The sequence below is a fragment of the Lissotriton vulgaris genome, chromosome 4_1 (genome assembly GCF_964263255.1).
Source record: "Lissotriton vulgaris chromosome 4_1, aLisVul1.2, whole genome shotgun sequence".
Lineage (NCBI taxonomy): Eukaryota > Metazoa > Chordata > Amphibia > Caudata > Salamandridae > Lissotriton > Lissotriton vulgaris.
Genome location: NC_141691.1, coordinates 1,578,338,559 through 1,578,482,737, shown reverse-complemented (window position 1 = coordinate 1,578,482,737; position 144,179 = coordinate 1,578,338,559). Strand labels below are relative to the sequence as shown.

Sequence of the window (144,179 nt, the reverse complement as noted above, 5' to 3'; positions counted from 1 at the left end):
ACAGAACCTCGGAGCTCACCTCGCCTATTTTGGTCTCAAGTGCTGCTCTAGAGTCCTTGATATCAGTCCTGGAGGCCTGAATCGCCTCCAAAAGCATGGCCGTGTCCATGAGTGTTTCCGGGAGGCTCTGGGGCATCTCCTTTTGTGCCCTCGCCGTGACGTGGGTTTCGATGATTTCCTGCCTGGCCGACCTTGCAGGCGGGTCTCTCTTCCCCATGTTGCTCCTCTTGGATGGCGAGGTGGTCCCGGGGATACGTAGGGCGCCCGGTTCGTGTCGGGCCGTGCGTCCCCCGTGGGGTATGTCGTGTTCCCACCAGGGAATAGCGACGGAGTGTCTCCGGAAGATTCAGTGGGGTGGGTCCAGGGACCCGATACTGTGTAGCCGAGGTGGATCCTCCGAGGACGGTCACACTCTCAGGTCATGTGTCGGTTCCCGGAGGTAGAGGGCGGCCATGTAATCGGGCTGGTCTCCCAACTCCTCAGTGGAAAGTCCCCAGGGACCTCTCAGGCCAGGTCACAGTTTTTCGTCTCCGGGGATGGGGAGTGTCTCGCCTTTCTTCTCTGCTGCGCCGCCCGCCCGTCTCCCTCAGTTGGCTCGGGGTCCTCTCCCGGGGCTAGGCCCTCGGGGGTCTCCCCAGGCCGACCACGTCGCCGGCCCCACCCAGGCCCCAGACGGGCACTCCCGGGATGTAGAGGTGCGGTGTGGGCACCCGCGACCCCCTCCGTCGGTTTCGTGTCCTCCCTGGCTCCGATGTCTGGAGAGGCCCTCAGCAAGAGTCTCTGGTGCTCGGGCGGAGTCAGAGCCAGGCCGCCAAGTTTCACCCGGTCGCCATCTTGCTGCGGCCGCACCGCTTCGGATTTCTCTTCTCCCCGACCGATTGCCGGTCGTATTCGCCAAATTACTCGGTTTTTCCGTGGCAAAAGTATCAGGGCCAGCCTAGGGCACAGATTTGGGCTGTTTTAGGATGCTTTGGAGAGAAATAATCGTCGGATCAACGCAGCACGCCGGGAGCCGAGCCGAGGCACGTCTTACTCCTCCATGCTGCTAGCCCGAATGGCAGCATTTTTGATATACGCTAGCGTCTATTGTGAAAAGTTTCCAGAGCGCTGCGTAGCCATATTTAAGTATATGGATTTTATTAGAAAAGCACAGATAACGGGTAGTGGTTTTGCGTGTGCCCAATATGATGAGGAGTTTAGGGCTTGGATGGCCTGGGACTCTGAGTCGAAGTGGGGAGAATTAGATACGGATCTATGGCAACATACAATGGGCGCCTCAGCCGGTGGTAAGACAATTTTTACTGCTAGTGGCTTACCGTTAGTTTACCGGCACTTTCAGAGAAAACCCACCCGGGGTGGGGTGGGGAGTGCAAAAACAACACAGTCTGGGATGGGAGCATGCTGGGACTTCAACAAGGGTTTGTGTACCAGAGAATACTGCAGTTTTCGTCACAAATGCTCTGTGTGGCAGAAGGCACCTCTTGGTTAAGTGTTGGAGGCCTCGAACTTCAGGCGGCCAGCAGTGGCCACAGCAGAGTACTAGCGCTTCCGGCACCTCCCAGCAACCTCAGTCACATAGTGGGGGAAAAAAATAATGCAGGGGTTGGGCCCAAAGGCTCGTACTCCGGTTAATTTGGAACGGCTGGCAGAAGGTTTGCGGGGGTATGTGGATGCTAGGGCACAACAGTTTTTGTTGTCAGGTTTTCAAGAAGGATTCCGACTTGGGTATTCAGGGCCGCGGCTGCGGCTCTGGTCCAAGAATTTAAAGTCGGCTGATGAACACAAGGCAGTGGTACAGGATAAATTGAATAAAGAAGTGCGGGAGGGAAGGATGGCAGGTATTTTTGACGATTGGCCTTTGGATGATTTGATCATTTCACCCATTGGAGTGGTTCCCAAAAAAGAGGCAGGACAATACAGATTAATCCAACACTTGTCATGGCCGGAGGGGTCCTTTGTTAATGATTTCATTGATGAGGAAGCAGCCTCTATGTCCTATTCTTCGGTGGATGTGGCTATGTCACTAGTGGTGACTGCGGGCCCTTCTGCAGAAATGGCAAAATGCGATATAAAATCTGCATTTCAATTGCTTCCAGTCCATCCTGAAGATTGGAATCTTCTGGGGATTCATTTCCATGGGAGGTGGTACGTGGACAAGGCATTGCCAATGGGTTGTTCGATGTCCTGTGCTCTTTTTGAAACTTTTAGCACTTTTTGCAATGGTTTTTCACACAACATTCAGGCCATGTGTTAGTGACACATTATTTAGACGATTTCTTTTTCGTTGGATCTCCGGATTCATCTGAGTGTAAAGTAGCCCTAGATACATTCCTGAAGCTTATGGAATTTTTGGGAGTACCATTGGCACCAAAAAAGACAATGGGTCCTTGTGCGACCATGTCTTTTTGGGGAATTGAGATTGATTCACGAGCAATGCAGGCTCGATTACCGGTTGAGAAGAAGGAAAGAATGCTGGAGCTCTTGGAGTCAATGTTGGCAAAAACGAAGATCACAGTAAAAGAAGTGCAGGTTCTGTTGGGGCTTCTTAATTTTGCATGTAGGGTGGTCAGAGCAGGTAGAACCTTTTGCAGGCGACTGGGTAGGGCACTATCCGGTCATCACTTGCCTCATCACCATGTGCGCCTATCAGCAGGGGTCAAGGAAGATCTGCGTATGTGGGTGTCTTTTCTGTATTCTTTCAATGGAGTTCCTTTGTACAGGGAGGAGGACTGGGTGTGGGACGTCCAGATTTTCTCTTATGCAGCAGGCAGTGACGGTTTTGGTTTGAATGGCAGGGCAGGTGGTGTGCAGAGAAGTGGCCTGAACGCTGGAAAAATGGGGGTAGGAGCATTGCCTTTTTAAAACTGTTTCCAGTGGTAGTGGCATTGACGCTGTGGTGGCAGGAGTTGGATCACAGAAAAGTGCTTTTTCGGATTGATAACTTGGCTGTTGTTGAAATCATCAATAGACAGTCAGCCAGGAACACGCAGATTTTGAAACTGTTACGAGTCTTTGTGTTGGGTTGCCTTAAGTATGACATCAGCTTTAGGGCCTTACACATTCCTGGAGTGGACAATGACATTGCTGATGCTTTGCCTCGTTCGCAGTGGGAGAGATTCCATGGGCTAGCCTCGGAGGCGGACAAGACACCGACCCCCATGCCAGAACACCTTTGGAATGTAGGCGACACAGGGTCATACAGTTGGTGGTAGGTTTGTTGTCCTGGTCTACTCGGGCTGCATACGAACTGGCTTGGAGGGAATTTTTGTCGTCCGGGGCTTGCAAACGTGATACTGGCTGGAGGCGGTCGGAGGATGTTGTTCAGTTTATCCTTGATTTGATGGACAAAGGCTTAACAAAAGTTACCATAGCAGTAAAGTTACCTGGCATTTCTTTCATGGTTAAGCTCCTGTGGGGTTACTCTCGCTCTGCATGCGGAGGTGGGGAAGAGAATGTTGGAAGGTTGGTCCCAGAAGTGGGGAGGAGAGCAGTCTGTTAGGAGCCCCTTGTCATGGCAGAATTTGGTAGGGTTTTAGAGGCTTTGCCAAGGATATGCAGGGATGAGTTTGAAGCGTGCCTTTTTGCAACGCTCATGGTTTGGATGTTTTTTGGTGCTTTTAGAGTCTCGGAGTTACTAGGTTCCAAGTTAAATGGGGGGGGGGGGGGTTGGGTGGGGAGATGTTCATTTATCAGAAAGAGGTGTTCATATATGGCTATGTCGATCCAAAACGGACCAACGAGTCAAGGGAAAAGGTGTTTGGTTGGAGGCGTCTTCACCTTCCGGGACATGTCCTTTACGGTGAGCTAGGTGTTGGTGGGTGGTTTCTGGGGGGAACCTGGAGGCTTGTCTATTTCAGCATGCAGATGGATCTAAGGTCACGGATTATCAATTACGCATAGTGCTGTGCAAAGCTTTCAAGAGTATCGGTTTGGACGATAAATAATTTGGTTCTCACTCTTTTAGGATTGGGGCAGCGACAGAAGCTCATAATAGGGGGTGGTCGAGACAAAAAATCATGCGCTTAGGGCATTGGTCATCTAATTGTTTTCAGCGCTATGTGAGAAATGAAGCGGGGAAGGCGCTTGCGTCATCCTCTTTGTCTTAAATCTGATACTGCTCTTCCTTTTTCAGGATCCGTGGCTGGCCCCCGTTCAGCGGTTATGACTATATGGATTGTGGCAATACCAAGACAGGGTCTGGGCTCACTGGCAATAAGGACAAGCCTCACAATCAAATAACTATAAACCAAAAAGAGCACCAATATTGCCACACTACTTAAACTTGGATCAAAGATGATCGCTCGAATTACTGAATTAAACAGTAACTCTCGGGAAATGTTTTATCCAGAATGAATCCAATGGGTTTTATTAGTTTTTGCATCAAAAATATCATATAAATGAGCAATTTTTTTTAATTTGAATACAAACAACACTTATTTTGACTCCACGTCACATATGAAAAGGCATTTTTGACAAACAAAAAGACAGTTTTTTAAACGAACTACCAACTTGCATTCAAACACTCATACAAAACAGCACATTGATATATACACACATATAATCATTCTACAACAATATTTACAATTTCGTGACTTAGAAAACATAGCATTGGAATAGGCAAATGAAAAGTTTTGAAATGCTTGATAATCAATCGAATATTCCTAATGCTGGGTAGAGAAGGTCTACGCGTTTCGATAACCCCTTGTTGTGGGGAAATCTCATCAGGACCATGTGCCTCTCGGGTGCTCGATTCTCTCTTGCTTGATGAAAATATTTTTACGCATGCCGCGATTTAGCGAATTTCATGTTATCACAACCTTTGGTGGAAGTGGAGATTTGTTTTTAGCGTGTAGGTCAGTCGGGTGCTAGTTCCCGGGTATGACGACGAATCTTTTCCTTCTAGTTTTCTGAATGATTCTTTTGCACTGAGTTAATCAGGGGGTCCACGCTCTTCGGTCTCTGTCAGCAAATGCAGCGGCCGGCACCATCCAGTCGGCTGGATGGTGCCGGCCGCTGCATTTGCTGACAGAGACCGAAGAGCGTGGACCCCCTGATTAACTCAGTGCAAAAGAATCATTCAGAAAACTAGAAAGAGAAGATTCGTCGTCATACCCGGGAACTAGCACCCGACTGACCTACACGCTAAAAACAAATCTCCACTTCCACCAAAGGTTGTGATAACATGGAATTCGCTAAATCGCGGCATGCGTAAAAATATTTTCATCAAGCAAGAGAGAGTCGAGCACCCGAGAGGCACATGGTCCTGATGAGATTTCCCCACAACAAGGGGTTATCGAAACGCGTAGACCTTCTCTACCCAGCATTAGGAATATTCGATTGATTATCAAGCATTTCAAAACTTTTCATTTGCCTATTCCAATGCTATGTTTTCTAAGTCACGAAATTGTAAATATTGTTGTAGAATGATTATATGTGTGCATATATCAATGTGCTGTTTTGTATGAGTGTTTGAATGCAAGTTGGTAGTTCGTTTAAAGAACTGTCTTTTTGTTTGTCAAAAATGCCTTTTCATATGTGACGTGGAGTCAAAATAAGTGTTGTTTGTATTCAAATTAAAAAAAATTGCTCATTTATATGATATTTTTGATGCAAAAACTAATAAAACCCATTGGATTCATTCCGGATAAAACATTTCCCGAGAGTTACTGTTTAATTCAGTAATTCGAGCGATCATCTTTGATCCAAGTTTAAGTAGTGTGGCAATATTGGTGCTCTTTTTGGTTTATAGTTATATGGATTGTGGGGCATTCCTTCGTGAAACGAGCCCATTATCAAGCATGCAATAGCTACTTTGGTTCTATGCTGGGTTTTAATGATCGTTTGTTCAACGTAATGTGGAAAGGCTAAGGGGGCATGCTTTGGAAGGAGTTCATACCTGCTCTTGTAGTGTAGTTCCTATTTTCCCTATAGGCCTGTCGTAATTGGCATGGCCGCGTTAGCGATTAGCTGAAACTACACGTTGTCCTCCTTAACTTGGCTGAAAACGAGAACGCCATTTTGAATACTGCAGCGGCCATCTTAGATCATAAGCGGCCTCGTGGTCGGCGTGCCCTTTAGTCCATTGTCCGTTTCACTGACCACTTCAGTCTGCCCAGCAACAGGCTATTTTTAGTACTGGTCAAGCTTGCACATGCGCAGTCCCAATTGACCAGTAAGCCTTTAGGAATGTGCGCCAAACTGACCAGCGGAGTTGTGCCCCCTCCAATGAGCTGGCGGTGTTCCAAAACATGACCATATATGTCTCTAAAATGTGTTCTCACTTGTGCCGCCTATCTTTTATTGCCCCAAAACTGTATATAAATCGGGGTCACACCGGTGTTCGGTGTGATACCTCTTGCATTACCGAAGGGTGCTGTTTGAGTGTACCACCACCCCATGGGGTCTTAATAAACTTGTTCTTTGCCTTTTACAGTTTCCGTGCCAACAGTTCTTGAGTGTAAGTGGGTTATCTTTGGAGCATGTAGGCCTTGGGAACCCTGATTACTTCAAATTGGCGACCACGAAGGGACTCATCGGCGACTCGGATGCCCGAAGGAGAGGTCGTGACGAAGGCTTGGAAACTCGCCATGGACGCGCGCTGCCACGAGTGACCCGAGTCTTGGCTGCCACGGTGTTTCTTCCTTTCCTTCCGATCTGACCTTCCAGGTGGCGCCGGTCTCCGACTGAGTTTTCGAGTGTCTGCGTTGCTGAGAAAGTGCCGTTTGGCTGATTTGGCTTACAAGACCTTGGCAGTTGGAATCTGGACATTTGAGAATTTGGGTAAGATTTGTGTTCGGTAAGGTAGTCTTTGGACGCTTACTGAAGTTCTATGATTTGTGATCGGTAAGGTAGTCCTCGGACGCTTGCCGAAGTCCTACGATCTACGTTTTGATTTGAGTTAGCTAACATTGTGATTTTGTGATCTTTGAACTTATATGTGTAGTGCACTTCACATAGGCAGGCATGTAGAGATGTTTCTCTAACTTTGTTTTTTTTTCCTCTGAGCGGCACAGTTGTGTGAAGTACTGTAAGTGCCATTTTGTACGGTGTCACGCTTTCGTGATACTTTTTGAACATGCCTGTTTTCAGCACACTCCAAGGGATGTGCTGTCTTGGAGAGGGTACCACAATTAGGTTAGCGGAAGCACAGCCGGCTCCCCCAGAGGGAACACCAAATCGTGAGATGTATATCAAACTAGGCCTTCCCCCTATTATGTACAGCAAATTATGGCATAAGTATACAAAGGCCGATCCCGAATTACAATGGCCTCTACATGGGTCGTTCGATTTACGAAAAGTACAGTTTGTGGAACAATGTTTGTTCCAACGCAGGTCTAGACAAAACATGTTTGATTGTGTGCGAATGTGGGAGAAAGCGGTGCGCGAGCGAATGAAGCGTGAAGTTGCCTTGGCGGACAAAGAGCAGCGCAAGGCTGCTCGGGATAAGGCTTTACAGCTTGAGGAAAAGGAGGCTCAGGAGAAGAAAGAGAGGGAGGAACGGGAACGTAAATTGCAAACGACTGGTCAATTTCCTATTCGCCGACCGCTTTATCCTGTCCTTAATAATGAAATTGACGATTTTTCATTGCTAGATCGGTCACCGCCTCCGTACGTTTCGCCGACGGCACCAGCTGCAGATTCGGAGGACGATGGACAGGATAAGTCGGAACAGAAGGGGGTATCTGCTCTCAGGTTTACTGCGGAGAGGTCCGCACATTTACGTAGTTGGGCTCGTAAAGTGAATAAGAAGTGCGTCTCTCAGGATCAGTTGCTTGCGGAGAAAAGGGCGTGGTCGGATCTTGAATTAATGTATTTTTTATCTAGTTTGGCAGATGAAGTTGTTGTTGCGTATCGTGAACTTTCTGTCACGTTAGAACCTAAATCGTTGTCAGTGTATCGTGAGAATTTGCTTAAAGGTGTATTTGATCTTGCAGATGTTGACGACCTATTCACGCAACTGATCCAGCTGCGGGACGAAACGACGAGATTGCGGGAGGAGCGGAAAAGGAGGCAAAAGGAGTCCGAATTGGAGAATAACGGGCAGGCTAAGGAGTGTTCTCTCCGTGGTTCAGATAAGAGTTCTGCGTTGCATGTTATGCCTATGCGTGAAGCTGCGCCCTTGTATGTTCCACCTAAAGGGGAAGGTACAGATGATGATAAATTATCAAAAGATGCGAAAGGGTATTTTGTATATAACTGGGTATACACGCCTTGGAATAGAGCAGATGTTATGGCATTGAAAAATTCTTTACCTGATCTTCGGAAAAATCCGGCGGCATTTTATGAAGGGGTGGAAGGGGCTATTTCGTCTTGTGTGATGACTCTTGTGGATATAGATTTGTTCTTTGGGCTAATTTTACCACCTGATATGTGGAGGCAAATTCGTAAAAATAATGATGAAACAATATTGGGGGGCACATGGAAAGAAATAAATGCTGCCGATTTAGATAGGGAACCGGCATGTAAGCCTTGTCAGTTAATTCTAGATCTTCCGGCGGCTATCTTGATTAAATTAAAGACGCTTGTTCCCTCTAAAAAGATTGATTGGACCATGCTAACGTCGTGCAAGCAAAAATCCGATGAAACGGTCTCAGATTTCTTTACACGTTTTGAGGAGGCGTTCCATGATTACAGTGGTCAATCTTTAACAGACGATACGGGTCGGCATCTGTTTGTAGATAAGTATGTGGCTAATCTCCTACCGGAGATTGCAAAACGATTGAAGTCGAGTGAAAGTTCCTGGGCCACGGCGACCCCTGCGTCCTTGTTAACTATGGCTCAGTATTATGAGCGGCAGGAATTGGAGGCTAAAGAAAGTGTTGAGAAAAAGGCGAAGGAATTGAAAACGAAGGTGACGTTGGCGCAGGTTCGGGGACCACAGGGTAGAGGGAATGATAGAGGTAGACGGGGTGGAGGAAATACGTCGTATGGTCGTACGGACATTGCGGAGGATCAGTGCGCTTATTGTAAGGAGTTTGGGCATTGGGCCGAAGATTGTCCGGTACTTCGTGAGCAGCGTAGTCAGCGTGGTCGAGGAGGTGGAAGGTCGAGAGGAGGTTATACGGGAGCAAGAGGTAGCGGAAGTGATCGTGGAAGGGTTGAGGAGAGGGGCCGTGGCCAGGATGAACGAAATATGTTTGATAGGCGGAATCAATATCAGATTTCGGAGGGAGAGAATGTGGAACACCAGGATTATGTGCATGCATAGGACTGCGTAGGATGGGGTAAGGAATCAGTTGAAGTGCCGGTATATCAGCAGGGTCCATATGTAACAGCGGGTATTCTGGGTTCTACTGATCAATTTCTTGTCGACACAGGGGCTACACGTAGCGCTTTGTCGAAAAACTTGGTTCCGAGGGCTCCCCTGTCTGGCGAAATGATTACATGTGTAGGGTTTGATGGCACACCCTCCCCCAGCCCATTGTCCAAACCCCTTGCACTATGTCTTGACAAATACTTTAGTTTTGGTCAATTCTTGTTATCGCCCCATACACCAGACAACATCCTGGGTATTGACTTGCTTAAATATTTTCGAGCAACGATACGTTGCGCCCCTGAGGGAGTGCGGGTTATCCTGAATGACAATTATCCTGACCCCGATAGGTTTTACGCCATCTTAGATGTTCCAGCTTTGGCCTCTCTACCGCATACGTTATGGGCGACCTCAGATATGGATGTGGGAGAGATGCGTATTCCACCAATACACATTACTGTTAAGGAGGGGGCCCCTCTACCACGAGTGCCACAATATAAGATCTCGAGAGAAGGTGAAATTGCATTGACACGTATTGTTCAGGATTTGATTTCTGCAGGGGTTGTGGAGGAGGTCCCTTACAATGTTTGCAACAGTCCTATTCTTCCGATCCTTAAGAGAGACACTGACGGCAAAATCTATCGCTTTATTATTGATCTGCGAGAGATCAACAAAATTGTCATTCCCCAATACCCGGTGGTGTCCGATATTACGACCTTGCTTACCTTGGTTCCACCAACGGCCACCACGTTTAGCGTCATTGATTTAAAGAATGCGTTCTTTTCTATCCCTGTTCATCCTGATAGCAGATACCTGTTTGGCTTTACGCTAAATAATAAATCGTATAGATTTTGTCGTGTTCCCCAAGGTTATACTGAAAGCCCGAGCATCTACAGCCAGGCTTTGAAAAGGCAGCTGGATTCTTTTAAATTGCAGTCTGGCGTTGCTCTCATCCAGTACGTGGATGACCTTCTGCTTGCTGCTGACTCTTATGCACAATGTGAACAAAGTACACTTGCGTTGCTTTCCTTTTTGGCACAGAACAATCATAAGGTCTCGAAGAAAAAGCTTCAATATTGTAGACCCCAGGTGACCTACCTCGGTCATCTGTTGTCTAAGGAGGGGCGTGCATTAACATCTGATCGAATTCAAGCAATCTTAGACACACCAGTCCCCCGCACGCAGAGAGATGTACGTGCCTTCATAGGGTTGACGTCTTTTTGTAGACAATGGATCATGGGGTTTTCACATATCATAAAACCTTTGTTAGCGCTACTGTCCAAAGCTACACCAATGCCCCTTGAGTGGACAGATGAATGTCAGAAGGCTTTTGAACAGTTGAGGCAGGCCCTTTGTTCCGCACCCGTGTTAGGCACACCAGACTATACGAAACTTTTCACATTGTACGTGCACGAGAATGATGGGTGCGCGTTGTCAGTGTTGGTGCAATTACACGGGGATAAGCAGAGACCATGTGCATACTTCTCTGCCATTCTGGATCCTGTAGCACGAGGGTTGCCTGGGTGTTTTCGAGCGGTAGCAGCAACAGCAGTGGCCATACGACAGAGTGAGGGAATAGTGTTATCCCACAAACTGTTGGTGTTAGTTCCTCACGCAGTAGATGCCCTGCTAAACCAAACAAAGACCCAATACCTTACGAGTGCACGGCTAACAGGATATGAGCTGACACTTTTGGCGCCACATATTACACTGAAAAGATGCGCTACTTTGAACCCTGCTACTTTATTGCCCTATCCGGCCGAGGAGGGTCAGGAAGAAAAACATCATGATTGTGTTTTCCTGACCGAGGAACAGACAAAGGGTGGTGTCGATTTACAGGATGTCCCACTTCCAGATGTGGATGGGGAACTGTGGGTTGATGGATCGTGTGTAAGGCTGCCAGATGGTACGACTTCCGCAGCCTATGCGATCACGACACTTAAGACAGTGGTAGAAACAGCTAGGATACCACAAAAATCGGCTCAGGCAGCAGAGCTGATAGCCTTAACAAGAGCCTGCGAATTGAGTACTGGTCTATGTGTGAACATATACACGGACAGCCGGTATGCCTTCGGAGTGGCACATGACTTCGGGCTACGCTGGAGAGAACGTGGGTTTTTGACATCACATGGAGAGCACATTATGCACGGAGAGCTAGTGCGTGATCTCCTAAATGCGCTGCTTGGCCCAAAGAAAGTAGCGATAGTGAAGTGCAGTGCCCACAAAAAGATCACGGGTAAAGTGGGCCAAGGAAATGCCTTTGCAGACAGCATAGCAAGACAAACGGCTATGTCCCGAACTAGCTCCCCTATGTACGTGATACAATCGCAGGCTGAGCGATGGAGTGATGCTAGAGCAGAAATATTGGATATTCAAAAGTCAGCTACTGAATCTGAACTTGCGGCATGGGCAGCAGATGGGGTACTAGATGATGAGGGCTGTTGGAGAAGCAAAGACATGGAGAAGTGGAAATTGCCTGCGGCCTACTTGCAGGCGATGGTCCAGATGACACATGGACTGGCGCATGTCGGAGCTCTTGCAATCACTCGGCTTTTAACATGAGTTTGGGAACATCCTGAGATTGCTAACACTGCGAAGAGAGTAGTGCAGACCTGCCTGGTTTGTTTACAGCACAATCCTGGAAAGGGGACCCATACTCCGAAAGGAGGGTTCGTTCCACCTTCTGCACCATTTGAGGTACTCCAAATGGATTACATCCAACTCGAGCGCTGCAACAACCTGAAGTACGTCTTAGTGGTGGTATGTGCTTTTAGCAAATGGGTTGAGGCCTTCCCCACGAAAGACAATACGGCTTTGACAACAGCTAAGGTGTTGCTTAAGGAATTCTTTCCTCGCTTTGGAGTTTGTAAATTTCTGTGGAGCGATAATGGGCCTCATTTTGTTGGAAAGATTGTGGAATATGTACTGAAGGGGTTAGGGATTCAGCAGAAGTTCCACGCTGTATTCCACCCTCAGTCAGCAGGTCTGGTCGAGCGGTACAATGCTACGTTGAAGCTTAAACTGGCCAAAATTGTGGCGTCTACATCGTTGAAGTGGCCAGACGCTTTGCCGCTAGCACTACTCTCTCTTAGATCAGTACCCCATTCACGAACTGGCCTTACGCCCTATGAGGTGGTGTTTGGGCGCCCCATGAATATCTGGGGGGTGCCTAAGCCGCGACTAATACATGATGTGCCTTGTGTTATGATGAACGACTATTTGGCACGATTAACAAGTGATTTACTCTCTATTCATCAACAGGTTCGAGAAGCGCTCCCTGACAACTCTACTGGAGAGGGCCATGATCTCCGCCCTGGTGACCACGTGATGATTCGGTCGTTTGAGAGAGCAAGCAGTCTGGAGCCCAGGTGGAAGGGCCCCGAACAGGTCCTCCTTGCAACCCGAACCGCTGTACGAGTGACCAACAGGAAGCGGTGGGTGCATTCGACACACTGCCGCCGTGTCTCTCCGGATCTGGTGACTCCTGCTGTGCTGACCGACTACAAAGAGATCTTGGATAAAGAAAAGAGCCCAGCTGTGACGTCGACCGAAGTAGAGGGAGCCTTCCCGGACCACGCTGTTGCCGGACGAGAGCGCTACAACTTGCGCCCTCGATAAGAAGATTTTTGTTTTTATGACTGGTTGGTTACCGCTCCAGGTTTGTGAAACGGAAACCGGGAATTCCAAGGGGGGGGGATCAGTTCTGCCAGTGTAGTGACACCCGTCTTGGCCCGGAGAAGAAAACAACGGCTACCTCGGAGTTCAGCACCGTATTTTTCTTTTTTAGGTATACACGCACGTGTATCTGAGACTTTGTGAACAATTTGTGCTATTTGAGATTTTGCACGAACATTTCTGAACTATGGCATCAACAACATCACGAGATAAAAAAGTATTGGGTGCCTTTCTTTTTGTCCTGACTATTGTGGTGATAGCTGTTATAGCCTGGGTAGTTGAACTTGTGGTGCCTGCACGTGAACATTTGCTGCCGACTACCCTGACTCCGTCTGAACATTTTCATTTTACATTACCCTTTCAACGTCATAGGCAAACGTATCTAAATAACAGCCTCATTCAGATTCTTCACCACACACATAACATGACCAATACCTCAAACTGTTGGGTGTGCGGGATGTTGCCAGAGCACCAAAAGAGAGGGGGCACCCCACTTATTCCACTCCTGTTTTCACATAATGGATCATGCAACGCCTGGTACACCCTCCTCTTTACTTTGAGATGGCCAACCAAAGGGGGGGTGCTTTTCCGTTTGAATAAAGTATGTTCCCATGACAAGGATGGGTTTCCACGGGCTGAGGGTACTCGATTTGAATGGGAAGAGTACAGGCCCGATAACGTGTCTGTCCCACGTGTGTACAGCAACCAGAGGAATATTAATGTATCAAGTGCACATGTCATTAATGTCATTGCCACAAAAGCCGATTTATGTATCAGAAATAAGGGTTCGATTGCAGTGGGGAAAAGCGAATGTAATACTACTCTCACTTTTGATAGCCCGAATGGCATCTCATTTGTTGCATCACGGAATACGTATTTTATTTGTGGAACGAAGGGTTACCATCAGCTTCCATTGGGGTGGTTGGGCACATGCTATGTATCGTTTGTACTACCTCCTGTATTCATTGCCCCACCAATGTATCACAATGATTACACGTTATACCACGATTTCGTCTTGAATAGGGTTAAGCGAACAGTTGTTCTGGATGACATCGACCAGACCGACACTGCTTTGCAACAGTATGTGGACTTTAATTTGGGGCTATTCTCCTTTGTGGGGGCTGCACTGAACAGCCGGAAAATAAGACGACTGACACGTGTTGTTGAGGCTGTAGCGAATGACACTGCCATTGCCCTGGGAAACATTACTGAGGAACTACAGATTTCTAGGATCGTTACGCTTCAAAACAGGATGGTGTTGGACGTAGTTTTGGCTGATCGTGGGGGGGCATGTAGAATTATCGGAAGCAGCTGTTGTGTATACATTCCAGACAATTCTCCATCTGTTTATGATGCGATATCTAAGCTCCACAAGATCGCAGCTGAGATACATCCGGACAATGGAACTTGGACACTTTCAGGATGGTTCTGGTCCATGCTTGCTACTTGGGGCTGGAAACTGTTGACAATTCTATGTATAATTGTGGGAGCAATGTTTTTTATGTGCCTATGTATTCAATGTGGCCCAGCCTTATGTTCTATGTGCCTATCAGCTTGCATACCATCACGACGAGCTCTTGCCCATGACGAAGTGATGCTTCATAAAGAGGTAACTCAAATAATGTTAATTGACATCGAGGACGAACATCCTGATTATGTTCATTATGAGGTAGATTCAGCTAAACGCTAAAAGGGTCGTCTGTCGTAATTGGCATGGCCGCGTTAGCGATTAGCTGAAACTACACGTTGTCCTCCTTAACTTGGCTGAAAACGAGAACGCCATTTTGAATACTGCAGCGGCCATCTTAGATCATAAGCGGCCTCGTGGCCGGCGTGCCCTTTAGTCCATTGTCTGTTTCACTGACCACTTCAGTCTGCCCAGCAACAGGCTATTTTTAGTACTGGTCAAACTTGCACATGCGCAGTCCCAATTGACCAGTAAGTCTTTAGGAATGTGCGCCAAACTGACCAGCGGAGTTGTGCCCCCTCCAATGAGCTGGCGGTGTTCCAAAACATGACCATATATGTCCCTAAAATGTGTTCTCACTTGTGCCGCCTATCTTTTATTGCCCCAAAACTGTATATAAATCGGGGTCACACCGGTGTTCGGTGTGATACCTCTTGCATTACCGAAGGGTGCTGTTTGAGTGTACCACCACCCCATGGGGTCTTAATAAACTTGTTCTTTGCCTTTTACAGTTTCCGTGCCAACAGTTCTTGAGTGTAAGTGGGTTATCTTTGGAGCATGTAGGCCTTGGGAACCCTGATTACTTCAGGCCCTGCCCATTGGAATAACATAAACAGCAGTGTAGACGTAGGACTGCGGTCTTCTAGGTCTCTACTGACTATGTTAGACTTAATTTAGGTTTGCGTCAGCTAGCTCAGAGGTCACTGGAAACTTTCTTGACTGAATATGAAGTGATCAGCTTCCCTGGCTCAGACAAGAAGGGATTCAACTTCCGACAACCGCATAAACATGACAACTTTGCTCCTCAGAATAAGAGTCAATCTCTAGAGTCGTGTGAAACAATAGACAGCTATTTCACTCAGTCAGTTGTGCAGATTTACTTTCACCAGGGTGCAGAGAATAAAGAGACGGGCGTTTTCAATAAAAGATATTATTTATTGAGCAGTCTTCCTTCTAATGCAAGAGAAATGAATTGCCACAATTGCAAGACTTGTTATTATGAAAAGTGCGTACAGTAAAAGGAGTATTACGAAATAATACTGTAAAAGCATTGATAGGGTTTCTCAGCCATAAGATAGTTAAAATGAATAAAATATATACATTCATATATACATTGGCTAACAACCTCAACTGGTGCTTCTAACTGAGGAAATATAAATTTTATGGTCAAGAAATGTTCCCTAACGTGTACCCCACCGTCTCCATGTACCAGCTTGAAGTACATGTAACTTCCCTCCTGTGCCAGCTATGAAGACGCAAATACATTTGCGTCCAACGTTAACATGTCCTCTTTCAGATCCGCCATGAACGGGTTGAATATTCCGTTCCTAAGTATGCCATGCCAATGTCTTTTTGTGGTGTACTTTACACGTTTTTCCAGCCCTGGCGAAGTAGGCCCTGAATTCTGCCATCGAGCCTTTTCTTCCCTTCTGACTCTGAACGCCTCAGCCTGGGCTGCTTCTGTACCTGTGACCTCTGCCTTACTCCTTGCGCGGCTCACGGCGCTTGGCTCAGCCTGTTGCCTGCCAAGACTGTATTCAACCTTCGAAATTATCTGCTCCGCTCCTCGAAAATACATTCCTGTCTCGTAGTCCAAGTAAACATCCTCCCAGCTGCAGAGCAAAGGGCCCGGCCTTACTGTCTCCGTGCAAGTAATTCATAACTCCCGTTGCCATGGTAGGCCATGCCCCCCTCGCATCTTATACAGACACGTAGACGCTTATACACGCACTCACAGTCAGTATAGAATAGCCCCTGTCCTAGAGACCTCTTCCTTCCAGATAATACAGTTCCTAAAAGCATAAGATATTAGATACGATTTGGGATTAGGTTGATCTGACATCCCAGACTTATGTCTCCACTTGTAGGGCTAAATGTCAAGTCCCCTTCACCCTCCAGTTGCACATCAATCACACGTCATGCTGCTGCGCGCGCATCTCTGCCATGTATTTCTGCTGACACTGCAGGATTCTCTTATGGATCCACCTACTTGTGACATCATGTTAAATGACGTTTCTAGTTCACGCCTATTGCAACGCCTTTTTCTGTTACGTATGAGCATTCTTATCTCTCCTCTCAGCTGTTACGCCTTCTGCATATGCCTTAATGTAATACATTGACTATATATATGAATGATCATTAATAAAGTATTGTCTGTCAGTCCCTTCCCGAACCCATGTGGTGACAGAATGGTATGCCACCTTGGCTCGAGCCAAATACCCAATTCCTTTTTAAGGAATAAAACCCCTTTTTGAGAAACCTCAAATATCACGGATTTTGCCTCTTATTTTTCTGAGTTATTCTTATTGAACTTTACCGCATAAATTAAGCATGGGTAATTAGAATTTACCACATAATTGGCGCCCGAACAGGGACCCCTCCCCCATCTCACGCGCCAGAGGTGCGTTGCAGGCCTAGCCCCCTGCCACAGCCGGACGGACAACTACGCGTACCCGCAGGATTTCCTGTATCTCCCTCAGGCCAACGGAGGTGACTGAGGCTGCGATCAACACCCAGACGAGGCGGTGAGGAGTGCGGAGGATCCCGACCAGAGCCTAGCTGAGAGAGCAAGATCCGAGGTATACGGAGGCCCACCAGGTTCCGAAGTTCCGAAGTATCTGCGCCACGAGCCGAGTCCGAATCCAGTCCGGTCCAGTCCAGTCCAGAGTTTCAGAGGCCTTCTGTTTCCGTGCTTCCCGGTGAGTACCGTTGCTGGGGACGCATCTAGATGTGCGCATTAGTTTGTGCCGGTCAAGACGGGTTTGGGTACACAGACCTGGTCTGCACTGTTTAGCAGTGTATCTGTACTGTTTAGCAGTACATCTAGTATTACGCAGTTAGCAAGTTTTATTCTAATTATTGTTGTTCGTTTTAAAATGTTTTAATGTGTTATCTAAATGTCGTGGTATGAGTGATTGTTCGATCTTCATTATTGTGATTATTGTATTCATCGTGTTCATATCTGAGTAAGAACCAAGTAGCCAGATTTTAAGATGCCGTTATTCTCCAAATTAAGGCAAATAAAAACTAGAAAAGGGATACAAGAAGAAGCTGTTCCCATTCCACCTAGGGACACTCTAGGGTACTTTATGTACCACAAGCACGGCCTAGATGCCGTTTTATATCTCGATTTATGGGTGGACTACACCAAAGATCTAGCCGAGAACCAGAGATGGCCTGCTGCTGGGACTTGGGATGCAGATTGCATCATGAGAGTAGAAGAAGCATTATGGAAAAAGAAAGCCAGACAGTCACAGAAAGATGCCATTGAACTATGGCGTAAGGAATCGCATAGGCGTACAGAAAAAGCACACAGAAAAGAAGAGAAAAGTAGAGAAGAGTCTGAAAAGGCCCGAGAAAACGTATTAGTTGAGGAAGGTATCCGAGTAAAAATAGAACAAGTAGATAGACAACGAAACACCCTTATGAATGGTATGTATCCTCTCTTGGCCGAAGGTTTGCCTAAGGCCACCCCGGAAACACCGAAAGATCTGCCACCCCCATTGCTCCCGACTAAAATGCATCAGAAAACAGCAAAGGACATTTTCCTTTCTTCATATCTAGACGATGTAGCCCCCGAATATGTTAACACCGCACCTCCACGCACACCTCCTCCTGGTGGCGCTGGACCCCAAGATGGTCAGCCCCCACCTCCGCGACAAGCTACTCCTCCTCCCGTTCCTCCTGGTCTTCCAGCCGTTCTTCCACCTCTTCCTGGACCTATTCCCCCTGTTTTACACCCAACGAATCCCTTCGGAGCCGGCGCCTCAGGAGGCGCGTCCGGAGGGGCGACAGGTTTCCAAACCCCGCCACCCACACAGCGGTGGACTTATAGAGACCTAGCACAACAACGTACACCTCGAACAGCCGATTTTGCAATATATGGAGATCGTCATGCAGACTGTAGATATGATCCAGTACCTGGTAAAAAGAATGACGAAAGAATGTTGCTCGCATCAGTACGATTGCGACGAGTCACAAACTTTTTATTGACACTACCTGGAATGGTAGATCATCTAGATAAAATATATCATTTTGTCCAAACAGGGGTAGGGCCTGAAAGTATTAAGGAGGCATTGGCCTACCAGAAAGTGGATACTCAAGGCAAGATATTACGGTTTCTTATAAACTGTCTAATAAGAGAAGTGGATAGGCCGGGTATGAACCCGGACGACGTAAAAGCACTCCAGAGGTGGGGTCAGAATATAGCAGATGGGAATCATGATAAACAGGCCTGTATAGATAATATGTACCGAAGAATCAGAAATGCAATAACAAAGATGCATGAAAAAAGACAGTTACCACCGGAAATAGATTCAGACAAACTCGAATCCTCAGAGGAGGAGAACGAACAAGAAGAGACAGCAGAACAAACACAGTTGCCAGTTAGAGAAATGATAGCTTATGTAGGTAAAGGAAGACCGTTTAATAATTCGATGCGTCCAGTACGTCCAGAAAGTAAAAGAGTTTTTCGGGAAGCTATGTGCAACCCGAGAACTCCTGAACACTTATTCCAAGCCACTGACAACAGGCTTCGAGAACGAATGGGGTACCATGTACTCGATTCTATGGACGGACAAGAATTAGCTAGGTCAGCAGTACAATGGGCTGACAATTCTGAGAAATATAGTGATGATGCGTTAGCACACACGTTTTTGAACATGACACCGAGTGACCAGCGTTTAGCTGGTACATACATGATACAACATCTACTCCTATTGTACAGAAGCCAGCATTCCGATCCAGGTCCCCTGCCTGATATATTAGCAGAACTGCTTATGAATAAATGGGGAGGTCTAGGTACCGATCTAATTAAAGTGATTCTAGAACATCGACACAGATATAGTGTTTTCCTGTGTCCACAGACCGATTCAGCACATGCCATGGGAAGGAAAATGTATTACATAGACAGACAGAATCCGTTGCGAGAAGTGCACCCAGTTCAGAATGCTGACAATACGCTTAGACGCGTGTTTGTGTACACGCCCATAACTAAAATGGAATTATTGGAAATGAAAAAATTAGTACCTAGCCATGACAAAGATCCCGCAGGTTTTCACCGTGAAATAAAAGACATGTTACTAATGGGCGATTACACTTATCCAGACCTTATGAAAATATTGAAAGTATTGCTGCCTCCTGGTATTTACGAGAAACTCAAAGAAAAAGAATGGGAGGTGGGAGATGCAAAGATTGATTGGGCTGCATTAGAAAACGAAGAAAATACTCGAGTTCCAGGTCTAGGACTTGGAGACAAAGTTAAAGCGTTACCAGGATTGTTAGTACAAGTATTGCCACGTTTATTAAGTACGAAAAAGGAAGATTGGGGTGCAATGTCAGCCTGTAAACAGAAACCCGATGAAGACACTAGTGATTTTTATACCCGATTTGAGAAATGTTTTGGTATTAATAGCGGCCTGAAAGCGAGTAGCGAGTCGTATCCACATCTTTTTGTAACGAAATTAGTCGAGAATTCCCTGCCCCAGGTTAAGAACAGGGTACTGAAAGTCGAAAGCACCTGGCAAGCTAATACCCCTTCACAAATGTTACAAATGCTACAGTACCACCAGAATAGAATTAGAGAAGAACAAGAACACGAACAAAGACGTATGAAAGACACAAAAATGAAAATGTTAGTTGCCCAGTCAGTTCCTGCTGACGGTCATAAAAAGGGTGCGACCCAGCCCAGAAATTCGACGGCTCCTGTTAAAGGAGTATGTAACTATTGTAAACAGCCAGGTCATTATATAAACGATTGTACAGTCCTGAAACACAATATCTCCACGGGTAAAACTAAGGAGAGACCACGTCCACCTAGACAAGATCAGGCCCAACAACAAGTACCCCAGAATATACAACATATTCCGCCTATGCCAGCTTCAACACAGACCGTAGCAGTACCCCAGCAACAGCCTATTACCGCAACACAGAACACGACACAACAGATGTACCAGTATGCACAAAATGATTACCCCGATTACCAACGTTACACATGAAATAGCCTAGAGAGGGAGTTTGGCTTGCCTCTTATTGAGGTTCCTGTAGATCAAGAGGGTCCTTATGTACGCAGTCAAGTATTAGGGAAAGACAGAAAGTTTCTCATTGATACAGGGGCAAGCAGAACTACGATAAGCCACAATGAGGTTCCAGGGGCACCCCTCTCAGGCTCACAGAATGTTTCCCTTGGTTTTTCAGGAAAACCTATTATTAATGAAGTATCACAACCCCTTCCTCTTGCAGTCGGTCCTTTGACACGGACTACCGATCTATTGCTTACAAAATCATGCCCAGAAAACTTGTTAGGTATAAAGACATTGAAAGCTCTAGGAGCAATTATATGCTGTTCTCCGGAAGGAGTACGATTATTCTTGCGAGATTTTAAAGGCCACTATGTATTGAGAGACATGGACCACCGGTTACAGAATGTACCTGCACATTTGTGGGCGCAAGGCCCCACTGATGTAGGTTGTATGCATATTACACCATATCGAGTCACACTCAAAGCAGGAGTGGTATTACCACGAATTCGGCAATACAAGTTACCCCCAGATGCTGTAGTGGCTTTACTGAGAATCATTGACGAGCTCATTGCACAAGGAGTGGTTGTGGAAACCGACTCCAATGTATGTAATTCTCCTATCATTCCAGTTCTTAAACGTACTGATCCAAAAGCACCACCTGTTTATCGATTAGTTATTGATCTGCGCGAATTGAATAAATGCATTGTACCACAGTATCCCGTGGTCCCAGATATCTCTTCATTACTGACAGCCATTGATTCAGAAGCGACGTTCTTTACTGTAATTGACCTCAAGAACGCCTTCTTTAGCGTCCCAATCGATCCGGAAAGCCAATACTTGTTCGGATTCAGTTTAAATGGACGAAGTTTCAAATTTGCACGCGCACCTCAAGGACTCACAGAAAGCCCCAGCATCTATAGCCAAGCACTGAAAAGACAACTCGACAGTATCCACCTGCCAGTTAACACTGCCCTACTTCAGTATGTCGATGATCTGCTGATCACCGCCCGAAGTGAGCCCGAATGTGAAAAAGCATCACTTACAGTTTTGAATTTTCTGGCTGACAAGGGGCACAAGGTATCCCCTTCGAAGCTGCAATTCTGTGTTCAGCAAGTTGTGTACCTGGGTCACTTGCTGTCCAAAGTGGGGAGACAGCTCACTCCAGACCGCATCCAGTTAATTGTAAACATGTCACCACCCAAGACGCAAAAAGAGGTGCGGGCTTTCATAGGCCTCACTTCGTACTGCAGACAATGGATTCCTCAATATGCATTTCTAGCAAAACCACTCATTCAGTTGACAACTCAGGAGGCAGCGACATCGACTGTCCTCCCTTGGACTCAGGAACATACACAAGCTTTTGAAGACTTAAAGAAAGCCTTATGTCAAGCACCTGTTTTAGCGACACCATGTTACAGTAAACCTTTTACGCTTTTTGCCACAGAACGTGAAGGTACTGCCTTGTCAGTACTCACTCAAGAACAAGCAGGTTCACACAAACCGTGTGCTTACTTTTCTAGCACATTAGATCCAGTAGCCCAGGCCCTTCCTGCGTGCTTGAAATCAGTTGCAGCGACAGCTTTAGCAATAAGACAGAGTGATTCCATAGTGTTAGGACATCAATTGACAGTACAAGTTCCACATTCCGTGGAAGTCCTTTTAAATCGAACACAGACCCAACACCTGACCATAGCAAGACTGACAGGTTATGAATTGACATTGTTTCAACCACACATAGAAATCAGACGCTGTAGCACATTAAATCCTGCCACACTTTTGCCATTAAATGGAGTAGATCCATTGGCACATGATTGTATTGAAGTCATTACTATTACAACAAAACCCAGACAAGACTTAACAGATGTTCCATTATCAGATCCAGACCTGACACTTTACGTGGACGGTTCATGTATGAGAACAAGTACAGGAGAATTAGTGGCAGCCTATGCAGTCACGACAGACACCGAAGTTATTGAAACCAATTGTATTGACACCCTGTCAGCCCAAGCAGCAGAGCTCATCGCTCTGACACAAGCGTGTATTCAAGCCAAGAATAAGAAAGTTAACATATACACTGATTCACGTTATGCATTCGGGGTCGTTCACGACTTTGGAGTCCTCTGGCGAGAGAGAGGTTACTTAACTTCTCACGGTGCCAACATTCAACACGGTCCCCTCATTCAAGCTCTGTTAGATGCAATACATCTGCCTATTGCAATCTCTATCATGAAATGTAAGGCACATACAAAAGTCACTGATACGATCTCCCAGGGTAACGATCTGGCAGACCGAACAGCTAAGCAAACTGCTCAAAATCGAACTCATGTAACTGACCTGACAAAGACAGTAGTACCGACACCGACACACTGCATGACAGTCAGGGATCCCGCACATGATGTAATTGACATACAGACACATGCCACACCAGACGAAATCAAGAAGTGGACTGAACTAGGAGGGATCCAGACAGACCAGGGATGGATGACGAAGGGAAAATCTACATGGTTTCTCCCCGACTCTATGGTTCAGGTCATCATTAACACGATACATAGTCCAGCGCACCTAGGAGAAAAAGCCATGCTAGACAGTATTCAACACATATGGTCCAATAAAAACTTACGAGCAGCAGCCAAACAAAAAGTGCGTACTTGCATGATTTGTTGTCAGTTTAATCCAGGTAAAAGCATTCCCGTAGAGCAAGGTGGATTTCAGCCTCCCGATCACCCTTTTGAAGTCCTCCAGATGGATTATATCCAGATGGAACGTTGTCGAGGTTTCAAATATGTTCTCGTAGTCGTATGTGCACTTTCCCGATGGACAGAAGCATATCCAGTCCCAGATTACACTGCTCCAACCACTGCCAAGCAGCTGGTTCGTGAATTCTTCCCACGGTATGGTTTTCCCCGTATCGTGTACTCAGATAACGGTCAGCCATTCTCATCCGAGCTTGTGAAACATATTACACTCCTGTTAGGTTATCAGTGGAAATTCCACTGTGTCCGGCATCCCGAGGCAGCAGGTCTCGTGGAGCGCCATAATCAGACTCTAAAAATCCGACTTTCAAAAATCTGTAGAGAGAAAGGTGTTGACTGGATAGTCGCTTTGCCAGTTGCCCTTTTCTATATGAGGATGGTGGCGCATTCTCGAACCGGGCTATCCCCGTATGAAGTGGTCTTTGGTAGGCCACCGAATATGTGGGGGACGCCTATACCTCGCAAATTCACAGATGTTGACTGTATTATGCTGACAGATTACCTTGCCTCCTTGATGTCTGCACTACAATCTTGTCGTTCACAGGTAGCTGCAGCCTTTCCAGACAACACCGAGGTGAAGCCCCATGAAGTGGTCCCCGGCGATTTTGTCTTCATTCGCAACTTCGACCGGAGAAGTCCACTGGAGCCCCGCTGGCAAACCCCGAAATTGGTTCTTCTAACGACGAGGACAGCTATCAAAGTAGAGGGCAGAAAAGGGTGGCTGCATTCGAGCCACGTAAAGAAGTTTCACGGACTCCCTTCGGACTTGGACTCTAAGCCCTGCCCTCCTACACAGACTGATTCAAAACTCCCCCTGGTTGAGAAAACCGCCTCCGAAGAATACAGACTAAAGTTACGGTCTAGCAAGTCAGACAGTTTAATTGTTTAAGTCCTCCCCTAGGTGAATCGGTTAAATTAGTTTCTGACATGTATCCCCTAGATCGAGATAGAGAGAGAGATAGACAGAGACAACTCAAGAAACGCGCATATTGTAAATCACTTCGTAGTCACTGTATAGTGACATTATTGATTATGTTTTTTCTAAGTCTTTTGATTATTGCTGCTAGTATCTTATTGCCTATCTACTACCCTATTTTCAAGCGTGCACAACCTGCTTATAACGTCACTGCCGAACATTCTTTCAGTGAATTACCTCCACATGAACTGTCATACAGACTTGCGCTGCGCAACAACACATTCATTAGTATGTTACATCACTCCCATCAGACTAATAACGCTACAAATTTATTGGATATGTGGCCGACTCCCTCCCTACCAGAAATACAAGGGAGTTCTGCCCCTCTTTCCGTACCCGTTCACTCACAATGGCTCCTGTGGCGCATGGTTTAGCTTGATTAATTCCCTAGATTCTGATATTGCTGTATATGAAGGAAATTGGGTTTGGGGAAACCTGAACTTAGTCCTGCTTAAAGCCTGTTACCCTGACAAGAAGGGACTTCCCACTAGGACAGGAACTGATCTAGAAAATGAAGTATATGGATTAGGTAATTATACAATTAACCTCATGATTCTAACCGTTGAATCCGAAGCTGCACCAGTTCTACCTGCTATGTCAGTATTACCAGTCACAGGTGAATTATGTGTCCGAAAGAATGGTTCAGTACATTTAGGTCATAGTAAATGCACTACTGTGGTCGAATTCAGTGATCAAGGCCAGTCTACCTTCAGAGCTACACGTCATTCCTACTTTGTTTGCGGCCATACCGCATACATACGCTTACCTCCAGATTGGGATGGTACCTGTTACATTGCATTCCTTTTACCACCTGTTTTCCTAGCCCCTCCTGATTATCACAGAAATACCAATCTAGTCAACAATAGACTCCGAAGGGATCTCCCGATTGTCGATTACACTGAAACGGCATGGGAGCAATACACAGACTTCAATAAAGGCTTTTTTCCCTACTTAGGTGCTGTCTTTAATAGTAAACTGATACGTAAATTAACTAGAACCCTTGAAGCAGTAGTGAATGAAACTACTTCCGCTCTAGGCAACTTAACAGAGGAGCAGTCTGCGATGCGGGTTGTTGTCCTTCAAAATCGTCTTGTCATTGACGTCATCCTAGCAGATAGGGGTGGAGCTTGTAAGGTCATCGGGTCAAGTTGCTGTGTTTTCATTCCAGAAAACGCGCCAACAGTATATAAAGCTATAACACGTCTTCATAAAATTGCAAGTTTGATACACCAGAATCCAGGCACCTGGACTTGGTCCTGTTGGTTCTGGACAACGTTGACCGCTTGGGGATGGAAGATCCTATCCTTCCTAGGCATTGCCCTTCTCATAGTATTCAGTTGCTGCCTATGTCTACAATGTGGGCCAGCGATTTGCGGCTTGTGCGCCACATCATGCATTCCACATTCAAGTTCCCATTCAAAACGCGAAAAGAAGACAGAGGAGCAAATGATGTTACGTGAACAGATTGATCGATTCATGAGGATCGATATATCATGAAGGGTCCGTAGGGAACAAGGAGGGAATGAGGAAATATAAATTTTATGGTCAAGAAATGTTCCCTAACGTGTACCCCACCGTCTCCATGTACCAGCTTGAAGTACATGTAACTTCCCTCCTGTGCCAGCTATGAAGACGCAAATACATTTGCGTCCAACGTTAACATGTCCTCTTTCAGATCCGCCATGAACGGGTTGAATATTCTGTTCCTAAGTATGCCATGCCAATGTCTTTTTGTGGTGTACTTTACACGTTTTTCCAGCCCTGGCGAAGTAGGCCCTGAATTCTGCCATCGAGCCTTTTCTTCCCTTCTGACTCTGAACGCCTCAGCCTGGGCTGCTTCTGTACCTGTGACCTCTGCCTTACTCCTTGCGCGGCTCACGGCGCTTGGCTCAGCCTGTTGCCTGCCAAGACTGTATTCAACCTTCGAAATTATCTGCTCCGCTCCTCGAAAATACATTCCTGTCTCGTAGTCCAAGTAAACATCCTCCCAGCTGCAGAGCAAAGGGCCCGGCCTTACTGTCTCCGTGCAAGTAATTCATAGCTCCCGTTGCCATGGTAGGCCATGCCCCCCTCGCATCTTATACAGACACGTAGACGCTTATACACGCACTCACAGTCAGTATAGAATAGCCCCTGTCCTAGAGACCTCTTCCTTCCAGATAATACAGTTCCTAAAAGCATAAGATATTAGATACGATTTGGGATTAGGTTGATCTGACATCCCAGACTTATGTCTCCACTTGTAGGGCTAAATGTCAAGTCCCCTTCACCCTCCAGTTGCACGTCAATCACACGTCATGCTGCTGCGCGCGCATCTCTGCCATGTATTTCTGCTGACACTGCAGGATTCTCTTATGGATCCACCTACTTGTGACATCATGTTAAATGACGTTTCTAGTTCACGCCTATTGCAACGCCTTTTTCTGTTACGTATGAGCATTCTTATCTCTCCTCTCAGCTGTTACGCCTTCTGCATATGCCTTAATGTAATACATTGACTATATATATGAATGATCGTTAATAAAGTATTGTCTGTCAGTCCCTTCCCGAACCCATGTGGTGACGGAATGGTATGCCACCTTGGCTCGAGCCAAATACCCAATTCCTTTTTAAGGAATAAAATCCCTTTTTGAGAAACCTCAAATATCACGGATTTTGCCTCTTATTTTTCTGAGTTATTCTTATTGAACTTTACCGCATAAATTAAGCATGGGTAATTAGAATTTACCACATAACTACGCCTACCCCGGTGTACCTGACCTAAGCCTAATACATGGGAGGGAGTAAGTAGGTAGCAATTTAAGTTAAGTTGGTTTTGCCAAGAGTTTGTTTCAAGAATTCTCTCTAAGGGTTTAGTCAGCACCGTACCTCTGGAATAGAATGTAGGAGGTCTGGTATCTCCTCTCAGGACCCGATATCCCAGTCACCCGCAAGGGTAGGCCGGAAACGCCGGAGCTGGATTTTCTCGGCAGGAGAAAAGACAGCGTCTTTCTCAGCGCGTCAAGGAGGAGGGGCAGTGTCCGTGGGCTTCTCGCATCTGCTGGGCTCTCTGCAAGGGGACAGCTGTTCTGCTCGAGTATTCACCACCAGTGTGTGTTTGCTTAAGGCAACTTTGGTATATTTATACCTGAAAGGTGCCGAGTTTGACGTAAGTTTTTGGACATAAGATGTCAATAAAGATGTCACTAAGAACTGGTCGTTCTTACAGTGCTCGCAGGAGTTCTATTACTAATCAAAACAAAGCAAGCGGGGCTTTCCCAGGTTGCTGGGGTTTGGTATGTCGAAAGAACTCGGTGTGCTATCTAGAAATCTAAGGAAGTGGCTTCTGCTGTGTCATGGACTGTCATGGACTGCAGAGGCGAGTTACTGAAATATGGCTCTGATTGTTATGCCATTATAGGGATATGTATTGATTATAGCTGTATAGGGGCATGAGGTCACAATATTGATCGGGGTCCTAGATAAAACACATCACCCACTCCATGAATTTATGTCCATCAAATTACTAAAAACTAAAGCAATAAGAAGCACGTGTATTCCTACCCACCCCAAAATAAATTTTTGCATTTGAAATGGTGTATATGAAATACATGAAAATGAATAGGTACTGTACGTTATCAAGCATAGTAATCATTCAAAAAATATTGCATATGTATTCAGTTGAACGATTTTGCGAAGAATTACACATGAAATGTCTCTAAATACAGAAAAGAAGGGCGAGACTATTTCATCACATATAAATACAATTGCTGTAAAATGTGCTAGAGGCTGAGTTATTATTACGTCTCTAGATCTACTAAAAATAGAAGCTCTGTTCTTTATGAATAGTTCTACTTTAAGCAAAGTACGTGTGCCAGAAAAAAGGTAAATATTTTGGAAAAAATAATTTCATGGTGAGCGGGGAAAAAATAGTTCAAAACGCTTTTCAGTAGCTTTTGTTTATCAAAGCTGAAGGCCGAATTCAGAGTTCATGGGAACGCTGTGTGACGGATTGTTTTCCAAAAGTTATTGTTTCTGTTCAGGGGAGAACATCATTTCAGACAGGCTCGCAAAGAATTGGTCTACATATTCAGGTGACAGTTCGACCAAGTTCGATAATGCTGTAACTTGGCAGTTGTGAGAATGATTGCTATCATCGATCTCAGGATCAGCAATGCTCACAGAAGGTCGTACCTGGGTGATGTTGCTTTCATTTCTTGCTTCACTGCCACCACCTAGTCGTAGCGCTGGAGTCTCAACGAATGCAGTCATCAGGATTGGTAACAGCTGGGGACAACACGATGCGTGAGCCGTTACTGGACTTAGCAAAGTATTGACATCCATTGGTACTGCTGATTGTAGTGCAAGACAGGTGTCTAACATGCATTCCTCTCCGCATAGCATACATCGAAGCACAGGTAAGATGCAGGTCTGCCATATAGGTCTAAATGAAAGAAACCAGGTCATATTCAGATCTCATAGCCGGGCTATCCCAAGGACTTTAGTTATGCGGTCCCGGTAGCGTATTGCTAGGATCGTTTCTTCCATCCTTGCCGGAGTCATGTCTGCGTTTTGGTTTGCCATATCGGAGCAGGAGGGTCAAAAATAGAATACCTGCTACGAGTCCCAAAAGTAGTGGTAGGCCGCCAAAGATCGAATGGACAAAATTTGGAAAGATACCCAGGACTGCTTCAAATGGTGTTAACAGTCCCGAAAAAATTGTCTTAAATACATTCGAGATACCACTGGCATTCGACATATTTAGGATTTGGCTAAGCATTTCTGTGAAAAGCACCTGGCAATTTGTTGATAAAAGTTTATGTATCTCTGCAGTCGTTCTTGCAACTTGGAGATCATACATTTCTTTTGATGACAAGATGGGCACTGTTGTCTGCAAAAGCACAGACTTCATTCTGCTTAAAGTATCAATTCATATAGAAGAGATATTCAAACGAGGCCAAATCGGAGCCACTGAGTCTCCAGGGCCATTTGGATACAATGCTTGCATACAGCAAGTGACCATGGAACTCACGCTTAAGAGATATGCTTTCCCTGGCACCAAGCCACAACAGCTGTGATCCGTTATAAGAACGTAACTCCTGTTAGAAAATTGCCTAAAGAATGGCTCTATTTGTGCTGCAGGTGTGCCGTGCTGGTGGCATGAAAGGTTATTCGAAGTACCCTCACAGGCCCCATGCAAGTTAATACCTTGGCACAAAAGTATACAGCTTAGTGAATGTTTACACTTATCACCACTAAGAAATACACTTTTGTTGTTGTCACTATAACATGTGTGTGTATAAGGTAATTTCCATGATGACTTAATGTATCCTTTACCCAACTTTTCATACTGGCCTGCCGGTATATACTCAAGGCAATTTTTAAACTGGAAAGTTGTTATCGGAATTGTGATAATCCCGTGTATTATCCATTCAATGACAGGTCTTTCTGACATTGTCAATGGTAATCTCTCAAGTTTTTCGATGCTCAGGATTGTATAGTCTGCTCCTTTTTGTGCCAAACTGATTTGTTTATCGGAAAGGTTAAAGATAGAAAACAATGGGGTTGTGTTGATTAAACGCCATGGCACATAGCCCGAACGGAGATTTTGCAACGTCCAGCCTAGCTGTACTATAGAACATAATTGGGACTGGCCATGTTGTAACATTAGCAAGTCCTGGTCTGTAATATCAATTGCAGATGATACAATACTGTCCAGTGAATATATTCTGGAGGACAGAGTCATTAACCCATTGTCCACAACAGAAAGTGATTTTTCCAAATTAATACGATCAATTTCTCGTATTTTCTCGGCTGTTTCAATTTGAGTTTCTTTCCATGCCTCGTTGTATGCAGCATATATGCTGGCCGCTATGAAACGTTTTTGACGCTGTTTGCGTGGTCCCATAATGAAATCGCGCAAGTCAGCACCATCTTTAAGTAAAGACAAGTGTTGCTTAATTTGTGCCAGTGTGGATGTTTGTAGCCATTCAAGGCATAATTTCCCTACACTGTATGTTGTTACTATCCCTGGATGTTGTCTCTGGGAGTATCTAGGGTCTGGTCTGGTCATTTTTAACCCCTGTATTTTGTTCAGGAATCTATCTTGACAGTTATTCGTGTCTGTAGGCCAGATTAACCACTTTTTCCAATCAGGATGTGTTCTGTTTTCATTTAAAATTTGGGATACGTCTAATTCAATATCTGTGGTTGCATTATCAGGTATTGGCTTTGGAATAGACGGTTTGTTAAGGTCTTTAATCTTGGCTAGACCAAGACATGTTGTTTGTTGAATTGTGTCACTCAAGAACATTATTTGTCCTGGGATCATGCAGGCTCGAAATAATGCTTCTAGGCCTTGTACCTGCCAATCTTTTGTACTCCAGATGGTTTTTGTTTCAATGTTATTTTTCCAGAAATCATAACCAAATGTAATAATTTTTTCATAAAATGCTTCTGAATATATCAATTTAGTATTTGTCATCATAGTTGTTGTCCCTGTTTTATCCAACAGTTTATAATAAAATGTTTCTGCATTACTTGTGTTAAACCCTGAGAAGTATTTGAATTTCTCATAGAATGTTTTTGAACTGCTTTTGGGTGGAGTAGCACAATGTTCCAATTGGTTATATTTAAAAACATTTCTAGCTTGAGCAGATTTATGTAAATTGTGGTCTGCGTAATGTGTAAAACAGTACATCTGTTCATAATTAGATGAACCTTGTAAATAATCATGTTCTGTAAATTTTGCTGACAACACTAAGTCCGACATCATGTTGTTTATACTTTCAAAATCCCAATCATCAGAGAATGTACTTGGTTTTGCAAAGTCACTTAATGAAACCTTAAATTGGTGAGGATGTTTCAAGAGCTTGACCGGGCCATATATTTCATAGTCTGTCTTCTCCAAACTACCCCGCCGGGTATTGGAATGGCTGTGACATTTACTGATGATAGTTCTCTTTTCTCGATGTGAGATGATTTGTGAGGCTTCAGAACTAAGTTGATGTTCTGACTTGCTGTGTCCATTGAACTGTAATAAATGTTCCTAAAATTAAAACTAAAATTAGGCATAGTAGGAGTATAAGTACCCCTGATACAATCCAATGCTCAATCAATGGTGCATTTAGATATGCTTCTTTGACTTGATGAAAGAGTTCTGTTGCTTTTTCTTTAAAAAGTCTTTGTTTCTGGCGTCACTTCAGGGTCGCTTTGAACTTCAGAAAAGTTGTCGTAATTGATGAAGTAGCCAGATGCAGTTCTGTCGATGGTTGGAAATGTTTTTCCTATTTGGCTTTCATTAGCACATTCTGATGCCACATCATTGTAGACTGGTGTTTCATGACAAACTGTTTCAATTTGTGTTTCAAGAGGCACAAGTTCCATGGCATTTCTGCATAGTCCTTTTTTATTCACTGCAGGTTTATCGAATGGGATTAGTCTTTCAGTTTGAACCTCTTGGATACTAGCAAATTTGGGTATTCTGTTACTTCTTGGGAGTCCACTGGGCCTACTATTTATTATAGGCCACATGATTGTGGTTTCACCAGGTCGATGGATACAACTCGGTTCTCCTTTTTACCAGCAACGGGCGGTAGTAATACTGATCTTGTTCCGTTGATTGCTAAGACAGGCACTGCTTTTCTGTAAGAAGGCCCAAATTCCTTCTTCACTGCTATTTTCTCTCTGACCAGATCCCCAATCTTTGGAATCCAGACAGGTCTTTCTGGGACAGGTGGTGTGTCTTCAGTGGTGGTTGGCTGTTGTTTTAACTTTATGTTGCTCAGGGCTTTTCTTGTTTCATTTAAGTCCAGGAAATCAACCAAACGATCTTTGATGTCAAAGTCTTTTTTTCTTATCTTCTACCACTGAAGCAAGACTATCTAAGTCCTGAACATACATTCTAGTTCCGAACAATAGTTCGTACGGGCTGAAACCTTTTAGAGAATTTCTTGGCAAGTTGTTAAGACTTCGTTGGACACTTATTAAATGTTTGACCCACCCATCACCCGAACCTAATACCTTTGCCGTTATAGATTGCTTTATGTCTCGGTTTTTTCTTTCCACTACCCCATTTCCCTCAGGATGGAAGGGACAAGAGAATCGCAATCCAATGCCCATGCTGGTCATGCCTCCTTATAAGCTCGAGAGCTAAAAGCAGGACCCTGGTCAGAATGAAGCATGGCAATTGCGTATGTGCCGATAAAGACTCGCAAATCTTTTATAACAGTTCTGGCGTCAGCCGAGCGCTGGGGCCACATTTTTTAAGTGAATGTAGTCTAAAATAATTAATAGGACGCTGGCTTTCATGTGTAGATAGCTCTATGCTGCCTTCAGAAATGTCCATGGCATTACTCCGCTTGACTCGTTACTGCGGTCTCTTTCGCAGTCTGGACAGCTCTTTACTAATTTATAATGGTGCAGGCTCATCCCCGGCCACCAGTATTCTGATTGTAATTCAGTCAGAGATTCCTTCATCTGTTTGTGCCTTGGGCCTTCACCCATGTGTGCGTCTGCTATTAATAAGATTCTCCGATTCGTGTTTGGAATTACCCTATCCCCCACTCCAGGGATTCGAGCAAAAGGAATGGAGTTTGCATCAATTACGTATATGTATAATTGAGTGGATATTTCACAGGTAGTGCTGCACAGTTGCCTTTTGAAGACGTTTTTACCACCAGCATGGTTTCCCCGTCTATGTATTTTTCTGAACGCTTTTTTGTGGCTACGGAAGCCGGTTTAGTTGCTTCTGCTGTGGCTGAATTAGCCAATGAATTCCCTGCAACGTGAACGCCATCACGTTGATGACTCAGAGTGTGTATCATGTGAGTCTTTTGTAATTCTTTCTGAAAAAGAACTACTTGTTTCCAAAGCATTTTATGCTTGATTGTGGCACCTGTGTCGTCTTTGTAATCATTTTGAACCCAGTTCTGCAAATCATTATTGTAAGAATTGACGCAAGAATGCGAATCGCACACGATTAGTGTTGGGAATTCACGTTCGGCATTTTCTAGCGCCATCTTTAAAGATCTGATTTCAGCTCGCTGAGCCGAACATTTTCTCAGTGATTCAGTTTTTGTTATTTTCGGTCTGAATTTACCGCAAAGCCAGCGACCTTTAACAATCGCGCAGGCTGCATCGTAGGATTTATCTTCTACATTGTAATGCTGTACAAATCTGTCTGTCTAGATTATACTGGAGTACTGTTCAAGGGGCAGAATTTCGATTGGCAGAGGATATTCTTTTTCATATTTTAAATCATTCAGTTTTTTCATTTTCGGGACAAAATAGTATTTCACATCCTCTGCTGCAAGAGAATTTTCCCACTGTATCCATTTCGGATCTAGTGACACTGTAGGCAGGTTTACTGGGCTGAATAGTGCCTCGAAGGCTGATTCTGCTGTCCAGACAGTGATTCTTTTGCCTTGCGCTAGTGCTCGTTCTCTCGCTATAGCAGTTTGCCCTGCCTTTACAGTATTTTCTGTGAGACGGAATGTTTTTTCTGCTTGTGTGTACAAATGTGATTTGTAAGCTATTGGTACCGTTTCTCCCTCATTAGAGGTTCAGGTACGTGAATCCGCATCTTCTTGGGATGACCCGGATTATAAGGTTGCGTGTATTGTCACGTGTTTCTAATTTTGTTTTTGCTAACATGTCTGTTTGCAGTGATCTCAAAATTTCTGTGTGTTTTTGAGTCCAGTTGATTGGTTTAAAATCAGGTTTAATTAATTCGTAGAGAGCTTTAATCCTCTCTGCGTAGTTTAGAATGTAAGTTCTTCCAAAATTCAGGAAGCCTAGAATTGATTTTAAGTTCTTCAGCGTTCTCGGTGCTTGGAGTACAGCGCACTTCTCAAAGAAGTTGTCCGCTAGGCTTTTTCCTTCACTTGATAATTCGTATCCTAAGAATAAGACTGTTAGATGGGCAATTCTCGACTTTTTAAAGTTGAATTTGTAACCCTCTGCTGCAAACCCAAGTATTATGGTGTTCACCCTTTTCAAGTGAGTATCCAAGTCATCGTCTGTGAGATAGATGTCATCGACTTAAGATAATGCCTCATCATCATATATTTGTAGTAACTCTGTTACTCTGGCTGAGAATAGTCCTGGGCTGTTCTTGAATCCCTGTGGGAGCCTACAGAAATTTTTATTTGACCCCATTATTGAGAAAGCGGTCAAGTATCTGCTTTCTGGTGCAATGTTTTGGCAAAAGAACCCATTAGATATGTCTAATGTCGTTTTGTACTTTTTGCGAACTATGTTATTCATTAGTGCAGCACTATGCAAATTTTGTACTGCAAATGTTTTGCAACATGAGTTAAGGTGTCTGTAGTCCAAGATACGAATCGTCCGGTTTGGAGACAGGAAACAAAGGATTGTTCATTTGAGAGGTGCATGTTTCAATTACCCCTTGGTATTCAAGTTGATCTAAAATCTCCCTGACCTGTTTTTTAGCTTCTTGCTTAATTGGGTACTGCCTTTGTGCAGTCGGTTGATTTTTTAACTGGATTTTGTGAGGAGTAGAGTCCTCATCCCATCCTACATGATTTTTATATAATGCTGGTGCCTGGGCTACTGCCCATTTCCTTGCATATATATATTTAGTGTAAATTGGAATGTGATTTGAGAAGGCAGGCATAATCATTTCTTCGCCATGAGGGCACTCCCTGACAAACTCTGGGGGCCAATCTTTCTCGGCTAACAGGATGTCATAGCCTTTTGAGAGGTTATCCCAAAATAGACCCCTTATTCTTCTAGTCTTGTCTCCCTCTATACGCAGTGTTATTTCGTATATCTTATGAGGTTCGCTAACTCTGGTGTCTGCAGTTTCTACTTGAATGTATTCATTCGTGTCCACTGTCTCCAGATGACTCATCAGGATCTTGCGAGCTATGCTGATTTCTGCTGCACTGTCTAGCATTGTCTGTGCCCACTCTCTGTTTTTCAGCTGTGTCCTCAGTATTCTCGGCATGTTTGATTACTCTAATACTGGCTACCTTCTTCCTCGGGAATTGTAATTTTTTACTTTGAGTAGGTTCCTTGTCTTTGGACTTGCTGTGCTCTTCCCTTGGGTCTGACCGTCCTCTTCTTTCCGATTTCTGCGAAAAAGATCGAGAGGGACGTGTATCAATACTTTGATATCTATCAGGCTTTTTCAAGTTATCCCTATTTCTAAGGTTATATCTTTTCTCAGAATGCTCCCTCTGGGGAGACTGGTGTTCTCGAGTCAGGGTTCTTTCCCTCCGCCAAGGAGACCTTCCTCTGGACTGGAAAACTTTTTCTTTGGGAGTGAATTGTTTATTTCCATCCCAGCTCTTTTTAGGAGTGTTTAGATTATTTTTAATAAATCATTTTTCAGGGTTTTCGAGTAGTTGGGGTCTTACTGTTTTCCCACCCAAACTATCTCTACCTAATTCTTCATAGCATTTTCTATGATTCTGGCAAGCTCAATTGGTTGATCTGTTATATCTGTTTCTTTCAATTTCTGGCGGATCGCCACAGATGCTGCTTCTCCTTTTATGTTGGCTAGTAATATAGCAGAGACCTGCTTGAAGTCTTTCAGTAATTTCATACCAAGAGTTAAAGCAGGTTCTGGACCGTATTCATTCTGAATTTGTTTTAGCACATCCGGTATTACCACCATGGTCGGAACACCATGTGTTTTTGTGTAAATGAAAGCAAAGACTGTACCCCAAGTGTCACAGTCCTCCACATGTGGTGCGACCCCCATTGGAAGGCAGACAGTGGACACGAATGAATACATTCAGGTAGAAACTGCAGACACCAGAGTTAGCGAACCTCATAAGATATACGAAATAACACTGCGTATAGAGGGAGACAAGACTAGAAGAATAAGGGGTCTATTTTGGGATAACCTCTCAAAAGGCTATGACATCCTGTTAGCCGAGAAAGATTGGCCCCCAGAGTTTGTCAGGGAGTGCCCTCATGGCGAAGAAATGATTATGCCTGCCTTCTCAAATCACATTCCAATTTACACTAAATATATATATGCAAGGAAATGGGCAGTAGCCCAGGCACCAGCATTATATAAAAATCATGTAGGATGGGATGAGGACTCTACTCCTCACAAAATCCAGTTAAAAAATCAACCGACTGCACAAAGGCAGTACCCAATTAAGCAAGAAGCTAAAAAACAGGTCAGGGAGATTTTAGATCAACTTGAATACCAAGGGGTAATTGAAACATGCACCTCTCAAATGAACAATCCTTTGTTTCCTGTCTCCAAACCGGACGATTCGTATCTTGGACTACAGACACCTTAACTCATGTTGCAAAACATTTGCAGTACAAAATTCGCATAGTGCTGCACTAATGAATAACATAGTTCGCAAAAAGTGCAAAACGACATTAGACATATCTAATGGGTTCTTTTGCCAAAACATTGCACCAGAAAGCAGATACTTGACCGCTTTCTCAATAATGGGGTCAAAGAAAAATTTCTGTAGGCTCCCACAGGGATTCAAGAACAGCCCAGGACTATTCTCAGCCAGAGTAACAGAGTTACTACAAATATATGATGATGAGGCATTATCTTAAGTCGATGACATCTATCTCACAGACGATGACTTGGATACTCACTTGAAAAGGGTGAACACCATAATACTTGGGTTTGCAGCAGAGGGTTACAAATTCAACTTTAAAAAGTCGAGAATTGTCCATCTAACAGTCTTAATTTTAGGATACAAATTATCAAGTGAAGGAAAAAGCCTAGCGGACAACTTCTTAGAGAAGTGCGCTGTACTCCAAGCACCAAAAACACTGAAGAACTTACAATCAATTCTAGGCTTCCTGAATTTTGGAAGAACTTACATTCTAAACTACGCAGAGAGGATTAAACCTCTCTACGAATTAATTAAACCTGATTTTAAACCAATCAACTGGACTCAAAAACACACAGAAATTTTGAGATCACTGCAAACAGACATGTTAGCAAAAACAAAATTAGAAACACGTGACAATACACGCAACCTTGTAATCCGGGTCATCCCAGGAAGATGCGGATTCACGTACCTGAACCTCTAATGAGGGAGAAACGGTACCAATAGCTTACAAATCACATTTGTACACACAAGCAGAAAAAACATTCAGTATCACAGAAAATACTGTGAAGGCCGTGCAAACTGCTATAGCAAAGGAACGAGAACTAGCACAAGGCAAAAGGATCACTGTTCTTACAGCAGAATCCGCCTTCGAAGCACTATTCAGCCCAGTAAACCTGCCTACAGTGTCACTGGATCCGAAATGGATACAGTGGGAAAATTCTCTTGCTGCAGAAGACGTGAAATACTATTTCGCCCCGCACATGAAAAAACTGAATGATTTAAAATATGAAAAAGAATATCCTCTGCCAATCGAAATTCTCCCTCTAGAACAATACTCCTGTATAATCTATACAGACAGATTTGTACAGCATTACAATGTAGAAGATAAATCCTACGATGCAGCCTGCGCGATTGTTAAAGGTCGCTGGCTCTGCGGTAAATTCAGACCGAAAATAACAAAAACTGAATCACTGAGAAAATGTTCGGCTCAGCGAGCTGAAATCAGATCTTTAAAAATGGCGCTTGAAAATGCCGAACGTGAATTCCCGACACTAATCGTGTGCGATTCGCATTTTTGCGTCAATTCTTACAATAATGATTTGCGGAGCTGGGTTCTAAATGATTACAAGGACGACACAGGTGCCACAATCAAGCATAAGATGCTTTGGAAACAAGTAGTTCTTTTACGGAAAGAACTACAAAAGACTCACGTGATACACACTCTGAGTCATCGATGTGATGGCGTTCACGTTGCTGGGAATTCATTGGCTAATACAGCCATAGCGGAAGCAAGTAAACCGGCTTCCGTAGCCACAAAAAAGCGTTCAGAAAAATACATAGACGGGGAAACAATGCTGGCAGTAAAAACGTCTTCAAAAGGCAACTGTGCAGCATTACCTGTGAACTAACCACTCAATTATGCATACTTATTTGATGCAAACTCCATTCCTTTTGCTCGAATCCCTGGAGTGGGGGATAGGGTGATTCCAAACACGAATCGGAAAAAGTTATTAATAGCAGACGCACACATGGGTGAAGGTCCAAGGCACAAACAGATGAAGGAATCTCTGACCGAATTACAAGCAGTATACTGGTGGCCGGGAATGAGCCTGCACCATTATAAATTTGTAAAGAACTGTCCAGACTGCGACAGAGACCGCAGTAGCGATTCAGGCGGAGTAATGCCATGGCCTTGTATGAAGGTAGCATAGAGCTATCTACACATGCAATCCAGCATCCTATTAATTGTTTAAGACTTCATTCACTTTAAAAATGTGGCCCCAGCGCTCGGCTGACGCCAAAACTGTTATAAAAGAGCTGCGAGTCTTTATCGGCACATACGCAATTGCCATGCTTCATTCTGACCAGGGTCCTGCTTTTAGCTCTCGAGATTATAAGGAGGCCATGACTAGCATGGGCATTGGATTGCGATTCTCTTGTCCCTTTCATCCCGAGGGAAATAGCGTAGTGGAAAGAAAAAAAACGAGAAATAAAGCAATCTATAACAGCGAAGGTATTAGGTTCGGGTAATGGGTGGGTCAAACATTTAATAAGTGTCCAACGAAGTCTTAACAACCTGCCAAGAAATTCTCTAAAAGGTTTAAGCCCGTACGAACTATTGTTCGGAACTAGAATGCATGTTCAGGACTTAGATAGTCTTGCTTCAGTGGTAGAAGATAAGAATAAAGACTTTGATATCAAAGATCGTTTGGCTGTTTTACAGGACTTAAAGGAAACAAGAAAAGCCCTGAGCAACATAAAGTTAAAACAACAGCCAACCACCACTGAAGACACACCACCTGTCCCAGCAAGAATTGTCTGGATTCCAAAGATTGGGGAACCGGGCAGAGAGAAAACAGCGGTGAAGAAGGAATTTGGGCCTTCTTACAGAAATGCAGTACCTGTCTTAGCAATCAACGGAACAAGATCAGTAGTACCTCCACCCCTTTCTGGTAAAAAGGAGAACAGGGTTGTATCAATCGACCTGGTAAAACCACAATCATGTGGCCTATAATCAACAGCAGGCCCAGTGGACTCCCAAGAAGTAACAGAATACCCAAATTTGCAAGTATCCAAGAGGTTCAAACTGAAAGACTAATCACATTTGATAAACCTACAGTGAATAAAAAAGGACTATGCAGAAATGCAATGGAACTTGTCCCTCTTGAAACGCAGATTGAAACAGTTCGTCATGAAACACCAGTCTACAATGATGTGGCATCAGAATGTGCTAATGAAAGGCAAATTGAAAAAACAATTCCAACAATCGACAGAACTGCATCTGGCTACTTCATCAACTTTGACAACTTTTCTGAAGATCAAAGTGACCCAGAAATAACGCCAGAAACAAAGACTTTTAAGGAAAAAGCAACAGAACTCTTTCATCAACTCAAAGAAACCTATCTTATTTCTCCATGGTTAGAATTTTGGATTGGGCTAGGTGTATTTTTGCCTCCTCCTTTGGCTCATCATGGTACTTTGCTTGGGAAAATTCATTGAGGGAAAATACAGTTCAATGGACACAGCAAGTCAGAACATCAACTTAGTTCTGAAACCTCACAGATCATCTCACGTCAAGAAAAGAGAACTATCATCAGTAAATGTCACAGCCATTCCACTACCCGGTGGGGTCGTTTGGGACAAGACAGACTATGAAATATATGGCCCGGTCGAGATCTTGAAATATCCTCATCAGTTCAAGGTTTCATTAAGTGACTTTGTAAAACCAAGTACATTCTCTGATGATTGGGACTTTAAAAGTATAAATGATATGATGTCAGATTTGGTGTGTCAGCAAAATTGACAGAACATGATTATTTACAGGGTTCATCTAATTACGAACAGATGCACTGCTTTTCACATTACGCAGACCATTATTTACATAAATCTGCTCAACCTAGAAATGTTTTCAAATATAACCAATGGGAACATTGTGCTACTCCACCTAAAAGCAGTTCAAAAACATTCTATGAGAAATTCCAATACTTCTCAGGGTTTAACACGAGTAATGCAGAAACATTTTATTATAAACTGTTGGATAAAACAGGGACGAAAACCATGCTGACAAATACTAAATTGATATATTCAGAAGCGTTTTATGAAAAAATGATTACATTTGTTTTTGATTTCTGGAAAAATAACATTGAAACAAAAACCATCTGTGGTACAAAAGATTGGCAGGTACAAGGCCAAGACGCATTATTTCGAGCCTGCATGATCCCAGAATAAATAATGTTCCTGAATGACACAATTCAATAAACAACCTGTCTGGGCCTAGCTAAGATTAAAGACCTTAATAAACCGTCTATTCCAAAGCCAATACCTGATAATGCAACCACAGATATTGAGATAGATGAATCCCAAATTTTAAACTAAAACAGAACACATCCTGATTGGAAAAAGTGGTTAATCTGGCCTACAGACACAAATAACTGTCAAGATAGATTCCTGAACAAATCACAGGGGTTAAAAATGTCCAGACCAGACCCTAGATACTCCCAGCGACTACATCCAGGGATAGTAACAACATACAATGTAGGGAAACTCTGCCTTGAATGGCTACAAACATCCACACTGGCACAAATTAAGCAACACTTGTCTTTAATTAAGGATGGTGCTGACTTGCGCGATTTCATTATGGGACCACGCAAACAGCGTCAAAAACGTTTCGTAGCGGCCAGCATGTATGCAGCATACAACGAGGCTTGGAAAGAAACTCAAATGGAAACAGCCGAGAAAATACGAGAAATTGATCGTATTAATTTGGAAAAATCACTTTCTGTTGTGGACAATGGGTTAATGACTCTGTCCTCCAGAATATATTCACTGAACAGTATTGTATCATCTGCTATTGATATAATAGACCAGGACTTGCTAATGTTACAACATGGCCAGTCCCAATTACGTTCTATTGTACAGCTAGGATGGACGTTGCAAAATCTCCTATTAATTTTTTGTCCACTATTTTGATTTTTCTTTTCTGCTCACCTGTTTCACACTCCTGATCACTCTTTTTCTTTGCACGTTTTCCTTCTTGGGCAACCTCTGTGTTTTTATCAATTTTGAAATGAGATATTGTGTATAAAATGAACTGTTAAAAAACAAAACATGAAAAATAAGTTAATAAATTAAAAGTAATTTCTTTAACCGTGGTGGAGGTTTATCTTGTGGTACTAAGCTACTTGAGTACAATAGAGCAGACTGGTTGTGGTTGCTCTACATACAAAATACTGTGTGGTATTACAATTGATTAAGTCAATCAGTAGAATTAATAGGTCCAGGACCATTGTTTTTTCTATATTATTGAGTATATACCGGCAGGCCAGTATGAAAAGTTGGGTAAAGGATACATTAAGTCATCATGGAAATTACCTTATACACACACATGTTATAGTGACAACAACAAAAATGTAGGGGGGCGTGGCTTGGACGCCGATCGGGATGGCGGCGTGAGCTCGCAGCTCCGCGCGGAATCCCGCTAATTCTCCTGTTTTCGGGACCCTAGGCGACCCGAAGACGACGTTCCTGCCCTCTGAAGTGTAAGGGGACAGCTGGGCGCAATCGGAGAGTCGCTGGGGGACTGCTGGCCCCGAGAAGATCGAGAGAAGAGGCGGCCGAGGTGTTGCCGAGGGTGGGAAGAAAATGGCGGCGAGGAGGTCGGACGGTCCCGAACTTCAGCCCTGAACCAAGTTGTCGCCGAATGGCAAGAGATCCTGCACTTGGCTGCCCGAGGCACTAGGATTGGCGGTGCTGTGTCCTGAGGCCAGGGGACGCTGACCTGATTCACCCAGGAGCTCGGGGACCCTAGTTGGCCACCGCCCTGAGACTTATCCTTCCCCCCTCAGGCCGGAGGGGGGTGACGGAACGGAGCTCGTTCACCTGGCCATTGTTCCTGAGAGCGTCGGCGGGGACATTGCGCTGCCTGGTGCCCGGAGACCGGCACGGAACCACGGGCGTAATCGCAAAAAGGGCGACAGGACTTGTGACGCAGCACCCTGGCATGGCGGCGATCGGAGGGCCGATGCCCGGGAGTCGCGAGGGGGACTCGGCGACATCAACTCGGCTGAGTGAGAGTCCCTCCCCGGAGCTTGACCAGGAACAGCGGCTGAACCGGCGTTTGGATGCCATCCTTGATGCGATCACCTCCACTAAGGAAGCATTGCACAATGACATTGCCCAAGTGGCCACGGGCCTGGGGCTGCTACGCGCGGATCACGCGAAGCTGGCAGACAGGGTCAAGGACCATGACCAGCTGTTGCTGGACCTGAAACCATCGGTGGTGACCGCGGAGCACAGAATCACGGACATTTTGGCCCGACTGGACTCACTGGAACGGAGGGCGGAGGATGCCGAAGGCCGCAATAGACGGAACAACGTGCGGGTCGTAGGCCTGCCGGAACGGATTGAGGGGGAGGACGCGGTGGCCTACATGGAGAACTGGTTCCGCACTGTGGTGGCACCGGAGGGGCTTACTCCTTTTTTCACTCTGGAGCGAGCTCACCGGGTGCCTGCTCGCCCGCCGGGGCTTGGCCGCCCCCCCCGACCGATGGTGGTGCGGCTCCTCCACTACAAGGACCGGGATCTTCTCATCCAGCGGGCCAGGATGTCGGGCCCGTATGGGGTGGAAAACAGTAAGGTAACGATCTTCCCGGATTACACTCAAGCGGTCCAGAAGAACAGGGCATCGTTCCTCGCTGTGAAGAAGGAGCTCAGGGAGGAAGGCATCCAGTACTCCTTGCTCTACCCAGCCAAGTTGCGGATCATTATGGACGGTACTACGCACTTCTTCCAGACTCCGGACGAAGTTTGGCAATGGCTCGAGTCATATAGAGCGGGGACGGACAAATCACACCAATGTAGGCGAGACCAACCCAAGCAGCCCCGGGTGAGGCAGTCACAACGCATCAGATCCCGCAACAGGCGCCAGCGGGAGAAACGGGAGGCTCAAATGGCGGCGGAGAAGAGGGATGCGCTCGCAGCGACGGCGGCCATTACAGGGTCGCAACAGAACAGTGAACGGGCAGAAACGGACTCGGGAGGGGAAGGCAGCAGAACAGGAGAGGAACTTTCAGAGGCGGAAAGTTCGAAGGGGCCGATAGTGACCCCACAGACATCGGATGGTATTTTCTGCGGCTGAGATAGAACTGGGACTAGATCGGGACTTCATGGTAGGGTGATATCCTGTTGATGGAGGGCGGGTTGCCGGGAGGGGGAGCTGTGTGCGTTGGAGGGGATGAAGGTGCGGGGTGCGGGCTCCGCTAGCTGGGGTCGGCGGCGACTCACCCCCCTTGGGCCCTTAAGGTCGACTGTGGTGGAGACCACAGGGTAAGAGTGTGAGAAGTTGGTTCAAGGTTTGGATGGGGCGGCCATTGGGTTCGTGTGCTCTGTCCTGGGGAGTGGGGTTTGGGAAGTGTTTCAGTTTTGGGAATGTTCGGGGGGGGCAACTGCAATGGGGGGGCCATGGACCTTTGTTCTTTGATTCGGACTGTACGAAGTTGGAATGGGGACATTACCTAACTTGAAATGCCTAACGTGGAATGTCCGGGGGCTGCGGACCATGGTGAAACGTCACAAAGTCCATGCATATCTGGTACGCAGGGGGGTTCAGATTGCTATGCTCCAGGAGACTCATCGCACCAAAAAAGAGTGCGCTGCCTTGCAGAAAAGATGGCGAGGCCAGGTGTTTGGCACCACTTACTGAGCGTATGCCAGGGGGGTGTTGATCTGGGTGAGGGCGGGGATACCCTTTCAAGTGCTGAATCAAGTAGTAGATCCGGATGGCAGGTTTGTGGCGGTGGAGGGGAGGTTATATGGACGGGATGTGGTTTTCTGCTGTGTCTATGCACCGAACACTGACCAAGGCCGATACTTTGATAGTCTCTCGGGGTCCTTGGCCTCTTTCCTGGCGGGTCCGATAGTGTTAGGGGGGGACTTCAACTCGATCACGGATGTTGCTCTGGATAGGTCCCATCCCCCCCTAGTAGACTCTCCGGTGCGCAGGCTGGCCGCGCACAGGAAGGATTGGCAGGAACGATGGGGGTTGCTGGATGTCTGGAGGGAGCGGCACAGGGAAGCCAGGGATTATTCCTTTTATTCCGCTCTCCATGATCTACATGTCAGGATTGATTCGGTGCTTTGCGGGGGATCCCTGGCCCCATTGATTACCCATGCGGAGTACCTGGCTAGGACTATATCCGATCATAACCCCCTTTTGGTGCACATTCAGTGGCAGAGAGAGCGCTCAGTGATACCAACATGGCGGCTTCGGCCGGAGACGCTAGAGGACTCTGTGTTCAGCGATGCGGTTCGGCAAGGCATTGATAGTTATTTCGGAGTGAATGAGGGCACGGCTGCGAGTAGGTCTATTGAATGGGATGCAATGAAAGTGGTGGTGAGAGGGGTATGTTTGGGTAGGTTCTCGAATGCTCGTACGACTGTGCTGAATGACCTAATGAAAGCGGAAGAAACTTTGAGGGACTTGGAGCGCCGCAGGCCGGCTAGGCCAGGTCTACAGGCCCAGTTGTTGGAGGCGAAGGAAGTGGTTGCCACCGAGACGGAACGTTTGAGGTGCTATGACTATAGGCAGTACATCATCAGGGCACACGCGGAAAGGGACAAGGTGGGTACCCTCTTGGCCAGATTAGCTAACCCGGAACTTAGGGGCTGCCCGATTCTCGGCATTAATAATGCGCAGGGAGAGATGGTGTACTCCCAGGCAGCGGTATTGGAACGATTTAGGGGGTATTATGAGGAACTGTACCGGAGTCAGCTGGGAGTGGGGGTTCAGGACATCGCAGAATACCTGGGGGAGAGGCAGCTCCCGGTCCTGGACGAGGAAGATGTGAGGGAGCTGGGTAGCCCGATCACGCTCACGGAAATACGGGTGGCCATCAAACATATGGCCCGCAACAAGACGCCCGGGGTGGACGGACTGCCAATTGAATTCTATCAACAATATGTGGACAGCTTGGCGCCCAGGCTGCTGGTGGTGTACACGGAAGCCTTCGAGACGGGGGCATTGCCTGGGTCCATGCGGGAGGCCTTGATTGTACCGCTCCTCAAGCCTGGCCGGGATGCCGCGGATGTGAGGTCTTATCGCCCGCTGTCCATGCTGACGGTGGATTATAAGATCCTGAGCCGAATCCTGGCCACCAGGCTGGCCCCGCACATGACGGGTCTGGTACACAGGGATCAGGCCGGGTTTATACCCACGAGGAGCACGGCGCTGAATATCCGCCGCCTGGTGGGAATAATGGACGCCATCTTGGACAGGGAGGGAGCACCGGCGGTTCTGTCCGTGGACATCGAGAAGGCCTTTGATAGCTTGGAATGGCCTTTCCTGGATGGAGTGCTAGAGAGGTTTGGCATGGGCGAGGGGTTTCGGAGGTGGACGAGGGTCTTATATACCTCGGCGACGGCGAGAGTACGATTGGGCGGCCTGGTGTCTGCGGCGTACCCAGTGGGCAGGGGAACACGACAGGGATGTTCCCTCTCCCCCCTATTGTTTGCCCTAGCGATGGAACCCTTGGCGGTCCATGCGAGGTCAGGTGACCGATACGCGGGGATAGTTAGTGACGGGCAATGGCATTATATATCGCTATACGCGGATGACTTGCTCCTGTACCTAGCTGACACCTCGGGGGCATTGGTTGGAGCGATGGACCTGCTGTCTGAGTTCGGCCGGCTGTCGGGCCTTAAGGTCAATTGGGCGAAGACTTGTGTGTTCCCGCTGCGAGCGGGATCGCCAGCCCCTAGCAGCGATTTGGGTGTAGTATGGGAACCCTCTTGCATCACCTATTTGGGTGTCCGCATTTACCACGCGGCGGCGGACCTATTGGAGGGCAACATCGGCCGCTGTGTCCGGGCGCTGCGGGGCAGCTTGTCTTTCTGGTCAACCCTCCCACTGTCAGTCCTGGGCAGGATAGCACTGTTGAAAATGGTGGCGCTCCCCCGCTTCCTCTATTATTTCCGAACGCTGCCTGTCTGGATTCCCCAGGGGGTGTTTAGAGAACTGCGGTCAATGATAATTGGCTTTCTTTGGGGGCATGGCCGCCGTAGAGTAGCCCTGAGCACGCTACTTCGCCCCAAGCTGGAAGGGGGCATGGCGGTGCCCGACCTCGAGCTGTATTATCTTGCAGCGCAGTTGCAGGTCCTTACACAGAACGTAGCCAGGGTGTTCCGGGGCCCGGAGGAGGACCGGGATCGGGGAATGCAACGCCACGTGCTGTCCTACATCATCATGCAGCAGCGGCTCGAGTTACGGGCCCTCACCATGGAAGAGCGGACGCTCCGGCTGTGCTGGCAACGGAGCCTTCGGAGAGCGAGGGCATCGCGGCCTTATGCCCCGGAGATCCCGATAGGGATGTTGACGGCATTGACGCACGGAGGAGACTGGTCCCCGTTGCTGGATTGGGAGGAGGCGGGACTGCAGGTGGTGGGCGACTTGTACATAGATGGGGCTTTGGCGCCGTTCGAAGTGCTCCGGGACCAGTTCGGGCTGCCTGCTGGGGGCTTTCTCCTACACGCGGCAGTAGTGGCTGCCATACAAAAGCATTGGAAAGAGGGGCTCCTGGAACCCACGACGACTATGGCGTGCCAATATGTGGTGATGGCGGCTGGTACGTTCAAAGCTGTGACGTGCCTCCATAATAGGATGCTGAACGAGGGGTTGGAACCACTCCAAGGGCTCAAGGCTAAATGGGAGGTGAGCATCGGCCGGCCCATACCGGATACGGCATGGGGTCACATCCTGCGACGCACGTGGAAGGGCACTAGAAACGCGCGTTTTCAGCAGGTGCATTTCTATGTGCTCCATAGGGCCTATTTAACTCCTGAGAAACTACAGCGGTCCTTTCAGGTGCCGGATGCCTGTTGCCCGCGGTGTTCGTCCCAGGGAGCGGACATGGACCACTTGTTTTGGGGTTGCCCACAACTGGGGACCTATTGGGCGGAGGTAGGGGAACTTCTGAATGAAGTGACTGACAGGGAGGTGGAGTTCAACATGGCGGCGTGCCTATTGCTCTGGTTCCCGCATACTAAGCACACCAGGGTGACAAGCAAATTCATAGACCTGGGCCTGATATTGGCACAGAGGGCAATATCGTGGCATTGGAAGTCCAGGGGGGGACCCTCACTGCGTAGATGGAAGAATGAGCTGCTGCGGTGGTCTGACTGCGAGAGTGTGCTCCGGATGAAGCAAGCTGTAAAGTTGGGGAATGAGAAGGCACTGGATGCGGCGCGTGCATGGGAGTTAGTGGTACAGGCTATGCGTGATTCTTTGGTAGAGGATGAGGATGGCGAGACCTAAGCAGCTGGACACCGCGGGGCGAACACAGAAGTATAGCATCACGTACTGTAGTGGACCCATCCAATTCGACAGGACGATGCACACACCTTAGCAGTTGCCAGGGGAGGGGGGCTTTGGGGGGGTTGGTTGTTGGGTGTTTGGGGAGGGCCGGAAACCATTAGATGGTCGTTTGTTAGGGCCTTGGTTCTACTGGGACGGTGGCTACTAGGTGGAGGGTAGAATGGCTGGGTAGAGCGGCCAGGTGTGATGACCCATGGCGCCTAGGGCAGGTCCCGACAAGGGCGACATCACTGACTTTCACTGAGATGGCTGACGGGAATGTTGTTGTGGGTGGGGGGGTAAAAGCAGATACGCAAAACGATCTTTCAACCAGGGTCCTTATGGGACGTGCACTGTGATGTGTTCCTCTTGAGCGATATAACATGCCGCCCGGCCTCCGGGATGCGGGCTGAATGGCTGTGTACGACTGGGATTTCTTATTGGATGGGGGGATCTCACAAGTGTACTGGCTGCTTAATTGTATCCTGTGGTTTATAACTCTGCAATAAAAATATATTTAAAAAAAAAAAAAAAAAACAACAACAAAAATGTATTTCATAGTGGTAATGAGTGTAAACATTCACTAAGCGGTATACTTTTGTGCCAAGGTATTAACTTACATGGGTCGTGTGAGGGTACTTCAAATAACCTTTCATGCCACCAGCATGGCACACCTGCAGCACAAATAGAGTCATTCTTTAGGCAACTCTCTAACAGGAGTTACGTTCTAATAACGGATCACAGCTGTTGTGGTTTAGTGCCAGGGAAAGCATATCTCTTAAGCGTGAGTTCCATGGTCACTTGCTGTATGCAAGCATTGTATCCAAACGGCCCTGGAGACTCAGTGACTCCGATTTGGCCTAATTTGAAAATCTCTTCTATACGAATTGATACTTTAAGCAGAATGAAGTCTGTACTTTTGCAGACAACAGTGCCCATCACGTCATCAAAAGAGACGTATGATCTCCAAGTTGCAAGGACGGCGGCAGAGATACATGCACTTTTATCAACAGCGTCTTTCTCAGCGCGTCAAGGAGGAGGGGCAGCGTCCGTGGGCTTCTCGCATCTGCTGGGCTCTCTGCAAGGGGACAGCTGTTCTGCTCCAGTATTCACCACCACCGTGTGTTTGCTCAAGGCAACGTTGGTATATTTATACCTGAAAGGTGCCGAGTTTGACATAAGTTTTTGGACATAAGACGTCAATAAAGATGTCACTAAGAACTGGTCGTTCTTACAGTGCTCGCAGGAGTTCTATTACTAATCAAAACGAAGCAAGCGGGGCTTTCCCAGGTTGCTGGGGGTTTGGTATGTCGAAAGAACTCGGTGTGCTATCTAGGAATCTAAGGAAGTGGCTTCTGCTGTGTCATGGACTGTCATGGACTGCAGAGGCGAGTTACTGAAATATGGCTCTGATTGTTATGCCATTATAGGGATATGTATTGATTATAGCCGTATAGGGGCATGAGGTCACAATATTGATCGGGGTCCTAGATAAAACACATCACTCTGAATTCCTGGTTGGTGGGGGGCCTCTGCCCGGATGTGTTGGTTATACATTTGGGGGAAAATGATTTGTGCGCAGTCAAGGGTGTTGTTCTTTTGAGGGCTATGAAGAAAGATCTTTCCCTTTTGAAACAGCAGTGGTTAGGTTGCCATGTCCTGTGGACAGTGTTGGTTCCGCGGAAGTCTTGGAGAGGCGCGAACAAGCCCAAGGCGATCGATAAAGCACGTAAGAAGGTCAATCTTGAATTTTCAAGGTTTTGTAGGGGCCTGGGTTTTAGTCGAGTGGTCCATAGTGATATTCGGTATGATACTGTCGAGTTTTTACGAAGCGATGGTGTTCATCTTTCCAGGATCTGGATGGATTTGTATCTTCTGGAGTTGAGAGAGGTTTTGTCACGTTGTTTGAAGAATTTTCTAGTTAAGTTTTCCTTTCAAGTGTCGTTACGTTTTGGCATTGGTTTGGGGGCGGCAGAAAGGGGGGGTGTTTTTCTCTCCCCCCCCCCCTGCTTTCTGGGTGGCGGGGATTAGTGGTTTTTGGCCAGATTTGGCATGATTGTGGTTGGCATTTGTTTAGCTGGTGCATTGTCAAGGGGAGTTGGGCAGGATAATTTGTTGGGCGGTTACATAAGTTGGGGGACCAAGAGTTGTTGGAGAGCAAACCGGGGAGTTTGTGTTATGGTTTGGGGAATTGGTTAAGTTGAAATGATTATGCAGAGTTTTGCATTGTTTGGTTTTTTAATAATGTAAGGTACGGGTGGGGGTCGGGGTTGATGATGTTTTAGGGGCGGGGCGGTGATTGGGGGTTGAGGAAGTGTACTATTTAGTGAGGATTAGTTTTGTAAGGCGTTGGCTGAGTTTTTAAGTTGTAAATGTGCACCTGTTTCAATAAAGCGGCCTTTTTTCACACACAATAATATCTTTTGGTCTGCTCACTCCCTCCCAAGGGGGGTTTGGGGGGGGGGCAGCCGACCGCAGGGAGGTCCCCCCCCGGGCAGTTTGGGAGGGACAAGTGTTGGGCTGGTTTGCATCCCAAACTGCGGTTTTTCGTATATTGGGATCCTTCTTTGCTACCAAATGGAGCCCAAGAATACATTCACCTGGGTCCTCCTCCCGGCCACCATTTTAGGTTTGGTGACCTGGTGGCCGGGAGGTTTTTGTGTAGAATTTCCCCCCCCCCCTTCTTCCCTTGTTTAGTTTTTCAGGTAATTTTTCTCTTTTTTCCTTTGGTTCTTTTAATTTTTCCTCCTTGTTAGTTTTTCGAGTTTTTGTCTTTGTCTGAACAGGTGGATATGGGGTTGTTTGTTGTGACGCTTGTCGCTTGGAACAGGTGCAGTGTGGGGATTAGTGGTTTTTGGTCAGGTTTGGCATGATTGTGGTTGGCATTTATTTAGCTGGTGCATTGTCAAGGGGAGTTGGGCAGGATAATTTGTTGGGGCGGTTACATAAGTTGGGGGACCAAGAGTTGTTGGAGAGAAAACCGGGAAGTTTTGTGTTATGGTTTGGGGGATTGGTTAAGTTGAAATGATTATCCGGAGTTTTGCATTGTTTGGTTTTTTAATAATGTAATGTACGGGTGGGGGGTGGGGGTTGATGATGTTTTAGGGGCGGGCGGTGATTGGGGGTTGAGGAAGTGTACTATTTAGTGAAGATTAGTTTTGTAAGGCGTTGGCCGAGGTTTTAAGTTGTAAATGTGCACCTGTTTCAATAAAGCGGCCTTTTTCACACACAATAATGTCTTTTGGTCTGCTCACCTCCCCCCCCACCCCCCCCCCCCCCCACCTCTCCCTCCCAACGCAAGACGCGGCACGGGTAATGTTTCCGACACAAACGTGAAACCTCTCAGTGCTGGTTTAGTTAACTATTGAGACACAGTGCACAGTAATGTATCATTGCTCAACATACTCGGGTAATCTGCACAGAGTTGAGTTCTTTGCCCTGAGTGTTTTAATGAGATATTTTGCTCTAATTTAAGTTTGCAGGCTAAGAGACTGCAGTGGCCCTGTCCATAACACCTATGCACTGCTTCAAAGATATTTTGTAGCAGAATCTGAACCCAAGGGTAATTTAGGACAACATGCATTTAACTAAAACATCTAAGTCAGAAAATCTTGATTAGTACTATTAGTTTGGAATTAAAGGGGCAACAAATCAGTTTGTGGGATACTTCTGTAACCGGATATGTGGAACAGGCAATATACATTTACATTCATGGATAAAAGGGTTAATGAGAAGCCCAAGTAAGGAGGAAACTGGAATAGTGAGCTTGTATGAGTCTAGTGAGTAAAATGATAAATCACAGTTAGCAATTCCAAGTTAGATTACTGGTTTATAATACCCTACAATCCATGACCAAACTGAACCCCATTCTGGAGTTAAGGTGTAATATAAACTAGTTACTAATGGGATGTCAGGAAAGAGTGCAAATCAAGAAGGGATGTAGAAAGTTGACTGGGGTGAATGTTTTGATTTGTTCTGCATTCCATCCTTCAATTGTGTGTCTTTTGCTTTCTCGCCGAAAGTTGCTAGTGGCCATTGAAAAGTATGTCTATCCTGCCAAGTGACCAGCGTGCTCAATCAGAGTAACGCGAATGCCAGTAACTGCATGGATGCTGAATATACTTGCATAGGTCTTAACATTTTAAGACCTGTATTTAGGTTGGCAGGATCACCAGCCTGGGAATCATTTTGGGGGATCACTTGATGGTATTGAGGGTCTGGCATTGAGTGCATTCCAATCCTGATTTATACAGGGACGAGAGGAATATGTAAGCATGATAATGCGACTTATCAGTTAGGGCAGAGGAAAGGATGAGATACCATAATCGCTGGGAACATAATTTTCGGTGAGGGCACCACTTTCAGTGTATCTATGCACATACTACTGTCTGCCATAAGCTCTCTGTGAGGGCTGCAGAGGAGATAAGAATACAGTCTGTGTATTGTGATACAGTTTGGAGATTGACAGTGTAGAGGGACAGTGGAAAAGTTCCCAGCAGTGATGTGCACACTTGTGAGTGACTGAGGAGACTTTTAAGGACTGGCACTTGTCATTAACGTTCACACGTGGTAAAGTGTTAAAAACACCCAACAGGAAGTTAATCTGTATTCTTCGGTGCTGCATATAATATATGAGTAACACAGGCAAATGATTCTCACTGTTCATCAGTGGTACACACATCAGACTATTAGTAGTTGTTTTAACTGACACCAGTTGACTGTATAACGCTTGGCCAATGTCTTTGTTGGCGTATATTTAGCAATTGCTTATGTGCAAAAGAAAATTAAAAGCTAAGTAAAGGTTTATTATGAGATATATATTGGGGATGTAAAAATATTAAACTAAAATTGACTAAAAATGTCATGGGTTTCACTGATGGGGTTTTTGCACACCTCTGTGCTGGAGCTTTTTCCCAAAATATCTAATTTAGGTTTAAGCTACCTGTCTTTTAATTGCAAGAATCACCTCTGGGTTGCATGAAAGCCTATCAAAACCATATATTTTCAACATCTATAGATCATAAGGTTTCGATCACTGAGTGCCAGACCACCCATGCTCTGGTTGCTTGGCTGGAACAATGCTCTGATCAAGACTTTTATCAGATTTTTCCCCAAAACATGGTAATTTTCTTCAGTTTTCCTCACACAGTAACAAATCCCTACCAAGGTGCGACACAAATCTGAGTTCCTCTAGGGTTTCTGAGCATGGGGTTATCAGACGTGGATTTTCCTTGGTTCTGAGTAGGGATCCGTACACTAAGAAAAAGGAAATGTTTTTTCATTGGAGTATATTCAGTGGGGGATGTCTGAAGTATTTGTGCCTGGATTCAGCCAGCACGCAGGGAAACCAATCAACCCCAGACATTTCTGAATAATAGAGATAATATGGAATGCACTGTGATGGGGATGTATGAACTCCAATGCATTTTGTCATGCAGAATTCACAGGAAATTTCAAAGTATTGATAAAAAAATCATATTTTCTTTACTTTTTTGTGATACAAACACTTCAGAACTTCTGGGAAAATGGCAAAACGCCCTACAATCCAATGTGCCAAAAACAGTACACCACATCTGAGTTGGCCTGTTGCACAGGGCAAGTATAAGCCACAAGTTTGACCATGTGAAAATCACATTGCCAAGGTATTGCCTTGACATGGGCACTGATATGACCTCTTCCTGTAAGTTACGATCAGTCCCACCCATGTATGTGAGATAATGTTTTTAGAAGTGCAGGAAGAATAGGTCGTTGGACTGTTTCTGTTTCCCACAAACTCCTGAAATTTCCATCACAGAAATGTGAGGAAATTGTGTTGATCTTAACCAATATTTGACCTGTGTATGGCATCCTGGTAAGATAAAGTAGTGACATCCACACAAGCCACACCATACAGGACTCTTCCAGGTGTAGGTAGGTTTCTGTAGGTGCCGGACATTAACAAACACATAAACTGCAACTACCCATACCCGAAAAATCAACCAATTCCCAAGTTTATTTAATAATACAAACAGTCAATGTAGAGATCACACTTTAATTATATATCAAAACGTTTTAAAAAGGACAATGTTATACATGCTGTAACGTTTACCTTACTCATCTAATGGCTGGTACAAAAATGCATTCATTGATCACTACGAATTTCCTGTGTTTCAATGCAAAGACCGCTCTTTAGAAATTGGTGTTAAATCAGCAAAAAGACAGATGCATATTTTTTTTTCTTAGGGAAAGACCGAGCAGTCAAATAATTTAGTGATCAATAACTTAATGTCCAGACAGTGTTTTTACTCAAAGAGATACAAATGCTTTACTTCAGTCACACGGCACTTTACTGTACATAAAATAATACAGGACAAAAAATGCAGTGCACGGTTATTAATGGGGCATTTACAATGAGAGGAAACTAATGTTGACTGACAAGTTCAATTCCCTGTGATATGATAGTTTATGATCTCACAAGTGCAAATTCGGACCCATTGCCCTATAGGGAAACGGATGAGTACAGGTTTTTTGGTCCTCTATTTCTGGGCTCTCTCCTCCATTAGACATATGGTTAGGTTTTTGTGATAATGTTTCAGTTTCTCCAGTCACAGTTACCTTGACATCGTTTTCGTGCACTGTACCATAGTCATGGATAGATCAGTCCATGCTTGCTAACTGCGAGTGAGAATTGGCGGCTGGTGGTGGTTTTCAAATCTGAATCACCCGCTTAGAGCCACTGTTTTAACCTGGTCCTGGCGATGCTGTTGGGATTGTATCAAGTATGGAGGTGTTTGCTCCAAAGAAGAAGTTGGACAGCACGGCCCAGGTATAATGAAGGCTGCAATCCGCCTTACTTCCTGGATTCTTGTAGGTCTCTTCTTGGTGGTTACTCCTAGGGTCAAAACAAAAGCCCCCTATTCAAACATAGAGCCCACCTTTGTCTCATGGACACTTCAGCGGAGTCCTATGAAAGACTGCCAGCTGTGGAGCGCCTACTGTCTCAAGGCGCTTTGATTTCAGTTGAGATGGCTGCCAAAGTGCAGTCTCAATTCTTCAGGCGCTCCTCAGTAATTCATGCTTGCTTTCAAGACAGAGCACAGGGACCACGAGGTCTCCAGATCTCACCACACATCCTGGTAGTGCTGAGCTTTCCATGGGTTGCTGCATGTTGTGTTTTGTTCCTCTTACCTCAGCTCCTCGCAGTCCTACTTTTCAAGGCAGCATTATTTTCATACAAAGGCACCCCTCCTCAGTAGTCAGCTAGGTCCCCCACTAAAGGCAGGCCTTAAATAGCATCTTCTGGCAAATTTGCAGAACATCCAGGTTTCTGTCCCTGAAAAATGGGAGATGGCGAACAATGATCCCAACCATGTAGTGCAAAAGAGTTTCTTGGTCTCCAATTGTGTGAGACCCAAGGATTCTGGCAGAGAAATCTTGGCTCCCTGGCTGGTAGCTTCTATCAAATGCTTATACTAAATTAGCAGACAGAGGTTATGTATTCCATAAGTCCACATTGGAACCGGTTTTTGTTGTTTGCCTATTGTTTCCAGTGTAGTCAGACAAGGTCTTTGTCTAACAGTGTCAGCAGGATTGCGGCGTGTTGTTGGGAGTCTCCTGTCAGGGGAGACTGAAAATAAAGGCACAGAAAAGTTCGAGGCTTCCCCACTTAACTATAGGGAATACCACGCTAAGGATGTCAGCTCTAACAATGTTCATACACAACTTGTACAATTAGAAAGGACCGGGCCCTTCTGCACTTTTTCTAACACAGAATTAGACTTTTCAGGCTGATAAACCAGGGTGTATAGGAGTGTGTAAAAGGTACTCATGTAGTACTACTTCTGGTACTCCTAAATAATTTGGTGAATCAGCCTATCTAGTCTGTATTTTTACATACACAAGATGCACCTTAACAGTTACTAGGACATCACAAGCTAAGTTACATACATTTTTGTGGTAAGTATTATGAGTGCGGTACGAGATGCTTAAGCCTTATGAAAATGACTAATGCCTAAAATGTGACACTAAATTGTTGGTTAGATTGCTCGAACAGCACCGAATCATTACTACTCGTATTGTGAAAATGGCGATCATTTAACAGGCTGGAATGTTTACCTTGTAATTTACTGCATTATGGCAATAGAATCCATTACAGAGCGTGCAGCGGGGTTGTTGCCCTGTATTTATAGAGACACTGCCTGTGTGAATTGCTGTCTATGCCGTGTAATGGCTGACCTGCGAAGCACGCGCTGCATTCTGCTATTATTATAGCTGCTGCTGCCTCTCATCAATCTTGGCAATGAGCACTGAGTAATGCCTGTCGCCTTTCAACTTGCTGTCAGAGGAGCCGGAGGGAGTTCTAACTAGAAGAAGAAAGCACTTCCACTCACACGCTTGTCTTCCTGGAGGACGTTACTACACACGTCTAGAACTTCGTATGAGTTACAGTCCGCTTCTTGGTTTCCCATAAATGATATAGAAACCCTACATTAGTTTATTTAATGGTTGGTGCCTGCGTGAGGGAATAACAGCGACGTACATCCTACGTCCTTGTACTTTGGTCTGGAATGTTGACACACCTACTGGAGGATTAGGCTTCTGAGCTGCAGATGAATGGAAAGCATTGTTGCCGGCTGGCTTCCTATTGCAAGGGTCACATTCAGTCTCTACTGAGTTTAAATCAGTCACACTTCGCCTACAGTGACTTGTAGGCGTATACATACAATGGAAAACAATCTCCGGCGTGCAGACGCGCGGCTGACTAAAGTAAAATCCGACTTTTTGCATCATATATCAGCAAATAAATAAACTGTCAAAATGTTTCAGAATTTAGGGTCTCTGCAAATTCGCAGTGGTTAACCTGTGTTTCCTAATGTAATTTCTAACATCAGCCAAATATAGGTGCCTCAAAACAGTAAATATGTAAAAAGGGATTATGGGCTGCTTAGTGCAGTTTCAACAGAACCCTCTCCACCCACCCACTCGTAATTTGTTTCATTTATTTATAATGTGGTCTCAACCTTCACAATTAAGTGTATAGCATTTCATAGTCGAGACGCTTCTGCTTCGATTAAAATGTTATCTTTAAAACGCTACAGTCTTCATTGGATTCAGGTCTTTATTGTATCAAACATCTAAAAACAGACATTACTAAGGGCGTGGGTTGCCGACCAAGGAAGATGACGGCCTAAGTGGGGAGTTTTTGTCTTCCAACATGCGAGTTTGATGAATTTCTTTACTTAGGCGTCAAACCGGACATCAGTCTGGGGCGGGATCAGTCATCTGGCGTAGAACGAGCTGGCGAGACCGGGGGCTTGTTTGCAGCAAGCAAGCGGGATGCTGGCGAAACCCATCATTGTGTAAGGGTCCAGACGAGGAAGGGTCAACTGCTGAGACTGTGTGTATCATTGGCGGCATGACGAGTGTCAGTGTGGATGGTCTTCTCAAAGACTTGTGAGGAGGGTATCCCGTGATATTTGTGGCGTCGCAACAAGGCCCCAACACGTGGTGAGTGAGACTCGCAATAATGACAAACACACCGGCAGTATGGTTAGCCGGAAAGACCCTGAGCGGTCTTCCGCATGTTTATTTATACCCCCGGCGCGAGCCCGCCCCGGGGTGTGCGTGCGTGCGTGCAAGTGAGAGATACAATGCATGAGAGAGCCCGGGTGGCTCTCTACATCCCTCCTTTGATTTAGTTATGTTCATGCTGCAGACGCCAGACCTCGCTTCACGGAGATGCGAAGGCAAAGTCTCTCCGATGTAGGTTGGGCCTTGGATTGGGTCTCAGACCGTACCTCCAACTTCGGGCACCTGGTGGCTCGACAACCCCAGCCCGGGTTGCCCCAGTATGTTCACCCGCGCCGGTCGCCCGTGGTTGAACTTGCTCTGCGATGGGACTCCGTGGTGTCATTCTAGGTGGACTCGCACCGCCATGCTGGCCCACTGTTGACCTTGGCGGACTCCTGCCGAGGTCCAGGTCTTCACACTCCGCAGCTTCCATTTCCTCCTCGGCTCTATGTACTCTTGTTGTTTCGTCTAACTTCTTAAAGCATGACACATTCCGCGTCACTACTTGTCCATTACGCTTCATGGTTACCATTGTCCCTTGGATCTTGTCCACTCTCCACACTTCCGACTCGTACGGTGTTCGGAATTTCCATCCTGGATGGCGGTCTTTGACAACTACCAGGTCTCCTTCTTTCAAATTGGGTTCTTTGGCACGACGATGTTCACTTGCCTTTGTGTTGGTATTCTGTCTCCGGTCTTGAATGGTCTCAGCATCTCTTTCTACCGGCACCCAAGTGCTGTCGGTCGGGATACCGTCTCTGGGTGCCCTCTTGAACAGCACGTGGGCAGGAGCACACTTTGTCGTTGAGTGAGGCGTTTGTCGGTACGCTCCTAGGAATTGGTCGAGGGCTGTTTCCGGGTCCTCCCCGTTGTCCACCGCAATTTGGAGTGCTCTGTTCAGTGTACGCATTAGTCTTTCAACTTCCCCGTTTGCCTGGGGCCACAGCGGGGTGATTTTTCTGTGTTTGATCCGAAGGTTCTCCAGGTATGAATGAAATTCTCTCCCTTGAAAGGGGGGTCCGTTATCTGACTTGATTTCCTCCGGGAGCCCCATCGTTGCAAAGACGCGGCTTAGCACTCTTTTGACTTGTGGGAATGCGGTTGATGATATGACTTCAACTATTGGAAATTTAGAAAACGAGTCAACCAGGACAAGCATGTGTCTCCCATCCGGGAAACTGCCAAAGTCTATGCTGAGGTGTGTCCAGGGTGCTTGGGGTGCTTCCTCCGTGATTACAGGTGCTGGGGCCGGATCTCCACCTGTGATCGTGCAGGCATGGCAGGACCGTATCATGGCGTCCACTTGGCTGTCCATGGCGGGGAACCACACTTTGCTCCTTAGGCGTGCTTTTGTCTTGGCCATGTCTTGATGCCCTACGTGCGCAAGACTTAAGGCTCTCTGTTGGAGATTTTCCGGTATGATGATGAGGTGCCCTCGAAGGATGATTCCTTCATCCCCCACGCTCAGTTCATTGCGTATCTGCCACAATTGTTGTCGTGCGTGGGTCACCTCCGGCCGGAGGCTCGAGGCCCCATCGAGGAAGTGGGCCCACCGGTTTCCTTCGAGGGCCTGGCGAACTTTTACCAGTGTCTCATCCATGGCGGTTGCTTCTCCGATTTCTCTGAGCGACATATTCTCCGGGCATGCAGCCTGCGAGATCATGTGGACAAACTCCTCGGCTTCCCCACCTTCTTCCCTGGGCGGATATTGGGTGATGACGTCCGGGTGCCGGGACAGGTAGTCGGCCGGGTTGTGGGCCCCTGGGCGGAACACGATTTTGAAATGGTACCCCTGGAGCTGGACTGCCCAGCGTTCGATGCGTGGGGGTGCCAGACGTGACGACCCAGCAAAGAGGGGCAGCAGTGGCTTGTGATCTGTAACCACTGTGAATTCCTTCCCGCAAAGGTAGAGGTGAAAATGCTGGCACGCCCACTTGATGGCCAGCGCTTCCCTTTCGATTTGTGCATATCTAGTCTCAGTGTCTGACAGTGCCTTACTGGCATATGCGACTGGTTTCCACTCTTCAGATCCATACTCTTGTAAGAGCACCGCTCCCAAACCCACTGGGCTGGTGCCGACGATGAGTTCAGTGCGGCGTCGTGGTTGGAAGTAAGCCATGGTGGTGTTATCGAGAAGGCTAGCCTTGATAGCTTGAAAGGCTTTGTTAGCAGTTCCTGTCCATTCCCATTTGTGGTCGACCCTGGTAAGGGCTCTGAGGGGTTCAGCAATCGCGGCCAAGTTGGGTATGAACCGACCACAGTAAGTGGCCATGCCCAAGAAGCTGCGCACTTCGGTGGGGTTCCTGGGAGTGCTGGCCGCCTTGATCGCCTCCGCCTTCTTGGGGTCTACTTTCAGGCCTTCCCTTGTGAAGATGTATCCGAAAAAGTCTATCGACTCCTGGTAGAAGGAGCACTTTGCTCTGTGGAGGGTCAGCCCGCTGTCCGCAAGTCTTTGGAGGGCTGCCCTCAGGTTGGTGTGATGTTCTTCTAGGGTTGCGGAATACACCAAGATATCATCGCTGAGGTTGATCACCCCCCGCAGTCCCGATAGCACCTCGCGTATGGCGTTTTGGAAAACTTCCGCTGCGGAGGAGACTCCAAAGCTGAGTCGGGTGTAGCGTTGCAACCCTATGTGGGTCGAAAAGGTGGTGATGTACCTGCTGGCCGGTTCCAACTCGAGCTGGTGGTAACCCGAGATAAGGTCTAACTTTGAAAACCATTTCGCCCCGTTTAGATCTGCCACTATATCATCCATGGTGGGAGTGATATGTCGTTCGCGCTTGATGGCAGTATTAGGCAGCCTCATGTCCACACATAGCCGGATCGCCCCTGGTTGTTTCGGCTTTGGTGCCACCACCAGCGGGGAAACCCAGGGTGTCGGGCCTGACACTTTGAGCTTCCGAAGCTCTTCTTCGACTTGAGGCCGTAGGTTGAAGGGCACCCTCCTGTGCAGGAGTGCAACGGGTCTGACTGACGTGTCTATGTGTAGCTTGAATTTTCGCCCCTTTAGTTTTCCTAGGCCCTGGAATAGCTCCGGGAAGTCCTTTAGCATGAAATCCGCATGCGCCTGGTGCACCTGATTGGCAAAGAATACCAAGCCCAGGTCCTCTGCCGTGTGGCAGCTCAGCAGCGTGCCTTTCTTGACCTCGGTGATGTGGAACTTGGTCTCAGTGGAGTACTCGCCGTTCACCACCGTTGTTTGAAATACTCCTCTGAGTGGTAGTGGTTCTGTGCCCCGTAGGTGTAGATCCTTGCTAATGAGGGTGTCAGTATGGGCTTTGGGGACATCTTCTCATATTGGTCCGAATCCATGACGTTCACGGACGCCCCCGTGTCTATCAGGGCTTTGACCTCGGTGCCGTCTACTGCTATGGAGCACATGGGCGGCGGCCTCCTTCTTGTGGACACTCTGCTTACGTAGGAGACAACGTACACCTCGTCGTCCTCATCGTCCTCATACCTTGGCCGTCTTTCCTGGGCCTTATTGTCCGGAGGAGGCGGTTCGTGGTCGAGGGATAGCTGTCGGATGCGCTGCGTTACTGCCCTGGCGCGCGGACCGGCTGACCTGAACTTTCCTCCCCGACAGACGGCGGCAAAATGATTCATGCGCCCACACTTGAGGCACGTTTTTCCTTTCGTGCCGCACGTGGTGGTGGCCGGGTGATCTTCTCCGCAATACCCGCACTGGTTCCCTCTCGGCGGGGTGTTCCGTGGTCGCGCTGGCGGGAATCTCCTTTGTACTGCGTCAACCCTCTCTTCTTTGATCGGCGTCGTTTTCACGGTAGGCGGAGCAATCACTGGCGTGCGTAATGCTGCCTCCATCTCTTCCGCCCTTGCGTCAGATAACTCATGCGACCTGGCTAGAATTAGTATCTCGTCGAGCGATATGCCCGGTTGTCTAAGGATGAGCTTTCTCAGCAGCTTTGATTTGCACCCCACTATGATCTGGTCCCTTATTTCTTCCCATGGGTTGGTGAACGGGCATGTGCTTGCCAGCCGGCGGAGCCGGGCATAGTACATATCCACCGACTCAGAGTCAGTCTGCCAGGCTCGTTTAAACTTACATTTTTCAAAGTCATTATTGAGTTGGGGGTCAAAGTGTGCGTTTAAAGCTGCGACCGCAGCATCGTAGTCGTGCTCAGGCCCTGTGTTGGGGAGTGATTCAAATAGCTCGTAAATTTCGGGTCCCCCGTATAGGATGAGGAGTGACCTCTTCACCGTTCCATCCGTTTCCCTTGTGCCTTTAAAGTAGAGATTGAGCCTCCCGACCCATGCTTTCCATCTGAGCGCCGCCGTTGCCGGGTCCGCCGTCTCGCTAAACGGTGGAATGGGCGCTGCGCCGGAGTGGAGGTGGGCGGGCGCCGCTAGCATGGGGGCCCCTGCTTGGGCTTGGGCCTGTGGCTGTGGTGCAGGTACTGCTGGTGGTGGCTGGACTGCAGGAGGTGGGTTTTGACCCGCCCCGTCTTGGGCTGCTCCTTCTGTTGCTACCACAGACATTGTGTGACCTTATTATATGATGTCCTGAATTTTGCCGGTGGCGTGTTGTTATGGGCGGCGAGGGAATCGTCCACTTATGTAATTTTTTTTTTCTGGCTCTGCCAATGCTTGTTGCAGGCACTGGGCTCAGGTAGTGCAGTGTGCCCAGGAGGCGATTTGCGTGTGCTTGTGTTTGTTTTTTTTTCACTTTGTGAATGGGAGCAGGCAGGTCCGACTGGTGCGCGCTGTAGCTCCGCGCGGTACCGCTGAGCCTCTGGGATGACGAGGTGAGAGGCGAGGCTGGGGATCGACGCTGGTTCCAGCGAGCCGTGCGCTCGCCTGCTGCCAGGGAGGCGGGGCTGCAATAGGCCTCGCCGGGCCACGTGGTTTCGCCCCTTACAGAGCGTCCGCCTTACTGAGGCAGGGGAACCAGTCTCTGGCAGCGTGCCTCCGCGCAGGCCGGGGGGGACACGCAGGAGTGTCGCGCAGGCGGGGCAGAGGGAGGACTCACCCGCAGGAGCGCCGGAGAGCACGCCGACCCCCGCGAGTCCCGCCAGCTGAAGGCGCTCCTTCGCAGGAGACGCGTGGGCGGGTCTCGGGAGTCGGGGTCGGCACAGCAACGCGGGTAGGCACCGCAGCTGGAAGCAGGATACACGGTGCCACCAGGATACCGCCAGGCACGCGTGGTGAGAGTCCGGCCTCGTCGACAATGTGGCGTCGCAACAAGGCCCCAACACGTGGTGAGTGAGACTCGCAATAATGACAAACACACCAGCAGTATGGTTAGCCGGAAAGACCCGGAGCGGTCTTCCGCATGTTTATTTATATCCCCGGCGCGAGCCCGCCCCGGGGTGTGCGTGCGTGCGTGCAAGTGAGAGCTACAATGTATGAGAGAGCCTGGGTGGCTCTCTACAATATTCAAGCCCGGGCCTCCCAGATCCGTTCGCTGGTGCCGCACAGAGAAATAAATGGAGCACACTGAGCCCAGCAGAGGAAGTGCGTCATCTGGCCCTCTGCCTGATGATTGGCCTTGGAGATGGCATCGACCAAATTCTTAGTGTGGTGCCTAGAAGACCTAGAGAAGAAAATGAAGAGCAGCTTGAGGATACAGGAAGGGTTCTGGTTAGGACATCTGACAGGCTGTGATGGCACAGATGGGGCAACCATGGGCATCCCATCCGTGCTAAGGATCCTACGACCTTGGAGGTCCTCTCCCTTGAAACAGAGGTGAGAATAGAGGCTTGCACAGGAATACATACCAAAGGGACGGCGAGCAGTTTGGAGGGTACGCACAGATCATGCTGCCTGAGGGCACTCTGACCCTACTGGTAATAGGTAAAACACTAAAGCTACAGCATTGCTGCCAGAAGGTGCTGATTCCTGAGGGAAAAAAATGAAGGAGTATAGGGGCTTAAAGGGAAAATGGAAGAGTGAAGTGCTCACTGAAGGAGATGTCGAGTGACTCCCTTCTTTCTTCGCTGGGTGTAGTATAAGTTCCATGGATAATTTTCATTCTCTGATTTAAATATTCTGCTGCACCATAATTTGGTGCTTGGGCAGTGTAAGACATTGGGTTGCTGATTGAGGGGGTAAAAGCCTATGCAACAAAAAACCAAATCCTTGTTAGGGGGAAGTCACAAGCAAACGCTGAATTAACCTGTGTTCAAACCCCTGGTAGCTGCGCACAGAGCATTCCGGCTAAACCTAGAGGCAATGTGTAAAGTATTTGTGCAACATTTTAAAAAGTAGGACAGTGAAAACAGACCACAAAAGGATCACACACCCTTTTAGAAAAACAGGGTAACTTTTAATAAATAAAACAAGACCAAATTGATAAAAACCCAATCAGTAGAACAAGAGATATGCAGATTTAAAGATTTCACTGAAAATACCAGGCAAAAACACAAAGTGCTAACTGTGGATATCTGGTTGCGCCGGACGAAGGCAAAATCACAAGTTCAGGCCAACAGCGATGGCGCATGTGCCAGCTACAGGGACCCAGTTAGATCCGCTCAACAAAAGTACCTTAGGTCCTGATGGCGGAGCATTGAGGGGTCCCGCCCGAGGATGCATCATGGATCTAAGTCGCTGTGTCAGTTCTGATGTTCTTCAGAGCTGTGATGCAAACTCCAATGTTGACGATGCGTCGCACATTTGAGACAATTCATTGGTTTCAAGGAGATGTGAGACTGTGATGCGAGAACCTGCGTTGTAATTGAGGCTGCCGCCAATGAGGGATTTGCGATGCAAGGGGCCAGCGTCGGGAAAGCTTTGTACAGGTAATGGTTATGATGTGGGTTGTGAGGTCAATGCAGAGTCCTTGCACCAGAGAGAACCCCAGAGCAGAGGCGGTGCATCGGATCTCCACAGGGTCTGCCACGGAGCAGAGGAGTTGCATTGGTTCAGATGGGCTGGCAGATTACCTTCCGGTCCTCTTACTAGGGTCAAGGACTGGTGTGGCACCATTTGTCAGGGTAGGACTCACAGATACAGAGTCCAGGTGCTGGGTTCAAAGTTGTTGGAGCCTTCTGTCCTTGAGGCTCTAGTCAGAAGGCCAACCCGCTAGCCCTTGGAGTGCCTGTTGCGGCCCTCCGTTCAATAGATGAAGGTCCAGTCCTTCTCACCGAGGCAGGAAGGCAGCAGGTTAGCACAGCAGGGCCACAGCCCTTCAGAGCAACAGTCAGGCATAGTGGCAGTCCTTTAAGCAGCACAACAGTCCTTCCTGGCAGAGTATTCACAGGTCCAGAATGTACTGAAGAGGTTGTGCTTGCGGTCCAATATTTATAGCTGGTGCCCTTCCTCTTGAAAGTGGGGGAAGCTTCTAGAAATTCTCTTTGAAAGGCACGGTCTTCCTTCCTTCCCTGCACTGTCTCCAGACTAACTACAGGGGGTATGCAGTCCTTTGTGTAAGGTCAGGACACAGCCTATTCAAGTGTAAGTAGGACTGGTCCTAGCTCCGCCCCCCATTCTGCCAGTCATGGTCTATACCGGCACACCTTTTGTGTGGTTATTTAGGAGGAATACACAAAGCCCAACTGTCAGCTACACCCAGTCATGTGACCCAAGGACAGGCTACAGGCTCTAAATTGCTAATGCAGGAAATGCCAACTTTCTAAAAGTCCTACTTACTTCTATACTTGACTTATTACAGCAGTGGCGGCAGTGCGGGATCGAGGAACAAGTTTGGCTGGTTACGAAAGAAATGTGAAATTTATTGAAAAAGCGGAGAAGCATGGAAAGGCGTCATTATACGCTTCGCGCAAAACAGAGTAACAAGATTTAGGTTTACATCAATGGGAGTCCTATGAATCCGCCGCCTCGTCATCCCACAATTAATGATTTAAGGATTGACAACAGTTTATCCGCTGCAAAATACAGAGAGCTGCTTGTTCATTCAGAATTGGTTTTTGACAAAAACGGCAGATTTCCCCAATGCGTTATTATTAAGAAGCCCTGATGAGAGTCCACTGAAAAATCCGTGTGGCTTAAAACGCGCCGGCTATGCCAAATTGAGATGGCAAATATTGATATGGATGCACGCATAATTCAGGAAATAATGGACTGAATTGTAGTAGGAACACCAAAGAAAATACAGTGGTGTCTTCTTTTTTGGAAATATATGTGATACATTGGTTTTGTGTTATATTTATGTCCTTAAGGTTAATGATACATTGGTCTTGTGTTATATTTATGTTCATGATGTCAAACTAATGTCAGTGTAAAATGTGATGAATTTTCTAAACGTTGTGTACATTGTCATACATGTATATGTTACTTTATATGTGTTTTTCTATAAGGATGTGAGTTCCTCACATAAAATAAAATAGTTATTGAAAAAAACGGTTAATAAATAACCCAATCACTAAAGGAATATAGTGTGGTTGCTGTAATAAATCAAGTATAGAAGTAAGTAGGACACCAGGTTTCCCCCTTTCATTTCGTATATTGATAAATGGCCCTACCTGGTGTCAGAAAAGGATACACTGGAGCGACCCCCTCAGGAACAGAAGCTCTTACCCCAAATCCCTCAAGTCAAAACCCAGAACAACTGTTATATTGTTGCCCTCGGAGTTAACTCTGGGGGAAAGGGGAAGTGGAAGACAAACAAGAGAGACCGCTTCAACACTGGCGCCACCTCTGGATTAGGACGGGAGATTTACCTGAAAGGCAAAACAACAATTAGCCTCCCTATTCTCTATCTTTCCTGAACTTCTTATTATCTGAATTTTCTACCTTGGGAAAGCTTACCAGTGATAGAATGAAGCTAGCTACTCTCCAATAGTTGTGTCTGTGAGTTTGTGCACATCAGATTCATTGGAAGAACGAACTGGTGCCTAGGTATAAACCCTCAGTCTTTTATTTGCACCAGCAATGAACTCCTCAAGCGGATACAGTCTATAATCTGTTAACGGTCTTTTGTTCCTCCTTAGCAATCACGTTTTCTCACTGTCTTTGAATATGCGGTCTCCAAAATACCTTGCACTAAAATGTTCAATCCTTTTACTCAGAAAATAGTTTTTTCAAGAATACACTCTGAATGCTATGAACTATAAAGAGTCTTTTCACCACTCTGAAATTTCCATAAAGCTGAAAATTATAGTCTCTTTAGGCTCAAGGCTTCTGTGTCGCTCCCAAGCTTGTCATGCTCGAGAACCTTGAAGTCTTTCAGTCATAGCCTGAGACTCGATAGAAATTCTAAAACGCTTACTTGCAAAGGTGAGTTCTTCTCTTCACTGAAGACACTCCTGGAAATACCTGCTCCTTTTCTCCTTCTTGAGAATGAAACACTTGAACTGCTACGGAATACTTCTTCTTGTCAAAATTAAATTGAGGAGGAAAAACGTTCATTAATACACGCTTTGTACTCTGGAAGAAAACGTCAAGTTCATACTTCCCATTAGTGGAAGAACAAAGGCTGCACAATTGATTTTCGTCGAGTTTTTAACCAAAAAGACAGCGAGCATAGGCTTGAAGCTCCTGTCACAGAAAATTGACGGTTGAAGTGCGCAGCGCGTACGACGCGCATGCGCAATGCAGACGGGCTCCAAGTTCAGAGGCAAACAACTAGACCGCTGCCCACCACCTGAAATGGGAACAATCTACTGCCTTCCCAAGATGACAGAGCGCCGTATTTCCTTCAGCAAGGGCTCCTTCGCCATAAGTTTCTTTTAGGGCGAAGTGGGCGGATCCTGACACCGTGGTCCTGTCTTTTGGGCCTCACACTCACACACTTCTCCACTTGTATAGCGCACTACTCACCCGCAAGGGTCTAAAGGCGCTTGTAGGAATACCACTGTGGAACCCATCCTGGCTTTCCCTGTGAGACGTCCACTCCTGGGCACCCCCAAGGTAGAGGCCAGGCATCCTTAGCATTGTGGGGGCCGTTGTGGAGATTAAGCAAGCTATTGCCCAGAGTTGCAGAGTGGGACTCCATGATTGGGATAGGCACTGAGGCGAGAATTATCAGGCCCGTGGAATTTTGAGCCCAAGACCCGCCGAGGCGGGGAATTGAACCCCTATGATTGGATGAACTTTCTAAAAGTGGCATTTTCAAAATTGCAAAGGTTAGTCTGACTTCACCATGAGAGAGGATTTTTCATAAAATTCCAAAGACACCAAACATGAACTGATTACCTGCTCCAATTTGGAAATGATTACTTATTAAATGTAATATGGTAACACCAATGTTAGTCTATGGGAGAGGTAGGCATTGAAGTAGTTCAAAACAAATTCAAGTGTTTTCCACTACCAGGAGATGTAAAACATAAAGGTACATTTCCAACGTTTTAAATATACTACACCCTGCCTTATGGCCTGCAAAGAGCCTACCCTAGAGGTGATGTATACTTATTAAAAAGGAAGGTTTGTGTATTGCAAAATATTTATTTCACCAGGTTGAAATGGCAGTTTAAAACTGCACTCAAACAGTCTGCAAAGGCAGGCCAGAGCCATGTTTAAAAGGACTACTTAAGCGGGTGACGCAATCAGTGCCGCAGGCTCACTAATAGCATTTAATTTACAGGCCCGGGTTACATGTAGTACCGCTTTACTAGGGACTTATAAGTAAATTAAATATGCCACTTGGGGGATAAGTCAATGTTATCATGTTTTAAGGAGTGGGCACATGCATTTTAGCACTGGTTAGAAGTGGTAAAGTGTGCAAAGTCCCAAGGTCAGCAAAAATGAGATTAGCAAAAATAAGAGGTGGAAAGCAAAATGTTTGGGGGAAGACCACCATAAAGCTGACAGGTCTAGCAGGGAGCCCTCACAGCGAAGCAAAATCTTTCTTGGAGACATAGGCAGTGAAAGTTGGTGGAGTTCTTGCAGTAGGACTGGGTTGAAAAATACTTCTTCACGAGGAAGCAATCACAGGTGAGGCAGAACACCTCTACAATGGGTCAAATGCCATGGTCTAATACACCAGCTGATCCCAGTGCCCTAAATAAAGTTGTTTAAAGACCTCAAGAATGGTACTGGAGCAGAAGGTAAACCTGGTTGCTGTTGAGGTTAACCTCATCCACACTGATCCGTGGAAGATGTCTGAAAAAGTGGGAGTGATAGAGAAGATGGTTGCTGATCACTTCCCTGATGTTCGTAGGATGAAAGGCCGCAGCAATTGAGAGGGGAATCCTGGTTTTAGAAAAGTGACACTTGTTGGACAAAGACTGTGCTTTACTTCACAGCCTGCAATTAAAACCGCACATGAAAATAAGATAACTGTCAGCGAAGACTGAGTGCGTGGATGGTTGCTCCTTCAGAAATAATATCTTGATTATGGCAGTTTCAGAGAGAGTGGAGGGACTGAGTCTGTGGATCTGTACGTTGTATGCCTGATCATGAAACTGCTTTAACCTAGGGTTCTTTGCATGTTTTTTTTCAGTTGAGAGGGTGCATAGGGCCAAAGTGCCTCCACCTAGGCCTAGCACTCATCTCACACTGACACCTGCTCAATTATTCAATTTCAGAAATAGAAATGTTATTCTTTATGCAGCGTAGGTGCAGAACCCTTAAAGTCTATTCCCTCCACATCCTTTTCTTCCATGATTTCAATCAGGCAGTGCAGAATCAGCAGAGACCCTTTGATGTATTAAGTGATAGCTCAGGAATATAACTATGAAATATATAATGCTGTTCCCGGCATGGTTGAGGGTTATGCCGGATGGGAGACACTGGCACTTTGTCTCCTCAACTGATGTCTGGGATTAGGCTGTAGGCCTGGCCGTAGACTTTATACGGTAACAAGCACTAGAAAGCCTGCACTAGAAGATGGCAAAACATACAGTAGAAAGCCTGGGGGTTGTAATGGAACAACACAGATGACTGCAAAAAACACAGTTGATGGACAGAATGCAGAACAATGTCTTACATTCACCCCAGTACAAAGATCTGGGCTTAAATCCATCGTTTTTTTGCACTCCACACCACCCTAGGTCAGACAATGGCTATATCCAAATCAGCCTTGACTCTGTGCCTCATGGGAACAGTCCAGCCCGAACTACCAAGCCATGTCTTTCCTAGACCGGAATCAAGCATCCAAGGACCGGTTTCTGGCTATCAGCCTAGATAGCTTGACTTCAGTGATGTGGAGAGCCTGGGACTCACGTCTGAGCATACCCAGCCCACTCGGGTGAAAATTGCAAAAAACACAGCTGATGGACAGAATGCAGAACAATGTCTTACATTCACCCCAGTAAAAAGATCTGGGCTTAAATCCATCGTTTTTTTGCACTCCACACCACCCTAAGTCAGACAATGGCTATATGATCAATCAATCAATCAAAGCATTTGTATAGCGCGCTACTCACCCGGAGGGTCTCAAGTCGCTTGGGGAGGGGGGTCCTCTACTGCTCGAACAGCCAGGTCTTGAGCTGCTTCCTGAAGGTGAGGTGGTCCTGTGTCAGGCGGAGGTGGGTCGGGAGGGAGTTCCAGGTCTTGGCGGCGAGGTAGGAGAAGGACCTTCCCCCTGTGGTAGCTCTTCGGATGCGGGGGACGGCGGCGAGGGCGTGGCCGGTCGATCGGAGTTGGCGTTTGGGAGCGTAGAAGTTGAGGCGGCTGTTGAGGTATCCTGGTCCTTGGTTGTGCAGGGCTTTGTGTGCGTGGGTGAGGAGACGGAAGGTGATTCTATTGTTGACTGGGAGCCAGTGCAGGTCTCGCAGGTGTCCGGAGATGTGGTTGCGGCGGGGGATGTCCAGGATGAGTCTTGCTGAGGCGTTCTGGATCCGCTGGAGTCTCTTCTGGAGTTTGGCGGTGATTCCGGCGTAGAGGGAGTTGCCGTAGTCCAGTCGGCTGGTGACGAGGGCCTGGGTGACCGTCTTCCTTGTCTCGGTGGGGATCCACTGGAAGATTTTGCGTATCATGCGTAGGATGTTGAAGCACAACGAGGAGACGGCGTTGACTTGTCTGGTCATGGAGAGGGAGGAGTCCAGGATGAAGCCCAGGTTGCGTGCGTGGTCTGTTGGTTTGGGTGCGCTGCCTAGGGCGGGGGGCCACCAGGAGTCGTCCCAGGCAGAGGGTGAGGATCCCAGGATGAGGACTTCCGTCTTGTCGGAGTTCAGTTTCAGGCGGCTGTTCTTCATCCATTCGGCTACTTACTTCATCCCTTCGTGTAGGTTGGCTCTGGCGGTGGCGGTGGCGGGGTCGTTGGTGAGGGAGAGGATCAGCTGGGTGTCGTCGGCGTAGGAGATGATGTTGAGGTTGTGCTGTCGTGCGATGGCTGCGAGGGGACTCATGTAGACGTTGAAGAGGGTTGGGCTGAGTGAGGAGCCTTGAGGAACGCCGCAGATGACTTCGGTGGCTTCTGATCTGAACGGGGGAGGCGGACTCTCTGTGTCCTTCCGGCGAGGAAGGAGATGGTCCACTCCAGTGCCTTCTCCTGGATTCCGACGTTCCTGAGGCGCTGTACTAGGGTACGGTGGCAGACTGTGTCGATGGCCGCGGAGAGGTCTAGGAGGATGAGGGCCGCTGTTCCTCCGTTGTCGAGCAGAGCTCGGATGTCATCGGTGGCTGCGATCAGGGCGGTCTCGGTGCTGTGGTTGGCCCTGAAGCCAGACTGCGAGAGGTCGAGGGATCCGTTCGTCTTGAGGAAGGCGGCCAGCTGCTTGTTGACGCTCTTCTCGATGACTTTTGCGGGGAACGGGAGCAGCGAGATGGGTCGGTAGTTCTTGAGGTCGGAGGGGTCGGCTGATGGCTTCTTTAGTAGGGCGCTGAGTTCGGCGTGCTTCCAGTTCTCCGGGAAGGTGGCGGTGTCCAGTCCAGCCCGAACTACCAAGCCATGTCTTTCCTAGACCGGAATCAAGCATCCAAGGACCGGTTTCTGAGTATCAGCCTTCTTCAGCCTGGATAGCTTGACTCCAGTGATGTGGAGAGCCTGGGACTCACGTCTGAGCATACCCAGCCCACTCGGAGTGAAAATTGCAAAAAACACAGTTGATGGACAGAATGCAGAACAATGTCTTACATTCACCCCAGTACACAGATCTGGGCTTAAATCCATCGTTTTTTTGCACTCTACACCACCCTAGGTCAGACAATGGCTATATGCAAATCAGCCTTGACCCTGTGCCTCATGGGAACAGTCCAGCCCGAACTACCAAGCCATGTCTTTCCTAGACCGGAATCAAGCATCCAAGGACCGGTTTCTGGCTATCAGCCTTCTTCAGCCTGGATAGCTTGACTCCAGTGATGTGGAGAGCCTGGGACTCACGTCTGAGCATACCCAGCCCACTCGGGGTGAAAATTGCAAAAAACACAGTTGATGTTCAGAATGCAGAACAATGTCTTATATTCACCCCAGTACAAAGATCTGGGCTTAAATACATCGTTTTTTTGCACTCCACACCACCCTAGGTCAGACAATGGCTATATGCAAATCAGCCTTGACCCTGTGCCTCATGGGAACAGTACAGCCCGAACTACCTAGGATGTCTTTCCTAGACCGGAATCAAGCATCCAAGGACCGGTTTCTGGCTATCAGCCTTCTTCAGCCTGGATAGCTTGACTCCAGTGATGTGGAGAGCCTGGGACTCACGTCTGAGCATACCCAGCCCACTCGGGGTGAAAATTCCAAAAAACACAGTTGATGGACAGAATGCAGAACAATGTCTTACATTCACCCCAGTACAAAGATCTGGGCTTAAATCCATCGTTTTTTTGCACTCCACACCACCCTAGATCAGACAATGGCTATATGCAAATCAGCCTTGACCCTGTGCCTCATGGGAACAGTCCAGCCCGAACTACCAAGCCATGTCTTTCCTAGACCGGAATCAAGCATCCAAGGACCGGTTTCTGGCTATCAGCCTTCTTCAGCCTGGATAGCTTGACTCCAGTGATGTGGAGAGCCTGGGACTCATGTCTGAGCATACCCAGCCCACTCGGGGTGAAAATTGCAAAAAACACAGTTGATGGACAGAATGCAGAACACAGATGACTGCCTATGCTGTGATGTCCCCTAATATTTTAGAGCAGGCCACTGATGGCGATGACCAGACTAAGGAGGTAGATGCCCTTGATGATGTGGTTTAAGACTGAGGCTGTGGCTCATATTTTTGCCCTTCACTCACCCTCACTGATGGACTGTACATTTAATGTTGCATTATTTTCTTACTTTTCATCCTCAGGCGGTCCTTTTAAGGAGTGTTAGGCTGCATCTTGATAAATATGCAACACCACATTGAGATATGGATTAATCTATTGCTTGAGACCATGGTGTAGATTCAGGAGTCTGATATATCGACCACCTGGCAGGTTACACGACTTTACTTCCACCCTTATGGAAGCTATAACCCACCTTGCATTAAGGAAATCTCGTTTACTAGTGCTAGGGGATCTTAATGCCCACTTTGAAGACCCCGCAGACACTGACGCTAGTGATATTCTTGCTGAGCTACTCTCGATACAGCTGGAATTAAAAAACAATGAACCGTCACATCAATTAGGGCACTTACTTGACCCCGTTTTTGGCAACTGGCAGGGAGTTCAAACTTCTGCTCCTCAACCTATACCTTGGTCGGATCATTATATCATCCCCATCACTATTCAAGTAGACAGAACTGAACATTACCGTCATCAGTCCATAAGATATAAACGCAGAAAATGGAAGAGTTTTTCATTAGAATCGTTTACTAAAATTGTCCAGGATGTAGGACTTCCTAGAGGGAATGATTGCGAGACAGCCAATAAACATATCCATAATGTTGTTACTAAGGCCCTTGACATCACTGCCCCAATTCGCACCACGACCAAAGACAGGAGAACTAAAAAAGCTGCTCCCTGGTTCAGTCAAGAACTTCAAACCATGAAGACAGCTTGTAAAAAGCTTGAAAGAGCATGGCGCCAAAAATTCTGCCCTGATATTAAAGCCCAGTACAAGAAAGCGCAAAGAGAATACAATAAAACCATACGTCTGTCTAAGGCAGCTCATTACCATACTCGCATTATGGAAGCAGATAACTCCTCTAAGGAACTTTTCCAAATTTATAAAGAAATCTCCATAGTGGATGCAAACTCCTCCTCCCAAAACGATTCTGCTGAAACCTGTAACAAAATTGCCCAATACTTTTTAGGAAAGATTACTAACATCTATGCTAGTTTTTCCAATAATATAAAGTCGGCAACCGATTTTGTTGAAAATGTCAATCTCGTAAGCACTCCGGAGTGCCTAGGCTCCTTCGAAGTTCCTCCCTATGAAGCACTGGCCAAAATGTGCAAAATAATCAAATCAGGATCTCCCCGTGACCCTGCGCCTCCTAAAATTCTAGCGGAAGCCTTTCCGGCACTAGAACCTCATTTTAGACATCTGCTTCAAGTCTCCTTATCCACGGCTAGCCTGCCTATGGAATGGAAACAGGCTGTTGTACTACCGATAAAAAAAAAGCCGAATATAAGTCAAGACATCCTGGATAACCTACGTCCAATATCTCTATTGCCTTACCTTGCAAAGCTAGCTGAGAAAATTGTTAATGCCCAACTCATGGACCATTTAGAAGCCCATAATATTTTTCATAAATCCCAATCGGGGTTTAGATCTAATTTCTCAACAGAGACAGCACTCCTGAGGGCTATTGAAACCCTACGGGAAGGAGCGGACGAGGGTAAGACAATGGCTCTCATCATGCTGGACCTCAGTGCCGCGTTTCACACTGTAGCGCATTCCATCTTGCTACAGTGTCTAAACAAAGCGGGAGTCACCAATAAGGCACTGGGATGGCTGAAAGCCTTTTTGACCAACAGGAGCTTTCAGGTCCAGAGAGGGTCGTTTCTCTCAGACAGCGTGCTGCTGGAATAGGGGGTGCCTCAGGGCTCTGCCCTGAGTCCCACCCTGTTCAATTTATACATGGCTCCCTTGGCAGATGTTGTACAATCGTTCGGCGTAGAGCTTGTCTCTTACGCCGACGACACGCAACTTCTAATATCTCTGTCACAAGCCCCCTCAATGGAAGCAGACAACTTCAATGCTTGCATGAGTAAGCTGGCCACCTGGATGACAGAGCATTGCCTAAAATTAAATGGCACTAAAACAGAGATTCTTATAATCGGGGGCAATGAGACAAAATGGACAAAAGAATGGTGGCCCAACTGCCTGGGTCCCTTGCCTACTCCCAATCGGGAAGCAAAAAATCTAGGTGTCTGGGTAGACAACAAGCTATCCTTTGACAGCCACGTCAGGAAAACAGTAGGCAAATGTTTTGGAGCAATGAAAACGCTCAATCGGACCCTTGACCTGCTGCCTCTGGATTCTAGACGGACCATGACACAGGCTCTAATTACATCCCGGATCGATTACGGGAATGTGTTGCTTCTGGGCACTTCTGCCAAAAACATCAAGAGACTACAGGTGTTACAAAATTCTGCAGCACGTCTGGTGTTGAGGCTGCCTCGCAGAGCTCCTTCGAGCCCTTCTTTGGCAGCCCTCCATTGGCTACCTATCAGCAAGAGGATTGTTTTTAAAGCTCTACTCTGGTGCCACAGGATAATCCACCAAAAAGCGCCGGCGTATATGTCAGATTTGGCATCCCTGTACGAACCGAACAGATCCTTAAGATCGAAAGGAATGGGCCTGCTCAGAACATCTTGCCCCAGAAAAGCTAGAATGGGAGGCAGGTCCTTCCGCACCCTGGCAGCCAAGCACTGGAATCTCCTTCCTTCGAACATTAGGCTAGAGACTAAAGAGGCTTCTTTTAGAAAGATGTTAAAAACCTTTCTTTTCACTTCATAATGGCTTCCCCCTCTCTACTCTTGCTTGCTCTTCTCCACAGCGCGGGGACACGCCGGGAGGCGTCACCATGCGCTTTATAAACCCCTTTAAACTAAACTTTAAACTAAACTAGGTTTTCAGGGGTGAGAGGCCTTTTCCTCTGCTCACCCCATTTAGCAACATCTGTAGTAGAGGTGTTCTCCATAGTGCTATGGACTAGTTTGGTGACGGGCACACCTTGAATTGGGAAAGAGGGCAGTTTTAAACCCACAACTTGGCAGAGAAGGGTGTAGGTGTGAGATTTATTGGAAAGTTCTTAAGTTGGTTATTTGGCTGCCACCTGTTCAGGTGAGGCTGCAAGTCGCTGGGGCTGGAGTGTGAATCTTACTTCGGATGGTTTAGGGACGAGGGCAGATTTAGACTTGCATCGGATGATTTGAGGTGAGAACAGGTTAGAGACTCTTGTGATAGATTCATGGAATGTGGAGCTGACAAGATAACGTGTGTGCTCCTCTTTGGCATTATATTGAGGCATAAAATGGACGTGGCCCTCCTACAGAAGACCCGCCTGAAGGGTTGCAATTTTATATTATTGAGGAAGGAACACAATAAGTTTGTGTTACAAATGGGGTATACTGCTGGATCAAGGGGAGTGGCTATCCTGGTGAACAGATCAGGTCTTCCATCCTGGTATGGACAATGGCTGACAATCAAGGCTGCTATGTATTGGTAACATGAGTTTGGAGTGGGCAACGTATTACATTGATGTTTGCGCATTTGCTCCTGATGCACATACCTACCCTTGAGCATATTGACACCATGTTGCTGCAACTCCTGGAGAGAGTGGAGCCACAATTATTGGAGTGGGGGGAGACTTGAAGTTAATAACTGATAATAGCAAAGCCAGAACTGGGAAGAGAGGGGAAGCACTCAAAGGGGACATGAGTGAGTACATTTGTATTGACATTTGGGCTTTGTGATTTTTTTGGAGTGAGGCACATCTCACTGGCAGAAGATAAACTTACTACTCTGGGACTCATATATCATTTTCTTAAATTGTTTATCTGCTTCTTTCACAGCCCAGAACACATAGATTCAATGAACTTGGATTTTTGGCATGAGGTGCCGTTGACTACTCCTTCGTCTGTGAGAAATTTTATTTGAGGCACCGAAGTACAGCTTTAGGGCACAAATTAGATTCATGGGACTTGAAGGATAAAACAGTGACCTATAGGCTCTAAGGAGCTATGGACAACTTGCTTCAGAAAAACATGGGGTCAGTCGACTCAGAGGCAGTGTTGTGGGAAGAACACAAGGGAGTCATTAGAGGCTGCATGATCTCCATGGTCACTACTAAGAGGAAGGAAAAGTAGAGTTAGGCTACAGTGACTAAGAGGGAAATCCTGTTTTTAGAAAAGGCACATTCTTAAATAAAATCCCTGCAATACTTCACAGTCTGCAAGTGAAAACCATAGAATGCCAGGCATTGGATGAGGATGCTGCACTAACCCAATATTTCACCATCCAAAAGGGACTAAATGAAAAAGGAAATAGGAAACAAGGCAGAAAAACTGAGTTCATGGCTTTGCCAATAGGACAAGTCTTAACAAGTGAGTTCCATACAAGATGGAAAGAGGGCTCTGATCAAGGGGAATGTGCCAAATGCATAGACGTTCACCAGGTACTTTTATACTCTGTATGAAGCCTTAAGTGATAATGAGAAGACAGATTTACAGAACTTTAGAGTAGCTTTGTTCCACCAATGTTGCTCAGTTTGGAGTGGGAATAGTAAATCTGATCGATCCAACGTACAATATGTTCTTCGCTTCTACCCAGATTGGAGTCGGAATAATAAATCTGACTCCCCAAAGTCCAAACCTTTCTTTATAACCTCTCCAAATTCCAACACATTTTCTGCTGTTGATTATGTTGTAGTGAGAATAGTAAATTTGACTGCTCCAAAGTCCTATTCTTTCCTTACAATTGCCTACTGTTGCTTTGTTTGGTGTGGGAACACTAAATTTGACTTCTTTAAAGTCCAACATGTTCCCTACTTTTGTTTACATTGGAGTTGGAACAGCAAATCTGGCCCTTCCAGAGTCAAAAACTTTCACTGCTGATGCTTACGTTTGAGTGGAAAATGAGACTAGCTAAGCTGACCCCTCTAATATCCAACACTTTCCCTTTTGCTTATGCTAGAGTGGGAAGAGTAAATCTGACCCCTTCAAAGTCCAACACATTCTCTAGTGTTGCTTGGGTTGGACTTGGTATAGTTAATCCGATCCCTCCAAAATTAAAGACTTTCCCTACTTTTGTCTACATTGGAGTGAGAATAGTACATCAGACCCCCATCCATAGTGAAATACATTCCCCATTTGCTTAGGTTAGAGTGCACATAGTACATTTTATTTTCCTTTATATATGTGCTTTTACACATTTTGTTTGCATATTGTTATAATAGTGTATTTTTAAAAAAATGTTAAATTGGAGTTAGCATTGTAATTATGTATTTATTTTTAAATTGTATTTAACTTGTATTTTTATTAAAATGTATTTTGGTAGTATTTCACATATACTTGTATTAATTATTTTTTATATATTTTATTATTCAAATGTTTTACATTTTTTGTATTTCTTTTAGTATTTTTAGATATGTTTTTGATATTAAGTTTTAAAATATCTATATAATGTTTGTATTTGTGTTATATGTTTCCTTTGAGTATTTCATATTGATATTTGAGAGAAGTGACTTTTTGTAGTCTATTTTGTATGTTTAACTTTATGATTTATTAGTTATGCCAACATTTTAATGTATTTTGCATTATACTTAGCGTGAAAGGGGTGGGCAATGGGTGTTGCGGAGGGTGTTTCACCGCAACACCGATTGATTTTGACGCTGACCAAAATTTACAAGGGTGGCGTAAATAGGAGGCAGTACCAAAATAAAGACCAGGGAAATGCTTTATTTCTCCTAGTTTTTGTTGCTTTTATGTGTGCTGCTCAATGCAGCACACATATAAACAGCCAAGCACCATGCATGATTGTTTATGTACAGTAAGGTGTTTCCTGCACATAATTAATCATTTTAAAAATGATGAGTTGCAACTTTTACTTGTGCTGCACATAGCAGCACACATATAAGTTAGAAATTACAAGTTACAAATTGGCATTTAAGATTGTTTATATGCAAGAAGAGACACTGATTTCAACAATACAGTGATCCTAGCCCACTCCTCATCCGACAGTGGGGTACACAGGTCCACCTCTCAAGCCTGCCTTACCAAAAGTTGCCCATGTATGCCGTCAGCTAGAAGCGCTTTATAAATTTGGGAGACCAGGTGGTGCTCGAGCCTGTTGTCAGCAGCGCTCACAAAACTGCCTAGTCTGGTGGCGTGGCTGGGAAGAAAACACAAATTTGTGTATCTATCTCAACCACGCCTGCATACTGCAAAAACTGCCCTGTAGACGGCCAAATTGCTGTTGTGCATCCTCAAAGGGAATGAAAGTTTAATTGGAATACAAATCCCCCCAACCTGCAGCCTTTGTCATGCCATGCCTTAAACGACATGGCCCTCTCCACCTGACGAAATGGGGAAAGCACCCAGAGCGGGGCCTCCCTGTGTAATGGAGCCCTCTTAATCAGTACCATAACCACCCTCTGCCAAAATGCGGCGGTCTAATGCCCAATGTAGGGAGCTCCACTTGGTACACCCATGCCCACCATCAGCATCTCCGGGAGCCAACCGTCCTCCACCATACCTGCCATAAGCTCCTTCTACCAATTATCCAGCTCAACCAGCCACTGGGCTGCGTGCTACAGATGAGACTAAATAATAAAATTCCAGATTTGGGGCTCCAAGCCCCGCATCCAGATGTCTCCTCATTAACACATTAACATTGTTTTAGCCACCCTACTCCTCTTCCCTGGCCATAGGAATGAAGTGAGAAGGGTGTTCACTTCATTCAGCCCGCAGAGGGTCCAGTGGGTTCTGAATGGTGTAAAAACACTCTGGCAGTAGCACCATCTTAGCCACAGCAATTCTAACCATGAGTGACGACGGCGGAGTGTTCCAGAACCGCACCAATCCCTGCAGGGAAGCAAATATGCTCTCAACATAATGCTGTAATTTTTCTTCATTCATGTGTGCCACTATCACTCCAAGATATCAGAACCAGCCCAGTTGCCAATGCAACCCCAAGTCCGGGAGCTGCTCCGAAGGGACTCCCACCAGGGCCGCCAACGGGAACAGCAGTGACTTTGCAAAATTAAGTCTCAGACCAGATACCTCACCAAAGTTCTCCAAAAGCCGCAACAATATAGGTAAGGAATATCCCGGGCTGGCAGATAAATCAGTGCATCGTGAGCATAAAGGAAGATCACATGCAGACTCCGCCCTAGCTCAAGTCCCCAATTATGCATGACCCACTTGACCAGAATGGGCAATGGCTCCATCGCCAAGGCAAATAGTGGGGGTGACCACGGGGTCCCTGTCTAGATCTCCACTCAATGCCCCACTGACCCCTTGCACCTGGATCAGTATAAAGCAGTTGTATCCAGGCTCAGAAGCATGGCCCGAAACCCATAGCCTTCATGACTCCCAAGAGGTGCACCCAATCCACTGTATCGAATGCCTTTTGCATATCAATGGAATCCAACGCCATTTCTTCAACGGCGCCTTCCACCTCATGCAGAACGTGCGTCAACTTCCTCAAATTCAAGTTCATGCTGAGGCCCGGCAGGAAGCCACACTGATCAGGGTGAACCAAACCACACATCACAGGATGTAATTGGTTGCCCAATAGTTTATATACGATCTTAACATCAAAATTGATCATCATCATGGGACATTATGCTGTTGGATCCAAGCCAGCTCCACCTGGCTTGGGTATCATACAGAAGAGTCCTTTCCTCATGCTGGGTGGAAGCTGCTATAGCTCCCTAGCCCCCAAGAACACCTTGCACAATTTCTGCCTCAGCGCCGCTGGAAACTTTTGATGGAATTCAATGCGGAAGCCATCCCCCAACCCGGTTTCCTTTACGTATGGCAGCATCTGTAGAGCTGCCCTGAGCTCTTCCAGTGTAATGCCTGCCTCTAGCGCCTCTGCTATTATTTATCCCACCCTGGTGACCTCTATGGGTCCAAAACAAAAGAGGAAGTATAGAGGCAGTGATAGAATCACCCTCCTAAAAAATCTTGTATAAACAAAGAGATTCTATCAACGTGTAGTGGTTTTTGTTTTTATTTTTATTTTTATTTATTTCAGTGGGGAAAACTCTCTCTTATACAGTGGAAAGATGAGAGCATTTATGTGCTTTTTAAAATACCCCTCACACACTAAAAAAATCCAATAGTGTCATGCTTCATGATGGGGTCTTCCCGTCCCTCTACGGGGCGGGGCGTGCTGCGACCAGCGGACTACGCGGGAGCACTAGATATTAGTGACAAAGGCTATGTGTTGGTGCAAAAGTGTCAGTGAAGTGTAGGGACCTAACTAGTGAAAGTGAAAAAAATAAATAATAAAAAGATTTAAAAATTCCCTGGCTAGTAGAAAAAAAATATTTATTCACTTCTCTGGCTGGGAATATTAAGAAGGGGGTTTTGTAATGTAAATGTAATGTAAAAATTACTTATAAAGCGCAGCATACACCGGACAGTTTCTTGGCGCTGTTCACTATATTCGGTGGGAGGCAGAGGGGGGGTGAGAAAAGCCTATGAATAGGCACTGCGGAAGAGGTGGGTATTAAGGAGAGACCTAAATTGAAGATGGGAGCGAGAGAGTCTAAGTTCCAATGGGAGAGAGCTCCAAAATGAGGGGGCCAGAAAAGAAAATCTGAGACCTCCATGTTTTTTGCGCCTATATCTGGGTGCCTGGAGGAGTGCTTGGTCAGAGGATCGGAGGTGCCTGGAGGGGACATAGCGATGTAGGAGGGAAGAGATGAAGGAAGGGCCGATGCTGGCCAAAGATTTATGAGTAAGACAGCCAAGTTTGAACTTGCAGCGCTCTGATACAGGAAGCCAATGAAGGGTTTTGAGCAGAGGGTGGACGTGATGATGTTTGGGTTGATGATAAATTAGGCGAGCTGCCTGGTTTTGTATCAACTGCAATCGTTTGATCTGATATTGAGGGATTCCTACATACAAAGCGTTAGCGTAGTCGATCCGAGAGATGGCTTTGTGGAAAGCAATTAGCTAGCTACCTGGTCAACATGTTTCATAGGCAGTCCCCTACTGCCTACTCATCAGGACCTTCTAATGGTCCCTACTGGAAAATGCTCGGTTGTAAATTTGTAAGCCTATTGTCCTACAAACTGGCGACAAAAATAGGCTGCTAGTTTGGACTGTGGGGCATGAGCTGGCCCCGTTGAGAACTTAATAGTTTTCTCATAATTTAGTCAAAAATATTGACCAATTGCGGTCTCTGTAAAAGAAAGTGGAAAAAGAAACAAAGCACAATAAATCACTGCGTGTTTAGGATACTTATGTACATCATTTAGGATCCAGAAAAAACTATTTGTTGGCAAAATTACACATAGGAAGCACGCACTATAGGCTTCATATGTGAGGGGATGGAATGATGTCACTCCCCTGATTCTTCAGGTCGTTAGCTTCATTGATATGAAGGCTATGTCAACTCCAAATACACACACACGTCACTCAATGCAAACAGGTGGCATCTTTAAAAAGGGAAGGGTCCGAGGAGACCGAATACACTCTCAGTTAAAAAATATATATGTACATCTGTGTTTCTGCGTAAATCTATCCCTGGCCAAAGTAAAGATGTTAATACATACTCATTAGACACAAGTTTCATGCCCCATGAGTCGGCAGACGAAGGGTTTTTCTTTCGGTGGTCTGTAAAAGAAAACCGCACCCTTTCGTAAATCCCCGATCTCTACGTAATTGATCTGTCGCCACCAAGACCAAAATTATTAGAGACTCGTGGTCAGAGTCTATTACTTACATATGCCGCCCGAGTTCAGTGCCTCATTGGGTTCCAGATAGGCCTGTACCCAATCTGACTCACAGTACATCCTATCCAGGCATCGCTGAAACACTGCCACTACCACCTCCCTCACTGTCACCAGCATGTCCGCCTCATCCTTCAGATGGAGTACTGGAGGAACATTTATTTCCCTATCCAGCAGCCAGGCCAAGAGCCTGCCCGATTTGTCCCCTCTCTGTGCATGCGCTGCCTATATTGGGTACGTGCGTATGCGTCCAACCTATGCTATTTCCCGATGATGCTCCATTGTTTCGGCAACTCCTCCATCAGGGCCTGGGGCTCAGATCCCCACCAATCTCCTCCCCTTGACTTCGCCCTCTACTCCGCAGTGCCGTGCAAGAGCTACCAGGGAGGCGGACATGTAACATTACTCAGCCATAAGTTTCATGTCAGGGATTAAGTTGGCGTGGGCAGGCTGAGTGTCTGATACCAGGAACTCGGGTGGGGTGTATTTTGGACTGTCTCTGTCAGCTGCAAAGGCACAACTCATCCACTTGCATTGTACGATCTTCCTGGATTGTAACTCTCTGCACATCCCCTGGATATGTCCCTCCTAAAGTGACCCCTCCATGCTCCCTGCTCCAGTTGGGTCCTAGGGCAACCCCCTGGTCCTAGGGCAACCCCTGGTCCCCAAGTTTCCGGCAGGGACTTTTTCCCACTTCTTCAACCAGTCCCAAACGTCTTTGGCATACTCAAAACAGTGTGCTTTCCCGTTAGTCAGGCCCTTAAGTTTGGAGGGATAAAACAACATGTATTTAAGATTAATGTTACTCAGCTTCTGCCTTACCTCCAAGAATGATTTTCACTGCTCCTGCACTTTGGAGGATGCAGTCCCTATCCCTGTAGTTCAAGATTTTTTCTATAAAAGCCCAAGGAGGTGCTTCCAGAGGTGGCAGAGGCACAAGTGTGCAATGCATTTGTCCTATCACAAAAATGTCTGAGAGACCCCGGGTCTTCAACTGCTGCTGGACCCAAGTGCTCCAGGGAACCTTCTATCAATGTCCCCTCCACTTGGTCCAGGAAACCCAGGATATGAATGTTGCAGCAGCAGCAGCGGCCCTCTGCATCCTCCACCTTATCCTCCAGGTCACCCATAAAGGTAGTCATTCTGGCCATTTGCAGCTCAAGAGCCGCTACCTCCCCCTGGAACTTTTCAGTATTGCCTCCTGCCATGGTCACTTTTTCTGCTACTTTGCTTAGAACATCAACGGATACTGTCTCAGTCTTAAGCTCCAGAGCAGTACATGACTCATGTATGGCTGCTAGTAGATCTGCTCGGGAGGGTTCCCTTTTGAGCTCCTGGGAAGCAGCAGCAGACCCTACCCCTTCTTGTTGAACCACACACTAGGTAGGCTGTTTTGGGGTTGTGTATTAGGTGATAGTGTTAGTGGCCACTGCCCTCGGCGACCTATCTTTTCCCATCGTGTTGCACCCTAAAAAAAGAGTCTCCCCGATACCTGTACAGAGGTGGTGTGCCACAGCAACCATATGATCTGCTTGACATAGCTCAGGCCCCTACCCCTCAGGGGGGTGACAAAATATCCAGTCCTCCCCACCAGCATTCACAGGGAATTACTAATTTGTGCCAGCCCCAGAGACACACCAAAGGAGCTCCTACCTCCATTTTTTGATCTCCAAGCAACCACGTTCACACTAGGGATGTGGTCAGCAGGATGTAGGGCAGCTCCGAGCCCAATCTCACAGAGATCAACACATTTCTCTCCCGGTCGACCCTCTCTAGCCACTGGGCCCTGACAAATCTCCATGGACTCCGTGTACTGTGGGAGTTAGCTCAGCTCCTCAGGTTTTTCAGGCCTGTGGCTCCGGCCCCAGCACCCACTTAGCAGTCACCCATGTAATTTTCATGCCTGCTCATCTACTTTCTTTACTAAGCCTTGTGTGTTCCTGGGGGCCTCATGTGCAGCAGTGGCGCTTCACAGGCCCGACCGCCCGAAAGTTGAGTCCCCACTGCTTTCTCCAGATGTTTTTTTTAAAAAAACGTTATTTATAGATTTTTAACAGATACAGGCTGCAGCCCACTGCCCCGAAAGGGTGGACATAGGAGAGACATAAATGCGCAAGTTTGTACATGCATACATACAGCTACACAGTAATCATACTCCAGGCAAGAATAGCAAGTCCTCAATGCAGTTGTAGGTCCATGATAATATATGAGCTTGCCAGTCTGTGTAACAGTCCGGGTGCCAGCAGGCGCAGGCTAGCCACGAAAGAAAAGGAGTAGATATATAGTGGAGAAAGGGATCTCAAATGGAATGCAACAGCAGGAGGAGAAAGAAGAAGAGGGGAGGAACAGTCTGGGTGCCAGCAGGTGCAGGCTAGCCATGAAAGAAAAGGAGTAGATATATAGTAGAGAAAGGGATCTCAAATGGAATGCAACAGGAGGAGAAGAAAGAAGAAGAGGAGCGAGAGGGGGAAGGGAAGGGTAGTTCTCTGGTTGGGTTGGAGATGTGTTTGCGCCGGCGCGTGAGCCGGCCGCCCGCTGGCAGTGCGCATGTCAGCACACCTGCTCATCCCTCCACTTCTGGGGTGCATGCGCGAGTGAGCTTGCAAAAAACTTTGTAGTGGTTCCAAAATGTTGTGGGGACGGGCCTGTACCGGCATGAGTTCCCAGAACTCTGATAGTTGGTGATGGCAGAAAGCAGCATCCCTAAGCCATTCATCCCTACGCGGTCTGCACCTATGGCCCCAACAGATAGCCACACGCCTCTTGGCTAATAGCAGCAACATCGGGGCCAAACTCCTTACCTTCGCTGGGAGGTTTTTGACATAACCCATCAAAGCAGTAAGCAGAGAGCACACCAGACTGCATTCTAACATTTCATCGAATCCATCAAAGACACAGCTTCAATATTCCGTTACATTCACAAATTCCCAAGCCAGGTGCATGAACGAGGCCTCAGGTGCGCCGCATCCCTGCTCATTCCTGCTCTGCACATCCATACCAGGATAAAAAAGTCTATGGAGAAATTTGAAATGAATAAGCCTCAGTCTCTAATTGGGTGACAAATCTCTTGACTGAGCCCAGCAGTATGTTCACACTCCCTTCTCAAATGGGGCCCCCAGGCTTTCCTCCCACTCACGTTGGGGTGGGGGAAATTCTAATTGGTGATTCGTGCTGCATGCTGGAGTATATAAGCGATATAAGCATGCAGGGCAAAGGGCTGGTTAAAAAAGCATCCAAAACGTGAAAAGTAGGGTATGGCGCTTGAAGCGCTGCCCGCAGTTGGAAATAAGTCAATCTGGCAAGGAAGCCAGTATGTTAATCTCCCAGTGTGGCATCCAATTTAATGAAGATATCATCCGGGAAGGCGTGCCCCAGCGTGTGCAACCGGAGCTTGAGCAGGCACCGACAGTGCAAATAAAGTGTCTAGATGTGCCCTTCGGCGAAGTTGCTGCCAGGCACAGACTGTGCGGCCTACCGTGTCGATTCCCGGCTCGGTCGATTCTGCGCTATGTGTAACAGGATTGGGTTACACCAGGTAACTTTCAGGGGCAGTATGCGCCATACAAAGAGTCTGGTACACCCAGTGGAATCTCCATTGTGCCAGTGCGCAGCAGTGGTACCGTTCCATGTCAGGCTCTTCTAAACTACCCTGTTCGAACGGGAGCGTAAGAGTCTCCCACGCCACTCGAGTTGCCCACCTGCCCATGCAAGAGATATCAAATTTGAGCGGAGTCTCCTCTTGAACTCGGAGGTAAGGGGAGCTGGAGATTCACAAAGACGTAGAGGAATTTAGGCAGAATCACCATTTTGGCAATGGCGAACCAGCCAGCCAAGGAAAGGGGAAGTGTTCTCTATGAGGCTGCCGTAATTGTACCTCCACAGTTCCTCATGGTCTCTACTAATCCAAATACCGAGGCACTTCACTAGGGAGTCCGCCCATTTAAGCGGGAATTCTAATTGAAACATGACCGTAGTAGCAGTAGGAGGGAAGATCATAGATTTCCCCCAATTAGCATTGACCCCTGAAAGGCCGCCAAATCTAGTGATTTCACATATGAGGGGGGTCAAGATTGGTTGCCGGGTTGTTGACATACAGGGTAACATCATCCGCATACATTGACTAGAGGATTATCCTGGGTGTGATGTCAAGCCCCCGTCGGGCGTGATGCTGCTGCAGTCTGGCCGCTAGTGGTTCCATGGCTATGGCGAAGAATAGGGGCAAGAGCAGACACCCCTGTCTCGTGCTAGGGGCCACGGCTATTTGAGGGAAGATGACATAGTTGATCCGTAACCGAGCTGCAGGGGAGGCATAAAGTAATGCTATCTTTTAAAGGAAGGCGGGGCTCATACCAATGCGGGCAAGGAGCGATAACAGATAAGGCCACTCCAGCGTATCAAACGCTTTGGTTGCGTCCAGAAAAACAGCAGCAGCAGGGAGGGAGGGATCCACCTTCTGCATCACCGCGAAAAGAGTGCGGAGATTGTGGGTAGTACTTCTTCCAAACAAATCCACATTGGTCAGTCCTAAGTATAGTAGGAAGTAGTGGGAGCAGCCCCGCAGCCAGCAATTTAGCAAGGATTTTATTGTCCACGTTGATCAATGACAGTGGTCTATAAGAGTCACACAATAGCGGGTCCTTATCTGGTTTAAGGATAGTCACAATAAGTGCTTCGCTGAGGGAGGGTGGGAGAGCGCCTCGCTCAAGTGAGTCGTCATACATATTGAGGAGATGGGGGCAAGAAGCGGTGCAAACTACTTGTAAAAGGCAGGGGTAAGGCCGTCCATCCCCGGCACCTTTTCCCCGGGCATGGACCGAATCACCCTAATCACCTTCTCCTCTGTGTATGGCTTGAATGTCTGACATAAAATTGACGTAAATAATATCGACGTCAAAAATATCGGAGGCGGAATATCGATGTCTAGAATATCGAAGTCCTATCTACATTAAGGTGAGTACAAAAATATCGAAAATAATATTGTTTTTTTATGTTTAAAAATAATGTAAAATTAAATAAATAATACATATAATTGAAAAAAAACATACTTAAAATATTTTTTAAATTATAAGTAATACATATGTAAAAGGATCAACATACACATATGAAATATAATATATATACTTAATAATATTTACACTTAATTACTCTAATAACTTATAAATTGTTAAATAACCTTTTATGAATTATAAATACATACATACACATACAACAATAATATAAATAAAAATATAAAAACTATATATAGCAAATTATAAAAAATAATTTAAAATAAATTATACACTACATTAACTAAAGGTATCGTAGGGGTAAACATTACTGTTCCAACTCCAGAGAGTGCAACAGTAGGGAAAGTGTTGGATAGTGTTAGGTTTAAAATGACTATTCCAACTCCAGAGAGTGCAACAGTAGGGAAAGTGTTGGATAGCGCAGGGGTTAAAATTACTATTCCAACTCCAAAGGGTGCAACAGTAGGAAAAGTGTTGGGTAGCGTAGGGGTTAAAATTACTATTTTAACTCAAAAGGGTGCAACAGTAGGAAAAGTGTTGGATAGCGTAGGGGTTAAAATTCCTATGTTGGAAAACAAAGGGGGGAGCAAGGGATGGTGTTCACCCAAGATGAACGGAAAGTACTCCTGATCCCCTGATCAAGGACTGAATTAAACAAAGAGAGGAGTACCACCAGAAGAACAACAGAAGGTTTCCTATTGGGGTGTTTTGACTGACAAAAGTGAAGGATTCATCCTTTTGTAAAAAAAACCCTCACTCACCAACCTAGTGGTGACATGCTTCATCATCGGGGTCCACCCTGGTGGCCTAGCGTCACCAGGGTGTGCTTCAACACCTTAGGTACAGTGGAGCAGGTTGTGAATGTAAATGCAAAAAAAGATGTTAAAAATTGTCCTAGTTTAACTTATAGAAAATATGAATTTTATTTTAAAGCAACTGGACAATATTAAAAAAGGGGGCGAGAAACTGAAAGGGAAGTTACGGCCAGAGTATCTCTATATGTGTATTGGTGTATTGGTCAACATGTTTCTACCTTAAGTGGGAGTACCAGGTATTCATTAGGACCATGAACAAGGAGATGGACGGTATGTACCCCCTAAAAGGCACACCCTATCCTAGCTCCTCATGTACCTATTAGCAAAAATCGCTAATGGTGAAATGCTCGGTCAAAAGTGGTTGAGCATGTATAGTAAAAAGCAGACCTATATTGTGCTGTCAATTGCTTCGGCGGGCAGGGGGTAGTCTCGTCATGCAGTTAGACATATTAGTTCTGTAGTGACACGCGAGGCCAATTACCTACATCTACCATCCGCTGCTCGGCTACTCAAGCATTTCACCATTAGCGATTTTTGCTAATAGGGGATACATACCGTCCATCTCCTTGTTCATGGTCCTGATGAATACCTGGTACTCCCACTTAAGGTAGAAACATGTTGACCAATACACCAATACACATATAGAGATACTCTGGCCGTAACTTCCCTCTCAGTATCTCGCCCCCTTTTTTAATATTGTCCAGTTGCTTTAAAATAAAATTCATATTTTCTATAAGTTAAACCAGGACAATTTTTAAAATCTTTTTTTGCACTTACATTCACAACCTTCTCCACTGTACCTCAGGTGTTGAAGCACACCCTGGTGACGCTAGGCCACCAGGGTGGACCCCGATGATGAAGCATGTCACCACTAGGTTGGTGAGTGAGGTTTTTTTTACAAAAGGATGAATCCTTCCCTTTTGTCAGTCAAAACACCCCATTAGGAAACCTTCTGTTTTTCTTCTGTTAAAATTACTATTCCAACTCCACAGGGTGCAACAGTAGGGAAAGTGTTGGATAGCGTAGGGGTTAAAATTACTATTCCAACTCCAGAGGGTGCAACAGTAGGGAAAGTGTTGGCTAGCGTAGGGGTTAAAATTACTATTCCAACTCCAGAGAGTGCAACAGTAGGAAAATTGTTGGATAGCGTAGGGCAGTGGTTCCCAAACTTTTTTGGCCCGTGGCTCCCTTGACCTAACTGGCAGTTGGCCGTGGCTCCCCGCCATTTTTTACCGGTGCGCGGGATGTAAGTCCGACTTCGGGAGTACTTCCTGTTGTCTTCCTTAAATTAATTGGGATTCAATGAAGGTATTATAATCATATTTGTAACAAAATAAAAAGATAACAGTTGTTTAATAAAACTTGTTAAGTGAAAAATGATACAAGATTCAAGCCAAATATGATTAAATGTGCCCAATCACCATAGGCACCATGGGCGGGCGTGGCTGTGCGGCATAATTTCACTAATTTCGCAGCTAGCAGGCTTAGGGCCTGCCGCTGCAGCTCTCAAAATGCGGCCGCCGTAATGAATTGACTGTGCTGGTGGTGAGCATAATGACTACTGCCTCAGCTGCTGCCAGCAGTCCAGTCGGTTCGGAGACTCAGGAGTCAGTGTCTGATCCAGACTGCAGCCGCAGCACTGGCCGGGACTGTCTGTGGTGTCAGTGCAATTGTCACACCTGTACCATCAATGGGGTCGGCGCTGGCAGAGTAAGTGAAGTGTACTTTCTTTTTGTCTTCCGGACCAGCAGGCATTTTGGCAACTTGCATCCTGCACGCAGCGCCCCCCTTTAATTTTATGAATCCCCGTTCACCCCTACCCGCCTTACTGATCTTTTGAAATCACACATTGTAAAACTCAGAGCTGGCCCTTACATTGCCACAGCCAGCCTTCACAGACCCTCATCGCCACCCTGCCAGCACCCAGAGTCTCTGAGACCTCATCTTACAGCTGTTAGAGTCCATAACCAGCTCTGAAGAGCACCACTACCAGCTGTTAGAACCCATCACTGTCCCTGAAGATCACTGCATCAGGCTCATGGACCATCCCTCTGGCTCTCACATTTCGCCAACACACCTTCGCTTACACTGGCCTAGGGCATTGTGTGTGACTCAAAGGGTTAAGTTGGGGGTGCCAGGACTGTGTGCACATTACCATTGATGGGAGAAATACTCTCTGTTTAAAGTCCCAGCTGTGGGAAGTCTCTTGTTTGGTATAGCAGAACCGAAGGACGACTCAGACCTTTATGAAAATTAGGCAATCACCCCCTAAAGAAAGCGGAGCGGATTAGTTGTAAGATTACTAATTATCCATTCGGGGAAACCATTTCGGGGAAGGTTTATAACAAAATGGTTTCGGTCAAACAGTCTAGGACTTAAAAGTATGCGGTTACTATTCGCTTTAAACGATGTATTCCATTGGAGCTGGCTGGTGTTTTTGGGCAGTTATCGCAGCTTGGTGGGGAACGTAAACATATCACAAGATTACCAGCGCGCCCCCACTGCCCTTCTCTTTGTTTAATGAGGGTCATTTGTACCTGTCTGCCCACTGCACGCGCGCATCTATTGACCAAATGTCTCTCTGCAGCGTCGTCGGACAGGTGCTGTGGTCCGAGGGTGGGTGCCACTCACAGGGGTTAACAGATGCGTTTCATCTCTAGTGCAGCAGTGACCCGGATGTGCACCTCTCACCTCAGTAGCCTCCGTCCGGTGCGGCAGCGGGGAGGCGAATTAACACCTCCAGCTACTCAGTGATTCATAGCCCACTGCAACCTATTTCCCAAATGGTGCGTGGCGGCGCCCCGGGTTTCTCATCGCGGCGCACCGGGGTGCCGCGGCGCACAGTTTGGGAAGCCCTGGGGTAGGGGTTAGAATTACTATTCCAACTCCAAAGGGTGCAACAGTAGGAAAAGTGTTGAATAGCGTAGGGGTTAAAATTACTATTCCAACTCCAGAGGGTGCAACTGTAGGGAAAGTGTTGGATAGCGTAGGGGTTAAACTTACTATTCCAACTCCAGAGGGTGCAACAGTAGGAAAAGTGTTGGATAGAGTAGGGGTTAAAATTACCATTCCAACTCCAGAGATTGCAACAGTAGGGAAAGTGTTGGATAGCGTAGGGTTAAAAATTGATATTCCAACTCCACAGGGTGCAACAGTAGGGAAAGTGTTGGATAGCATAGGGGTTAAAATTAGTATTCCAACTGCAGAGGGTGCAACAGTAGAGAAAGTGTTGGATAGCGTAGGGGATAAAATTACTATTCCAACTCCAGGGAGTGCAACAGTAGGGAAAGTGTTGGATAGCGTAGGGGTCAAAATAACTTACTAATAATTAAAATCATTTTTTTGTTAAAAATAATAATCTAATTATTACATTACAATACATTAATTAATTGACAATACCAATAAATAATTATCAATTACAAATTAATTAACAATTAAAATAAATACAAATAATTAAGAACTATTAAAAATGTATTACCAAATAATAATAAAATAGAATAAAAAAATCAATACCAAAAAACAATTATTAAAAAACATTTAGCAATTAATAATGAATTAACAATAAATTAAATTACATTTTTTAATTATAAAAAAGGTATTACCAATTAATAATTGATGAACAATAATGTAATTATTAATACTCAACACTAAATAAATACTTACTTATTTACAATTAAATTAATTCCCACCCAATTGCCCTATAACCTCACAACACACTTCAATAATAATTTAATTCACTTAATATAATTACCAATTAATCAATTAATAACAATTAATTACCAATTATTAATAATCAGGTAATACAAATGAATTACCAATTATTAAAAATTAATTACCAATTAATCATTATTTAAAATAAAATTAATTATCAATACCAATAAACAAAAATTAAATCATTACTTAGTTACAATTAAATTACTTCCCACCCTATTTCCCTGTAAACCCACAACCTGCTACAGAACTAAAACGCAAAATTTACTTACAAATATTTAATAATTCTTAAAAAATATTTAATCAATTTACTCTAATTAAATTACTTCCCACCCTATTCCCCTATAAACCCACAACCCACTACGGTACTAAAAAGCATAATTTACTTACATTTTTTTTACGAACTTCTAAAAATGAAATCATATATTTTAAAACTAGTACAATAATTAACAAAAATTATAAAAACTAAAATATAAAATACATAATAAAATACATACCACTAATATTAATATCGATATTAGTAACATCAATATTTTTGCTATTGACATTACTAACTTCGATATTAACAAAAACGATATTTCTTACCTTCAGGTCGATATTCTGGTCATCAATATTCTTGATTTCGATATTCTGTGCCTCCGATATTTCCAACTCGATATTCTTGTAGGTCGATAAAAAAATGCGATGTTTAGACTGTTTACCGTATGACTTATCTAGGTACCACCGGTGGGCATCGTTAAGCTACACTAGTTCGATGGAGTCAAAAAAAGGGAGTAGGTCAGGAAGGGACTCCGTTTGCAGCGCCGCATTCAGAGAAGAATAATATTGAGTATTTTCGGCCTGGAGAGCCTTCTGTCCGATCGCCACCAAATCCTCGTCCGTGCACAGCTCACAGATATAATCAGTAGCCCAGGGCTTTTTAAGGAGACTCGCAAGGGTTTTACCAGCCCAGTCCCCCTCTCGTACTGGTGAGCGCGTGCCTCCCGACCCAGGAAATGCACTTCTCTATGCGCAGCCTCCTCGAATTCTGCTATCTTATTCTTGATCTGCCCGAAGGTCGTGAGCTGGTTGGATCTGAAAAATTCTGATTCAAGCGAGCGAATCTCTGTCTCTAACTGCCGTAAATCATTTTGTAATGAGCATAGGATGCCAGATTGCTTAGCAATACACTGGCCCCTAATGACAGCCTTAAATGCCTCCCAGAGTGTTGATGGGGAATCTACTGAGCCGATATTGGTGTCAAAGTAATCCATGACGGCCGATCCCATTTCTTCCTGGAACACCTGGTCCCGGAGGGCACCGGCGGGGAGTCTCCAGCTAAGAGGCTCTATTCGGCGCATCAGGTAGCGTGAATTCTAATAGTACTGGGGCATGATCCGATCGGGTTCGAGCAGGGTGTGGGCAGTGCCGCAACCATGTGTCTGCGTCTCGGGATATGAGCTATTAGTCAATTCTAGACCACTAGAAGCCGGCAGAGGAAACGCAAGTCCCCTCTCGGCTAGATTGATGAATGCGGTGCCAAATATCTATCAACCCCTGATCTTCCATAAGGGCCTGCAATTGCGCCGAAGATCCACTTGACCTGTCAGAGTCGGAGTTGAGGACCACATTAAAAAATCACCCCCCATAGCACCGCCCCGGGGCCCAGGGAATCCACCAACGCCCACACCTCACAAAAAACTGGGTATCGTCAGAATTGGGACCATATATCAATATGAGTCTCACTGGGCGACCTTCAAGAACCCCCGCCACTATAACATACCGACATAGAGATCACAGATAGCAGTGTGTGTGTGCCAAGGTAGGCCCTTTCTAAGAATGATGGTTGTGCCCCTGGCATAGTTGGAGTACCCCGCTTTGAACTTTTCACCCATCCATCCAGCTTGTAGGCATGAACAAGAGGCCCCGATCATATGGAACTCCTGAATAAAACAAATGTCCGCCCCATACAGGTTAGGAAGCGCTGCCACTAATCCCATCTCTCTACCATTGTTCAGGCCTCTCACATTCCAGGTTACAGCTTTAAGCGTGTGTACTTTGTCATCAGTTGTAGTCATTCTTGTGATTTCATACAATCGTGTGCATCAAATGGGGGGGGGGCAGCAGCCCGGAACTGCTGACTCAGAGCCAGAAAGAAGAAGGGAAAAGAGGGAGTAAGAGAAAGCACAGAGAGAGGAGAGCACCCAACTTGGGTAACATACCCACTAGTCCAACAACCCACCCCACCCACTGCAGAAGCCCAATGGGGCTGTAGAGAGTCTACCCCACCCACATCAGACCAGAAGAGGTCAGCAACAAACTTCAACATGGGACTCATCCCAGGGGGTGGCGCCAGGGGGCTCGGCATAGCCCAACGTTTAAATGTTGGGTGGCTGGACAAACAATGCCCACCGGGGCCACTAAGTGGGGTAGTCCGGCGGTCTAATTCAACATCAGCAGTCAAATGAGCTCAGAGAGTTGCCGATTCCAGAGGGTCCAGGGCGCCAATCGAACAGACCAGTGCAAAACTCTCTTCGGAAAAGCTTTGTATTACTGAACACAAACAGGCTGCTTCAATTGTTCTCGTTAAGGGAGTCTTCTGCCGCGTGATCCTTATTCACAGGGGCCTCTGATCTCGAACGCTTGAGACTGCATCCAAATTTGGCAGCAAGCTTGGGATCGGTGAAAAAGGATGTCTTGCCAGAGTAGAGGATGTGAAGTTTCGCAGGATATAGCAGGATATAGCAGTGAATACTTGATGTATACTGCAGCATTTATTTAACCAGCACACATTCTCAGCGAGCAGCCTGTACAGACAGGGTAAAGTCGGGGAGAATGAACTCAAGTTACCCTGGAATCGAAGTTCTTGTAGGTCAGGGGCCTTTGGCAGCAGAGTATCCTGATCCCTATAGTTCAAAAGTCTTGCAACGATAGGACGGGCTGGGGCACCCAGGGGAGGCTGCTGGCCTAGGCACCTATGAGCCCGCTCCACAATACACATTGTCGACAGGGCATCCCTGAAGAGGGTATGCAGCATTTCCTCGACAAAGTCCTCTACTCTAGTCATCGCAGTAGCCTTTGGGATTCCGAGGATGCACAGGTTGTTTCGACGGGACCTTGCTTCAAGGTCCTTGTTCTTATTTCTGATGACCTCCAACACTTTCTCCATGCTGAGCAGCTTCCCTTGAGTCGTCGCTCCTTCATCTTCCAGCGTGGATGTGCGCTGTTCAACTTCCGCAGGCGTTCATCGTGGTTCGACACCTTGTCCCTGAGTCGGACTAAAGGGGTCTGACATTGAGTCGATCTTCACGTCAATGGTGGAAAGGGAGTGTTTCAGATCCGCAAACATTTCACGAATGTCAGGCCCAGGAGTTGCCGCTGGGGCCATGGTCACTTCAGGTTGCTCTTACCCCGTGGAGGTGAAACCTTTTGAAGCTTTCCGCTGGGCAAAAGAGATTTTTGGCTGCTTTGAGTCCACCTTGCCCATGGCAAACAGCCCAGTAGTGCGGCCAGGGATGGTCACCTCCTAGGCAGAGCCGTCCGCCCAGGGTCAATATGGTGCAACTGCAGGTGCACACAGTCTCTCCTTGCTGGGGGGAGGGTCACCACACACTCCAGAGTTCTAGGGCCCGTGAGCTAGGGCATCCAGCACACTGCACGTACTAGTAGCACCCCTCATGCGTCACAGCATCTCCATGTACAGCCCGCCTTGCCCCTGCAGCCACCAGGCCTTTCCTCCCAGACACAGCAGGACCTTCAACCCAGGGGCAATTACAGCGCCACAGCAGGTGCTGATGCAGAAACTTCTGAGGTCCAAAGTGATCCGGGGGCCCCTCCCTTGAGGAGTAGAGAAGCGCTAATGCCAGCAGCTTAACACAGGATCGAGGGCAGTCATGGACGGTGAGGTAGATTGACAGCCCGCCCAGGTGCTACAGCCGGCACAGAGGTGGCTCCTATACTTTCTCGAGATTACGGGGTTGGTGGATGGTTGGCGGGTACACAATACGAATGGGATAGTCTACACACGTTTCTGCTGCACACCACAGCCTGTCTAGGATAGATTACATGCTAGTGACAGCGGCTCAGGTGCGGCATTTATGGAGAGGCATCTCGGACCACGCGCCGGTTTGGATCCGGTTGGAGATAGACTATTTTCATGTAGGCAGAATTGCCCCCATTAGCGCTTGGCATCTGAAAGATCCCCCCACTAAGAAGGAATTGATTAGGGTGACAGACAGATATTTTCAGGAAAACAAGGAAACAGTGGATTCGACTCGGACTCTGTGGGAAGCATATAAAACGGTGGTCCGGGGGGAGGCCTTGTCCCTGATAGCCAAGAAGAAGAAGTAACGATTGGTGGACTTGGAAAAGGCGGAAGAGGAAGTGTTCAGACTGGAGAGAGAGGTGGTCCAGGCAACCACACCGGAGGGACTACTCCAATTCAAACTGTGGTAGGGTGAGTTCAGAGTCCTTGCCAGGGACAAGGCCAAAGCACAGAATGAGGAGACACAGAGTAGAGTATATGAGCACTGTGATAAAGCGGGGAAGCTAATAACCTGGCTTGAGAAGGGAGAGTGGGCATCTCGGCTGGTACCGGAGTTGTTGAAGGAGGACGCCTGTAAATTTATAGACCCACAGGCAGTGGCAGATAGTTTCGCAGAGTACTATAGTGGGATATACACCTCTGAGGAGAGGTATACAGAGGCTGAGAATAGCGCAATGATCAGAGACATCCAATTACCCGCGCTCTCAGAAGATAATAGGAAATATCTAGACTCGCCACTTACGGACCACAAAGTGGCGCTGCCATAAGGGGTGTGCAATCAGGGAAGGCCACGGGTCTGAACAGAATTCCCATAGAACTGTATAAGTTGGTCGCCAACCGTCTTGCTCTGTTCCTCCTCTCTATGTATGAGGAGAGCAGAGAAAAGGGACAGCGTACGACCTGCGGGTGGCCAATATTGTAGTCATACATAAGGCAGGCAAACCCAAAACTAGTTGTTCGTCTTACAGGACCATCTCTCTATTGAATGTCGTACCTTAGGTTTTGGCGAAGCTGTTAGCGACAAGGCTGGTCAAAGTTATCACTTTCCTGATAAATACGGATCAGTCCGGTTTCATGGCGCGTAGCAATGCAGCTCTCAATTTGCGCCGCCTACATGGGATGCTGGGCAGGTCGCCTACGATTCAGGAGCCAGCGGTATTGGTATCCTTAGATACTTATTTGTGGTGTTGGAAAAGATGGGTTTTGGGTCTGAGTTTATTACTTGGGTGCGTTTCCTATATGCAGCCCCTCTGGCCAGAGTCATCGTCAAAAATCGGAAATCCTCCGACTTCCCCCTCGGCAGGGTTGTCCCCTGTTCCAGCTCCTTTTTGCCCTGGCCCTGGAGCCTCTGGCGGCTTGGGTTCGGTAGGACCAGTTGATTCGTGGCCTGCGCTGGACGCTGGACTGGGAGGACAAGACCTCTTCATCTGACAATGATATCTTGCTATATCTCACTAACCCGAGGGGATCGCTGATATGTTTCCTAGATGTGCTTGCGATTTTTGGGAGATATTCAGGCTTTGCAATTAATTGGTCAAAATCTGTTTTTTTGTACTCGGGGGGGGGGACCCGCCGATAATTCTTCATACTTGCCTGATACAGATTGAGCCGGTAGGGCTTAAATACCTCAGCATTTATGTAACGCTTGACCCGAAGCTACGATTTGCCAACAATCTTGGGCCCCCACTGACTCGGCTAAGAGGAGATGTGGCACGCTGGAAGGCGCTGCCGCTCTCCCTTCTTGGTAGAGCGGTGCTTTTTAAAATGCTGGCCCTTCCCCGGTTTTTGGATGCACTCCAAAATGCAATGGACCCAGTCCCAGCCTCCTACTTTAAAGATATAGAGACCCTACAGAGACAGCTATTGTGGGACGGAAAGCCCCGTATCCCGTTCACTAAACTTACTCTTCCATGGTATGACGGAGAGATAGGTCTACCAGACCTACGTAAGTATTATTGGTCCTCGCAGTTAGCCGCGGTGAATCACGCTATTTACTGTCACCCCGGGGACCCAGGATACGCCATGGACTGCTGGCAAGTGCCAGGGAGTGACTTCACAAGAACGCTCTATGCCAAGCCCTGTCGATTCCCCCTAGCAGGACCCACTGCACACGGTGTTCAGGTGTGGCATGCGACTAACATATATCTGAAGTGGGGGGGGGAGGCTTACACTCGCCACCCCGCTGTGGAGTTCAGAGAAACTGGGCAGTCTGTGGAAGTCTAAGGGCTTTGATAAATGGGACCTCATTGGGATCACACAGATTAAAGATGTCTGGGGAAGGGGCACAGTCCCTACATTTCAATCTCTTCAGCAGCAGTACCACCTTCACGACCGGGAACACTACCGCTACCTTCAGATTAGTCATGCACTGCGGACACATATTCCCAAAGATACATCGTTTCCCGACACCTCCTCCCTTGAAGACGGGGTGTTGGACGGTCACCTCCCTGAGAAGACCATCTCTTTAATATACAGGAAACTCATAAATAACATGGAGGATCCACTGGCACTTGTTAAAGCGTGCTGGAATGAGGATGGGCTGGAATTCGATGAGGAGGACTGGAGGGAGGCGGTTTCCTCTCCACGGGTGGTGGCGATACAGATGCGGCTCAGGCTGGTGCATTTAAAGATTTTACACAGGTCATATGTTACGGGCCGAGTCTGATCCGTATGGGCCATTCGGAGGGTGGGGAGTGCGGGAGGGGATGTGGGGAACTTGGAACGTTTATGCATATTTTGTAGCATTGCACAGGGGTGCAGACATACTGGGAGACGATCCACAATAAGATGCGGGAGGTCCTGGGGATGGAGATGAGGCCAGAGGCCCGCAGGTGTATCCTAAATATCTGGGAGCCCACAGATCTGAGTACGCACAGAAAGCAGTGGGCGACATTAGCATACATGATAGCGAAGCGTAATATTGCTCAGCTGTGGGGAGCAAGCCAGTTGCCCGAATAGAGAAATGGGTTCAGGATTTGGATTTGTGCATGTTTAGAGAATGTGCAGTGTATGGGGCTAGGGGGTGTTTTACAAAATTGGGGAAAGTTTGGAAGGCTTGGAACCAATACCTTGGATATCTGTGAGCCCCCGATACGCCAATATGACGAAGAGGTGCACGTGTCCCCTTGATCCACTCTCACTATTCTGTTTTGTATCTTCTGATGTATGGAAAGAGATGATGAAACCTGCAACAGTTTACATTGTCACCTGATGTCCATTTATTGTTGATGTCTTAATAAAAAGATTTTTTTTTAAAACACAGGATAGAGGGGGGCAGATCCACTGACAGTGCTCCAGCCAGCAGGGCCCAGGCAGGGCCTCCTACCCGCACCAGAGCGCAGCCTCAGAGGCTGCGGGGGCTCCCAGCCGATGCTGTCCAAGGGTGGGTGCCAAAGGTCTGCCAGCTAGAAATTGTCACAGTCCCAGGGATCCTGTCCCCACGCTCTAGCACTCCCCCCTGCAGTCGGGCTGTCCGTAGCGTGGAGGGCCTCACCTCAGAGCCAGCAGCGCCTCGCAGGGCTGACAGTAAGTGCAGGATTCTCACCCTGTACGACTATGGAATCCGACGGTCTGCGGCACCTCTTCACTTCAGCAGGTCCTCTCAGTTCCCCCGCAAGCCGCATCGGCCTCTGTGCACATAGGGGACAGGTGTGCCAGCCCGGCCGGGCCAACTACACATGTCACAGGTCTGCTTGCCACCTCTCAGTCTCCCGGGTTAGTCGTATTCCACAGTCTGCCTTCCAGCTGCTCTCTCAGCACCCCTGTGCGAGCTCCCGTCTGAATACTCCTCACCTGCCCGAGCCGCTCGGCAAACGGACATGGGCACCAGCCCAGTAGAGCCAAATTCAAATGCTGCAAGCCCGCTCGCCCCCTCTCAGTCTCCCGGACCAGCCGCACTCCACAGTCCACCTCCCAGCTGCTCTCTCAGCACCCCGTCCAAGCTCCCGTCTGAATACTCCTCACCTGCACGAGCCGCTCGGCAAAGGGCCGAGGCCGCACCACAGTTTCCCCTGGCAGTGCGCTACACCACAACCTGCAATAATGCCCGCCGATGGGCGGCACCGCTCACAGCAAAGGCGCCAGCAGGACGCCGGCCACCGGCGTTACAATTCAAGGCCCTCACACCACAGTAGGGTCGTCCGGAACACTGCACTCTGTTGAATTGGGGTCCAGCACTCCCACACACGCTCCGCTTAGGCCAGGGCTGCAATTTTCTTTCCTGAGACAATCTCCAACCCAGCGCCTCGGCAGTGTTGCAGAAGTTAAAAGCGTGCAGCCAATCGTGGGTTGATGTCAGCTACATGCCGCGAGTAGGTCACACACAAGTTTTCCAGCCACGATGGGCCCCGTACTGCAGGATACGTGGTGGATTAACGATCCAGCCTGCAGAACCTCACTACGTGGTGGCCATCTTGCAGCGGCACTCTAGCACCCCCCCTTCAAATGGGGTTTGGCCACCGACACTCAGGCTGAGCCGCCCGCTCCACCAAACTCACCGGTCCAGACAAGAGCTCAATGGCCAGGCGACTTGAAGAAGGCTGGGCCGCACCACCCAGGCCCAGCACAATAGGGACTCCGCCCTCGATCAAAGCCACCCCATTCACGGCTTAAGTGTCTCCCCAAGGACTCAGCTCGGTGAAGGCTGCATAGTATCAAGCTTGTCACGCTTTGTGGGCTGTTAGAAAGGCAGTACAAAGCAGGATAACAGAAGGGCCGGCAGGAGCTACAGGGATTTACGTCCTGCTGGCTATTTTGCCAGGTCACGCCCCTGGTTTAAAAAGTACTCTCTGAAAATAATTGAACTGGATGGGGGGAGCTTTGCCGGCATCTCTAGCTCCCCAGCAACCATTTTCATCTTCACCCAGTCCTCCTCCTCCAATGGGCCTATGTCACTCTCCCACTGCACCCTAAGTTTCTTCAACTAGTCTGGCATATTAGCTATTAGCTCCCTGTATGTGGAGGAAATGGCCTTTTCCTCTGCCATTCCATCAGCAATTTAGGTTCCAGCTGGTTGAAGTCTGGGACCTCCTGAAGACATCTGACTGACTTTCCAAAGCGTACCAGACTTGAAGGTAAGGAAAGAATTGCATCTTATGGAGCGCAAATTCCGTGTTCAACTAAACCATGAATTTAATATGAGGTGCCTTCCATATATCATCAATTGTAGAGTAAACTAACTTTCTGATTAGCACTTTTAAACAAAACCGTATCCCTATGTATAAACCAGCTCCTAGAACAGAAAATAGGCACAGGCACCAAAATAAAAGTGCTCACATTAGCGAATCAGATAGCTAAAAACTAAAAAGAATGGCTGACATTTGCAAATTGGGACAGATCTGAACTTGTAAAGTCACCCTATATAGGTATTTTGCAAGGTAGGGAAGACTGCATGTGTCTTTTGCATGTTCTAGGCAATGCTTGTGGTACTATCAGGAGAATAAATAGTAAAACGACCCACCAGGCCATAAAACAGGCCCACAAACAGCCAAAACATCACCTGTTGTGAACTTATCTAGGACCCTAATTAAATATTCCCAATGTATGCCCTTATGTGGTTATAACAAATCATATCCTTATAAAGGCATAAGAATCATATCCATATTTAGTCATAGCCAATGCAGTCCAAATACGGCAAGGCTACTTCCCTAGACTCCTAGAGTCCTGAAAGAACTGCCAGTTCTTAGTGACGTCTTATGTCCAACCTTACGTCAAACACAGCACCTTCCAGGTATAAATATACCAGCATTTGCCTTAAGCAACACACGGTGGTTTGGAGCAGAGCGGCTATCTACTTACCCAAAGCCCAGCTGATGCAAGTGCCGAAGGAAGCCGACCCTCCCATTGACGCACTGAGAGAGATGCTGTCTTTTCTCCTGCCGAGAAATCCAGCTCCAGTGTTTCCAGTCACCCTCGCGGGTTGCTGGGAGATCGAGCCCTGAGAAAGAGATACAAGACCTCCTTCATTCTAAAACCAAGGTACGGAGCTGATTAGACCCTTAGAGAATTCTTGATTCAGATTCTTGGCAAAACTAACTTAACTTAAACTGCAGCTCACTTACTTCTTCCCACGTACTAGGCTTAGGTTAGGTACACCGGGGTAGGCGTATTTTAGAAGCACCAGTTGAGTACGTTTAGTCAACTTTCATCATTGTATGTAACTGTATATATTGTATCCATTTTAAGTATCATATGGCTCAGAAACCATATAAATGCTTTTACAGTATTATTTCATAACTAGCAGCCCGTCCCGACCTTGTCCGGGAGCAATGAGGCTTCCCCGACCCCCGCCTGCCCCGACATTGCCCAGCAGCCCGGGCCCCCGGGCCCCCGGCCGCTCCGTCCCCCGCCTGCCCGACATTGTCTCCCGGACCCTTACCTCAGCCGCCGCTCCTCAGTTCACCGCTCCTCGCCGCTGGTCCGCTGCTCCTCACCTCCACCCCCGCGCCATGTCCGCCGCTCGTCACCGCTTCTCCCCCGCGCCATGTCCGCCGCTCCTCTTCACGCTCCTGGACGCCGCACCTCCCCGCGCTCCTGATGTCAGCACGCAGGTCGCGGCCGGCGCTACTTCGAGGGGACTACTTTTTTTATAATATACATTTTTTAAATATAGCGTATTTTTTAACTTTATATAGCCTATGTCCATCTGCACACCCTGAGGATTACAACGATGTATCTGGTGTGTGGATTGGCGCTGTGGTTCCCGAGTTTACCCGCCTCAAAGCCTCAAAGTTCTTCCTTTATAATAGTAGTATAGATACTCCTTTTACTGTACGCACTTTACTTTATGACAAGTATTGCAATTGTGGCAATTCACTTCTCTTGCATGAGAACGAAGACTGCTCAATAAATAACAACTTTAATTGAAAACGCCTGTCTCTCTATTTCTCTGCACTCTGGTGAAACTAAGCATGCACGATTGACTGAGTGAAATAGCTATCTATTGTTTTCACACGACTCTGCAGATATACTCCTTATTCTGGAGGGAGCAAATTTGTCATGTTTATGCGGTTGTCAGAAACGAATCCCTGCTTGTCTTATCAGGAAAGTTAACTCCTTCCTGTTCATTCGAGAAAGTTTCTAGTGACCTCTGAGCTAGCTGGCATTCCAAATTAAGTCTAACATATTCAGTAGAGACCTAGTCGACCTCAGTCCTTCGTCTAAACTACAGTTTATGTTATTCCAATGCGCAGAGCCTATTGGGAATATAGGAACTACACTACACACCCACATACTGACCTGTCTGAGCAGCCCTTCGAGCACTGCCAGATTGCTCAATAGGGCAGCCCGACCCTGACCAGCACTTCTGAATGGCACCAGGCCACGTTCCCGCTATTATTACTAGTGGAATTTGTGCACAAGTGAAGGATTGGATCATACAAACAAAAGCACGCGAGAGTCAGTGGGGGGGCATTACCATGTCCTTTTTGGGCTGCCCCCACCCTAACGTCAATAAGAAAAAAATCCCTGTTGACTGGTGGGCTTTCTGCCCCCCCCCCCCCCCGGGGGCATAAAGACTGAAATTTCTCGGGGGGGGGGGGGGAGGAGCAGTGCCATGCCCTTTTTGGGCTGCTTTCACGCCAAAGTATATATTAAAAAAACTGGTTTCTAGTGGGGTTTCTACCTCCCCGGGGGGCAGAAATACTGTTGTGCCCAAACAAAAATGGGGGAGCAAAGGCCCTTGCCAAGGTACCGCTCCTCTCTCCCTGGTGCTAGTGGGGGATCCCTGCATGTGGATTCCCCTCCTGGGAGGATACCCAAGCCAGGATCCACTAGGGAAGGATACCATTGGAAAGGGGTGATTCACCCCAACGTCAATAAAAAAAAAATACCTAGTTTCTAGTGGGCTTTCTGCCCCCAAGGGGGCAGAAAGACTGACATTTCTCTGGGGGGGGAGGGGGCATTGCCATGCCCTTTTTGGGCAGCTTCCACCCCAAAGTAAATGCAAAAAAAGAATCCCTGGTTTCTAGTGGGCTTTCTGCCCCCCCCGGGCAGCAGAAAGACTGTTGTGCCCAAACAAATATGGGGGAGCAAAGGCCCTTGCCTGAGGGGCCGCTCCCCCCTCCCTGGTGCTAGTTTGTGGATTCCTGCTTGGGGATTGCCCTCCTGGGGTGATTCCCAAGCCAGGATCCACTAGGGAAGGGTACCAATGGAAAGGGGTGATTCTCCCCGTTCCAACAATATCTCTCCCATCTTTTTCGGTGCTCAGGTGGCTGAGATAGCCACACAAGCACCGAAACTGAAACTAAGTTTCAGTTTTGTTTTTTTGCAATGACGATAGCACGCCATGCGTGCAATCGTCATTACAACGAAATTCAAAAATAGGCCTGGGGGGTTGGGGAAGCTCTTTCCCACCTCCCCAGTCAAAATATGGGAAATCCCTCTGCTGTCTGCACCAGAGAGATTTTCTGAGCATGTGCTCATGACGGAATGGTTCCGTCATGAGCATACTTAAAACTTGTGCTCATGACCGAACCATTCCGTCATGAGCATGGAAGGGGTTAAAGTGCAAAATATCAGCTCACTCTCCTTGTAATGGCACACGCTTTTCATTGTCCCTTGAAAAGTTTTAATTTTACAAATGTTTAAATGGCTTTTGTAGTTGATGACAAGTACATCTTAAAAAGCAGTATAGTCCATTATTTAATGAAGACCACACGTATGTTGATTTATCATTTGAATGTCTTGCATACCAGGGAAGGGCAAGCAGTTTAACCTTTTTGAGAAAGGAACATTGGGTGGACTGTTTTAGGCCTGGAACTTCGTGGTGGGTTGCTGTTGGCAATCCACTAGATAGCTCTAGTCACAGCCCAATACAAACATGAAAAACTATTAGTGACTCTCCTGTGTTTTTCAGAGACCATGTCTACCTTTTCCACATAAGACAGTGCTGATTATAACAAATTATTAGACGGATCACTGTATCCTATCAAAGAAGGTTTAGAGATGCAACAACTAACTCTCACAAATAAAAAACTATTTTTGGAGACCCACCATTTTAACTATTTTATTTCATCTCGTGAAAGAAATATGATGGATCCTTCTTGACCTTTCATCAGCATTCAATATAGTCAAACCTAATAACCTATTTGACCTCCTGGAACACAGGATGGGGCTGTCTGGTCTGGTACTAAACTGGTTCTCCTCATTCCTTCATAACAGATCCCAAAGCTTCAAGTTGAACCCTGTCCCATACTGCGCCGGTCACTCTGGGGGTTCCTCAGGGCTCAGAACTTTCACCCACGCTTTTCAACCTGTTCATGGAGCCTCTGACAGAAATTCTGAAATCATCCAGCATTCACTATCACATGTATGCAGATAATACCCAACTATACCTGAAGATCGCTTCCCCCGAGGACATTCAGTCCCTCAACTCAGTCCTTCTGGAAACACAAAGCTGGCTGACACGTGACCACTTGAAGTTAAATGCTCTCAAAACAGAATTCCTCCTAATCACACCCCACAAGCAATCTCCGGTCATGCAACAATGGCTGAATCAGCTTACTGCTCTTAACTGTAGACCTCACCTCATTGATTCGGCAACCCCTCTGGGTATTATGTTAGACAAAAGTTTGAACATGCAGAAGCACATCAGTTCCCTCACCAAAGGCGCGAACTTCCAACTCAGCATCCTAAGGAAACTCAAACCTTATCTCCATGCTCATGACCTAAAGGTTGCAGTTCAAGCATTAGTGATTTCAAAGTTAGACTATGGTAGCGCAACGCTTTGCGGCTTTCCCAGAGTGAAGACGGCTCCTCTTAGGGTTGCCCTCAATTCTGCTGCTGGGCTCATAACTCGCACTAAAAAATACAACCATATTTCTCTGGACCTGCTGGCCCTGAACTGGCTTCCATATGAAGCATGCATGCATGGCACACAAAGCCATCCACTTCAATATCCCGCTTTACCTCACTCAGAAACTGGAGCTCTCATGTGCTTCGAGAGCCTCCAGAAGTGGCAGTACCTTATTGCTCAAACCACAACAATTCAAGAAAAGAAAAATCTACAATCAAGCATTTTCAGGTATCGCTCCGGGGATTTGGAACTCCCTTCCCCTCGAAGTCAGGGTGAACCCTTCCACTGCCCTCTTAAAAAAAAAACAGGGCTCCTGATGAAGAAACTTCTGCCTCAATCTGGTGACTCCATTCGATTCTAAAGGCCTCAGCAGTTGATTTTTGGCCCAGCTGCGGGGTCACGAGAATGCCGAACTTTATAAGACTGTGATTTTTTTTTAGCTTTGTTGGTTCTGTTTTGCTTGCACCCTTCTTGATGTATAAACTGTAAAGCGCTCTGATACCCTCGATGGTCATGTTTGCGCTATAAAACTTTCAAAATAAAATAAATAAATAAATATCACCTTGCAAGCCAATATTTAACGCCTTGTAAAATGCCAGATAGCTGGTGCCAACTATTTTATTGATGCTGTTAGTGCTATGGACTTGTACAAAACACGTGAAATTGCATTTCTTACTGGGTTCCCATGACATGAAGCCAAATTTCTTTACTTGAGCTTAGATACATTCTACAGTTTCTATAAAAAGCCTTCAATGAATTCACATATTTCATAGGTCAAATTTAGTATTGAAACAATATTATTTTGATCTGTTTCCTAATGACTTCTATGACACGTGATGTGTTAAATATTTGAGACGATACAGGAAAACGTAGCCTAGTTCCTCTATCGAGATGGAAGCTAATTCTGTAAGACAGCGGCAAAGGCCACCTAAACTATTGTCTCTGGGCCCCACTGATTTGAAGTGCCTCTGTTTTGCTGAGGCTATACTTGCATCATGACGGAGCCAGGATGAGAACATGTTGGTTCGTGCGGGCTGTCGTATTCTGTGTGTGTGTCGGGGTTTACACCAAACACGGGACGCAGGTTAGTCTCACATTTCTTTATTGGCATTCCGTATTACTGCTGATTAGCCCCTCGCGCAGCTGCTGGTCAGCACCTCCGTCTCCGTCCATGTCCTTGTCATTGTCTGTCCGCTTTCCTGTCTCGTCACCGGATCTGGTGTCCGGTGACCTGGTCACTCTACCTGAGGACCCGCAGGGTCCAAGCGTCCTACTGTCCGTCGCCCACACTGTCGGAACACGACATCTCCCCCTTTGTTGCAAACAAATTTTCGTGACACATTTACCATAGTCCTCATTCTCAGTTATATTGATGGAGATGAACGAACGAGAGAGAGAGAGAGAGAGAGAGAGAGAGAGAGAGAGAGAGTACTTGTCCTGTCTTTAAGTGGTTCTTCAGAGCCTCTTGGCACTGTGGCTACTCCTTCTTAGCAGTAGCTGGCTTAAAGAGTCTGGACTTTCTGACTGTCAAGCCCTCTGTAGTTTCTTGACCCGGGATCTTCTTGCAACAGCATTTCAAACACCACAAGCACACTTGTAGAGTGCTTTTGTGGTCAGCAGAAACCTGATGTACCCTCTCAAAGGACACCTACAACCAGGACCAGTCCACAGAAGTCCAAGGGGACCCCTTTCCGAAAGGACCCTGATCAAGTCCACCTTCCATGAGCACAAGAGGGGGCTGGGGAGCTAGTGCCATTAGCTGTGGAGACAGAATCCTACAAAGTGATGAGACAGAAAACCAGTGTCTCCTTATACTCTAGACAGGGGTTCATCTATAGCGTGGAGCCGTTCTTTTTCTGTTATTCCTTTTCTCTTCAAAAATTCTTCTCAGTGTAGGGCTTAAAAAATAGAGGTGAGAGTTTCAGCCTCTTCAGAGAGGCCACGTAAGCCAGATACACCACACTACCACTTCGTTGGAGCAGCTCGCTCGATAACCAACACAACTAGTCAGCATTCTGGGAAGAATCAAAATGTAATCTTGAAAGGACATTGCAGCACAAACCTCCTCTGAGCCAGGCTCCCCCAGTCAGGTCTAGTTTTTTTCCTCCAAAACCCCTAAGGGACCCCCTGTTGTAACTAGAGACAGTGGTCTGTCTGGTTTGATTTTGTCTCTTGTTGAAACATCCTGGTAGTGCTTGTCATGGGTGTGCAGTTTAGTACCATATGGAATTTCCTCCCCAATCCTTTTCCTCAACTAGCAAAAGGCTAATCTCCTAGAATGGGTATTTTGACCTAGGTCTTGCCTCTTTTACACTGCCAGTTGTCCAGAAGAGTAATCAACTGACCCAACATAGTAGGTCAAAGCATTAATTCCATGAAGACTGGCTCAAGTAATCTGCCCAATTTTATAGAAGCATAAACAAATGCATATAGAGTAAAAGTAGCTCTAGATATAGATTCATGGTCAAGACTTTGGTAGGGAGAGACGCATTAATGACTATCCTACCTCATGCCAATCAAACTTTATCGTTCAGGAACTCTTTATTCAAAGTGTAAAAGCAGTTCAAATACTACAGATTTTACACTTCAGCCAAAAAGAAAAGGGAGTATTTCTTTTTGAATTCTAAGACTTAACAGGTCATTAATAAGTTATCCTTGGTCCACATGCCATGGTGATACCTGTGGGGAGATGTTAGGATCTGACAGTCTTCCTCACTCAGCCTACATAGGTGTAGGCACACATGTTCATGCATAATCTACACAGAGCCTTGTACCATGACTATGCAGCAGTTGTTCTTATTTTGAAGGGTGGACACCAGATGTTACAGCTTAAATCCATGTTTAGTAGAAACTTTAATGAGTAGGACTCCATTGTGAGATCAATACTGCCGTGGAAAGGCATAGGACCGCCGGCATCGTAATATGGTTGGCGGGTGTCTCGCAGACACCGCCACCATATGTAAGCACTTTTTCTGCCGGTCACGAAGGCAAGCGGTGGAAAAGCGGCAGACGGTCTTGCCGTCCGCCGTGGACTCCCCCGCCATCCTAATGTGGCGGTGGGTCATTTCTGTGAGGATGGCGGACGGATACAAGGCCACGCATACAAGGCCATTAATAACACCGGACCCGCATACCTGAATTTGCGCCTCACATTCCAGGTACCCAACAGACACCTTCGCCCCGCCCAGCTTTCCCTGGCTAATGTCACACGAATCCACAAGAACAGAACTGGAGAAATGTCCGTCTCCTACCTATCCTTTAGGACATAGAGCACCCTGCAATTTACTACCCTGCACATCCACCTCAGGAAATCCCCTCGCAGACGCAATACAGGAACGACCTCAAGACCTGGCCCTTCGCATAAACTCAGCACTTAGTCTGATCCGCTGCATCCCCCCCACCCCCCCACAGTGCCTTGAGAACTTCACAGGTGAATAGCTGCGCTTTACAAACCCTGATTGATTGATTGAAACCCTACATTTATGCAGCAGACATCAAGAGTTGTTCTTACTGCATCTCAAGGAGAGAAACTGACTCTATTGAATCAGTCTTCAAAGGCAGAAACTATTCAGCACACTTCCGGAGGTGACAAGACTAATGCATGGTGCTCTGCGAAGAGAATTTTGTTTACTTTTACTTCTTCATGAGAGCATCGCAAACTAAAAAAAATGTCTACCTCAAGTTCTCACGAGACTGTTAGCTCCCGTGAGAGTTAAACATTGCAGACATTTTAGCCCGGCCACCAGTATAAAAGGATATCGCCCATCACACTCCTTGCTGTTCGTGAACAAATTTCCTAAAGAAGCAAGAATCCCATTGTCATGGATATTGTGGACCTGAATTGTGCACGGCCAGCTGCACAGCAAGAGGAATTTGATTAGCTGCTGTAAACAGGCACAGAGTTGGAGGGTGGTGTAAATGAGGAGCTCTAATGGAATTTCTCCTTTATGCTGTATCGTGTCCTAGAGGCCCTCTTCTTTGAAGAGACTTGCCTTAGAGGCATTTTGGAGTGTTAGAAAACATTGAAGAATTTTCGAGCAATATAATGAAACTATTATGCCAAGGACATTGGAACATTGTGTAAAACTTGATGAGCAATGGTGAGGATTGTAGCGAGCTGATAAGCTGATTAAAGTGTGTTTCAACACAGTTCAACCGCAAGAGGTAAATAAATTAGGGTTTCAAGATTAAACAACCCTTTGAAGATAATGAAGTGATGGCAACTCATTGATAGCAAGGTGTACACATAGACACTCTGACCTAGTTACAGAGGGACAAGCAACACTGAATACAATCCAGTGTGAAGTAGGTACGTTAAGCACTGTAAAAATTAGAGTGTAAGCTTACAGAGAGTAGTAAAAAAGACAGTGAATGAATATGTGATCAGAAAACCCTTTGCAGTTCTTCCTAAGTACTCTCTGGTTGATGAAAAAGCAGCAATAAAGAATCAGGAAGTGCACCCACCTTCTGTCATGACTTCAGTGTTTTGTCTTCTCTTCCTCCTCCCCTTGAATTCCTGTGTGGTGATCTCTTAAAATCATCAAGGGGCTGCTTCATTGATGTGTACTTTGCCTTTCATAAGTGAACACACAACTACTGCATTTATTTGCTAATCGACAGTTGTACAACAGCTGATTTTTGGGGCTTGTGTCTACTAGGCAAGTTTAACTGACATCGGGGCTGCATTTGTACGTGGGGAATGGCTTCACAACGATATCCACTCATAACTTTACCCAATCCAAATCCACATATAATAGTAACATTGATTTAATGCATAAATATCTGCAGCATTCTTGTAATACGAACTGTAAAACAAATTTCACGTCTTTGTTGAAAGTGTTGGCAAGTATGGTGTCTCTCTGCATTTCATCACCCTCTCCCTATGACTTCACTCTCAGTCTCAAACGAGGAAAGACAGGGCACGCATATACACAAGATCCATTATTTAATACACCTTTCATCATTGATACAGGTGTCTTGATCATACAGGTTGGTGACCAGTTACCCCCACATTAAATGTGTAAGATTATTGTAGAATGTTGTGTTGCACAACATTTGTATACTGGGTGCATAGCTAATTATTTAAATTCACGTAATCAAAAAATTGTAATACAAACAAACACATTACAATCAAATTTCCAAACAAATAAATCGTGACATTACTCAATCACCTATGGAGCATTTATTTGGCTGTACTTAATGAAATATCCAATGATTATTGAAAAATCATCAGGGACCGTATACAAAAAAAACAGACATCAATTTATATACATGAACATATAGTTGAGAAAGCCACAAAGTTGTCTGATCATCTTCGGCCTATGTGCCCAATGCATTTCAGGATTAATGCCTCCCTTCTTCAGGGGCCACTGTAAAGATACAAATGAGGCAACGAAACTGAAATAAACAACAATAGTAACATTCACATTATTTGAACTACAACGTACAGGGGAGGTGGAATACCAGAAACGCCTAAATGTGCTCTCGTATGGCAACGGAAATGAAAAGATGCACAGACCTGAGGCCCAGAAATGTTAAGTGAGAAAAAGTAAAGTACAAGTCGGTAGAAATAACCCAGAAAAAAATGATCACCCCAAGTGTAACACGACGCGGTGTGAACTGACGACATCCCAGTGCCAACACACAATGTAGTGTTATAAAAGAACTTACTGAAATGTGATGCTGATCAGACTCAGCTATCTGTAATGCATCCTAGAAAGGATTCTGTCTAAACTGCGGAGAATAAAATAACTTATAAACGTAATGTTAAACAGACAAACCTATGATGAAAGGAACTGGTGTCAAAATAAGTAATTACCTCTCATTGCGTCTCAAAAAGATGAAAGCGCAAGTGCCAAGGTCGGATAGCAATGAAAACACCGAATATCTAACGCGGTGGACCTGTGCATCAAAATTCAGTGGAGAATGACACTGATATAAGTAAGCCCAGTACACCATAGGTGTGTATGACTTGTATATTCCATAATGTAATCGAGGCGGTGCTACGTTACCTGCTCAAGAAGAGTTAATGGGCAAAAGACGTGAATGATGGGAGTGCCGATCGCAAAAACTCTACTGATGTCGAACAGACTGAATAGGCTGTCGCTGTGAAACACAGAATGAACGAAATAGACCATGAAAGACCCTCATCCCATCGGATGATTGTAATAACTATATACAAAAAAACTGAAACCCCACCCATAGCTAAACACTAATGATGTTCAGGATGGACCAAGGGCTGTGTGTCACTCGTCTGTCACTCGCTGTCAAAACGAAAAAACAACTAAATATACCCTGCAATGAACTCACAGCGTGATGAGTAACCGAAAATCCAAAAAACAAAGAGTCGGCCAAACTAACCTCAGGTAATATCGGCAAACAGGAACTTTGTCATGATAAATCGTGTACTTTTCACAAGACTATCCATATCACCACGGTCATATGTCCTAGTTTCCAGACGGTGGTACTTTTTTTTTTTATGAATCCACATGGGATATATGCCCATGTCTATATCTGTATTGTCAGACACAGATCACAGGCAATGTGAACTACATGTCATGGCCATTCTGCTTTAGTCACACACATGAAATGGTCATAGTTTAGTCATGTGTATGCAATGTACACTTGTTAGTATTCACCATCACATTTCCATCTAACAACGATGCATGTTGCACCCATCAGTCTTCACCTATTGAACTTAAAATCATGCCTACTTTTCAGTTTGAAATCCTAAGGGAATGTGAGGGTAAGTGAAAGCATTACATGTGCTAGCGAGATATTTCGTTCTGTAGATCTCTGACAGATTTGTGGTTGAGGGTGAAACACTTGCTACTGTTAAAAGTGGCAAGTGGGAATATCAAGCTTGCATGGCACAGTAGAGTGGTTGAGTGAGAATTTCAATCTTTGTAAAAGTGACGTTTGTAATAATGACAATGTATTTTTTTGTACATGACGTAGTGGAAATATGCACTCATTAGTCTTTTTCTTTTATCAACGTTTCTTATCATTAGCCAGCCCAAAAGGACATGGTTAAACCGTGGGGCCAGGGGAGGAAAAAACAAGCATTTGCAATGCAATAGTCTCGTATTAGGAAAGTTTGAGCTATTGGTCTTGTAAATGACAATTTTTTTATTTATGTGTTGGTTTTGAAAATAGCTAAATTAATAGCTTTGTCATTTACAATGCCAATAGTTATAACTTTCGCAAATGTGACACCTATAGCATTTGTAAAGCAACATGTGTTCTATTTACGTGACTGTGATGTATTGATATTACAAATAACAATGGCTTTTAATTTTTTAAATAATTAATACTTAAATAAAAGTGATTGTAATTTATAATGGTAATAGCTTAAACATTTGTAAATAACTTTTGTAAAGATTATGTTCAGTGTATTTTATTGTGATGAAAATGCAATAACAGAAGTGAAATATTAACATCTGTTTGTGACATTTGTAATAAAGCTTGAAACATTGAGAGAACATATTTGAACCAGTTGTTGTTGAATGGTTGCACAGATTTATGCTGTGATGGCGTGGAGTGATGTTGTGGTGGCGACAAGTAATGCTGTGGCGTTCAGTGATGCTGTGGCAGCGCATAGTCATGTTGTAGTGCCCTTGAGTGATGCTGTGGTGGCCCTGAGTGATGCTGTGGAGGCCGTGAGTGATGCTGTGGAGGCCCTGAGTGATGCTGTGGAGGCCCTGAGTAATGCTGTGGAGGCCCTGAGTGATGCTGTGGAGGCCCTGAGTGATGCTGTGGTAGCGCATAGTGATGCTGTGGTGTTCCAGAGTGATGCTGTAGTGTTCCAGAGTGATGCTGTGGTGGTGCTGAGTGATGCTGTGGTGGTGCTGAGTGGTGCTGTTGTGGTGCTGTGGTGCTGCTGAGTGATGCTGTGGTGCTGCTGAGTGATGCTGTGGTGCTGCTGAGTGGTGCTGAGTGATGCTGTGGTGGTGCTGAGTGGTGCTGTGGTGGTGCTGAGTGATGCTGTGGTGGTGCTGAGTGATGCTGTGGTGGTGCTGTTGTGGTGCTGAGTGGTGCTGTTGTGGTGCTGAGTGGTGCTGTGGTGGTGCTGTGGTGGTGCTGAGTGGTGCTGAGTGATAATGTGGTGGTGCTGAGTGATAATGTGGTGGTGCTGAATGATAATGTGGTGGTGCTGAGTGGTGCTGTGGTGGTGCTGAGTGATGCTGTGGTGGTGCTGAGTGATGCTGTGGTGGTGCTGAGTGATGCTGTAATGGTGCTGAGTGGTGCTGTGGTGGTGCTGAGTGATAATGTGGTGGTGCTGAGTGATGCTGGGGTAGCGCTGAGTGATGATGCTGAGTGGTGCTGTGGTGGTGCTGAGTGATGCTGGGGTGGCACTGAGTGATGCTGGGGTGGTGCTGAGTGATGCTGTGGTGGTGCTGAGTGGTGCTGTGGAGGAGCTGAGTGATGCTGTGGTGGTGCTGAGTGATGCTGCAGTGGTGCTGAGTGAAGCTGTGGTGGTGCTGAGTGATGCTGGGGTGGCACTGAGTGATGCTGTTGTGGTGCTGTGGTGGTGCTGAGTGATGCTGGGGTGGCGCTGAGTGATGCTGTGGTGGTGCTGAGTGGTGCTGTGGTGTTGCTGAGTGATGCTGTGGTGGTGCTGAGTGGTGCTGTGGTGGTGCTGAAGTGGTGCTGTGGTGCTGCTGAGTGATGCTGTGGTGCTGCTGAGTGATGCTGTGGTGGTGCTGAGTGGTGCTGAGTGATGCTGTGGTGGTGCTGAGTGGTGCTGTGGTGGTGCTGAGTGATGCTGTAATGGTGCTGAGTGATGCTGTGGTGGTGCTGAGTGATGCTGTGGTGGTGCTGTGGTGGTGCTGAGTGGTGCTGTTGTGGTGCTGAGTGGTGCTGTGGTGCTGCTGTGGTGGTGCTGAGTGGTGCTGAGTGATAATGTGGTGGTGCTGAGTGATAATGTGGTGGTGCTGAATGATAATGTGGTGGTGCTGAGTGGTGCTGTGGTGGTGCTGAGTGATGCTGTGGTGGTGCTGAGTGATGCTGTGGTGGTGCTGAGTGATGCTGTAATGGTGCTGAGTGGTGCTGTGGTGGTGCTGAGTGATCATGTGGTGGTGCTGAGTGATGCTTGGGTAGCGCTGAGTGATGATGCTGAGTGGTGCTGTGGTGGTGCTGAGTGATGCTGGGGTGGCGCTGAGTGATGCTGGGGTGGCGCTGAGTGATGCTGGGGTGGTGCTGAGTGATGCTGTGGTGGTGCTGAGTGGTGCTGTGGAGGAGCTGAGTGATGCTGTGGTGGTGCTGAGTGATGCTGCAGTGGTGCTGAGTGATGCTGTGGTGGTGCTGAGTGATGCTGGGGTGGCACTGAGTGATGCTGTGGTGGTGCTGTGGTGGTGCTGAGTGATGCTGGGGTGGTGCTGAGTGATGCTGTGGTGGTGCTGAGTGGTGCTGTGGTGTTGCTGAGTTATAATGGGGTGGTGCTGAGTGATGCTGGGATAGGGCTGAGTGATGATGTGGTGATGCTGAGAATGGTGCTGTGGTGCTGCTGAGTGATGCTGGGGTGGCGCTGAGTGGTGCTGTGGTGGTGCTGAGTGGTGCTGTGGTGGTGCTGAGTGATGCTGGGGTGGCGCTGAGTGATGCTGGGGTGGCTCTGAGTGATGCTGGGGTGGCGCTGGGTGATGCTGTGGTGGTGCTGAGTGATGATGTGGTGGTGCTGAGTGATGCTGGGGTGGCGCTGAGTGATGCTGGGGTGGCGCTGAGTGATGCTGGGGTGGCGCTGAGTGATGCTGGGGTGGCGCTGAGTGATGGTGGCGCTGAGTGATGCTGGGGTGGTGCTGAGTGATGCTGGGGTGGTGCTGAGTGATGCTGGGGTGGCGCTGAGTGAGGTTGGGGTGGCGCTGAGTGATGCTGGGGTGGCGCTGAGTGATGCTCGGGGAGCGCTGAGTGATGCTGTGGTGGTGCTGAGTGGTGCTGAGTGGTGCTGAGTGATGCCGTGGTGGCCCTGAGTGATGCTGTGGTGGTGCTGAGTGGTGCTGTGGTGGTGCTGAGTGATGCTGTGGTGGTGCTTAGTGGTGCTGTGGTGGTGCTGAGTGATGCTGTGGTGGTGCTGAGTGATAATGGGGTGGTACTGAGTGACGCTGTGGTGGTGGTGAGTGATGCTGTGGTGGCGCTGAGTGATGCTGGGGTGGTGCTGAGTGATGCTGGGGTGGCGCTGTGGTGTTGCTTAGTGATGCTGTGGTGGTGCTGTGGTGGTGCTGAGTGATGCTGTGGTGGTGCTGAGTGATAATGTGGTGGTGCTGAGTGATAATGTGGTGGTGCTGAGTGATGCTGGGGTGGCGCTGAGTGATGCTGGGGTGGCGATGAGTGATGCTGTGGTAGTCACATCATGTTCACATTTAGAAAAGTGTTTCAGAGGGTTGAAGTAAGATGAGCAACCTGCCAGAAACAAATGGGGAAGAAAGGCACTGACGGGGAAAAAGCTGCGGCAGCAATTTAGGGCATTACATCAAGAGTGAAAAAAGGATATCGTGCAACACTAAAATGACACCGATATTAGGAACTGTTCTAGAAATCCTGTTATGAAGATGAATGCTGCAGAGAATGACACCCCATACCAGACTAGAACAAAGAATGATATCATTGCAAACAATATCATTTCATGTTACGTAAAGCTGTGGAAATGTTGGTCCCTACATAATTGATGATGTCAGCACAAAGTGTGAGTGGATCTTCTAAACTGTCAAAAAGTAACTTAATCTTCTAATTCTGTATGAGTATTTGTTAGATTCCACGACAGAGAGGGGCTGTGAAGGACGGAGAGGCGACAGGCAGAGGCCACGCGCGGCGGACATCAAAGGAAGGGTGGGAGGGGAAAAAAAACTGATTAGCGAGCGAGAAAAGCCAGAAACACCAGGGGGCGGGGAAGCAGATTGCCTTCAAGCTTTAAGCAAGCCCCTTTTACAAAAGCTCTCGACGTGGCCAGCGAGTGGGAGGGAGGAAAGGGAGTGAGGGGAGCAGAAGCCTTTGATGGTGGTGTGCGAGGCCAAGCACGCCTGGGGAAACTTCATGCATGAGTGAACAACATGCATTTAACGAAATCTGCTTGGTTCAAGAGACTCTGGTTCAGTAGTAATAGGTCTTTGAGTTATAAATAACTCGACCTAAAGAGCCTCAGACATTCAGCAGGAACCATAAGATCCCACCTCCACAAAGAAGAGGGTAAGGAAACCAGCAAGGAGATGGTGCCTGCCCAGACAATGACAAACACACAAACCAAAATGAGTACATAACATGCCTGGAAGAGCCTGTCAATGGGGTTCCTCTGTAATGGGAACGTAACATATGTTTTATCCCAGGAATAAGCCCCCACCTTTCATCAAGTCCTGAAGCCACTTACCCAACTAGAAGTGATGAAGCCTCCACAACATCAGGGGCTGCAGCTGCACCCCCTGTCACCCATTCTGCTTCAAAGAATGTCTGCCCAGAGCAGTAACCGAAGGAGAGATTCCGCCAGACACTTCTAAGTCCTCATGTGCGACAACAGTCCTACCTGCGCAATATGACACCCTGGGTGCTTTTCAGGAGGCCATGAGCACTTAGTTGCTGGTAAGCATTCACTGTCAAGGGGCCTTCCAATGATAGGAGCAGTGCTGAGACTCCACCAAGGGATTCAGGCTGACCAGTATCATGAGATTATGCGCTATGCTGTCTCCTGAATCCTGGGCTTCAGCTGTTTCCTCTCATTCTGAAACTTATCACTTTCTGTTTGCTGTGTTGATCCACTGGCAGTGCTAACCCAGTCTATTCACAATGCATCTCCTGATGCATTTCGGCCAAACACAGCCCTGATCACACGACAAACTTGGCAACATGAACACTACAGATACCATGTGTATATCTTTGTTCCCCACATTGGATATTGGTGCACCACAGTGCCACCCACTATGAGTTTCTGCCTTTGAGGTACTTGCACTTGCTCCTTTGTTCGTATAGAAACTAGAAATTATTTTATTTAAACCTTACTTGGATGTGTTGAGACTGTGTTCAGAGTGTGTGGTTATGACTGTGGAAAGATGTCTGGCTGGTGACATCAGGGTGAATGGCCACGATCCAGACTCTTAAACACATTCTATGACATTAGTAGCATATCATAACAACACTTCTTTAAATGGGGGGTCTAAGGGAAAAATGTAAATACCAGCATGGATTTAATCCCCAATCACCATACTTTGACAAACCAAAAGAATCCGCAGGTCTAACTCAGCTTCAACAAGCATAAGAGCACATACAGTACAAGGTAATACATCCCTCTTAATTTTGAGGGGAGTCCTTTATAGAGGACGGAATCCCATCACCCACCGAAGTGGCATGCTTCATCATCTGGGATCTCCTCTTGGTTGCAAAACCTTGTGCAACCAAGGGCTACACTCCCCTCCCTAGGTGGGAGGAGATCAGGGATGTTTTCAGTGTTCAGATTTAGGATCTCCTAGAATCCACTAGAGGCGAAGCAATATAGATAGTGTTTTGGGTGATGGCTGCAGTGCGTGCAGTGATAAAGTGAAAAAAGTGATTTAAAATTGGCTACGAGGAAGGAAAAAACGTTAATATGATCTATCCTGGTGTTAAATATAAAACCAGTAGGTGTGCAGCTTAGAGCAAATAGCTGCATCAGTCTGAAAAAGCAGATCTCCATGTTTCAGCCGCATTGATCAAGATTTGATCTCAGCCTTCGTCAGGACCTAGATATTTTATCGCTACTGCAAAAAATGTTGTGGAAAAAAATATATATATACACACAAGTGTCCAATAATTCAATATATGTGGTTGGATTCAATACAACCTACATGGTCCTGCGCCTTCAAGATATGAAAAGATGTCACAGGAAAAACAGACGAAACCTGTGAAGAAAAACAAACACACACTGATATCAAACCATGACACAGTGGAATCAAAACAATTAAATTCAAAACTTTTACTGTAATCATGTACCCTGCTATGACATCATACTGACATCGCTAGATATCAATGTATATATCACATACCTATTAGTGTATGTCATTAGCAAGTAGTAAAAAAAATATGTAATCTTTCCAGTCAATGTACAGGTGTACTCCTCACCTCACCTGGCAACAGCTCAGGACGTGAGGCACCACTCTATTTAAAAGGAAAAATCAGAGACCATGATCACAGCATTCTGTAAGTATTCCTATCTACTATTTTTGCAGTCAACAACTTATATGATCATGATAGAATAAAAATAGAAATGGGATGAGATAAGCCATGAATGGCATTACTTAGTTTAATGACAATATTTTAGGTGATGTTTCCATGTGTCTTTTAGAAAGTACACAATTTCTAAGAATCACAAGTTTTGCCGAAAAGCAGAGCATACAACCTTAGCCTCAGGAAAATGGATGTCTCTGCACAAGTGTTTAGCACGTTGCTCCGATATCAAGATTGTAAGATCGAGCAATTATTAGCCAGACACGCACTCCTGACTATGTCAAACTTCTCTCATGTTTGGAAACCAAAGATATATTCCAAATAATATATCTGGCACAGCTTTACATTTTTAGATTATTAACAGTGGATCCAACTGACCTCTAGTTTGTACACATATCGTGGTGTCCTCTCTTGCCCCATAACTACATCCATAGTCCCACTACATAAGAGTATTTCAAACAAGATTGTAGATGCGCACAAACGCGTCAGCGCTTACTCACCTGTCTGTCAGTACCCCGGGCCGGACACGAGCTGGAACCAGAGGTGACCGGTGGAAGGTGGAGCTCTGCTTTAAATACGTGAGAATTCTAATCGAACACCGGTGTGAGCCAGTGAATTGGCACATCCAAATCACTTATCCTGTGATGCGTCATTGTTGGACCCGGCCCTTTTGGCAGGTTCACCCCGAGACTTTTTGCTTTTTCCAAGCCTGTTTCTGTGACCTGGTGTTGGTGATTTTAGGCCTCTGTGCACTTTTTCACTGTGGTACAGTGTAAAGTGCGTGAGCTCTCTGTGTATGTGTGGTGAGTGACCTGCCCTCCCATAGGAATGAATGGGGAATATGTATGTCCATAGTAGTTCCTGATGTGTGGGGAGTGCAGGGTCGAGTTTGGTATGTGCGAACTCGTGAGATTGAATGCTGCGCAATGATATATGCAGCATGATTGTGTCTAGTGTAGAAGTGCTACTTTTAGAAGTTGGCATATTTGTGTAAATTGTGTCTGGCGTGTTATTGGCTGGTGAGCCTGGCTCCAAGAGTCTGGGTGGGCTGCCCCGGTGGTGAATGGAGTGATTAGCATGCTGATGTGAGGGGAGGGGTGCACCTGGGCCTGAGTAGGGCTGGGCTTTCCCCACACAATGCTGGCTCCACCCCCTTGGTGCGTCTGATGTCCCTAGCCTGGCCTGTGAAAGGAGTTCCCTATAACCAGTTGTAGCTGGTTCTCACACTGCCTGCACCCTGCTAGACAAAGGATTTCTCTGTATAAAAAGTGGCTGTGTCCCCTTACAAAATGTTCTTGTTTCTGACTTGAATCCTGCCAGGGGCGTGCTGCTGCTTGGGCTCAGGGGAAGGCTTGCCTCCCTGGGCCCTGCCCAGCCCCTGGATGCCTGCTGGACTGCATTACTGAGAGTCCTCCCGGGGGGCTTGACGGACTCTGCCCCCTAAGCGCCCGGGAAGCGCTTCATCTTGGGATTGCCTTGTTGCTGGGACCTGCTTTCTGCAGTGTGGTCCTTTCTGGGGGCTTGGTGGTCCCTTTGCCCCTTTGGCGCCTGGGAGTGCTTCCTTTTTGCTCTAGCGCCTGGGAGCGCTGTTGATTGTCCTAAAGCTCTTGGGAGCGCTTTAATTGCTTTATCTTTGCCTAAGCGCCTGAAAGCGCTTCATTTGCCACTTACAGCGCTTGGGAGCGCTTTGTTTGTGGCCCGATCGAGTGCCCACCTCGATTTATTATTTTAAAGAAGCCGGTGCCCACCCGGCATTTGCCTCCAATTCACCGCCGCAGCCCAGGATTGTACAGAGAGGCCGCCGCGCCGCCACGCTGCCTGTGACGACTCGGAAGTGGTTTGGCCAGCCGGCCAATGGTAGTGCGGCCCGGCCGGAAGTCCTGCCCCGCAGCCTCGGGGCGAGAGGGAGGCTGCAGCAGCCGTGCGGAGCCTAGCGAGGCTCCCCCGAGGAAGAGGAGCCCCACCCGCGGCCCCAGCGAAGCCACCGATGCACGGAGCCTCGGTGAGTGAGGCCTGAAGTTCAGTATCGGGGAGGAGGGCGTCGGGGCACATTGCCGGTGCCCGCCCCTCCCTCCAGTGTCTAGAGCCTGTTGAGGCTCCGGGGGCCGTTGGTTCTTCTCGAGTCTCCGTGTGGGACTCCAATGACGCCGCAGTTATGTGTAGAGCCTAGATAGGCTCTGAGGGGCATTTCATTGATTCTGAGTCCCCCGAGAGGGACTCCAACATGCCAGGCATTGCGTTTCGAGCCCAGAGAGGCTCGTGGGTGCCATTCTGGTCGTTTAGGGCTACAAGAGGCCCTTGGGGGCATATTGTTATTTCAGAGTCCCCCAAGCAGGACTCCGACGTCTGGGCCACATTGTTTCACGAGCCCTGAGAGGCTCAGGGGCACAGTTGTTTTGGATGGTAGAGCCTGCGAGGCTCACAGGTGGTTCTTGGGCCCCAGTATTCTTTCAGAGAGCCCAGAAGAGATCCTACAGCTGCCCAGCACTTCGTGGGCAGCTGCCACGTTTAGGCCCCTGACATTGGGACACAGGGCGTCCTAGCCCCAACAAGGCCAGTTGGCCCAGGGACTGCCACAGTTGGTAACTTATGTAAGTTTTGCGCAATTGTGTGGTTTTATTACACCTCTGAATGTGTTTTCATGCATCATGTGTTTTTGCGCTATTGAGTTATGTTCTGGCACCTCTGAATGTTTTTATGCATCATGTGTCTTCCTTGTTCTTACACCTCTGAATGTGTTGGTTTATGCATCATGTGTCTTCCTTCCCTGCACCTCTGAATGTGTTTTTGATGCATCATGTGTCATGTTCTTACACCGCTGAATGTATGTTTTATGCATCATGTGTTTTCCTTCCCTACACCTCTGAATGTTTGTGATGCATCATGTGTAATGTGTTCTTGCTTATACCCCTAATTGTACTGTGATACTTAGGTGGTTGTTCTTTCTAGTACAGGTGGTGCTAGTGAGGTCCTGGTTCACTGCGTGACATTCTCCTAAGGTGTTTAGGGTTGCGTAGGTGGTACTTACCTGTTACCAGTGGTTACTGGTTGTGTGCTATATTTGCTAATTTGTGCTACAGTGATTTTATATCCTATATTCTATGTTCTAGAAGTGCTATTCCTACTAAGTGCTGATTCTGACATGTGCCCACGTGGCCCTGTCCTGTGTAAATAATCCCTTGTGAATATTGCCCGTGCCAGTTGGCACCATGTATATTGTGTGATTACTATCGGATGTGTTTTGCAATACAGAAGTTATTGTTATATAACCTTGTGTGGAGTTCCTTTTGTGGTGTGCATAGGATGTTGTTGCTGTTGTGTGCGTGCGCAAATGCTTTACACATTGCCTCCGGGATAAGCCGGTCTGCTCGTGCCAAGATACCAAGGGGGTGAGCAGGGGTTATCTTGGCGTGTGACTCCCTTGCCCTGACTAGAATGGTGGTTTCTGCCTTGCCAACCAGAAATAGGTAGTTCTAACAGTCATTAAGAACTACAAAGTTTTTTTTGTGTATGTACTTTCCATGTTATTTTATGTTATATTTAATTTAATTTATAGAGCGCGCAGCTACTCGAAAGTGTCCCAGCGCTTACTTCAGAAAAGAAAGAAATGAACACCCGTCAGGTTAAAAAGCAGCGTTTAAAAATTTTTCTTGAACAACAGTGGATCCTGGATGCCCCGCAGAGCCCAGGCCTGCTTTACGCACAAAAGAATTCCAGCCAAGTCGCTGGTGCTTAAACTTCGACATCTGCATCAGCAACTGAGCAGAAGTGCACAGCTGTCTCCCTGGTATATAGAAGGCAAACCTCTTCTGCAAATAGATAGGGCCTAGACCATAAAGGGCCCGAAGAGCAATTGACAGCATTTTAAATTCGATTCAACCGGGAGCCAATGCAAAGTACGCAAATGAGTGCGGACAATATGCCTAGATGACAAACCCCTAGGAAGTCTGGCGGGCCAGTTTTAAACAACTTGCAGTTTCTTCACAAGAAATCCCGGACTGCCAACCAAAAGGGCGTTGGCATAATCTAAACGGGACAAAATCAATGCGCAGGCCACAGTTTCTCTGGCCGTGCATGGCAAAAAGGGAAGAAACTTCCTCAAGATCTTCAACGTGCCAAAGAAGTACCGCCCAGTTTCTTTACTTGCGTCACAAAGTTCAGATTTTCGTCAAACCAGACGGCAAGCTTTTTGGCAGCACTTTTCCTCTCAGTCGGGCGAGGAAAGCCAGAAGGCCAGAGCCTCTCTGAAGTCCGTGGAGAAGGAGCCATACAGCAACACTTCAGACTTTCCTTCATTGTATTTCAATCGTGCATTTGCCAACAACTGAAAGACTGAGAAAAGACAGTGTTGGACTGTCCCAACCGAAACGTCCTCCTTGCTCCAGGTAAACAACAGCTGGGTGTCGTCGGCATAGGCCATCACCTTAGTCCCCAATGACTCCACAAGATAAACCAGTGGAGTCACGTAGATGTTAAACAGAAGAGGGCTAAGTGATGACCCCTGCGGTATACCAGTAGTCACCGGCAGAGGCGCAGAGGCACACGGAGGGAGCCAGACCTGCTGCAGCCGACCTTCCAAAAAGGACCTAAACCATTTCAAGGCCATGCCTGAAATACCTATTTCAGATAGGGGGTCTAGGAGCAGGGAATAGAGCACAGTGTCGAACACCGCCGAGAGATCTAGCATAACCAAAGTGCTCTCCTGCCGGCATCCAAACACCCCCGAATCGCCTCTGTGACCTCTAACAAAGCTGACTCTGTGCTATAAGATGCACGGAAGCCAGATTGTGTCGGATGAAGCAGATATGCCCCCTCAATAAATTTGGTAAGTTGGAATGTAACCACCTTCTCGCATACTTTAGCCAGACTTGGCAGAAGCGAGATAGGCTGATAGTTCTCAGGCAACAGAGGGTCAAGTGATGGCTTATTAAGTAGGGGGAGAATCAACGCATCTTTCCATCCCTTTTGAACACAAGCTTCACGCAGTGATTTATTTACCATAAGATTCACTTCTAAATTAATAGTATCTGCTAAATCGGACAGAAGCCTTGATGCACATGGGTAGTTAGGTGAGCTGGACTTAAGGGCCTTAAGGATTCTGAGGGAGCTGGCAGAATCAACCGGCCTAAATTCAGAAAAGTCAGATTCAACCATAGGCTTAGGCAGTGCCAACACAGCACCGGAAGTCCTGGGTGAAATCGAAAACGTCTCTTGGATACTAATGATTTTGTCCCTAAAAAATTTCACCAATGTGTTACACCAGGTCTCTGAAACTGGTGCCACCGCCACCTGGGTGCTAGGGGCCAAAAAACTCTGCACAATTGCAAAGATTTCTTTAGGGTTGTTGTTGGCCCGCTCGATGCGAGTGGAATAGTTCTGGCCTTTGGCCTCTCCTATTGCGGCATAATAGAGTTTTTGTTTAACTCTGAGAGTGTTTTTATCAATCGGGTGGTAGCCACTGGAGTGCCAGGCTCTCTCTGCTATTTTGCACGCATATTTCAGAGTCCTCAACTCAGGAGTAAACCAAGGCTTAGAAGGAGACTCTCTCCTCAGCTTTGGCTGACATGGTGCCGACAGAGTAACCACCGAGCTTGCAATCCAGTCAGCAAACTGAGATACATTTTCCCCCAGATCCCCCAGCAGGGAAGGCCTGGAAGCTGCCAGAGAAACACTCAGCAGACCCTGGTCGATTTTCCTAATGGCAGGGGGACGGTGGCAGATGGCTGTTCGTAAAGAGTTCTTCATTGTCCATGAAAAAAATATGGGAAAATGATCCGATCAGGCAACTGGCCTCTGCCTTGACACCGATATAGGGAAATTAGTGCATATGGTATCCAAAATATGCCCTCCTAGGTGGGTAGGAAACATAACTCTTTGTGAAAGGTTAGCCAGATGAAGGACGTCCAAAAGAACTGTCGAATCAGTCATCTCAGTGTGGTCAAGGTGGAGATTTACATCACCAAGAAAAACATAATTTGAGAAATGCAGTGCACGCTCAGCCAGCGCATCCCCACAGGTGTCCAGAAAGGCCCTGGCTGGCTCAAGAGGCTGATATATCAGGGACCCCCCAAAGTAAAGTTGGCTGAAAGTTGTAAACTAGAATCCAGAACCTCACAATCACCCCAAAGGGTGGATATTTCACTGTGGAGGGTCCAACTTTCCCTATGCCAAATGGCTAGACCACCCCCTCTGCCAACAAGACGATCCATCCAATGGACTTTGAAACCAGCCGCTGTAGCCAAGGCCACGATGGGGTTAGAAAAGGCGTCAAGCCAGGTCTCAGTGACAAACAATGTGTCCAGACCGTTGTCAGTAATTAGATCAGCAACGTCTAAATAATGCTTCTTGACTGATCTGGCATTAATGAGACAGGAACTAATATTCCCCAACCTAAGTGTATCAGCTAACATCCGTTGGCAGCGGCAGGGGCTCCAGTGAAAATCTAAACCCACAGTCCTCACATACATAGTCCCTAGTAGGTCCTATTGGCCCATCTCTATGGGATGGACAGGGAAGGGGTTTCAGGGATTTCAACCACTCACTTGATAAGTGGATGACGTTACTGTTCCCAGAGTCATCTCGATCACAATGGCTCGCCCTGAGCGCTGACTTAGCGCTGACAGGCGCAGACGGGCTTTCCTTAGGCGCGCCCGCTGAGTGTTCCAGCAGGCGCCATTTAAATAGGTGTGGCTAAAGCTGGCGTGCAGCGTGCGTCATCTGGAACGCTGACCAACGTGAACGCGAACAACGTGAGTCGCGTCCAAGATGGCCGCTGTCCCGACTTACCTCCCGGGAGTGCCGCCCGATGAGGAAGGGGTATGGTGCACTCTGTTTAAAGACTTCCACACAATGTCAGCTAGTAAAACAATTCCAATGCTGTATTTTTTTTTAAAAATCCTAAAATGCCCCAATTCACGCATTTCACGCAAATATCCTTCCCCCCAAATTCTCTCTGGCACACAACAAAGAACGCTTATTTTAAAATGAGGAGAGTGAGCAAAAAACGACCTTTCTGATCTTGTTTTTAAATTCACTTTAATATGTTTTTAAATGGTCAAATATTTAGCGAGCACATCTCTCTTATCAATAATAATAATTTGTGGATACTGAAAGCTACAAACATGATTAAATTGCTTACAAAACTTCTGATTTAAAGAAAATGATTTAGAAAAAAGCCCAGGGATGGTGGGAAACGTTGTCTATGTAGTAGAAGCGGTGCCACATGTATAACTTAGTGCTCCCATCACGATGGCAAGAAAGTCTCTTGATAAAGGAAGATATGTATTCTAAATCAGAATCCTTAACTGATGTATTGATTAAACTGTAGATCAAAACATAAGCTTGCAGAATTAGAAGAAACCTATGTTGCCTAGCATCTATCTTTAATGTATGTCATGTCGTGAGATTAAGCAAATAGTATGTTGCATATTGATGTAGGAAAGTCAAGATATAATGTACATAGGCGATATGAGGCTATGACATATCTACAGTAAGGTCCACGCAATATCTTTATTTAACCCCCAGGTATCACTTTTGAGCTTAAAGATCCATTTTTGATCTTTGACAAACAGAAATCTGGTAATGTCTGTCACGTGGGGAAGAATAAATGGTTGTTCTAAACCCGTCCATTTCAATTCCTTAGCTTGATGTTTCTGTACCAAAAAGTGATTTAGTGAGTCTTGTAGCTTGTTTTTTGAACCTAATAGTGCTCTTATGTTCATTGATCGGTAGTTTGACCTTGTGTGTGGTCATGCCAACCTATCGGAGTGAACACGGACACGTTATTAGATATATGACTTTATCACTGTTGCAGTTTGTGTGCCTTGTTGGTATCCATGATCTAGCCATGCCTAGATCTACTGTAGATGTATGTTCAGTTTGAGGGCAGGCAGTGCGATAGATATGGTTAACCAATTCACAGATGGCATGAAGGTAGACTTGAGAAACTGAAATGTAAGGAAGGGTCCTTGGGATTTTTATAGACCAAGCACGGATTACTTCCCCAATCAGTAATTGCAATACAAAAACCTAATCCGTGGGTCTACTAAAGCAAAATCCTGTCAGTGAAGAGGACTCAGAGCGAGTATAACAGTGGAGTACTACAAGAGGAAAGTATAGAGAGTGAAGAGACCCTAGAGAATCAGATTCCCGTCACTCACGTAGGTGATCAGTATCATCATCTGGGTATTCTTCCTACCATCCACTGTACCTTTTGATCATAGAGGAAATTCTGGTGGATTGTATCCCAAATTGGCGATGAAGGAAGAAGAAAGAGAGAAGAAAAAAGCTCTCATAAATCACATAGATGTGATCACAAACAGTATGTGGGAATGATAGGCACAGTGCATTGGTGTGAAAGTGAAATTAAGAAAGAGAAGAAGGAGAGAAAAACTTTTATTTGAATATCTCTTATAATCCTTATTAAACCAGTGCAAAAGCAGTTTTCAAACATAACTGCTTATAAATAAGGTCGACATGTTTCAGCCTACTGGACCCGTAGTCCTCGGCTTTCTTCAGGACCTGTCTGTTATTGGCGTTGCTACTGTTTTAACCCCTTGGCGCGGTCGTGATTCTGCGCCTGTGCGGCCGTTTTAATGAGTGGGCGGGTTCATGACGGCCCCCAGCCGTCATCAGCACACGTCCACCGTGATGCATGACGGCTGGGGGCCATCATCATCATGCAAGGGGTTAAAAACTATTGTGAAAAACATTGAAAAAACACAAAATAGGTTGGAATCAATACAACCTTCTGAACCAAATTCGAATCTTCTGTATCAACGGGATGCAGATGACACCTGTGAAAAAACACATTGTAGTACTCAAAATGACACAAAACTGAACTGAGTCCTGTTAGACCTGGCATCTTTGGCGTGGTTTCCCCCTATCTTTTTGCCTCTACCTCCTGTATTTTTGATCCTGTGCTGGATTTCGTTTTTGCTGGTTTAGATGCTTTGGGCACTTTGCCACTGCTGTTCAGTGTCAAAGTGCAAGTGCTCCCTGTGTAAATTGTTATTGTGATTGGTTATCCATGATTGGCATACTTGTGTCACCAATAAGTCCCTAGTAAAGTGCACTGAGTGTGCCAGGGCTGGTGATAACAAATGCTACTAGTGGGCCTGCAGCACCGATTGTGCCACCCACATGAATAGCTCTGAAATGGTGTCTCAGGCCTGCCACCGCAGTGCCTGTGTGCAGTCTGTGAACTGCCATGTCCTCCTGGTCGGTGTCCCCACTGACCAGGCCTAACCCTACCCTTTCTGTACACATTGGTCATCCCAATGGAAGGCCCAATGTACCCCCTTGGGCAGGGTGCAGTGTATGTGAAAGGTAGAGCATGTACTTGTGCAGCTGACATGCTCTGGTAGTGAATTACTGCCATTTTCATTTTTCACTATCGTAAGACTATCTTGCCCCATAGGCTATCATGGGGAATGCTGGCTACAGTGGCTACCAGCATATCTTCCCATAGCAGCAAGCTAGGACATAAAAGTCTGGTATCCCTGAACTCAGAATTTAATAACACATCTTTTAGGAAAGGTTGTTTTTAAATCCTGTGTTGGAGAACAGCTCTTTTAGAATGTTGCTGTTCTCTTGTCTGACCTTTCTGTGTGCCTTGGCCTGTTTGTGAATTGACTGTCTGGTTTGAGAGTGACAGAGGCTGGGAGCTCCCAGGAGGCTGGCTGAGTCAGCCCTAGGCTGAATGACTGCATCTGCATCTTGAGTGGTGGGAGGGGATAGCACCTGGGCCTGAATAGGGCTGTGCCTGCCTTCCACAATGCTGGATCCACCTCCTGTTGGGCGACTGACGACCCTGCCCCTCTCCCTAAAAGGAAAGGAGAGGCCAGGAAAACAAAGTGCTCAAGGAACACCCAGAACTGGTTCAGACTGGGCTCAGGGCTCTCCTGCACAAAGGGATCAAAGACTTTTAAGGGTATAAGTGCAGGACCCCTGACTACAGAAGATTAGATCATCCTGGAATCAAGAAGGAACCTCTGCCAAGGAGAAAGCTGAAACTGAAGAAGGAAGACTGTCCTGCTGTTACTCTGCTGGACTGACCTGCTGTTGCTTTGCTGCCAAGGAGAGGGGAAGGACTTTGCTTTCTGCTGTGTCCCCTTGCTTGGAGGAACCACCAAGGGCCTGAGAAGAGCTGGCTCCCTGTTAAGAAGTCCCAGGAACAAAAGGACTTCACCCCCAGCTTCCCTGAACTCTGCTGGGAGAGTTATGCCCTTCCTAGAGTGCTTGGGCCAGTTGTGGAGGCTCTGGAAGTTGTACCTGTGTTGGGAAGCTGGAAACCAAGCTTTTAAAGTGCATCCCCGTCAGTGTGAGGAAATTCCCGCAGCTACGAAGGCCGAGATCGTCGCAACGTCTGTTGCCACTGCCAGAGTCATCGCATCCTTTGTTTGCAGGACGCACCAGTCCGGTGCGGGAGTAATACGATCGCTGCGAGTATCGTCGCAGAGCCTGTCGTCACTGGGTGAGATCGTCGTATCGCTTGCTTGCGGACCGTATCACGTCACTACGAGTGTCGTCGCAGCACCATCGCATCGAGGAGCTGCAAGAGGAAGATCACTGCTGGTCCGCTCATTGTGCCCCGGAGATCGTTGCAGCCCCAAAGATCATCGCATCGTGCCTTTGCAAGCTTTTTCACTACAGAACCTCCGCACCAAAGTCTTTACAAGGTATCACATCCCTCCCCATACAGACCGAGGTTACCGCACCATGCCCGCTACATCCAGCGGGGCTGTTGCATCGCCTCCCCAGGGTCTCAGGAGTGATGCGTAGCTTGTTTTCCACCGCACCAGCTTCTGTTTTGGAACTTTGTCGCATTTAAAGGTACTGTTGGCTAAACGTGATGCAACTGTGAACTTTTCACGCAACTGTGGATTATTTTATCGCAACTTTAAGAACTCTTTTGAAACCATATCCTTTAACTGTGTTATGTTGGATTTTTGTCGTTTTGGTCTTGTGTAGTTTAGATTAAATACCTTTTTTTCTAAACTGTTGTGGAGTCAGTTTGTGGTGTTTTCACTGTGTTACTGTGAGTGTTGTTACAAATACTTTACACGTTGCCTTTGATAAGCCTTGACTGCTCGTGCCAAGCTACCAAGGGGGTGAGCAGGGGTTATCTCAGAGGGTTTCCTCCTTACCCTGACTAGAAGGAAGGATCCCTATTTGGACAGTGGCACCTACCTCTGCCAACTAGAGACCCCCAGTTCTAACAAATGGGGATTTGTGAGATCAGATGCCAGCCCTTTCTACCGAATCCCTCCCATGTTTATCCCTTTGGATTTCTACATCTCACCCTAATAACGAATGGTTTTAAACATAGTTGGGAGGCTACTGTCTAGAAATATGATTCGGAGGTAATGAGTCTCATTAACTACCATGTATATTGGCCTGATGATACCTCCAACACACTGCAAATGTCATGTTTGTGTCTTGCCAGACCATGACATTGTTTCTTTTTATATCGCTATCTGTTGCAATGCGATTCCGTTGCTTTCTATTGGCCAGAACATTATCCCGCAGTACACGAAGTCGCAGGCCAAAACAACGCAGTGTTTGTTATCTGCTGCGTGAACCCACCTCTAAGCCCTAGACCCCACCCCAACCCTTCCCCCCGACCCCAATTCCTCACTTTTTATTGCATGTTTTTTTTTGGGGGGGTGTTAGACCCGGCCTCGTGGCGTGGTCCTCCCTGACCCGTAGCAACTCCCTTCCGAACTTCCACCACAACAGACCCCTGAGTCCCCCGGCCTAACCAACCCTTCCCTCCACGTTAAGTCCTGACCCTTCCCGGACTTCCCAGCCTGTGCCTCCATCTTCCCGGCCCGAAGGCCCTGTGTGCCGACTTTTCGGCACCAAAGATGGCCGCCCGAGCCAGCGCGGCCCAGGCCGAGAGGCGCCACCCTGGCGGGAGGACAGAGCGCTCCCCGCGAGTGAGAAAGGGAGGAGCAGTATCCTTATCACCTCCGACCTCTCCTCGAGAAGTGGGTTTCGATCACCCCTCTGGGCGCCCGGAGGGCTGGCTCCACGCCTGCTATGTGTCTGGGACTCCTCCCGAAACCAACCTGAATGGATCAAAGGGCCGCGTGGCAGGAAACCCCAACAAGCGGCCCCCAGGTGCCAAGTCCCCTGCCGACCTGACTCCGGAGATCAAAGAGGAGCAGTCCTATAACTGGGGATGCTCTGGGACTATCGGCAGATTTGATTCTGGAACAACGAGAGCCCTGCTGACGTGGTCGCGGCTCGTTTGGCATAGAAGGACTTCTACTGGAACCACCTGAGCCCTGCTGAGTGACTCGCGGCTCCCCAGCAACCTTGGAACATCTGAGCCCTGCTGAGTGACTCGCAGCTCCCCTGAAGATCGTAAGAACTCCGACATCGTGCATGAGCCCTGCTGAGTGACTCGCGGCTCCCCTGCAACCTTGTAACATCTGAGCCCTGCTGAGTGACTCGCGGCTCCCCTGAAGATCGTAAGAACTCCGACATTGTGCTTGAGCCCTGCTGAGTGACTCGCGGCTCCCCTGCAACCTTGGAATATCTGAGCCCTGCTGAGTGACTCGCGACTCCCCTGAAGATCGTAAGACCTCCGACATCTTGCTTGAGCCCTGCTGAGTGACTCGCGGCTCCCTGACTCTCCTGGCCCGGCTGGACCCTGAAAGATCGCCCCGTATGCCCGGCTCGAGGATTGAGAGCTGAGCACCGGATACGCAACGACATTGACACTGATCTTATAAGGCTGTCCCGGTACCCCTACCCTGACCGAGACTCTTTGAGCCCTTGCGCTACTTGTAACTACCACCTTTCTCTGATCATAAAGATCCCTTAAATCATGAGATAAAGAAACGTTCTTAAGAAGCTACGATGTGGTGTCTCTTTGTCGTGTGGTGCTTGTGTAGTGTGTACGATCCTAGATTCGAGACTCTCCCCCTGAGAAGCCTCCCTCCAGTGCTCGTCTTCGTACCAAAAGAGGTGGGTCCCAGGGTGGTCAGGTACACTTCCTGCCCTCCCCTGAGGTCGCCTTCTAACAGGGGGTGTGTAAATTCATTTGATAAATATATCACTATAAATGCCTGTCTTGCGATGTAATGCCAACGCCATGAGAGCCCATCATTGTAATGGGTGTTCACCATTATTACTTGCTTTTTTATGGTGTCCACAACAGATCTTAATTCTAGCATTTCACTGTTGTCCCTTGTTGATTAATTTGTTGCGATGGATGTTCGCCATTTAAACACTCAACTAATAATCCCACCACACACCCATGTTATTTTTTTTTTTTTTTACTGTTACAGAGTCTCAAAGGTAACGGAGTTGCAAGGCAAGCAACATTTGTGGGTGTCATCGCAAAGTGCCCAAAAAAGGTTAAAGAGCTTACATTGATCATTTGTGAGTGAACCAATTGTTTTTGTTGCCAAATTTTGTAGGTGCTGATGTACGTAATCATTTCTAGTGTATAGAACAATGTTTAGGGTTATTGCCGCAATGCCAATCATTCTTTTTAGATCTCGCCTAAGCCTTCACGTTAGCGATGCTTTGGCCAGATATTATTTAGGGGCTTGCAAAAATGCTCCCAAAGGCTTTTTCCAGGCGGATTGCCTACAGTGCATGTGAGCAGTATTGCTCTGGGAGCATTAACCCCTTAGCTTCTGCCAGTGCACGGTTTCAGCCCCCTCAAGATCCTGTCAGTAGAGAATCCCTGTATTGTCGGCTTCTTTAACCCCATTTGCACACCACCTCTCCTCTCGTTACACCCCCATTCCACACACCTATACCACCTAGTGCCACATAATTACACTGCACTGAATGCAACAGACACACCTATACCACACAGTGCCACATAATTATATGGTACATTACATCCACTACCCCGTATTTTAAGTCCCGCTCCCCCATAACCCAAAAATTATAACAAACAAGCATGAGAAAATGGAGTAGTTGCCAGCAGTGCAAGCACCAAAAAAGGAGAAGACAAGTTGTATGTTCAAATAAATTAGTCATCTTCTTTTTCTGATGCATATAATGTTGCCTTTGTTTGTATAAAGGTAACTCAAATGCTTAACACTTTTTATTATAAGTTTTAAACATAATGCACAGCAGCCACAATGCTCTACAATAGTGGTTCCCAAACTTTTGACTCCTGAGGACCCCCACTGAATCACTACTGGAAGCCGGGGACCCCAAAGAAATTTGTACAATTAAAATATCTTTGTAAAAACGCCTATTGAAGCAGAGGCAATTTCAAGAGGGATAGAGCCTGAATTGGGTCTATTAGCATGGACAGGTATGCATACAGCAGTGTATTATTTAGTGGTACAAGTCTCCTGCTCTCAGCCATACATTCTCATTCCACAGCCTTGGAGTGGTGACCCTTTCTTACAGCGACAGGTCGAATGATTGGCAATTATTAATAGCATTTTTACCTATTCACAGTTTAAGAAGGTCTAAAATATTATACAATTATGAAGCACTTTATAATAAAGACATGCCCAAAGGAGCAACATATATTGTGAAAATTCAAACAAGATAGTCCAGAAAGCGATGAGTCCAGTGTACAGAGCAAATTCACCGTGTACACCTTTTACGACTTTCAACATCAATTAATGTTCCTATTTGTGTCTTGGAAATGATTCCCTTTTTTTTTTTCTTTTACAGGAAATGTCGGATCCGAAGATGGCCAAATACATCACTTCCTTCAGAGGAAACCATCTACTAAAGCACAGTGGTTATATATATATTGTAAGGAGAGACATTCAGAGCCACAGGGTCATTAGACGTGTGTCCAATACTACTCCAGCCATTGCAGAGGCCCAGCGGTTAGTCTGGGTGAGTCTGTTTTAAGAAGCACTGACCATAACCACTCTGCCTCTGCAACTGCAATCGAAGTGAGAGAATCTATAAATGAAATAAAAGTGATTGCAGGCAACTCCAATGACCCATGCGCTGCTATTTTAAGGGAGGTATCCCAAAGCATTCCTGAACATGTTGCTAGTAGTATGCCCACTATTTCAAACTTGCGGCAAATAATCCAACGTAAGAAAGAGGCAACTATTCCTAAACGCATTACACCACAAACATTTTCAGACTTAACAATTCCTCTTGAACTTTCTCTTACAGTTGCGAACAAACTGTTTATATTATATAACAATGAAAATGCTCTAAAGCGTATTTTAATATTTAGTATCCCCCGTAATCTAAGTAGGTAGGAGAACAGTGGTGTTTGGATGATGGATAGTACCTTTAAAGGTACGCCCACCTCTTTCACCCAAATATACACTTTTCACGGCTATGTTAACAGCACAGTAGTTCCTTTACTCTACGGTTTACTGCCAGACAAACAATCCTCAACATATACTGAATTTATGTCAGTCCTAAAATAAAAAATTCCAAACAAAAGTCCAAGTAAAGTCATCATGGACTTTGAATTACCAATGCTCAATACTATAACCAAATTTTACCTGGATACCCAAATAAATTCAAGGATGTTTTTTCCACTTTTCTCAGGCGTTTTGGCGTAAAATCCAAAAAACATCCCTAATTGAGGATTATGCGTCTGACAGTTTGAGCTTAAAAACTAACTGCACTTTGCTTTGTTCCTCCTCACAGTGTAGACGAGCACTCTACATCGATTACTGAGTCTGAGTACTTTATAGCAAACGAAGACAAATTGGCACCAATTTTTAATTATTTTGAAGACACATGGATTGACCATCTAAGCAGATCAGGTCGCTGGAGGAAACCACGTTTTCTTGTGGACTGGTGGAACTGCTACTCGACCTGCTTAGAGGGAGGAGAAAAGACAAACAATGCCATAGAGGGTTGGCACAACTCTTTAAACACGAGTATTGGCAAACCGCACCCTAATTTCTACCATTTTGTAGAGGTTTTGCGAAAGGAGCAAAGCTACCAGGAAATGCGCATGTCACAATGCTTAGCATGTACTTTAAACCCATGGCTTTCACAGCGCACAAAGGAAATGTCGGCTCGACTAATGGCAGCACTAAAACTTTTCCCCTTGTCTGTGGTTAGTGACTACCTAGCTTCCGTTGCACATTTACTGAATTCCTTTCACTAACAATGTGTGTAGGTTTCAGTTTATCACAGCTAATTTGTACAATAAACAATACTGTCAATTTTAGATGCAAATGTTCCAGCGAAAATTTCTGTTTAAAATCAAACAGGAATGCAAACTGTGAAATCATGGTGTCCTTTTTCTTAGTGTAAATACAACTTAAATAATGTCAGTAATGCCCTAAATCCAAAGTATCTATATCTGTGATATCAATCCAATGTAATGCGAATACAAATTGACAGATTCCCCCCTTATTCTCTTGTGTTGTTATTACTTTGTATCTATTTATGTGAGATCAATCCAATGTAATGCGAAAAAAATTGACCAATTCCCCCTTATTCTCGGGTGTTGTTATTACTTTGGACCAAACTGCAACAGCTAGTGAAATGAACCTTTGCTAGGTGATGAGCGCATTCCGTTTTGTTTCCCAGGTATGCGTGTGCAGTCCCAACCACCCACCCACCCATCCATCTACCCATCCACCCACCCACCCACCGACCCACCCACCCACCCACCCATCCACCTACCCATCCACCCATCATCTATCCACCCAGCCACCCATCCACCCATCCATCCAGCCACCCATCCATCATTCATGCATCCATCCATCACCCATCCATATACCTATCTACCCATCATCCACCCACCCACCCATCATCCATCCACCCACCCATCCACCTATCCATCCATCTACCCACAGACGCATCCACCCATCCATCCACCCACCTATCCATCCACTCACCCATCATCCATCCACCCAGCCACCCATCCACCCACCTACCCACCAATCCATCCATCCATCCATCCACCCATGCATCCATCCACCCATCATCCATCCATCCATCCACCCATCCACCCATCCATCCATTCACCATCCAGCCCCCCACCCACCCATACATCCATCCATCCATCCACCCATCATCCATCCACCCAGCCACCCAGCCACCCATCATCCATCCACCCACCCATCCACCCACCTACCCATCCACCCACCCATCCATCCACCCACCTATCCATCCACCCACCCATCCATCCACCCATCATCCATTCACCCACCCACCCATCCATCTATTCACCCACCCATCCATCCATCCACCCACCCACCCATCCATCCACCCATCCATATACCCATCCACCAATCATCCATCCACCAGCCACCCATCACCCATCCATCATTCATGCATCCCTTCATCGCCCATCCATCTACCCACCATCCATCCACCCAGCCACCCATCATCCATCCACCCACCCATCTACCCATCCACCCACCTATCCATCCACCAATCCATCCACCCACCTATCCATCCATCCATCCACCCACCTATCCATCCACCCAGCCATCATCCAGCCACCCAGCCACCCACCCATCCATCCACCCATCCATCCATCCATCCATCCATCCACCCATGCATCCATCCACCCATCATCCATCCATCTACCCATCCATCCATTCACCATCCAGCTCCCCAACCACCCATCCATCCATCACCCACCCACGCAGCCACCCATCCATCCAGTCATCCATCTACCCATCCACCCATCATCCATCCACCCAGCCACCCATCACCCATCCATCACACATCCATCCACCCAGCCACTCATCACCCATCCACCCATCCATCCAGCCACCCATCCATCATTCATGCATCCATCCATCACCCATTCATCCACCCATCATCCATCCACCCAGCCACCCATCATCTATCCATCCACCCAGCCATCCACCCACCTATCCATCCATCCACCCACACACACATCCACCCACCTATCCATCCACCCACCCATCCATCTATCCACCCACCCACCCACCCACCCATCCATCCACCCATCCACCCACCCACCCACCCACCCATCCATCCACCCACCCACCCACCCCCCCACCCATCCACCCACCCACCTATCCATCCACCAATCCATCCACCCACCTATCCATCCACCCATCATCAATCCACCCACCCACCCACCCACCCACCCATCCATCCATCCACCCACCCATCCACCCACTGACCCATCCACCCACCTATCCACCACCCATCCATCCTCCCATCATCCATCCACCCACCCACCCACCCATCCATCCACCCACCCATCTATCCACCCACCATCCATCCATCCAACCACAATACAGCCCCCCACCCACCCATCCATCCATCCATCCACCCATCCATGCATCCATGCACCCATCCGCCCATCACCCATCCATCCACCCATCCACCCATCATCCATCATCCATCCACCCAGCCACCCATCATCTATCCATCCACCCATCCACCCAGCCATCCACCCACCTGTCCCTCCATCCACCAACACACACATCCACCCACCTATCCATCCACCCACCCATCCACCCACCCACCCATCCATCCATCCACCCACCCACCCACCATCCATCCACCCACCCATCTGTCCATCCACCCATCCACCCACCTATCCATCCACCCATCCATCCACCCACCAATCCATCCACCCATCATCAATCCACCCACCCATCCATCCATCCATCCATCCATCCATCCATCCACCCATCCATCCATCTATCCACTGACCCATCCAACCACCTATCCATCCACCCATCCATCCGCCCATCATCTATCCACCCACCCACCCACCCATCCATCCATCCACCCTCCCCTAAATCCCTCCATCGACCCATCCACCCATGCATCCATCCACTCATCATCCATCCACCCATCCATCCTTCATCCAGCCCCCACACACCCATCCATCCATCCACCCATCCATGCATCCATCCACCCATGCATCCATCCACCACCCAGCCCCACCCATCCATCCATCCATCCACCACCCAGCCCCCACCCATTCACCCACCCATCCACCCACCCACCCATCCATCCACCCATGCATCCATCCACCCATCATCCATCCATCCATACACCCATCCATCCATCTACCATACAGCCCCCCACCCACCCATCAATCCATCCACCCATCCATGCATCCATCTACCCATCCACCCATCATCCATCCATCCACCCATCCATCCATCCACCACCTAGCCACCCACTCATCCATCCATCTATCCACCACCCAGCCCCCCACCCATCCACCCATCCATCCATCATTCATGCACCCATCCACCCATCCATCCACCACCCATGAATGAGGAGTCACCTAAAATGTAGTAAACACATAAAACACATAACAAGTAGTAAGTGTATTTTTTGGTGTAGTCACAGTGAGACGCGATACGAGGCTCGAACCTTGGTTTCCATCACCAAAGTCGGCAGTCCTTGGCCTCAGACCACATCGTCTCCCCTTATGTGGTCCTGATTTTTGCATATATTTATATATTTTGTGAGCATCTTTTTTGTATTTTGGAGTAAACACATAAAAAGTAGTAAGTGTATATTTTTGTGTAGTCCCAGGGAGACGTGATAGGAGGCTCGAACCTTGGTTTACAGCACCAAAGTCGGCAGCGCTTGGCCTGAGAACACATCGTTTCCCGTTATGTGGTCATGAATTTCCCATATATTATCATATAAGGTGAGCCTTTTTTTGGGGGTCGTGATTTCCCCACATATTAATATATTATGTGAGCATCGTTTCCCGTTATGTGGTCGTGAATTTCCCATATATTATTATATTAGTTGAGCGTTTGTTTTGGGGTCGTGATTTCCCCACATATTAATATATTATGTGAGCATTGTTTCCCGTTATGTGGTCGTGGATTTCCCATATATTAATATATTATGTGAGCGTTTGTTTTATTAATATATTATGGAGTATCGTTTCCCGTTAAGTGGTCGTGGATTTCCCATATATTATTATATTGGGTTAGCGTTTGTTTTGTGTGCCGGATTTCCCATATATTAATATATTATGTGAGTGTTTCTTTTGGGTGCATTAAGCACTGTTCTAAATCTAAAACCTAAACCCTCGTTCTTTCTCACACGTTGTCATTGTTAGCAATGTCATCGCTAGCGATGTACATGTCAATGCGACGTCTTAGCATGCGGCGCGATAGCATGCGGTGTGCAGCCGCCCGCGATGTAATAGTTGTGTTGCGATAGCAACGCGATGCAGTACTTTCGTTGTAACGGGTGTTTCCCACATATATACAGCTGACTGTTGTTTGACATTGATGCTCCACAGTATATATCATTATCCTGCTATATGGGGACTCAGTTCAGTTTTGTTTCATTATGAGGGTTGGAACTGGCCCTTCTTGCAGGGTAATCCCCAAACTTTTTGCTTCTTCCTCCCTTATTTTTCCTGACCCGTGGCTGTTGGCAATAGGACTCTGAGCACTTTACCACTGCTGATCAGTGCTAAAGTGCATGTGCTCTCTGTGTAAATTGTTATTGCGATTGGATCTACATGATTGGCATATTTGTATCACTATGAAGTCCCTAGTAAAGTGCACTGAGTGTGCCAGGGCTGGTGATGACAAATGCTACTAGTGGGCCTGTAGCACTGATTGTGCCACCCACATGAGTAGCCCTAAAATGGTGTCTCGGGCCTGCCACTGCAGTGCCTGTGTGCAGTCTAGGAACTGCTGTGTCCTCCTGGTCAGTGTCCCCACTGACCAGGCCTAACCCTTCCCTTTTTGTGCATATTAGTCACCCCTATGGAAGGCCCAAGGTACCCCCATGGGCAGGGTGCAGTGTATGTATGTAAAAGGTAGAGCATGTACTAGTGCAGGTGACATGCTCTGTTAGTGAATTGCAGCCATTTTCGTTTTTCACTATTGTAAGGCTATTGTAAGGCTATCTTGCTCCATAGATTAACATGGAGGATGCTGGCTACAGTGGCTTCCACCATTTCTTCCCATAGGAACAAGATAGGACATAAGTATCTAGTATCCCTGAACCCAGAATTTAATAACACATCTTTTAGGAAAAGTTATTTTTAAATCCTGTGTTTGAGAACAGCACTTTTAGAAAGCTGCTGTTCTCTTGTCTGACCTTTCTGTGTGCCTTGGCCTGTTTGTGGATTGACTGTCTGGTTTGAGAGTGACAGAGGCTGGGGATGCCCCAGGAGGCTGGCTGAGTCAGCCCTGGGCTGAATGACTGCATTTGCAACTGGAGTGGTGGGAGGAGTTAGCACCTGGGCCTGAATGGGGCTGTCCCTGCCTGCCACAATGCAGGCTCCACCTCCTGCTGGGCGGCTGACGACCCTGCCCCTCACTCTGAAAGGAAAGGAGAAGCCAGGAAAACAAAGTACTCAAGAAACACCCAGAACTGGTTCCGACCTGGCTCAGGGCCCACATGCAGAAATAGAACAAAGACTTTTAGGGGTATAAGTACAGGACCCCTGACAACAGAAAATTAGATCATCCTGGAATCAAGAAGGAACCTCTGCCTAGGAGAAAGCTGAATCTGAAGAAGGAAGACTGTCCTGCTGTTGCTCTGCTGGACTGCATAAACAAAAAAGGGAGGGAGAGAAGGAGGTTAAACCAAACCAGGTCGGCCTCCAGTCAGTATATGCAATACAGGAACCCTATGTGAAGGGTCCAGAGACCTGGTAGGTGTTGTATGGTTACTGCTTAATAAGTCAGTGTGTACCAAAATTATGTAAGAAAGAAAAATTTCTTTCTAGAGTCCCCTCACTCACCGGGGTTGCCCCACGGTGACATGCTTCATCATTGGGGCCATCCCAGTTCTCTACGAAAAGGGGCGTGCTGCGACAAGGCGACTACGCTGGAGCACTGGTTTTGTGAGATGACTATGTGTGGTGCAAGTGTGGTGATGGTGGAGTGGGTGTGAAATTAAAAATACCGTGCGAGTGGGCCTCAACAATTTATTTTGCTCCTATTGTGGTATAAGAATTAAAAAGGGGTAACACTGTGTTCTAACTTTTACTGAGCTAGATCAGTGTTATGGTCAACATGTTTCAAGCTCCCCCAAGCTTTTCTTCAGGACCATACAGGGTCCAGCCCTGTATTGCCACTCCTGTTTTTCAAATGAAAAAGATGAAAACAAGTGTTGCTAAAAACTACTTATCAACATTACCCGCTGTTGTTAAAAAAACATGCGTGTTGCTGTACATACGTTTTGTATTCTACTTGGAATTCTGTAAAAGAGAATAACATTTGTTAAAGGATGGACATCCCCTTCAGAGAAGGGGAACAACTCACAAGCATCTCACTCCATCTAGGGCGTGGGTGTGCCCTTTGCATCATACTGATGCGTGCTGGTTGTCAAAACGGTGTGGAAAAATAAATCACTGTGAATCAAGTGGTTTAGTGGTTTCACACACAAACATTTAGACTTACTGTGACTATTGACAAGACACACAACATTTACACACGAAATAGAAACATGGCAGATAGTTATATTTACATAAAAGAGTGTTAGATTACACCCCATGGTCTTAGGCAAGGGCAGGAACGCCTCGTGGAAACATTGCTGAAAAAGGAGTTTCAAGATTAGAGTTAGAAGGCTCCTTCTCTGTTTGCCCATTAAAAAGTGCTGGTATCCTTGCAATCTAGCGTCGTATTAAAACTTACTTCCTATCGGCAGACCCGCTCGGTACTACTTGATGCTTCCTCACCCGACCGCATACTGATGTAAAGCGGGGCTCGCGGTTATTTAAAACGCGCGAGCTTCCGGGTTGTGAGGAAAGACTGTCAGCTAGAGCGCTCGCTGGGGCGGCCATCTTGGAAGTGTGCTATCGCGCTCGCCGCGAGTGCTGGACAATAATCGTTTTTACTCATGAATAGTGCCGAATTTGGAGATAAGAAATAATTTAGAGTGATGCTAGAAATGGGGGCATCGTAAATAACTAATTAAGAACACAGGTTTTTTTCGGATGGATGAAGGTTTTTTCAATGCTGATTATGTAATGAGGCTAATCAAGTCTTTTAGAGAAACGGGTTTTTTGGCATTAGGGAGATAGAACGGTTAGTGTCTATCATTTCTGGAATTATAGTGAAGGGTGTTAAATTCTTATGGAACTTGGATCTGTTTATATTGTTGGAGGGACAATATTTCATAGTGATGATTCAGTATCACTTCAGTTGGTTATTACGAATTCGTTTCGTACAGATAGCTTAGGGGCGAAAGGCCCCCCATGGGATTTCATCATTCAGACCTTGGGTGTCCGTATGTAGGCGAAACACCCATCTTTGTTCCTTCTCATGGAGGCTTCGTTCCTGATTGTCTTTGTTTTTAACTGTTTCTATGACCACCCAGGTTAGGTCATTGGGTGTATCTGTTCGATGAAGTGGGTGGTCATTCTTGTTGTAGCTCGTTTGCACCTGATGTTGCTTCTGTGCTCTACTATGCGCGTGCTGACCTTTCTGGTTGTCATACCCACGTAATGTAGGTTGCATGTGCAGGTTATCAGGTACACAACTCCACTGGTGTTACAATTGGAAAATCCCTTTAACTCCCATTTGGTAGTGTTGTTAAAAGTTATGGTTTTGGTTGGGGAAGTTAGATGGCAGACACTGCAGTTGTTGCATGGGAAATGACCATCAGGTAGTGGTTGTGATCTCACTGTTTGGATTATAGATGTGGGACGTGTATGCACCAAATAATCTTTCAAATTTTTCCCCCGCCTATGACTGAACATTGGGGTAGGTATGTTTAGGCCACCGCTGTTATGTATTGGCCAATGTTTTTTGATTATTTTGGATACATTGTTAGAGACTTGATTGTACGTAGTGATACAAATTGTTTTTTTGTTTTCAGGTTGTGTTCTTTCTTTAGGTTCCAATAGTGCTTCCCTATTGTTGTTTGCCGCCCGTTTTTTTGCCTCTTTGATTAGTTTGTTCGGGTATTTCCTGTTTCTCAGCTTGTTACTCAAGTCCTCCGCTTGGGCTAAGTAGTCAGATTTTTTGCTACAATTCCTGCGTAAACGTAGGAATTGCCCAAAGGGGAGGTTTTGTTTGAGGTGGCGAGGGTGGAAACTGTCAAAAGTCAAGAGACAGTTTCTTGCTGTCTCTTTAAAATGGGTTGTTGTCATCAGTCTGCCTGACTCAGCATGAATGTTCAGATCCAAGAAAACTAGATCGGTCTTGCTCATGGAGCAGGTGAATTTCAGGAAAGGATCCTGTGTGTTGAGCCAAGTTAAGAAGGTCTGTGCTTCTTCCTCTGTGCCTTGCCATATCAACAGAACGTCGTCGATATAGCGTTTCCAATGTAGGATCTGGTGTCTGTGTGGATTCCTCTCATTCAGTATTTTGTTTTTCTCCAGTTGATGGACGTACAGTCCGGCTATGCTCGGCGCAAATGTACTGCCCATACTGGTCCCATGTTGTTGTTTATAAAGGGTTGATTCAAAACGGAAGAAGTTTTCACACAGTGCTAATTGGCAGCATTCTAGTACTACATGGCGAGGGGTGTGGAATTCCCACTCACTCTCGTACAGTACTTCCTCAAGAATCTGTAAGGTCTCTCTGTGTGGCAAGCTGGTATATAAACTTTCGACATCCAGACTTATCAAAAGACTGGATGTTGCGTAGAAAGTTAGGTCTTGTAATAGGCACAGTACGTCCTTGGTGTCCCTTAGATAGGTGTCCGTTTTCTGTACTAGGGGCCTGAGAAAGGCATCTGCGAATTGTGAAAGGGGCTCTAAGATTGAGCCTATCCCCGAGACTATAGGCCTCCCTGGTGGGTTGTCTAGTCTCTTGTGTATTTTGGGGATGGTATAAAAGTATGGTATTACTGGCTTTTTGTTTGTTAGGAACTCAATTTCTTTTTTACTAAGCCAATCATTGACTTGACATTCCTCTGTTAGGTATGCAATTGAGATTCTTAGTCGTTCCGTTGGGTCTTCATCCAGTTTGGCGTAGTTTCTTGTGTCCCCTAATAAACGGAGGCATTCATTCCTGTAATCCGTGGTGTTTTGTAGCACTATCGCGCCGCCTTTGTCGGCTGGTTTTATAGTAATGAGGTTGTTTTTTGACAGTTCCTGCAATGCTGATTGTTCAGCTTTGCTAGTGTTATGAAATACTTTGATACTTCGTGGGTCCAACTCCTGAACCTCTCTCATGACCGCTTTTTCAAAGGTTAGTACCTCCACAGGTAGGCTGTGTGATGGAGGGACAAAGTTTGATTTCTTATGTAGTCCTGTGTCACTCTTTGTTTGTTCTGTGGGTTCTTTGTCTTGAAAAAATACTTGCAATTTGACTTTTCTCAGGAACTCTTTCAGTTCACAGCATAGTTTGAACTTGTCTGTTGTTGGTGTGGGTACAAATCCTAAGCCTTTGTTAAGCACTTGGATCTGTATAGCTGTGAGATTTAGTGATGATAAATTTACTACTAAATCGAGCTGGTGCTCGTGGTCGGTTCCGGGGGGCCTTTGCTCCGTGTGTGACGTGTTGTTGTCACCACTGGTTCGGCCCATTGTACTCCCTGGCTGGGTTTGTTTTTTGCTCTTTGAGCCTGGCGGCCTCTCCCTAAAAAAGGTTTCTTTTGGTTGCCTTGGTTTCCTTGATCATTTCCCCAATTTTGATAGTTGGGTTGGTTGTATATTGGTGGGCCATAAAAGAAAGGTGGGGGCGGAGGGCAATAATTATATGGGTCTTGGTACATTGGCCACATTGGTGCTTGGTTGCCTCTATAACCCCTTGTATTGCCTCTTCCTCTTCTGGGTCTTCTGGTGGGGGTGGTGTTGTAATTATTTGATCCCCCAGAACTGTTTGATCCTGTGTCAGAACCATCACTGT

At 46.7% G+C, this 144,179-nt stretch overlaps 1 pseudogene; it reads left to right on the top strand.

Annotated features, from left to right (window-relative positions):
- Positions 1-72,545: 72,545 nt before the first annotated feature.
- On the top strand, positions 72,546-134,548 carry LOC147724254 (uncharacterized; annotated as a pseudogene).
- The last annotated feature ends 9,631 nt before the right edge of the window (positions 134,549-144,179 follow it).